This window comes from Pyricularia oryzae, chromosome 3 (genome assembly GCF_000002495.2).
Source record: "Pyricularia oryzae 70-15 chromosome 3, whole genome shotgun sequence".
Taxonomy (NCBI): domain Eukaryota; kingdom Fungi; phylum Ascomycota; class Sordariomycetes; order Magnaporthales; family Pyriculariaceae; genus Pyricularia; species Pyricularia oryzae.
In genome coordinates, this window is record NC_017849.1 from 6,342,068 (window position 1) to 6,467,161 (window position 125,094).

The following is a 125,094-nucleotide window of genomic DNA, read 5'->3' on the forward strand; positions in this document are numbered from 1 at the left end:
CCGAGCGCCTCGCGCGCGTATATCTACGCGAAATCTCTGCAGTCTCCGATATGTAGCTCCTCGAGCTACGTCTTCGTCAACAACCACCTGCTACCCTGTACCTGGAAGACTAGATAGCCAATATACTCTGTCCTGTTACCTGATCGCCCGCACCTACCTGTCCGCCCTGCCTGCCCGTGACATTACGTAGCTCCTTCATTAGGTGCCCGCGATGCCTGCGTCACTGCAACCCCCGATCTTAACCGATTCGACCGAGGAACTGATCGAACACCTACAAGGACACCCTGAACAATGGGTGTCTTACATCTCCGATTCCTACCAAAAGCTGCAACTATTGCACGATAGCAACGTCCGCCTGAACTCCTGCCTAGAAATGCAGGAAGCCGAGACCCAACGCGCCCGCGCCGAAACGGACCGTGTCCGCGACAAGGCGCAGGCCGACATTCTGGCCATGGCCATGGAAAAGGCCTCCGCCATAACCTCCCGGGATGCCGCTTTCGCCGAATTAGAGAAAACACGGTCCGAACTGAAGGAAGTTCGGACCGTAACGCTACCCACGGTACACATAACCACCCCCGCCCCAACTACCAACACGCCTGTTGAACCCCTTATGGTTACTCCTATGGGAACGACTCCGCCGCCTGCTTCCGAACATCCCGCCTCCGCCCGCCTTTCTGAACGACTTCCAGACCCCGATAAATTTACGGGCGCCCGCTCCGACCTCCGCCGCTTCGCCACCCAAATCCGGGGGAAAATGACCTCAAACAAAGACCGCTTCCCCAACCCCGAATCACGCCTGATTTATGTAGCCGGTCGACTGTCCGGTAAAGCGTACAACCTGATCCTGCCCAAAATGGTCGGAGGCACACCCCAATTCGGAGATTATACGGATCTCCTCCAATACCTAGAGGAGGCATTCGGGGACCCCGACCACGTCCAAAACGCACAAAACAAATTATACGCCCTGAAGCAGCGGAACGTAGATTTCGCCGAGTATCTGTCGGAGTTCCAACGCCTGTCTCTGGAAGGAGAAATGCCGGAGGATGCCCTCCCCCCTCTTCTATTCCAGGGAATATCGGAAAAGCTCCAGGACATGCTCCTCCACAACCCCGCCCCATCCCGCCAGTACCACGAATTTACCCGACACCTGCAAAGCTTGGATAACCGCTACCGCCAGCACCAGCAGTATAAAAACAGACAGACACGTACCCCTCGGACCGCAGCGCCCCCCGCGCGCGCGGCCCCCCGGACCCAAACCGACATACCGCGGGCCGCCCCCAAGCCAAACGCGGAATTTCCGTTTAACGACCCCATGGACCTAAGCAGCCAACGCCGCCACAACCGCAAAGAAAATATGCTATGCTACCGCTGTGGATCCCAAGAACATTTTGTTGCCAAATGCCCAGAACCGGATACCCGCCGCACGCGGCTGCACCAGGCCGGGATCGAACAATCCAGGTCTAGGTCCAGGTCCCCGCGCCAGATGCAAACCAAACTCCCTGAAAACCCCCGCCGCGGCTCGGACGCCAGCCGCTCCAGCAGCCGAAGTTCGAAAAACGGAGCCCGCCTGGGATAAGTCGCCCCCAGGCCGCCAAGGCCGCGCATAGACCGCCGGCGATCCGCATCTCTGCCGCCGCCGTTCACGGGTTCCCCGTTGAAGAGGAATATAACCAACGATCCGACCTGATGATCCTGCCTGCCGAACTGACAGTGGGGGGCCAAAACCTCCCAACCTATGCCCTCACCGATTGCGGTGCGGAAGGAAAATGCTTCCTCGACCAAGGATGGGCCGAAGAACGCCAACTACAAATGTATCCGCTGCGAAACCCATTCGACATCGAAGTATTCGACGGAAGGACCGCCGAAAGTGGGAAGTGCACCCATTATGTCCGAGGACAATTGAGAATCAAGGACCACATCCAGAAAAACGCGCTGTTTTTCGTTACACAGCTAGCCCATTACCCCATTGTGTTAGGAATGCCTTGGCTAAAGCAGCACGACCCAACGATTGGATTCGCGTCACACGTTATTACGTTTGACAGCGACTATTGCCGCCGACACTGCAATATGCCCGACAAACCGGAGAAGGTTAAAGCTTTACACGCCGTACCAAAAAAAAGCCGCCCCCAGTACCAGGCTGACCGACCGCCGTCCCTCCGCGAAATGGATATCGCCCCTATCTCCCTGCAAGCCGCGAGCATGTACGCCCGCCGCCGATCCTGCCGACTGTACGCCGTAACCTTGAAACAGATTGATGAGGTCCTAGCCGCCGACCCCCAAAATAGGAACGGGCCGACCCTGCCCGAAACAATCCGGGAATTCGCGGACGTATTTTCCCCGCAAGAAGCCGAGAAGCTGCCCCCACACCGACCGTCCGACCACCATATCCCGCTTATAGAAGGAAAAACGCCGCCGTTCGGCCCCCTGTACGCCATGTCCCGCGAAGAGCTGATAGCCCTTAAGGAATGGCTGACCGCAGAGTTGAAAAAAGGGTTTATCAGACCCAGTTCGTCATCCGTCGCCTCGCCCGTTTTGTTCGTGAAGAAGCAGGGAGGAGGGTTGAGGTTTTGCGTGGATTACCGCGCGCTGAATAACATTACCGTAAAAGACCGTTACCCGCTGCCGCTAGTCCGAGAGACCCTGAACAACCTGGCCGGCATGAAATTCTTCTCGAAAATCGATATCGTTTCCGCTTTTAACAATATTCGGATTAAAAAGGGGGAAGAATACCTGACGGCATTCCGCACGAGATTCGGCTTATACGAGAGCCTAGTCATGCCTTTCGGGCTAACGGGAGCCCCCGCGACGTTCCAGAGATATATAAACGACTCCCTGCGCGAATACTTAGACGTATTTTGTACAGCCTACCTGGACGACATTTTGATTTATAGCCGCACCCGAACAGAACACGAAGAACATTTGAAACTCGTACTGGAAGCCCTGAGGAAAGCCGGGCTATACGCCAACGCCGCGAAGTGCGAATTCTTCGTGACGGAAACCAAGTTCCTGGGCCTGCTGGTCGGCGTCGAAGGCGTAAAAATGGACCCTGAAAAAATCACCGCTGTCCTGGACTGGCAAACACCCAAAAAGCTTACTGACGTACAAGCATTTTTGGGGTTTGGCAACTTTTACCGGCGCTTTATCCGAGATTTCTCAAAGATCGTAGCCCCTTTGACGAGATTGACCAAGAAAGACGTCGCATTCGAATGGAATAGCGCCTGCGAAACCGCCTTCCGACTGCTGAAGAGAAAGTTTACCGAAGCCCCCGTACTGGCGCACTTCGATTGGGAAAAGGATGTGATCCTGGAGACCGACGCTTCCGATTATGTTTCTGCGGGAATATTGTCACAATACGGCGACGACGGAATACTCCGCCCCGTCGCGTTCTTTTCGAAAAAACACACAGCTACCGAATGCAATTACGAGATTTACGACAAAGAATTGCTAGCCATTATCCGCTGTTTTGAAGAATGGCGCCCGGAACTCGAAGGGACGTCGTCCCCGGTCCAAGTAATTACGGACCACCGCAACCTGGAATATTTCACGACGACGAAAATGCTCAACCGCCGACAAGCCCGATGGGCCGAATTCCTGTCAAGATTTAATTTCCGTATCACCTACCGACCCGGGAAACAAGGAGCGAAGCCCGACGCACTAACCAGGAGGTCAGAGGATATGCCTGAGGAGGGGGATGAACGACTTAAGCACCAAACACAAGTCGTACTGAAAGAACACAATTTACCTGCCCGCCCCACCCGGTTACAACCCATAATCCGCCAAAACAAACCCCTATTGCCAAGACACCTGATAGAGCTACTAGACGCCGGATACGAATCCGACCCGATAACGCAATCTGCCCTAGAAGCGTTGAGGACAGGCGCCGACCGCCACCCCAAGCTGCAATTGGCCGAATGCGAAGAACGATCCGGCTATTTGTATTACCGCAATAGACTGTACGTACCCGATTCGAATAATCTGAAAGCCGAGATCCTGCGCCGCTGCCACGACTCCCCCGTCGCCGGTCACCCCGGCAAAGCAAAAACCTACGACCTGCTGTCCCGAGAATATTACTGGCCCGGAATGCTACATTACGTATCATTATGGGTAAAGAAATGCCAGACCTGCCGCCGAATCAACCCGTCCCGCGAAGGCCACCAGGGCCTCCTGCGACCCCTGCCCACTCCTGAACGCTCATGGCAACACCTGTCGATGGATTTTATCACACATTTGCCGCAAAGCAACGGCCACGACGCCATCCTAGTGGTCGTAGACCGCCTGACTAAGATGAGACACTTCGTCCCTTGTAAAGGGACCTGCAATGCCGAGGACACCGCCAACCTGTACCTACACCACGTATGGAAACTACACGGGTTGCCCCTGACGATAGTTTCGGATAGAGGCACCCAATTCGTGTCGAAGTTTTGGAAACACCTGACAACCCGTTTGAAAATCGACAGCCTGCTATCCACTGCTCACCACCCCGAGACTGACGGACAGACCGAGCGTTTTAACGCGTCCCTGGAACAATATTTGAGAGCTTATGTGGCCTACCTGCAAGATGATTGGGAAAGTTGGCTTCCCCTCGCCGAATTCACAGCCAACTCCCACAAGTCCGAGACCACCGGAACCTCCCCGTTTTACGCGACTTACGGATTCCATCCCCGCATGGGATTCGAGCCGGTACCCCTGAACCAGCCTTTGCCCGCCCAGCGGGATGCCGAAAAGCTAGCCGCCCGAATGGAAGCCATTCTGGAACAAGCCCGCGCCGAAATGACCGCCGCCCAAGCCCGTTACGAAGAACAGGCGAACCGACACCGTACCCCGGCCCGCCGGCTTACCGTCGGCCAATATGTATGGTTAGACGCACGGAACATCCAGACCGCCCGCCCGCAGAAGAAACTGGATTGGAAGAACTTGGGACCCTTCCGAATTTCTGAAGTGATTAGCCCGTACGCCTACCGTTTGGACCTGCCGTCGTCTATGAGAGTACACCCTGTTTTCAATATAAACCGACTAAAACCTGCTGACGTTGAGCCCCTGCCGGGCCAACAACCTGCACCGCCACCCCATTTGGAAGTGGAAGGTGAGAGAGAATACGAAGTCGAAGAGATCCTCGACTCCTTTTGGGAAACCCGCGGCCGAGGAGGCCGCCGGCTGAAATATATCGTCCGTTGGGCTGGATATAGCGAACCCACGACTGAACCTGCCGATTACCTGGAAAACGCTGCTCAATTGGTAAAGAATTTCCACCGTCGATACCCCCATAAGCCCGGGCCCCGGCCGTGACGGAGCTCGGCCTGGAAGGGGGGAATACTGTCACAGACCTGAAGGACAGCCACTGGGCTGTCGCTTAGTCATAACCCCTGTCACGTGAAGGCGCGAGGGCCGAGCGCCTCGCGCGCGTATATCTACGCGAAATCTCTGCAGTCTCCGATATGTAGCTCCTCGAGCTACGTCTTCGTCAACAACCACCTGCTACCCTGTACCTGGAAGACTAGATAGCCAATATACTCTGTCCTGTTACCTGATCGCCCGCACCTACCTGTCCGCCCTGCCTGCCCGTGACACCGGTACGGTAAATTACCGCCCGAATCGCCTGCCTGTTCCAGGGCGTTATACGCTGCGCAAACGCTAACGTCACCTGGAATCGAGCCCGTAAATAACTCGAAATCCATTGAAATCATGGAAGTTCCAGCGTTCGATTCGCTGGAATTGGAGGATTTATTATCTTTTGCAATAGCCGAATCCGAATTAGGGGTTGATTTGCCCTTTTTTCGTGATTTGGAGGTGCCGTCCTGCCCATTATTTTCCTTTTTAGCGTCCTTTTTAGCGCCTTTTTTCCCTGATTTTCGACCTTCAGCCCTGTAATTAGTGGCTTTGGCAGTTGTAGAGCCTGAAATCGAATTTTCGGATATAAGGTCCGCCATAAGGTATTGCAAATTTAATCGATCCGAATTTTGGCCTATAGCCTGCAGGGCCCGTTGGGTACTGCGTTGGCGTTCGGTCCAGGTAGGGAACGTCCCCTCCAGGGCCCGAAGGTATTGATTTCGTACATCGATAGGGCTAATTTGCACGTTGGCATTCGCTAATCTAGCTACCAGGGAATTAAAACGGCTGTTAAATTCTGGTATTGACCCTCTAAATTTCGAAAAATTTAGGGCGTGAAATTCCCGATATAGCGAGTCTCTGCTAATCTCGGGTGCAACGGAATAGCTATCTTCCAGGGTCTTATAGGCCGTTACAGGGCTGGAATGCCATGCAATGGATTCTAAAGGTTCCTTGGTTAGGCTGTCTTTAATAAGCAATAATAGGACTGATTGCTCATGTTCCGGTAGGCTATAGCCAATTTCAGGGTTGGAAATAAATTCCGCAGCTTTTATAGCCCTGAATTGTACTATAAGTGCCTGTTTCCACAGGTCGTAATTGCTAGCCCCTACTAATTTGCAATTTTCGGGGAAGGAAAATACCCGTTTTGATAGTTCTTTACCTATCCCGTCACCTAGAATTAGGTTACCGGGTGGATTAGGTGGTGCGGTAGCGGTATTAGCGCTAAAAATCTGTGGGTTGGCCTCCAGATTACCGCTATTGGGGGTATTAATACCCGCAATACCACTAAAACTAGTGGGTTCACCATTTTTCAGCGTCAACAGAGATGTTAACTGTTGAATTGTGTGCTGAAGTTGATCCAATTGCGTAGTTAACGCTTTTAATTGCAGGTCTTGCGCCTGTAATTTAGCGGTTAGAACTTCATTCGGGCTGGATTCAGGGCCCCTATCCGGTGGAATTGGGCCTGGGAGGCCCGACATAGGGCTGTCTTCCATTGTAGGGTGGCCTGAATTATAGTTAAAAACTAACCTAGTCGCCTAAGGGTAAATACCCCAATCTAGGATTTTCTATAGCCGTTTGCCTTCTAACGGTTACAGGCCTATACTTGCCAAATATAGGGCTTATTGCTATTTTCAATGATCGAATCCACTGAAAATACAGGGTTGGAATCCCTAAATCCACAATTAATGGGTGCCCTGGTATTATTTGTACCGATCCAGGTGCACTAGCGATCGAAAGTTCAATTCGCTAGGTGGGTGCAGGGTAACCTGCAGGGTAATTTGCAGCGTTCGGTTAGTGGATCACTGGGCTATTAGCGGGCGAATACAGGGGTTTTGGCCCTGACTCGTTAGCGCAAACCCTAATTAACGCACTAAAAATTTGAACCAATCGCAATAGCGATGCACAACCCATAAAAACCACACCAAAAATTTTGGGATTTGCAATCGAGCGAGCGCTGCAGTGCCTGAAAATTGGGCCTGAGTCAAACGCTAATATAGCGACCCCTCACTGTAATTACAGGGGGGATAGGTGCTAACGTAGCACCTATAACCAACAATTTGCACAAAAACAGCAATATCTTCGTCAATATACGTGCTGCGGATATGCGACAATAACCAAATTAAAGCCTGAAAACAGGGCTTTCCAATAATGCAAAGTGCGCTTTAGTGCACTAGCTAGAACCTTTCCGGGCTCATAACCTGTTAATAATAATGGTGCTAACAGGGGATATAGGGGTAAACCCTAGGTGCGGCGTGGTAAATAACCAGTGCTAAAAGCGCTAAATAATAGGTAGAAATGCACTATAATTTTGGTACTGATAAATAATTGGTTGGGGGAGATTTTGCTTTATTTCCCTTACATACTCTCCGACATCGAAGTGGGGGTCCGCACGCCAGAAAAGGTTCCGGTGCCGCGAATGAATTTCCGAAAAACTAATTTGTATGGGTTTTTGAAAAAACACCCTCATTTGCATACAAACCATCTCTGGGTTTGCATTTAAACGTTGACTTGGTGAAATTTTCAACCCGGTACAGGGTAGCTGACTCGCAGGTGCAGGGTGGGTATTAAACCCGGTACAGGGTAGCTAACCCCACTCGCTGACCTTTAAATTGCATTCCTGCATTAACAAAGTAACGGAATTCCACCATTCCCCACTCCACTTCGGCACTAAATAAAATTGGCTATATACAAATAAAAGTGGGCTTATTACATGCAAAATAATGCATATAATTAACAAAAACAATTAAAAATATTACGATTAAAATATCGGGTAACCTGTTTTTATAATAAAATATAATGGGTTAAAACAATTGAACGTTTGGTTGGGTAATTGGGGTTTTTAATAATTGGGGGTAAAATTATAATCGTTTTTAAATAAATATTAAGGTTAATTAAAATTTGATTGCTGTTAAATAATCCTAAAATCGAATTTATTTATATGGTAATAAACGTGTTTTATATAAATTATGTGTCACAGACCTGAAGGACAGCCACTGGGCTGTCGCTTAGTCATGACCCCTGTCACGTGAAGGCGCGAGGGCCGAGCGCCTCGCGCGCGTATATCTACGCGAAATCTCTGCAGTCTCCGATATGTAGCTCCTCGAGCTACGTCTTCGTCAACAACCACCTGCTACCCTGTACCTGGAAGACTAGATAGCCAATATACTCTGTCCTGTTACCTGATCGCCCGCACCTACCTGTCCGCCCTGCCTGCCCGTGACATTACGTAGCTCCTTCATTAGGTGCCCGCGATGCCTGCGTCACTGCAACCCCCGATCTTAACCGATTCGACCGAGGAACTGATCGAACACCTACAAGGACACCCTGAACAATGGGTGTCTTACATCTCCGATTCCTACCAAAAGCTGCAACTATTGCACGATAGCAACGTCCGCCTGAACTCCTGCCTAGAAATGCAGGAAGCCGAGACCCAACGCGCCCGCGCCGAAACGGACCGTGTCCGCGACAAGGCGCAGGCCGACATTCTGGCCATGGCCATGGAAAAGGCCTCCGCCATAACCTCCCGGGATGCCGCTTTCGCCGAATTAGAGAAAACACGGTCCGAACTGAAGGAAGTTCGGACCGTAACGCTACCCACGGTACACATAACCACCCCCGCCCCAACTACCAACACGCCTGTTGAACCCCTTATGGTTACTCCTATGGGAACGACTCCGCCGCCTGCTTCCGAACATCCCGCCTCCGCCCGCCTTTCTGAACGACTTCCAGACCCCGATAAATTTACGGGCGCCCGCTCCGACCTCCGCCGCTTCGCCACCCAAATCCGGGGGAAAATGACCTCAAACAAAGACCGCTTCCCCAACCCCGAATCACGCCTGATTTATGTAGCCGGTCGACTGTCCGGTAAAGCGTACAACCTGATCCTGCCCAAAATGGTCGGAGGCACACCCCAATTCGGAGATTATACGGATCTCCTCCAATACCTAGAGGAGGCATTCGGGGACCCCGACCACGTCCAAAACGCACAAAACAAATTATACGCCCTGAAGCAGCGGAACGTAGATTTCGCCGAGTATCTGTCGGAGTTCCAACGCCTGTCTCTGGAAGGAGAAATGCCGGAGGATGCCCTCCCCCCTCTTCTATTCCAGGGAATATCGGAAGAGCTCCAGGACATGCTCCTCCACAACCCCGCCCCATCCCGCCAGTACCACGAATTTACCCGACACCTGCAAAGCTTGGATAACCGCTACCGCCAGCACCAGCAGTATAAAAACAGACAGACACGTACCCCTCGGACCGCAGCGCCCCCCGCGCGCGCGGCCCCCCGGACCCAAACCGACATACCGCGGGCCGCCCCCAAGCCAAACGCGGAATTTCCGTTTAACGACCCCATGGACCTAAGCAGCCAACGCCGCCACAACCGCAAAGAAAATATGCTATGCTACCGCTGTGGATCCCAAGAACATTTTGTTGCCAAATGCCCAGAACCGGATACCCGCCGCACGCGGCTGCACCAGGCCGGGATCGAACAATCCAGGTCTAGGTCCAGGTCCCCGCGCCAGATGCAAACCAAACTCCCTGAAAACCCCCGCCGCGGCTCGGACGCCAGCCGCTCCAGCAGCCGAAGTTCGAAAAACGGAGCCCGCCTGGGATAAGTCGCCCCCAGGCCGCCAAGGCCGCGCATAGACCGCCGGCGATCCGCATCTCTGCCGCCGCCGTTCACGGGTTCCCCGTTGAAGAGGAATATAACCAACGATCCGACCTGATGATCCTGCCTGCCGAACTGACAGTGGGGGGCCAAAACCTCCCAACCTATGCCCTCACCGATTGCGGTGCGGAAGGAAAATGCTTCCTCGACCAAGGATGGGCCGAAGAACGCCAACTACAAATGTATCCGCTGCGAAACCCATTCGACATCGAAGTATTCGACGGAAGGACCGCCGAAAGTGGGAAGTGCACCCATTATGTCCGAGGACAATTGAGAATCAAGGACCACATCCAGAAAAACGCGCTGTTCTTCGTCACACAGCTAGCCCACTACCCCATTGTGCTAGGAATGCCTTGGCTAAAGCAGCACGATCCAACGATTGGATTCGCGTCACACGTTATTACGTTTGACAGCGACTATTGCCGCCGACACTGCAATATGCCCGACAAACCGGAGAAGGTTAAAGCTTTACACGCCGTACCAAAAAAAAGCCGCCCCCAGTACCAGGCTGACCGACCGCCGTCCCTCCGCGAAATGGATATCGCCCCTATCTCCCTGCAAGCCGCGAGCATGTACGCCCGCCGCCGATCCTGCCGACTGTACGCCGTAACCTTGAAACAGATTGATGAGGTCCTAGCCGCCGACCCCCAAAATAGGAACGGGCCGACCCTGCCCGAAACAATCCGGGAATTCGCGGACGTATTTTCCCCGCAAGAAGCCGAGAAGCTGCCCCCACACCGACCGTCCGACCACCATATCCCGCTTATAGAAGGAAAAACGCCGCCGTTCGGCCCCCTGTACGCCATGTCCCGCGAAGAGCTGATAGCCCTTAAGGAATGGCTGACCGCAGAGTTGAAAAAAGGGTTTATCAGACCCAGTTCGTCATCCGTCGCCTCGCCCGTTTTGTTCGTGAAGAAGCAGGGAGGAGGGTTGAGGTTTTGCGTGGATTACCGCGCGCTGAATAACATTACCGTAAAAGACCGTTACCCGCTGCCGCTAGTCCGAGAGACCCTGAACAACCTGGCCGGCATGAAATTCTTCTCGAAAATCGATATCGTTTCCGCTTTTAACAATATTCGGATTAAAAAGGGGGAAGAATACCTGACGGCATTCCGCACGAGATTCGGCTTATACGAGAGCCTAGTCATGCCTTTCGGGCTAACGGGAGCCCCCGCGACGTTCCAGAGATATATAAACGACTCCCTGCGCGAATACTTAGACGTATTTTGTACAGCCTACCTGGACGACATTTTGATTTATAGCCGCACCCGAACAGAACACGAAGAACATTTGAAACTCGTACTGGAAGCCCTGAGGAAAGCCGGGCTATACGCCAACGCCGCGAAGTGCGAATTCTTCGTGACGGAAACCAAGTTCCTGGGCCTGCTGGTCGGCGTCGAAGGCGTAAAAATGGACCCTGAAAAAATCACCGCTGTCCTGGACTGGCAAACACCCAAAAAGCTTACTGACGTACAAGCATTTTTGGGGTTTGGCAACTTTTACCGGCGCTTTATCCGAGATTTCTCAAAGATCGTAGCCCCTTTGACGAGATTGACCAAGAAAGACGTCGCATTCGAATGGAATAGCGCCTGCGAAACCGCCTTCCGACTGCTGAAGAGAAAGTTTACCGAAGCCCCCGTACTGGCGCACTTCGATTGGGAAAAGGATGTGATCCTGGAGACCGACGCTTCCGATTATGTTTCTGCGGGAATATTGTCACAATACGGCGACGACGGAATACTCCGCCCCGTCGCGTTCTTTTCGAAAAAACACACAGCTACCGAATGCAATTACGAGATTTACGACAAAGAATTGCTAGCCATTATCCGCTGTTTTGAAGAATGGCGCCCGGAACTCGAAGGGACGTCGTCCCCGGTCCAAGTAATTACGGACCACCGCAACCTGGAATATTTCACGACGACGAAAATGCTCAACCGCCGACAAGCCCGATGGGCCGAATTCCTGTCAAGATTTAATTTCCGTATCACCTACCGACCCGGGAAACAAGGAGCGAAACCCGACGCACTAACCAGGAGGTCAGAGGATATGCCTGAGGAGGGGGATGAACGACTTAAACACCAAACACAAGTCGTACTGAAAGAACACAATTTACCTGCCCGCCCCACCCGGTTACAACCCATAATCCGCCAAAACAAACCCCTATTGCCAAGACACCTGATAGAGCTACTAGACGCCGGATACGAATCCGACCCGATAACGCAATCTGCCCTAGAAGCGTTGAGGACAGGCGCCGACCGCCACCCCAAGCTGCAATTGGCCGAATGCGAAGAACGATCCGGCTATTTGTATTACCGCAATAGACTGTACGTACCCGATTCGAATAATCTGAAAGCCGAGATCCTGCGCCGCTGCCACGACTCCCCCGTCGCCGGTCACCCCGGCAAAGCAAAAACCTACGACCTGCTGTCCCGAGAATATTACTGGCCCGGAATGCTACATTACGTATCATTATGGGTAAAGAAATGCCAGACCTGCCGCCGAATCAACCCGTCCCGCGAAGGCCACCAGGGCCTCCTGCGACCCCTGCCCACTCCTGAACGCTCATGGCAACACCTGTCGATGGATTTTATCACACATTTGCCGCAAAGCAACGGCCACGACGCCATCCTAGTGGTCGTAGACCGCCTGACTAAGATGAGACACTTCGTCCCTTGTAAAGGGACCTGCAATGCCGAGGACACCGCCAACCTGTACCTACACCACGTATGGAAACTACACGGGTTGCCCCTGACGATAGTTTCGGATAGAGGCACCCAATTCGTGTCGAAGTTTTGGAAACACCTGACAACCCGTTTGAAAATCGACAGCCTGCTATCCACTGCTCACCACCCCGAGACTGACGGACAGACCGAGCGTTTTAACGCGTCCCTGGAACAATATTTGAGAGCTTATGTGGCCTACCTGCAAGATGATTGGGAAAGTTGGCTTCCCCTCGCCGAATTCACAGCCAACTCCCACAAGTCCGAGACCACCGGAACCTCCCCGTTTTACGCGACTTACGGATTCCATCCCCGCATGGGATTCGAGCCGGTACCCCTGAACCAGCCTTTGCCCGCCCAGCGGGATGCCGAAAAGCTAGCCGCCCGAATGGAAGCCATTCTGGAACAAGCCCGCGCCGAAATGACCGCCGCCCAAGCCCGTTACGAAGAACAGGCGAACCGACACCGTACCCCGGCCCGCCGGCTTACCGTCGGCCAATATGTGTGGTTAGACGCACGGAACATCCAGACCGCCCGCCCGCAGAAGAAACTGGATTGGAAGAACTTGGGACCCTTCCGAATTTCTGAAGTGATTAGCCCGTACGCCTACCGTTTGGACCTGCCGTCGTCTATGAGAGTACACCCTGTTTTCAATATAAACCGACTAAAACCTGCTGACGTTGAGCCCCTGCCGGGCCAACAACCTGCACCGCCACCCCATTTGGAAGTGGAAGGTGAGAGAGAATACGAAGTCGAAGAGATCCTCGACTCCTTTTGGGAAACCCGCGGCCGAGGAGGCCGCCGGCTGAAATATATCGTCCGTTGGGCTGGATATAGCGAACCCACGACTGAACCTGCCGATTACCTGGAAAACGCTGCTCAATTGGTAAAGAATTTCCACCGTCGATACCCCCATAAGCCCGGGCCCCGGCCGTGACGGAGCTCGGCCTGGAAGGGGGGAATACTGTCACAGACCTGAAGGACAGCCACTGGGCTGTCGCTTAGTCATGACCCCTGTCACGTGAAGGCGCGAGGGCCGAGCGCCTCGCGCGCGTATATCTACGCGAAATCTCTGCAGTCTCCGATATGTAGCTCCTCGAGCTACGTCTTCGTCAACAACCACCTGCTACCCTGTACCTGGAAGACTAGATAGCCAATATACTCTGTCCTGTTACCTGATCGCCCGCACCTACCTGTCCGCCCTGCCTGCCCGTGACATTATGTTCCAAATGTGATTATTTTTGTGTAAATGATTATAATTATTTTGGGGTGATTACGGCTGTGCTAATCATTTTTTTGGCAATAATCGTGGTTATTTTTGTTTTGGTAATCGGGTTAGGGTTTTTTATTTTATTACCACGTGACTTCGTGCTCCTTTTCTTTGTCCTTGGTTCGTGTTTCTTGGTTAGTTTTTGTGAGGATCAGGCCCCTAGACCTACCCTCAGAATCACGTGAGGATCAGGCCCCTAGACCTACCCTCAGAATCACGTGAGGATCAGGCCCCTAGACCTACCCTCAGAATCACGACTCGGCTCCACACCGAGCCAGGGATCGGACAAGGATCCACTACCTCCGGATTTAAGCGCGTCTCTTGAGCGCGTCGACGATTGTAATTTCTCTCTTCTCTTCAGTTTAGAATTTTCGTCGATAGCGCCTAATACACTGAGGTTCTCCAATGTATGCCTGGCCGTGACAGTTTTGGCTTGGGTTCCCGACACCTTTCTCATTCTTGCCTAATCGTGTCGGTACCAATCCTGGTCGTAACATTAAATCGGTAAAGTTAGTTAAGTCTATATAGTGGATACTGTACCGGGGATGGATTTTTACCCCTACCACTATAGCAGGTATTAGTCAGCTTCCTTTCGAAGAGCTCGTATCGGCATCTCCGGACAACAATTGCATGAGATTCATGCGCAGTACCTGTTTTTTTTCACTTCTTCGTGTTGGTTCCGAACATGATATTAAATTAAGCTATATTGGGTGGAAGATAAAATTAGAAGGGAAACTGTAGCAAACAATTAACTGAGTGAAGGTTGCAAATAGCTGTAATATTAGATGTCAGTCAGCCCGGCAATAGGTGCAGTTCAGGCTGAAAGACGATCCGGCCGCGTCCAGAAACGGAACTTTTCCGTGTGTTGATAGGCCTTTCGTAGATCGATCGATCTACAAAAGGCTGTTACGGATAAAAGTTAATATATTAATGGTTATTTTTTTTCTACGAAATTACTCAGGTTCAGATTCCTAAACGTCTTTCCTTTTGATACCTATGGTCGGGACCGGGTGAGTCACGTGTGGGTCACATGGGGCACACCGCACGTGAGTCATCAATTGAATTGATGAATTGAACGCGTTCCTCTCTATTCCAACACCGTGCCTATATTGATGGCAGATATTGTTCTGTTAGTGGTGACGACTTGACAGGCCGATCGAATCTCAAGCAATTGACTTGAGCATTCTGAGCTTGATATAATGAATGCAACGCAAGCTATCCGCCTCACTTCTCCTTCCCCTTGTTGATTTTGTATCCAAAACATCAAACGACTACCCTTGGACCAAAGAGGCAACCGAGCACGTGTGCACTTGCCAGTTGGGCGCATAAACAGTCTCGCCAACAAATACTAAAGTATCTCGAAATAAGGTCTAGCCGACAAGACAATCTTTTCTTGGCTCGCTTGTTCAGCGGGCCTTGTCAATTGTCCGGTTCGAACTGCCTGTACCGGATAGCATTTGACAGCAAGCGCTCGCGTTCAAACCCCTATTGTTGATCAGATGAAACCAAAATTCCCCACTCACGATTGCCAGGAAACTACGAGGCAACCGCTGGCGACACAACCCCACCTAAACCACAGAATCTCGCGCTATCCGTAACCAGTATTGCGATGAAAACGACCGCACCCGCGGATAAGACGGCATATTTCGTCTATACCTTCACCCACACCTTTAAATTTACAGGCGTAGAAAACAATGCGGGTACGAAGCAACAAGTCATATTACGGCTGTCAAAGGAGACCTTGGTGGGGTTGTCTCGAGTATAACGAATGCCTACGACTCGTTTTAAGTAGCGTTGTGGAAGAGGTGGTGATAAAAGGTTGCTGAGCACCAAAGAAAAGCTTAAAAGACGGATCGCCGCTGATTTTTGCAAAATAACTTCAAGATATGGCCAGGCGCCTTCGTTTCTACACATATCCTGGTGATATTCCTTTGGTGCAGGTCAACATTACTTCCAATATCCAACTCAAAGAACCAGGTCCAGCGTCACCGACACGACAATGGGCTACTACACCGACCACCTCAAGCCCCAAGCGGCATCAACCCGCCTCATCCGCGCCTTGACAAACTTTCTCTCTCTTCAAATTATTGCTCTGAATCTCGCCTTTCCCATCCTCGCCGCTCCCGCTCCCAAAAAGGCCACGTCGGACACTACGCAAACCACCACCCCCTTCATCGAGCCAGCCACCTCCGTACCCATGCAGCGCTTCTTCGGCGCCAGGACGAGCTTCGCGCTCGGTCTGGCCTTGCCCACGGCGCAAAACTCGACCTCCTTCCTGGGGCAAATGTCCTTCCCGCTCGCCAACGGCGTCGGCTGGGGCGCCATGGGCTTCACCGGCAGCATGGAGGGCAACTTCATCCTGGCCGTGTGGCCCGACGGAGCGGGCGGCGTCACGGCCAGCTTCCGCCAGGCCACCAACGAGGACGACCCTCCCGAGGTGACGGGCAAGTTCAAGGTCCGGCCCATCGCCAAGGGGGTGGTGGTCAACGACACGGCGCTGACCTACACCTTTCTCTGCGAGGACTGCCTCGACGCCGCGCTTGGGCTGGGCGTCGAGCAGACCGCCGCCGACGCCGTCATGGGCTGGGCGCTCTCGCACAAGGCGGTCCAGAACCCCGCCGACCCCGGTGCCTTTCTCGGGTTCCACGAGCGCGGGTTTGGGCCCTTTACCGCCAGGCTTGCGCAGGCAAAGGCCCCCGACGATGTCTTTAACGCCGTGGCTGCCTCCGCCGGCGCGCCCGTCCAGTCGAGTCGCAAGGCCAGGGCGCCTACACCTGGAGCGTTCCAGAACGGCAGTGGAGATGAAAGTGACGGGAAGAGCGGGAACGAGAAGGACAAGAACAAGGGCAAGGACGACAATGACTCTGACAGCGATTGATGGTTGATGGTTGATTGTTGTTGAGGTTGGAACAGCCAAGTAATGGTCGGTGATTACTTGGCTGGTGATGACGCCGGCAAAGTTCATTTGTGGACGGAGCCGGTGTTTGAGAGATCTGCCAATTCGTCTAGATGGCGTTTGTATGGTACTATCGAGTGATCAAGTTATTCATCATTCCGTAAATATGAATCACTTGCTGGAGTCGAACGGGACTATCGAACTTGACGCAAAGAGTCCAGTTCGGCGTTTGCATCAAGTTCAGTAAACCACAATAGATGATGTCCTGTCACACCACATCCTTTGGGTCGTCAGACCTGAGGAGCATGATTGAATTTATATCCGGCTGAATTGAATTTCTTCGATCGTATTGCAGGCGTGCATTTCATCTTCCAAAATCTTTGTATGGGATTTGCGATAAAATCCAAGCATTTTGACTTCCAAACGTCTTATACGAGATTTGGTATCGTATGGCAAGTTATTATTTTCGTGTACAACAAACATACCATGATACGCCAACCTTCAAAGGTTGGGAATCGTCTTATATAATTATTGCATTATTGAATGGGCCGCCAAAGGCCAAAGTGACCGCTCAACAGTCAGCCAAATTATATCGCGGTGCTCTCCTCCGCCACCGATTTACAGCAATTATTTAAGACGAGTACAATACAGTGGTTGTATTAATCTACCTAACTATCACCAAGGATCCAATGAAAAACACAAATGTGCTTCGTGGTGTACATACTTACAATACCATCTGGGCCTCTGAGTCCAATCATCTGATCGGAATCGTGGTCAAACACCAAATTGCCTGCCCGAATGCAAGGAAGTCGCCGTGCAGTCTCGTCTACCATCACAAAGATCTCAGTGCTGATGTTCCGAGGCCACGGCAGCCACAAGCTATCTGACAGCTCCAGGGCCCCTTGGTTGTACGGCCGAGATCACCATCCTGGTTCAAATACTGAGCCAGATAACTGACCAATGGAGACGCAAGAGCTTCCAAGTTCCGGCGCTCTTCCGTCAAATCCACGTTCCAGCCTATCTGGAGGACACGAGGCAGGCCGATCCATGAAATGGCGGCCAGGCATGGCTTCATTATGACAATGGCACGACGAATCACCTCGGTCAAAAAAGCGACCGTCGCTTCGTCAGATCCAAGCAATTGATTGACGAGAACCATAATTGCCGTGACCAGAGTCTCCGAGGAAACGTCTCCCAACGAAACGCGCGTGCTAAGGTGCAAGGATGACTCTCAAGACTCAAGGTCATGCAAGCAAAGGAATAACCTGAAAGTTGTCTGGATATATGATTGACACACCGCATCTGTGATGATAATGTCATGCTTGAAGTTTTATTCGTTTAGGTTCACCGCTGACAGAGTGGTTGTCTCAAGTACACAATGCAAACTTTCCAATTATTGGGACCAAGTGCCGAGGCGACTCTGACATGAGATTTGCGATTGTTTAAAAATTTGGGCGGTCTTTCATTAGAGCTTATCCCACGATTTGCATTCAGCCTGTGCTGTACACCAGGAGGTGGTTGCCAGAGCCACAGTACTGATCAGCGGTTCCAAGGCAGGTCATGGTCACACAATTTTTCGTAAAAGCCAACAAATTCCCACCCGCCAATATATTCCCGTACCAGCATTCTCGGCCATATTCCGAGCCGGCATACCTGGCACCTGCTGCGCTCGCCGCGGCGATGCATTTCTCGACCGTCACGTCGGCCGCGTCCAGCAAGCAAGGCAAAGAGCGCGCCCCGCCCGCCGGCTCCGCATAGCAGCCGCGCACCTGGTAGGCACCGACGCTGGGCGACGATCTGTGGAGCTCCGGGCCCGGCGTGGCCCTTGCACCTTTTACAGCAGCAGGCGGTTGCCGGACCCGCACTGCTGAGGCCGATTTCCTGGGCAGGTCATGCCGAGCCCTGGCCAAGATATGCAGGATAACGTCCTAGGTTAGGCAAGGCGCGGGCGGCGTTGAAGACTGTCGTATGAGATTCAATGACTCTTACGCATCAGCACACAATACTTGGATCCCCCCACCCAGCCATCACAATCAGAGGCTACGGAAGGATTCATATCAATGAACTCGGCCATGCTAATGCCATACTGCTCAGAAAAGCCTTTGCACCCTGTCCAAAGATATGACTCAACCCATAAGTAACAGAGATCACTGTTGACATCTCGGCGGAAATTCATGTGCAGGGAGCTTTCAGGCAATGACACCGAGCCCAGACCATCGCGACGTAGAGTAGGACCGCCTTGCACATGGCCAAAGAAGCCAAGAGCCACAATGCGGTTCTGGAGTACTGCCAACACCGAAGGCATTGTGTTACCGCGCGCAGCCACAACTCGGTGCAGTTGGGTTAATTTTGGGCGAAGAGCAGCAGCGGGAGACGAACGGGCGTCATCGAAAGATGGGCATGGTTAGGTATTGGGAAAATCGACAACTTGCTTCCAGAGAATATGCTGGCAGGTGTTTAGGAGGAAGAAGGGTTGCTAGCCGATGAGCTGCGGCAAGATTTGACGCTGCAGGCTGCAGTACGGCGCCAAGAGTCCCGAATACGGACCCCGGCCGTTGTTGGTGCATCAAGAATGCAAAATGCATTAATTGCCTTTGGATGTGGAGTCTGTTCCCAAAAGTGGGGAGTAGTGGTTGGTCGTTCAAAAAAAACTCTTGTGCTGACCGCTGGCCAAGAACACATGTCATGGGCAACTCTCGTAAGTTGATGTAACCTAGTCCCCGAGGTGGATACAGGTTCCTGGATAGTCCAGCCCTGCATATATTAGCTTCTTCGCCTCAGCCTTACTAGCCAGCAAGGCCTAATTCCCTCAGACTTTCCCAGAACAGCAACATAACTCGGAAACTCTGCCAACATATCCCTAGTGCAGACTACCTATTTGATATAACTCACACTTTCAAAAATTGCGAATCCATCCGTGCCGTTCTAACCCTGTCCGCAAACTGTCCACACACCCTTAGTTTTTGGCGGGTCGACGCCGCAGCCATTCTGTGGCCCCTCTAAATACGCAAAACACCCAAAGTGAACATGCTTCAATTGCGGTGAGTCCAATGAATGTGGGGGGTGGAGTGGCTGTGCGCATACTGAACAGCGCTGATATATATGTCTATGGAGCAGGCCTTTACTCGTGGTTCCAGAAGTACACACAAGCTTGCATCGGAACTGGTAACTGCCAGGACCGGATCTTTGAGATTTCTGATAGCAGTTCAATCTGGGTTTTCAACCTCATTACCAAGGCCTCCTTGGAGATGATCAGCCCCAGCGGTGGCTTGTCCGTCATGGGTAAAGAAAGCTGAACTTTTGCAATATTGTCATGGCTTGGATGGGTAGTGCCGGTGCCGGTGGAGGGTAAGTTGCTGGGTTTATTGCCCTTCTGTGATCGCGAAGAATTAGGATAACACGTGCTGACTTTGGGGACTATAGCTCGGCATCGGAGGTGCAAAAGATTCAGAGGTGCCTTTACGGTCCCGTTTATGCTGACATCAGCTTGGGTGAATCCCAGTAATTTATTTAGTTTTTATTCGACTACATTGGCCTACAAACTTGCTTTGACTAGTGAAATAAATCGTTGACGATCCCAAACGTATAGTGTGCTACCTCCCTGTTCTTGAAGCCATGCGAAAGATTTCCCCAGGTTGCATATCCAGTTGCTCGTGCAGGAGCTAACCCGGTTGACCGGGGAGGAAGTGGTGCACGTGCTCGAGAAAATGAACCGCTCACTCCTCTCAAAGTCTCTGGCGGGTCTCGGGCCTTTGATACTAGACTAGTTGGCAGGAGGGAGCGGGCTAGCCATATAGCCAGAGCTCAGAATCGTCTATTTCGATGATGCGTCCCTAGCCTCCAACAAATATCGCAGACATTCTGGATCTCGTTCATCGTTTTACTGACGACCCTATGCCAGCGTTGCTTCTTCTCTAGTTGCTGTTGTACCTCCACCTATTGGCCTTCCTCACGTTGCTCGCTATTCTTGCTTGTTATTGCTCGTTCTAGTGCTGCGGAAACATCTCTTGGTGCGGGTTGGCACCTCCACGGCGTTTGACAAAGGGGATATATGCCGCGGATCCTACAGGAACCGCTGTTGCAACTCCTGGACTACCTCAGTCAGCCTTGTGGGACTTGCAACAGGCGGATCGAGCAGTTTGCTGGCCGTTGTTTGTTGTCGATATTGGAAGATAGGGTGGTAACTTTCTGTGAAGTCTGAACGGGCTATAGTTGTTAACTTTACGTGAAAGGGGCAAAACAGACAGCACGATTGTGGCAAGCAATGTAGGGCTAGCCCAGGACATGAGAAAGGCGGGTGCATTTCATATTGTTTGTTGCAATCGTTCAGTCGGGGGGAATGGCGCAGTGGTTAAGCGCAATGGCTGTTACTTGAGTAACGTAGGTTCGAATCCTGCTCCCTCCACCTCCTCCCCGCTTACCGTGGCAAGGATAACCCGGCTGGCTATCGACAACAACCACCCGCCTGTGCCGTCGAGCCCACACTTGTTGGGAACTTCGTCTCCATGGCTACAAACGACCGACAGCTCCGCTGTTTGGACACAGGCCCCTCTCGATGAAGAGCCGTCAACTGCCGTCAGACGAACCCTCCGTGCGCCTGAAGGCACGGGGTCGCGTCAGTGAACAAACCTGTAAGCAGGACCGGGCACGAACCCGGTCAGGCTCGATTCGCTTCTATGCCCTTGTTTTCCGCTGTGTAAATAGAGAAAATAGAAAGCGCGCCGAGATACCCCTCGGGAGGTTGCTAACGGCCGGCTAATGAGCCGGGCCGAGCCCGGCGTTAAATAATACTACTACTACTACTACTACTAATCGTTCAGTCCCATTCAACGATGGCGGTGTGCGTTCGGGAACTTGAAAGTCAAAATCACAGTGCAAATTTTGGGACGATGCTTCTTGTATCGTAAGGCTGTTCACCTGCTAACCGTGTCCATATAGTTGAATACCTCTTTGCACAGACGCAATACAGCCTCATCCAGCCTAGATGGAGGGATAGCGTAGTACGAAAACCCTCCCCTGCCTCATCACCCTCCTCTAGGTACAGCTTGGTATGGGCTTCAATGTCAACCAAATTAATCTGCTCAGCCTCTACCCCACCATCCAGTCCCAACCTTCCTCCAACCCTGAACCCCATTTGTTGTTTCTTTCGTTGGCGGCTTTCCAGTCTGACTCGGACACTTGCCAGATCAAGGTCTTTGATCGGCATTGCTAGAAACCCCCCCCCCCCCCCCCCCCCCTCGCCGTCTTGGTAAACGGATCCACACCGGTGAGCAGGTCAATTGGACCGCTCTCGGCGGGTTCAATCATGGCCCCCACAGACGACAGGGCTGAGGCTGACATTATGGAAATTTGTGGGCTCGTTCTCAAAGGCTGGGCCAAGTTGGCAAATTCCAAGAGGGTTATGAGTTGGATTGAAGTTGGTAAGCCAGACATCCCCTACTGCTTCACGAGCGTGGCCTCGCGTGATTCAGCTCAGCCTGAGTGCTGCTGTGCCGCGTCCGTGTGTCTTTAGGTGAATCGAGTGTCGGGCCAGGAAGGGAGGCTGCGATACAATTTGTGAAGATACATATGATATCTTTTTTTGGGCAGTCGATGTATTCCCACTCTTTGAAACCTGAAGCTTCCCGGGTTGGTGACTTTGCCACTTCTCCATTAGTCCTCTTGCCGTAGCCATCGTTTTTGTAATACAGTGTGTAGTCCTCCTCTTGTATGCCCTTGTCTCTTTCCATCGCAACTTGGGCACCAGGGCTCAGACTCGGATCTCGTTTGCGTGAAAAGGTGATGGCGAAGTGAGTTGACACTCTGGGATTGTTCGATAGTGTTCATGCCTGTATATAAAATGATGTCAAGTTAGCATAATCCATGAATGGGGTCCTCTTGGGATCAAATCTTAATTTCACCTTTGCGGTGGCATAAACGTGTAGTCTTAACGGAGGGTGCATGAGTCCAGTTGGTACAGAACAAGATGATGCTGCCCAGACAGGGCATACGCACATGACGGCGAGCGTCTGCCTGAGACCAACAATTCCTATCTTGAGTGCAACCTACGGCAACAAACGCAACTAGTCGCGGTTCATTGACAGCAAAGTCATTACGTTTTCAGCCGGCAAGGAATCAGAACAAGGAAATCGAAATTCCAGCGAGCATCAATTGCCACATATTAACTCGACTCAATTTGTTGCCAGAACTTTGGCAAAACCTCTTTTGCTTATGAAATCCCTCTTTATCTATCTCCTGATTTGGGGCAATCGGTCCAGCGTCAGCGCGGCCGGCCCCGGGGAAGCGGCGGAGGCCGGAGCGACAGGGGAGGGCATTCTGAGCGGAGAGGAACTAGCACAACAAGAGCTTCCGGAGGGGTTCGGAAGAGGAGGTTTCGGATGGAGCGGATCTGGGAGGGCTGCATGCCGCAGTGTAGATCATCTTCGCGACGCCGCGGCTGGAGACGAGACCTTTGACAATCAAGACAACGACAGCCAAGGGGAGTTGCCTACAAACGGCGGTGCGTTTTAGCCAGGAGATGCGGTAAAAAGGCCTTGCGTACCAGGTATGGTGGAAGATTCAGCTTCCATAAGTTCCATCTACAAGGCTCTCCTCTTTTCCGTTGGCGGTCGTAAAGACTGTGCTCCTTTGGGAAAAGACTCCCTCGAGGCTCTGTCAGTAGCTGAAGAACAGAGAGCGCATGAGAATTAGGGCTGAAAGGGGTGCCCTGATTCGGGGGAGAACTGGAGGGAATGTGGCGCGGACTGCCGCCTGGAGGCTCGGTGCGGCCGCCCTAGAAGGAGAGGTTGGGCACTAGAAAGGAATAATCGTTAGTATGAGCTGCAGTCCATCAGGTCAGGTAGGTAAACACCTCCACGGCCGATGCCTGCCGGCGGCGTTGCGCGCGCCGAAAACATCTTCCTTCAGCGCAACAAAGGACGTCAAGTCCCCGCAAAGTCTAGTCTCCTCTTGCTGTGGTGCAGCCATTGCTCTTGGTAATGATTACATTGTGGGTTGGGAGATTTTCGTGAGTTGTCTGACACTTCTTTCTGAGATTGTTGGTGGTGCGGTGACGAGAGAATTGCAAGGCTGGGAAGGAAATTGTGGCAAGCTCATCAGAGTTTAGCAAAACTTCACTCAGCTGACAAATCCAATATCATTCACTTCTAGCTCACCCTCTCGTCACTTCTGATATCCTACACAAAGCTGATCAAATTTGAAGACCCACAAGGCAGCACTTATTGTTTGTATTTTGTAAACAGCAGACTTTGGAAACACCCATCTGAACCACACCACAAAGGAACGAACAAACGTACAACCATTCAATCAATCTTGGGCTAACAACCTATCACAACTCGCAAACCATCAAAAGATGGCTGCCAACAACAACAACAACATGGCCGGCAACGGCCAGTTTCACGAGCAGCCCGCCCAGGGAGGTCACGGAGGCGGTCATCGCGGTGGTGGTGTCAACCACGGCCATCACGGTGCGCCCCCTCCTGACCAGGCCGGTGAAGCTGGCCCCGCCGCGATGCAGCGTCTACTGCGACAGTTCCAAGCCGATTTCGAGCAGCGAATGACGGACGAAAGACGGGAAACCGAGCGGCGGATGCAGGATTTGCAGCGGGATTTTGAAGAGAGAATCCGGGGGCTGACCAACAATCCCAACAGCAGCAGCGACAACATGACCGGCAACGGCCAATTCGACGAGCACGCCACCCCGGCTCCTGTCGCTGAAGGACAGGCCACTACGCCTGTGCGAGATCAAGTCGAGCAGCTGCTGAAGAGGCGCCTGCAAGACGCATATCATCACAGGCAGCTTCTGTCTCGTGCCCAGGAGGATTTGCGGCGGATCGCTGCTCTTCTCGGCAGGTTGGGCAGCACAAGAGTACGGCAGGATACGGGGTTTGGGCTACGGGGTTGTCACAGTTTCAAAAGGAATGGCTTTTGGTAGGCTCATGCAAGATCACAAAATTAATACATCAAGCTCCCAAACGCGAATTCAACCTCAGACTCTGTCCCTAGTAGTTCACTCACGGCATGACCTCAGGCAAAAACCTCGATAACATACCTCCCCTTGTCCACGCAACCCTCCCACCAGGCATCGCGCTCGACATGGACACCGATTCTACCCTCCCGCCTGTCCGCCTCGAACAGAGCCGGCCCCAGCGCCGCCTCCACCCCGTCAGCAAGCTTCTTGGTGCCGCAAACGAGCACGACGGCGCCCCTGCCCCAGAGCCCGACCAGCTCGTCCCGCCGCGGCCCGACCAGGGCGTCGGCGACATACCTGCCCGCACCGGCGGCGGGGCGCGAGTACGCCCTCTCGACCGTCACGACGTCCGCCAGGGAGCCCTCCAGCTCGTCGCGGTACAGATCGTCGTGGGCGCCCCTGCAGCCAAAGAAGAGCATCGCCGGGCCGAGGGTCGCGCCTTGTTTGAGCAGCTCGGCGCGCTGCTGGAGGAAGCCGCGGAAGGGTGCGATGCCGGCGCCGGCGGCGATCATGATGACTGGCGTGAGGGGGTCGGAGGGGAGGCGGAAGGTGCTGGTGTCTTGGCCCGAGCGGACGGATATGTGGATGGAGTCGTTGGCTGCGAGAGAGGAGAGGAAGTTGGAGCCGACGCCGCGGGTGGGGGAGGCTGACTGGTCGACAACGGAAAAGGTGAGGGAGGCGAGCTGCTGGTCCTGCGTCTTGTCGATCGCTGCCATGTAGGCCGGGCACGAGGAGAAGGAGTACGTCCGTGGCTGCATGCGTGGCAAGAGGGTGAGGAGCTCTGCCAGAGGTAGAGGTATGGCGGTCGTGGGGAAGCGGTCTAGGATGTCGAGGAGGCTCTGCGGGTTCTCGTCCAGCGCTGACTTGATCGCTGTCAGCGCAACTTTGGTCATGTCGTCGGCTGCTAGTTCCGCCAACCTCTCCAAAACCTCCGGCCTCGTGATGGCGCGACGCAGGTCTCTACCGGCAACAAGCTGCGAGGCGTGAATGGGCACGTCGACTGGGAGGTCAAGCCCCGAGCCACCCTCGCTGACAACCACGACATCATCGCCTGTAAGACCAAAGCGTGACAGGGCGCGGTCGACGGTGGCGCTGTCATTCCGCGGCATGACCTGCACGTGCCAGCCCGGTTCGTACCTTGTCCCAGCTGGAAGGACAAACTCGACGTGTCCCTTTTCCACGCGGCCCGTGGATGGGTGGACAGCGAGCGTCTTGGCATTTGTGATGGTTGCCGTGGAGAAGCCGGCGGGCGGGGCGGGGGCTGTTGGCTGTTTCTCAGGGGATTTGGTGACTGTGATGCTGACAGCTCGTGATGTTGATTCTGCCCCTTGACCGTCTTGCACCGCGCCCAGCAGCCCAGTGGTCCACCGATCGAGCACCTCAAACGCATCATCCTTGGCATTGTTGATCTTTGCCATGGGCATCAGCCGCGACGCACCAGCCACCTCGAGCCGGGCATCGAGCAGCAGAGGAATCATGTAAAAGGTCTTTGCCCAATCGCTGTGGCCGCACCCCAGCACCGCATACCGAGGTCCGCCGTGTTCTCGGCCTAGATCGCCTGGTTGGAGCTGCTCGATCCACTCCATAAACTTGGCCGCGTTCCCGGCTGGCTTTCCGTGGTATGTGCCGCAGATGAAGACGGAGAGTGCGGGCAGCTTCCCCACCGCCGAGTTCATCGTCCCGACTGTTGTTTTGAGCCCGCGGCCGTCGAGGTGGGAGGCCAGACGGTTGGCGAGAGCCTCGCACGTGCCGGTATCCGAGCCGTAGAGGATGGATATCTCTTGTTCTCGACCCAGGGGCACGTCTTGACTTAATTGCATCTCCCTCCCCTCTGCCCGTTTCTGCCTCAGCTCGCCGTGCAGGTCCGTGGCCGTCCTCCCGTGTCGGAGCTTGGCCCTGATGTTGAAGCCCTCTGGCTTGATGGTCAAGAGGTGCTTGATCTTGAGCTTGTAATCGGGATCGTCCATGCTCAGGTCGAAATTCTGCAGCAGCATGGCCATGGCCAGCTTGGACTCCTGCCACGTAAAGGGCATGCCGAGACAGATACGCTGCCCGTTGCCAAACGGCTTCCACGCGTCCGCCGGCAACGCCTCGAACTTTTCCTGGAGCATGCGCTCCGGTTTCCACTCGTCGGCGTCGGGCCCGTAGACTGCCCTGTCGCGGTGGATGGGATCCAGGAGCAGACAGACGGCCTCGCCCGGCTCGACGAGGTATTTGCCGCCCAGCATCTCGGGCTTGTAGGGGGTCACGTAAAAGGCAACCGCCGTCGGCATCAGCCGCAGCGCCTCGCGGAACACGCCGTCCAGGTACGGCAGCTGTCCGAGGTGGGTGGCGGTGACTGGGCCGGTGCCGACCACGTCGTCGACCTCCTTTTGCGCCTTGGCCAGCGTCTCTGGGTGCTTGAGAAGGTAGTAGGTGGCAAAGCACAGCATGCCAGAGGTTGTTTCGTGGCCTGCCACCAGGAAGGTGATGAGGTTGCGGACAATCTCCTCGTCGTCCAGCTTCTCTCCGGTCTCGGGGTCGCTGTTCTGCAGCATGGCGTTTAAAAAGTCACGCCGCTTGACGGGGTTGGCCCTCCTGGCTTCCACCATGCCCCTGCACAGGTCCGTCATGAGCTGGATGTCCTTTTTGAACTTGCGCATGGCCCGGGGACGGAACACACCGGCCCAGTCCGGCAGCATGGCTTGGATGTCGGCCTCGCTCAGGATGGCCACCATGTGCTTGACAAAGGGGTGGTGCTGACCGTCGCGGTAAAAGCTGTTGAAGCGATAGTCCATCATGCAGAGGGCGATGGTGTCCAGCGTCAGACGCGTATAGTCGCCAGCCACGTCGATGGCGTGGTCTGGACCGTGACGCGCCCATTTCAGACACAGCTGCTCGGCGACGTCGCTCATCTCGTCAAACATGCTGCGGACGCTGAGCGGGCCAAAGATGGGCTTGAGGATGCGGTGGGAGATGCCCCACTGGCGGCTGCCGTGGTGCGCCGTGAAGAGGGCGTCCTGCACGACCTGGCGCAGGGTCGAGACGCCGCTGGTCACGAGCTTGTGCCAGCGCGTCTCGTCGCACACCTCGTGGGCAAGCTCCCGCGTGCAAACACTGATCTCGCGCTTTCCGGCAAACACCATCTGGAAGATGGGGCCGTACTGTTTTTGGATTGCCAGCATGGATTCAAAGGGCGCCTTGAGGTCAAGGTGGGGGATGCTGCCGATCAGGGGATAGGCAGTTGGGCCGGGGATCTTTTCTCCTTTGGAGTAGGGGCAGCCCGGCCCCGAAGGCCCAAGGACGGGGCATTTGCTTTGTTGTTCTGTCTGGGACGCTTTTGCTGTTGTTTCTGTTGCTGTCATTGATGACATTATGGGCTGTTGTGGATAGGAAGGAGTATTAAGAGTCAAAATCAATTATCAAATGCGTGGAGTCGAGGTATTACGCAGTCGGTCGGGAGCCGGTTTGCGAATGACAAGAATGTGAGGTATGTATAGACGGCCACCCTTACTCAGACGCATGTGAATTACAATAACCTAATGAACGAGTTCAATCCTTGACGATCGCATGGTACAATACTTGCCGCAATAGGAAAGTCTCCCATGCAGTGGCAATGCACAGCCTCGGGCGTGAGGTATTTATTCAATGCTACATGTCCATCGCCAAATGAGTGGTAACCGCGTCGCAGGGGGTGAACCTCGTCAACTCCACGACGTCGCGACTAAATCCCTCAGACATCCTCCCCCGGCCAAAAGCCTGCCTAGCCAGAATTGCAACTTGATCCGACGCACTAAACCTTGAGAATCCGGATTCCACAATCACAAGCCAAAGATAAAAAAGAAGGGCACAGCCACATGAACGGCAGCGAAATTTCATGACAAATCGAGTCAGAAAAAAAAAACAAAAAAAAAAAAAAAAAAAAAAGGCCCCAGAAACCAGACAATGCCCGCTCTAACCCCTGACGACCATCGGGTCACGCACCACTCGGTCCCCATCGACAACCACGTCTACCACTACATCCAATCGGTTCCGACAGAGCCACGAGGCACCATCCTGCTGCTCCATGGCTGGCCCGACACCGCCCTGACGTGGCGGCACCAGATTCCCTTTTTGACGTCGCCACCGCTCAGCCTGCACGTGGTGGCCCCCGACATGCTGGGCTACGGCCAGACCTCTGCACCCGCGGACCCCGCAGAGTACAGCCTGAAGAAGATGGCGCTGCACATGCAGGCCCTGGTGGAGCATGTGGTCGAGCAGGGCCGATCGCCAGGCGCGCCGCTGTTCCTGGCCGGCCACGACTGGGGCGCCGCGCTGGCCTGGCGCATGGCTGCGCTGTGGACGCCCGAGCTCTTTGCCGCGGTCGCCTGCCTCAACGTGCCGTACCTGCCCCCCGACGCGGGCGAGTTTGTCGACATGCAGGCCTACGTCGACGAGATCCCGTCGCTGCGCTACCAGGTGCAGCTGAGCGGCGACGAGGCCGTGGCCATCATCGACGACGCCTCGGACCACCACGCCAACCTGCGCGGGTTCCTGAATGGCATCTACGACGGCCGCGGGCCCAACGGCGAGGAGTCGTTTACCGTGCACGAAGGGGTGCGGCAGCCGGAGATTTTACGGCTTGTGGGGCCGGCCAAGCTCATGGGGGAGGAGTGGGTGGATTACTACGTTGCGCAGTTCGCGGCCAGGTCCTTTCGCGGGCCGACGAATTGGTACAGGACTCGAAGGGTCAACTACGAGGATGAAAAGGGCATGCACGACGCCGTGGTTACCACCCCTGCCATGGTGGTCATGGGGGACAAGGACGAAGCATTGCCGCCGGTGCTGGCGGACGGCATGGAGAAATGGGTTAAGTGTTTGAGAAGGGAGATTGTAGATGCTGGGCACTGGGCCCACTGGGAGGAGGCGGACAGGGTGAATGGGTTGCTGGGGGGGTTTTTTGGGGGCATTTTGGATCCCTGAATAGGGTTGTATTTTGCATTTAGGTTGTCGATCAAACTCCACCTTTGTGTGTACGCTTCATTTCTGTTGCTAACTTGCTTGGCCAGATTCTGCTAATTGGCTAGCTCCATCTGACTAGCAACAGTAGCCGGTCTGGACCGTCAAATCACATGTCTCGGCTTGCTCAAAAATTCTGGGAAATCGCCCCAAGGTCACAGTAGCATTGCGACATCAACTATGCAATAGTCGTGAAATTCATCATACTCAAATATATTACCAGAATCATGGCTGTCACCCTCATGCACGTGGCGCGCGTTCCACCCGCACAACCAGGTCAGGAGTTGGTCAAGCCAGATAAGCAATTTCAAATAAAGTATTTGCTAGCTTGTTTTCTTGTTTGGACTCAGGAAATCTTGCCGCCGCGGGTTCGCAGGAAAAGCTTGCCCCGGGCCGACCCTGTCATGTTGCTCCGATGGAAAATCCCTCAGCGCACGACAAATGTCGTTTCGTCAAGACCGACGCTAGCCTTTTGGGGCTGCCGGCAGAAAATATGCTTTTTTCGACATAAGTCGTGCTCGAGTTTTATTCGGCACTGAAGTCAGATCACACTTGCCATTTTGACAACCAGCGAGCCAGCCCAGCCACTCGTGCATTACCGGCTGCTCGAAATCACCAGAGAGACGTTTTTTTCTTAGTCGGTGGGCTGCGTAATCGCTATACTCAATCCCTGATGGTTTTGCAGGCTGACAAAATGAAGGAACGTCGTAATCGTAAAGGATGCGTGGCTGCTTTTGCAGGTCTAGTTCTAGAACTTGGACATTATACTGGGCCTTGGGTGGATAAATCACGGTTGCCCCGATGCCAAGAAGTCTTCTCCTCAGCCTCTTCTCCTCAGCAGACACTAGACAGTCCCTCTTGTATAAATTAGTCCTTTTTCTTCCCTCATCTCATCTTTTGCCTTCAAATCTACCGTTTTAGCGCCCGGCATGCCAAGCTATCAGAAAATACCAAAGTCATCTGATGACGACTTTTTCAATGCAAAAGACCCAAAAGCCCCAAAAGACGAGCATGTCACCTTGGACGCTCGCAGGAAACAGACTGAAATGCCCACGGTTGGCCAGATGGACAAGCTTGGCGAGCTAGTCTATCTGGGGCTGACTCGCCTCCAAGTCGTCCTGCTCTCAAGCCCTCTAGCAAGAAGCTTCAGGACCGAGCAGTCATGTTCATCGTGGTCAGGCCACAAATTCGGCCCCGTGTCAGTCCAGGGGCTATTCAACACCCACTACATCGAGCCCATGTTCCTCTGGTGGGGCATGAACACCCGCATCCTGCTCGGTCCGTCCGTCGGCCGCGTGCCCGTGCGGGACTCGTTCGGCAAGGACATGACGAGCTGCATCAACGGCGCCTCTCACAACTATGCCGGCTCGTATCTGTTGACCAAGGGCGCGGAAGCCGTCCACCGCCTGTGCCTGGACAAGATCCCCGTCACGGTCGACTCGGGTCCTCTGTACGATGCGGCTCGTCGGGAGCTCGCCGCGTTCTGGTCGGCCGACTTTTGCGTCCCCACCACCACGGGCTACGGGTCAAACTATCTGGCCATGCCGCGGGTGCTGGCCATGCTCCGTCAGCGCGGGGACACGGTCGCCGTGTTTTGCGATGAGCACTGCCACAACTCCATCTTCACCGGCGTCTTCCTCGCCATGGGCCAGCTGGACGGAGTGAGCATGCGCCGCTTCGCCCACAACGACGATGCCCAGCTGGAGGGGATGCTGCGCGACAGCACAGCCGCCGTCAAGCTGGTCGTGGTCGAGGGCCTCTACAGCATGGAGGGCAGCGTACCTCCGCTGCGGGAGCTGGCCAGGCTCAAGGAGACCTACGGCTTTGTCCTCTACTGCGACGAGGCGCACTCGTTCTTGTCGCTCGGCAGGACGGGCCGCGGTTGTTTTGAACACGCCACCGACTCTGGGCGGATATCGATCCCCGACCCGGTCGACCTGCGCACCTGGACTCTGTCCAAAGCCGTCGGCGGTATCGGAGGCTGCATCGCCGGCAAGGCGGAATTCGCATCGTGCTTTGACAGCGTGCCACCCCAGCCCATCTCGGCCGCCACGCTGGTCCAAGCACTGTGGGTCATGAGACAACCCGACCTGGTCCGCCGGAACCTGGCCCGCCTCTCGGCGACTGCCGACTATTGCCGTCGCGAGCTTGCCCGCCGAGGCGTCTTTGTCTTTGGCGGTCCCAACGACGCCACTCCCATCGTTCCGGTGTGGACTGGAAGGTCCAGCACGGCGGCGCGCTTCTCCTACGAGCTGCGGCGCCGCGGCGTCTTGGCCAGCCCCATAACCACCCCCGCCGTTCCATTCTGGGAGAGCCGCGTCCGCGTCAACCTCTCTGCGGATTTCGACGCCGCAGATGCGGCCAAGCTGGTCTCCACCATCGTGGACGCCGCAAAAGAGACGGGAGTCATCTCGCGGGCTGGCACGTACGAGGCTGCAGCAGAGCAAAAAATGCGCCTGGCCCGAGAACACAAGAGCATGGCCTCCGACGAGGCGCCCGCCGCCTTTGCCTCCATCGCAGCCCTCATCCACCAGCAGGCGCAGCTCCAGCCGCAGACCAGGACCCAAGCCCTGACCAACGTCGGCCACGCCGCCCGCCAGCGCTACGGCGTCGCTTCCGGCGGCTCGCGCTGGATCTCGGGCACCTTCCCCCCGCACGTCTCCGTCGAGAGCCTGGTCGCCGCGGCCGCCGGCGCCGAGGCGGCAATGACCTTTCAGGACGTCGGCGTGCTGGTGGCCTCGACCGTCGCCGCGCTCGCGCGCCCCGTGCTCGGCGCAAAGCGGCACGTCATGCTCGTCCCCGCCCGGCCCGAGAGCGCCCGCGTCGAGGACGGCCTGCTGCTGATCCCTCCGTCTGCCATGGCCGGGGGCCGGCTGCGGGTGGTGCGGTACGCCGACGTCGGGGATCTGGCCCGCTGCGCGGTGGAGGCTGGCGGGGGCAAGAATACCTGCGTCACTCTGTACCTGGAGCTGACGGACCGCGTGTCGGTAGAGGCTGTGCGGTCGACGGTCCACGAGGCGGTTCGGCTGCTCGGCAACAGGGCCATAACCGTTCTGCTGCGCGACGCCCGGACGGCAAAGTCGTGGCCTGAGATTGTCAACCTCGCCGAGGTGATTCCGCGTGGCGGACGCATCCACGGCCTGCTGTTCGGGACGTGCGTCGCCGCCGACGTCGAGGTTGGATACCTGGCCGGGTCGGAGAGTCTAATCAGGGAGCTGCGGTACACGAGCCGCGGGTACATGTACACCACCTCGATGCCGCCTTTTGTGGTGGATATGATGGTTGCCGCGTTGGGTGGGCAAGCAGGTCGATAATATGTAAATAGACGGTATTATGTAGTAGTAGTAGTAGTAGTATTATTTAACGCCGGGCTCGGCCCGGCTCATTAGCCGGCCGTTAGCAACCTCCCGAGGGGTATCTCGGCGCGCTTTCTATTTTCTCTATTTACACAGCGGAAAACAAGGGCATAGAAGCGAATCGAGCCTGACCGGGTTCGTGCCCGGTCCTGCTTACAGGTTTGTTCACTGACGCGACCCCGTGCCTTCAGGCGCACGGAGGGTTCGTCTGACGGCAGTTGACGGCTCTTCATCGAGAGGGGCCTGTGTCCAAACAGCGGAGCTGTCGGTCGTTTGTAGCCATGGAGACGAAGTTCCCAACAAGTGTGGGCTCGACGGCACAGGCGGGTGGTTGTTGTCGATAGCCAGCCGGGTTATCCTTGCCACGGTAAGCGGGGAGGAGGTGGAGGGAGCAGGATTCGAACCTACGTTACTCAAGTAACAGCCATGGCGCTTAACCACTGCGCCATTCCCCCCGTAAATAGACGGTAGTTTCAATGTTTAGACCAGACCACCTTTGTTTCTGTCACAGGCTTTTTGGTTAATTTAATCGGCCAAAAATATATCGCTCTCTCTAAGAGTTCTTTGGTTGGACCCACAGGTACAAACAAAGCCGCAATTGAGTCGTGGCTCAATTGTGGATCGCGCCATCAGGGGTGACCCCTGGGACTACCGAAACCTACCGGTACTATAGTTGGTTGTAAGGGTAAAAATCAATCCCCCTGTACCATGTCCGCTGGTGTGGGCTGCGTGGGTTTTGACGATTTTGGTGATAGTCTTGAACAAAAAAAGTATTTTGTGTATTTGATGGTTCCCACGAACAATTAAATTAACAAAGGCCCACGCATACATATATGGCGACAAGGGGCGGTTTTTTTTTTTCGCCTGCTACCGTGGTAGGGGGTGACGAAACCTTGGCGTTAAAATTGTATAGCGACCTTTTTGCGCAACCGTCCCTACGAAATATTTACATTTATATTACCCTGTTAATTTAAACCCCCACTTTCACCCGTGGACTTGGTCTGATTACTCTCAAGGAGGACTTGCGTTTTCACAGGTAGTGCTAATGTCAAAGTAAATGTTCAAAACATACACAAGAATTGAAGTAGTGTCCCTGCCAGGGAGTAAGCAATATTTACATATACACCCACCCTCCTCTTGTACCACGTCAATGCAACCTCAACATCAACTCGCCGGCCCAACACCAACCATCCATGAAATCACGGCAGCCGGCCTTCCCCGAATCCCCCCCTGCCACATCCTCTCCGTTCTCCCCTCACGCCGGAGTCTGAACGTTGATGTTGCTGTTTCCGGCGCTGCGGTAGCCCTCGGTGGCGACAATCATGTAGTTGTGGTTGCCCATGCGCATGCCGGCGCGCTCCCAGGCCTGGAAGAACTCGCCCGTGTTGACGGTGCCGCTGTTGCGCTTCTGCTGGCGGATGGCCCAGTACTGCTGGAAGGTGCGGGTCCCCTCGATGGAGGGCTGGTTGACGCGCGTCGACTCGTGCAGAGTGTAGGTGCCGCCGGCGGCCTGGAGCGTGCCGCGCGACTGCGCGCTGTTGCCCGGGTTGTACTCGCCGTAGTTCTCGAGGATGTAGTACTCCACGAGCGGGTTCTGAGTCCAGCCGTAGATGCAGAGGTACTGTTGGGTGGGAGGGTGAGTTTGTCAGCTCAACGGGGACGGAAAGCAAAATCAAGAACGATGCAAAGAAAAAAAAACACTAACAGCATTGCCGTTGTTGACCGGGTTAAAGGTGCCCGAGTACGTGATGCTCTTGGAACCACCCGGCATCCACCCCTTGCCGCCGACAAAGTTGCCGCCCGACTGCCACTGAACGCTGTAGCTGCCGCCGTTGCCGTTCTGGTACTGCACCGGGGAGGCTCCGTCGGTCCACCACGAGTAGTAGTAGCCGTTGTGCCTGCCGGTCGAGGACGGCGTCGACTGTCGCCGCATGAGCTGCTCGAACGGGAATCCCGTCATGTTGCCATCGGGAGCGGGGATGGCGAGTGCCGAGCCCGCAAGGGCGACGACGGCCGTGACGATGGAGGTGAAGGAGACCATTGTACTTTTTTTCTTGATTCTGCTGACGGTAGCTTGGCTGTTCTGGACTTGGAAGGGATGAGGCTGGGTGAGGATGAGCTGATGGTTGAGACTGGATGTCCGAGATCTTAATCATCTTATACTCGAAGGATGGGCCTCTTGGCGCCACTGCCACCCTGTATTCAATCTGATATAGACCATCCTTTCATTTCCGGGCAAGGGACATGATGCATTATTCTTGGTCATCGTTTCTTCGGTATTGACGAAATGATCTAGCGTCTTTACCCAAACCGTGGCCGCTGGGACCTCTTGGCTCTTTGGAAGATGTTTGAACCGCACCTTTGTTGGGTGGTCTGATTGGAGATTCGACCATGATGGTGACGGAACCCGGCGATGGTGGTGGTTAAAAAGTCTTGGAACTTCTTGGCTTTTGTCTTGGCTCCGTTGTTTCACTTCCCAAAGGAGCATGCCGCGATCCACAGTGGTGTTATTTGGTGAGCTATATGTAATATCCCTTGGGAGATTTCTGTCGCAAGAGTTGGTTGGACACAGAGTCGTCAGGTTTTCTGGTGGTCTTTCTACCTCCGGCTCTTGGTCGTCGTATTCCACTGCCAAGGAACGTGGGGAAAGGAGAAAAGGGATGCGGGCGGTTATACCGCGTAGAGTTGGTTCGAGGCTTGGACGGGACTTGATATGTGCCAAGAGTCGCCAACACGGCAGAAATCCCCGCATTAACGCTCCAACATGCCGTTTCCTCGCATTTAGCCGCCAAAGGAGAAAAGAAATCTGGGGCGAATTTGGGGGCCGCAGCTATCGGAGCAAAGCTTGGCCCAATCATGCAATCCAGCCGCAGACGGTTTGCATATCCTCCGGGGTAAGTGGTATTGATGACGATCGACAAGATCCACAGCCCAAAGAATACCTCCTTTTGACAAAGTGCCGATCTCTTTATCCTGTTTGGAACGTTTTCTTGACGTAAGGGAGCCATGCCGACTTTAGGCTAAAGTCCAGTGGTACCCTAGTCTTGGTTTGGACCCCAGATTTGTGCCTGAACTCCTGACGCCAGCGACTTGGTTGAATAGCCTATATTGATTCCCGAGACAGCGCCCGGATATCATTGCCGTGGTTGATGAGAAAGTGGCATGCCGACATGCAAGATGGCGAGCTAAGTGCCGCGTGATATTACCACGGCACCATCTTTGAGTAAAGCGAGATACTATGGCTCACGTGTTGCGGTGATTGGGCTCGCGACAGACGGCTCATTTAGGAAATATAGAAGTGACATGGCAATATTGATGAGGCTGTTTGTCCGGAACGACGGCTGCAAATCCTGGTTCGGTCGCCGAGATATATGGTCGTGATCAGGGATCGCACTGGTAGAATGATGAACCTCAAGGGTCCCAGAATAGAGCTTGATGCGAGTTAGAAGCGCCGGGGGATTATCGTACGAGCTGCCTGATGTTGATCATTCCAGTCCGGAGCAATTGACCAGAGCCAGCTGATAGACATGCCTGGCCATAGATCCTGAAGACATGAGGCTGTATATCACGACAAGGTAGCTATTTTCCTCAGGCTAACGCAAGTGGTGAGTGCTTGTAACCAATTCACATGAGCTGCAACCAGCCGAGGCAGTGGCAAATTTGAAGACAAGACCATAACGACCGGTGACTGCAGCCGGCTCTCGCACGGTTGCCTGCCAAAAGACAGTCTTTCACTCTCATGCTAATAGATTATGAAGAATCTCCGAGACAAAGCGCAACTTCAGGACTGGGTCTTTCTGCAGGCCTACTGTACATCCCAGGTTATCCAGATCGTACGGAGTGGGTGTCGTACTCTCAGCAACCTGCATCACGCAATCTGCCCAGAAAGCGGGCTTTGATGGTCAATATATTACACCTCAGGCAACCATCCGGGCCGGTTGGTTGCTCGGACTTGCGGGAGTGTGGTTGGTCCATGATTAACAATTCCTGCTCACGTGTTACGACCAGATAGTTGGGCCGGTACCAGGGAGGCCAGGTGGGGTCACACCCCTCCTGACGACACCCGCCCAGAGAAATCACCGACCGGCAGAAAGAGGATTACATAAGAAGGAATCACGTGACCTCACGTGATTGCCAAAAGAGTGATCTCAGTGATCATTGAGGGATCACAACAGATCAAGGGAAGTGATCTCTGCGATCTGTGACAGATCAGGAGAGATCACATTCGGAACATAGTCTATATAAGGCACGCTCATTACCATGTAGATAGATTCGATTCTAGGATTGCTTAGCAGCAATCAAACTCTAGTTAACCTCAATACTTACTTGAGAACGATCATAACTTCACCCCCAGTCATTGAGAACCCCAGTTACCCAGTCAGACGCTCAGTTGCTTCAACCCACTGTACTTTACCCTAAGAACAGGTTACCCCGATACCTTGATCGTAACATCACGCTGGTAAAATACAGCGATTTTCCCCATATCTTTGAATTAACTCGCATGTAAGTTACGGTGATGCTCGGCCCTAAAGCATACCCCAAAGCTTAATATAATAAGATTAACTTAAATTAATGGAAGATTTGATTTTAATAATTAGCCATGATAATTTATTTGTATAATGCAAATAATTTAGATACAATATTTTACATGACAAAAACATCAATTTTAGCAATGATCAATAACAATTTTAATAAATAGTAGGATTTATTTCCACAATTATTCATAAGGGGAAATTATTTACTTTAACAACGAGCAATCATAATTGTGTCAAATAATACGAGTAAATTCAACTTGTAATAGGATTAATTTTTACCATTTTATGGGGAAAGTACTCATCCTAGCAATTAGCAGGAATAAGTTTGATAAGATTTTCTTTTATAATATATAATAATAATAATTCCATACTATCTACTTTCCTCTGCCTTTTCCGTGGGTGGTTACGTGCGTGGATTTGCAGGGTATACTAGGCCACCAGTGGCGAGATGCGAGGACATTGCGGCCAGAGATATTTGCCACTGAGCTGCAAGCAAGTCACATCCAACCATTCCAAAGCTCATCAACTTGGTCGGGTTTGCCAAAGTGCGCAACACTCGTCATAGAAGGCGGTACTGCCCCGCAGGAATCTCCTGGCCGCGCCCACCTCGTCTGGGATCATAAAGGCGATCGTGGTTGCGGATAGTCCGATGGGTTCCGTGAGCATGTGTCCGCGGAACTTGTTTTGACCGGGGACAGGAGGGTAGACTTGGATGAAGTCACCGTCTGTACTCATGACTCATGAGACAGGGCACTGAGCCTTTTGATCCCAGATATTTATTGTATAGCCAGCTTTGATGCCTGTGGACTGATCAGTTGCTAACCAATTCAGTACAACGAAGCCAGGCAATCAAAAGGATCACTCTCCCAAATAATGCAGACAAAGCCTCTCCCGAGTCGCTAATGACTTGGATACGACCTTCATAGCGGGAGATGTTTTGGGATAGGCCTGCAGGGCGTGAATCATGAATGAGAGCAGGACCTTGCGGCTCTCCCGGGCTGGAGGCTGAACCTGGCTGGAAGGTTGACAGTAGCGACACTGGCATCGTTCCGCTCGTACGGCGGCTCCGTCACGACCACCACATCGGCTAGCGGGTGAACCGGCGATCCTTACAATCGCAGTGGCCCACTGGCCACCCTGCACGAAATAGCACTTGCAATCTCTTCCATTCAACCCATCAACGGCGCTTACTCGGCCAAGTCTCATTCTTAGAGGCTATTAGAGAAATGGATTCATAATCAAAATTGTGGGAGATTGAATTCAAGTAATGGGGCAGTGACAAGAGGCAGCGGGAAATAAAAGGTTAATTTTTGAGATGTCAATGTTGAACAACGGGCGACGATTTCACTACGACAGCTTGTTTAGAGGGAACAGAAATTATTCAAGAGGCTCAATACTGTGGTTGACCGTCGCTTAGGCCTTGGTAACGGACATGGGGACATTGGGGTTAGTTTGTTTACGTGAACAACTACGCACGTGCGAGAATGCATAGACACGAATATAATATGATTCAAACCTGACCGGGGCTAGCCAGCCAGGCTCTCATAGCGTTTGTAATATGCACGAATTTTTAACTATGATAATTATACTAATATTAACGTATTTCAAAAACCTGTTTAGTTTTACAATTACGCTTTAATTACACCTAATGCAATATAAATAGTACAAAGTGGGAAGCTCTAAGACTTCCAACGGCGGTTATTGCCTTGGTTTAATACTTTTCAGATTTTTATTTACGTCTTCAAAGTTTATCCAGTATTTATAGGAGTACAATACTTGTGTCGAGGATTGCAAACAAAAGAACCGCGAAATGAGTTCGAGGAAACTTAAAAAGTTTTACATAAACGAGTGTATACACCTTCATCCTACTGAAAATCCGGGTCCACAGGGTACTCGCCAATTTCCAGCCTTGCCTGACGCCGAAGACGATATGGATGCGAAAAGGGGTTCGCAACGGCCAGGATGGCGTGAGTATGTACATAGCAACTAGGGGGGTAACTTTGACATGTAGTTTTGGTGTTTGGCAACGGTTATATCGTTAAATTGGTCTCGTTTCGATTACTGAGCTGCTGTTTAACTACAGCCTGGGTAAAGCGAATAAACAAATAGTCTCTCTTTTACTAGAATTCCAAAATCCGTAATGAATTAGAGACAACGGTTTTTAATTGTTTAGCGGTTATTATATTCTACTCCTCTAATGAAATAGGCTCCATTTGCATTCGGTATTTCTTGATAGCAATGTCGGTACAAAATAAGTAAAACATAAACTAACAAGGATATTGGCGATAAAAGCCACCCTGATATTCAAATTGTAATACGTGCACGTAGACAAGTAGTTGTTACAACCTAGAGTACAATGTCAAACCACGACATTAGTAGTCACTGCAATTCTGGAAAGTCAAGTTGTGCGACAAAGCTACAAACTGGCTCATTAGACTTTCAGTAGGTTAACCTGACAAATTAATCTGGCTCTAGTCAGTAGTCACCGACATGAAAACCAGAATCTCTTCCAAGTTCTACCTAAGCCAGACTCTTCTCAGCCGTGGTATCCTGCAGACCCGCCTTCCTAGCCGAACCATGAGACGACCCGACCTCGGCCCCGTCAATAACATCTCCCGACACATCAGCAGGCTGGTTCTCGGGACGCTCCTCCTCCCTCACATAGTCCCTAGGCTCGCACCACCTGGCCTCGACCAGCGCGGGCGGGAAGAACCTGCACAGGACCCAAAACACGCCGCCAGAAATGAACAGGCCGACCCAGTAGGCAAAGTAGTAGAACCGCGTGATGCCGACGGGGGCGGCAACGCCCATGTTGTTGAGGAAGCCGTAGAAGTTGGGGATGATGCCGAGGATGTAGGCAACGTAGGCGCGGATGTTCCAGCCGTGGGTGTAGTAGTAGACGCCTTTTTCGGATGGCGTAAAGGCGTCGGGGATTGCGATGTGGCCGCGGCCAATCAGATAGTAGTTGACCAGGAGGATGCCGGTGATGGTGGCGAGAAAGACTTGGTACGAGGACAGGAACGAGACAAAGACGCTCGCGGAGCCCTAGTCATGAGTTTGAGTTAGAGATGGCGACTAATCACGAGGGATCAAACACGACATGCTTACCAAGAGATACCACGGGCAAATGGCAAAAGAAATAACGGCACAGATAAAGAAACCCCTCCGGACGGTGACGTATTTCGGAAACAGGGCGGCGATATCGTTACCCGCCGGCAGGGAGTTTTCAAAAATACTGCTAAAGATGCAGCTGTAGGCGAACATGGCGGCGAGGAAAAAGCACCCCGCGCGGTTGGCGGCGGTATACTCGGCGGTCTGGAGCATGTCCAGCATGGTGATGGGGTTCCAGACCAGCTCGCCAAAGATGCGCTGGCTGGATGCGCAGACGAGGTTGCCCGAGATGGCGACGACCAGGTTGGATATGGGGAAGCCAAACAGGTTCCCGAGCAGCACGTCGTTCTTCCTCTGGGCGTATCGCTGAAAGTCGGAGGCGTTGGAGGCAAAGGTCGCGCAGTTGGCGGCCCCGAGGAGGAAGAAGCGCACCACCAGCCACGTGTGCGTGGATCCCGTCGCCGCGGCCGGCTGGGAGACGACGGACCCGAGCCCACCCGCCTTGGTTGCGGTCCAGGCCACCATGGCCACGGCGGAGACGGCAAAGACGCCCAGCTTGATGTAGACGAGGATGCGCAGCTTGGGGATCGGTATGACGAGGAAGAAGCAGGTGATGAGCCAAAAGATGGCAAACCCAATCATGCCGGCCGACGTCAGCGCAGAGCCGGCCCCCATCGTGTCTGGCAGTTCGGCTATCCGCGGGGTCAAGGCGTGGAGCATCACATAGATGCACTGCCCTCCCTGCACCATGTTGACTCCGTTCCACACCACGGCCGAGACGGCGCGGTTAAAGGTGGGCCACCACGCGCCGTAGACGCCAAACGCCGTGCGGCAGACGACGGGGAATCCAATGTGGTAGGTGGCTCCGGGGCGGCCGTTGAGGGCCATGATGACGGAGATCAGTATCTGACCGCCCAGTGCGCAAGCCACCGACTCCCACATGCTGAGGCCAAGGGCCTGACCGGCCGATGCGCCATACCAGTTGGAGACGGTGGCGACGGCGCTGAACCAAAAGGTAAAGTAGGTCCGGTGCGTCCATGTCCGGTCGGCCAGTTTCAGGGGTCGCAAGTCGTCATTGTCGAGAGTGAGCTTCTTGCCCTTGATGTCCTGGGCTCCGGCCGCACCGAGGGAGATGGACTTGCCAAAGACCCGCATGTCGATGCTGTATGCGAGGTGCACGATGGAGTCCAGAATAATTCGAGAACAGTGGTCATGGTATGGGTGGATCGTTGGATGACATTGTCTTTATATCAAACTGCCGCATTCATGGCAGGGTTCTTTTTTTTTTTTTTTTTTCGCCGTTATCAGCTTGGCCAGGGCAATTGACAGCGCTTGAGTGGCATCCCGGGCGACGCAATTCTGGCTGGACCCATTGTGGCGCCCCCATGGCAGCCCCATCAAAATAACGACCCAGATACGATACCATGTACTCGGGGGGATGTTCGTTGTGGACCCCCCTTAGACACAACGAAAACAGCCCGTGAGTATGCAGCTCCGATGGACGCACCGAAAATGCCCGAAATTTAAAGGATGCTCGGGTGTTTGTCATCCTATCTCGTGAGTCGTGATAAGCCAAATCTCCATCTGATTCTCCGCAAACTCCAGGGAGCCCTGATTCGCACCCAGACTCGCCCATTGACTGGACCTACGGGTCCATAGTCTCCGCAACTACTCCGTAAAGCCCAGCCGCAGATAAGAGACTGAACTGCGACCCGCTGCCGAAAATCAGTTTGAATTTTACGCGTCTCCGCATCGTGCGACGGAAGGTGGGTTACATTTGCTTTCCCGAAAAGTGCGAAGAGAATTACAAATGGATTGGCAGCCAACGCTCAACTTTTCCAAGCAGCAGACAAATCCGGTGGTCAATTGATCAGCGACGTTAAACAGTAAAGATGGCCACAATAACAGAAATCGCGGCTCCGGCCCCCGAGACCTACAAGCTGGAGCTTCACTCGGCCTACGGCCCGGTCTACCGGGACGTGCTCCGCACCCCGGCCAGGGATTGCACCTCGTCCGAAGTGCCCGTGATCGACCTCACCAACATCAACGGCACGGACGACCAGCGCCGAGCACTAGCCGAGACGGTCAGGGAGGCGGCCGAAAACACGGGATTCTTCTACATCAAGAACCACGGCATCCCGGAGAGCACCATCGGCGCCGCCTTTGCGCAGGCCCATGCCTTTTTCACGCAGCCGGCGGAGCTCAAGGAGCTCGTCTCGCGCGACAGGTCAAAGTTCTTCAGCGGCTGGACCAAGAGGCACGGCATCCAGATCGCGCCCACGGACAAGCCCGACAACCGTGAGGGGTTCAGCTTCCGCTACGACCCGAGCCACGACCCCGAGACCAAGGACCCCGCCGCGGTGCCGGAGGACGTCGCAAGGTGGCTCAAGGTCGAGGACTTTATGTGGCAGGGAACTGCTCATCTGCCGAATTTCAAGCGTGACCTGGTGACGTACTGGCAAGAGTGTGTTACGCTCTCGAGACGCATGATCAAGATCTTTGCCAGGGCGCTGGACGTTGATGAGAATTACTTTGATGATGTGGTCACCTATCCGGGAAGGTAAGTTTTTATCTTTTTATATTTTCTTAAGCGGTAACATCAGTACACAGACGCGAAGCCAACACCAAACAGTGACAGCGTCTTCAACTACTACCCCAAGAACGAAGGCTCGGCAGACGCCGTCGACATAGGACTGGGTGCCCACACGGATCTGCAGTGCTTCACCTTTCTGTGGCAAGACGACGTCGGCGGGCTACAGGTCCTGACCAACGAGGGTCAATGGGTCAAGGTCCCTCCCGTCGAGGGCACCTTTGTGGTCAACATTGGCGACTTTCTGCAGCGCGTGTCCAACGACCGCTTCAAGTCGACGGTGCACCGAGTCTACAACCACGCCCCCAAGGACCGCATCTCGATGCCCTTCTTCTTTGGCTTCAACCACAATGCCCAGTGTTCCGTGCTGCCGACCTGCACGAGCGAGACGAACCCGGCAAAGTACGAGCCTATAAGCTGTGGAGAGGTGAGTATTAACTTGTATTGCTGTCTTGTTGGTTTATTCTATGCTTGTGCCTCTCAACTAACAGGATGTTTACAACCACAAGTGGTGCCGCTTGAGATTTGAAAAGACATATAGCCATTCCCAAGAGAAGAAATAAACAAGTTGGCTTGACATAAAACCGTTTCAACACTGTAGAAATGCTCCAATGTCATGCATTAAATGGCGTTGCCGCGTTGATGGCATGAAGTTTGCGTGGCATGATCACAAAGTAAACCACCAAGAATATCAGTACGATGATAAAACGAGCGATTTACGAAATAGCCTGGCCAATCCTAGGGACCACGCATGTCTGCAAAAAGTAGAAATACTTGGGGGCTGTTCGTTGTGGGCCCCCTCAAAGAGGGGGTTGCAAAACCATGGGTCAGTACAAAACCCTGGGTCACATATTAATTGTATGGACTTGTATCTTCTTTGGTTAATAACTTTATATCCAAATCACTTATCCAACATCAGCGGAAGCCATTTCATCCGTTGATATTGAAATATATTACATTATTTTGACTTTAAGTTTTATTTATTTTTGGCCGTACTTGCCTGCTATATGAAAATAAAATATAAGTAATCTTTTGAGAAAAAACTAAATAATTGGTTGGTATTTATTATAGCGCAATATATACTAAACATTTACAAAGTATAATAGAATATTATATCAAAAACTATTATTAATGGCTTCCACCGATTTATTACAAATAACTCAAATAAAAAGCTATTAGCCAAAGAAGTTACAAATCCATACAATTCCGCGAGAGCGTTTTCGTGCTTTGAGAGAAAGCTCCTGTAAACTTGTTAGCCCATTTTTTGGCGTATTGATCTGCTATCGTCTGTTTAGCTCAATACAATTTTATTTGCATACACCGAACGCTTTCTGTATCTCGGATAATTGCGGCAACGCGGTGCACATTCCTATTCGCCCTCGTTTGTATTAAACTCAACCAGCTATATGCTGCCAGGCTGCAAAACTCGTCCCACTTGCCAGGAAAACAGAGTTTGACGGGATGAGCCGAGCAGACAAATGCCAAAAGCCTCCCGGCGGGGACTCTGTGAGTTGATGGTCTCAGCCTTTCAGTGGTAGTGCCCAAGGAGCTGGAATCAACTTTCCAATACTCTTCAGTGCACATCTCTTTCCAAATAACGTATTCTTCCTTGTTAACTTGTAAAGCTGAGCAAGGGTTAGAGATGGTATTATGCACAAGACCAAGCTTCCCGGTATCATGTACGTAGCGTTCTGCTTGCCATTTTGTCTGGCTTTCTTTTTCAAAATAGAGACGAGTCACAAAAGAAAAAAGTCTGTTCGATATGCATTTGCTATTTAATTGCGCGAAAAAGGATATGCTACACAGAAATAGCATCAGTTATTGTAAATATACATTGGGAAGATGCTATGACCAAGGTCAGGGTCTTTTTTTTTTCTACTTTTTTTTTTCTCAAGCCACGAGTCTTATGTTACGACCAGACAGTTGGGCCAGTACCAGGGAGGCCAGGTGGGGTCACACCCCTCCTGACGACACCCGCCCAGAAAAATCACCGACCGGCAGAACAAGGATTACGTAAGAAGGAATCACGTGACCTCACGTGACTGCCAAGAGAGTGATCTCAGTGATCTTTTGGGATCACAACAGATCAACAGAAGTGATCTCACTGATCCAGTGAGATCAAGGAGATCACATTCGGAACATAGTCTATATAAGGCACGCTCATTACCATGTAGATAGATTCGATTCTAGGATTGCTTAGCAGCAATCAAACTCTAGTTAACCTCAATACTTACTTGAGAACGATCATAACTTCACCCCCAGTCATTGAGAACCCCAGTTACCCAGTCAGACGCTCAGTTGCTTCAACCCACTGTACTTTACCATAAGAACAGGTTACCCGATACCTTGATCGTAACATCTTATATAACCCCTGAGACCATGCTCGGTCTATGCCGATTAATTGATTTCCAAGAATAACACGCATTTATAAATAGCACCAAAATCAAATAACAACAACACCAGGCTATCCTGATTGAACTCTGTTTATTAGTTGCCTCACAGCAATTATAAATTACATCAACGCCCACCTTTGCCTTTGCCCATTACCGACAACTCACCCACATTCTTTACCAATCACATTCTTTTATATTTTCCTCGCATCGTATTGCTAGCCATAATGCTTCTACACTCGTTTATCTTTTCTTTGGCCCTCTCAGGGAGCGCCATTGCCGGCAAACCGTCGTCTAGTTCCAGCGATTTACCAAAGATGATTCCTGTAAAATATATGTATCGAGTCGACCTGCGCCCGCCCAAACTCATCAAGAAATATTGCGACGACTTTATATGCAGAGACCAACTCAAGGATACACCCGAAACCCCATACGGGATATCATTTACCTCGCGATTTTCGGCGGACAAGTTCCTCAAGAACAACTTCCCCTTGGCGTCGATACACATCTACATTATCGAGCTGCTCGACGACGACCCCAACGACAAGGACTTTCGGCCCCACATGGTCGCGGCGGAGGCGGAGGCAGTGGCGTATCTGCGGAACCCCAAGGCCCGCGAGCCCCTCAGCAAGACCGAGTTCCCGCCCGACGGCAAGTTCCGGACGCATGCGGAGGACAAGAAGATGGTGGCCGCGATGAAGAAGGCGATCAGTACGGGACTGCGGGGGATCCCGTCGGACACCATCGCCAGCAAGAAGGATCAGCAGCGCGTGCTCGAGAGCCCCTGGAGGAAGGTCGAGGGGTGGGTCGTGCCCAAGAACTATGAACACCCCATGATCCATTGGAGCCGCGACTTTGTGGCGTACAACCCGGGGCCTCAGGTAATCAGTGGAGTGTGCCGCTTCTTTGAAAACTGCGGCAGGAAGGCTGTGGGAAAGCAGCCAAAGCCGGCGCCTGTTCCTCTCATCCCCATGACCGACACGGTTGTTTCTCCCTCTGCCCGCAGGATTGCTCCTGCCCAAGGCAGCTCGATCCTGCGAGATGACTATTGGTTGTATCCTGCGACCTGAATTGTATGTCCTGGCGTCTGGTTGAAAACTGTCGTCTTGATTTTCGGGTCGGGTCTGGTCATCTTTTGCGGCTTCTCTTGTCAAGCATAGATTAATCTTCAGGGGCCGAGGGGAGTTTGGAACGGAGTTTGGATTTGGGAATATTTGGTATACCTTATCAGTCAAGGCAAATAGCGACACGAAGAGAGCGTTATTATTTTGTGTTGCTACTATCAGTGCGGTATCAATAATCGATTCATTGAAATCCATTCAATCGTCCCTTCGTTTATGCGCAGCCTTGATATCTGTATCTTGTCTGTCCCCATTTCGACACAGCTAGCCTTTTACTCGTCAACTGCCACGAAAGCAGCCTCCCCTCCTGACTACGATACCACTAGCGGGCTGCGGCAGGTGCCCAGTTCCCCGGAACCTCATTCTCGTACACGAGGTGGGCGAGCGTGTAGGTGCGGAGCTCCGAGACCATGACGGTCGAGTTGACGACCACGACGCGGTGCGCCCAAGCGTCCTGCGTCGGCAGAGCAATGTACTCCTCGCCGGTGATGGCCGAGATGGCGTCGTTGATCCCCACGCGGATGAGCGCGTCCCCAGACCTGCTGCTCAGGAGAGACGTCGACAGCAGCCACAGCCCCGGGCCCGCGGCTTCGTTGGAGGCGTCGGCGATGTGCAGCAGCCCCGCGTTGAAGCCCAGCGCGGCCGGCCTGGTGAGCTGGAAGAACTGCAGCTCTCCCGTCTCCGGGACGACGCGGCCAAAGGCTCCCGTGCCGCCGGTGGAGTTCCCGGCCAGGCTGAACCAGACACCGGCCAGAAGCCCGCCCTCGATCGCGGTCATGCCGACGGGGGTGTTGCCGACGCTGGGCGGGATGGGCAGCTGCTCCGTCTCTCCGCTCGTGACGTTGATGCGCATGATGGAGGATTCGGTATCTTGGGTGGCGTAGATGAGACCAGTGAGCGGGTCCTCCTTGATGAAGACGGGGCTGCGGAGGCACGGGTACAGCGTGGGCTCGGTGCCGTCGACGTTGATCGAAAAGACAAAGTACTCGCCCGTGTCCGCGGATGGATTCTTGAGCCCGGCCCAGACGCGCCCGTCAATCTCGACGATAGAGTGCGGGCCATTACCTGGGGCCGGCACGTCAATGGTCCTGATGACGGTCGGGGCCTCGTCCAAGGTGTCACTTCCGGGGTCGATGAGCTGTATCCTGTTCTCTGACTGCAGCGAAATCCAGACCAGACCTGGTTCGGCCTCGGACGGCCAGATGCCATGCAGGCCGGCCCTGTCGTTGGCGCCCATGGGGAACGAGTGGTGGGCTATGGGCTCCTCGGTGGTGCCATCTATCTGGATCTTGACCAGTCGACTGTTTGACATTTGCGAGAGGACGATCATGTCGGTGTTAGGCACGCGCGCAAACTCGTGCGTCTCGGCCGCTGCGGGCAGCTGATACTCGGTGAAGCGGCGGCTGACGATCGGCCCTGTGTTGTGGTCCCGCGTGAAGAGCTTCTCCAAGAAGGGGGGCAGGGAGAAGGCGCTAGCCAGGCCGCATGGCGCCAGCAAGGCTAGGAAGAAGACGTTGGGCAACATTTTGATGCAGAAGTGTGTGACGGTCCTTTTCTGGTTGTGACTTGCGTGATCTCAATGGGTTATCTTGTCACGACTCACGGGTTCCGCTGCTTATGTACGACTGCACTTGACTCACATATCTGCGCCATTGTGTTGTGATGGCGACTATACGCATTGCTTGACGATCAAAATTGACATCGTATAAGCTAATGGATAAGAATCAACTTGTGTCGTATAAGCATTTGGAGAAAATTGGCTGAAAGCCCGAAACCACAGGGCGTCGGGCGTCGTGGCAACGCCATCGGCCGTCTTGATCAGATGCTGCCAATCATGGCTGTGGAATTGGCATTTTATTCTGAAAGTTGCTGTACCACAGAATCCTCGACGCGGCTTCCAATAACTTGATATATTATTTGGCATGACTTTGTCTGGTGGCGTTTTCCTCTGGTACCTCTGTGGAAATTTGCAGAATTTAGTGACCCCGTGTATTGAACTTGATCATCGTGACAGTGGTCATGGGACTTTCCCGCCTGGTTTCTCGACGTCTAATCATTATCATCAATTTGTCGACGGTCTTGGTAAAGGCCAAAAGTAGCTGGGGAAAGTCCGAGGCGATGGATGGTACTGTTGCTTTTGGAGGCAACCCTTGCAGCTGTCTGCGATCGAGTCGATTGGTTGCCAGTAAGCCGAGGAAATTACCAAAAGCATATATCCGGGCAACTCGGAGGTTGCTCCGAAGGTTATGCAATTGACGTGTAGGAAATTTCGGACTGGCGAGTTGCTGGGCAGCCAGGGACTGCAACCAGATGATTGACAAAATATACTTGAGTCTTATTCACAAGACTAATTGAGGAAATGTACCATAGCAGCTACTTTTACAAAGATATTACTATTACTATATTGCGATAACTATCCTGCTATGTCTCGATTTAGTACTAAAACTAGGATCTAAACTAGTACCTCATGTTCCTCAGGTACACGGATATCCTAGAGAGCGGCGACCGAGAATCATCCGTCTCGGCCGAGTTCAAGGACTGCTCCGATATCGAGGCCCTCCCCTCCTTGACAAACTTTGGCCAAGTGTTGGTCAGGACGAGATACTTGATGCTGATCTCGGCCGCGTCGAAAACTCCCGGCGAGAACTGCTCCGGTATCTCCCCAAAGTACTGAGCACGCCCGCGGTCTTCCGACTCGGCAGGGGCAAGCTCGTCACCTGACCCGGACCCGGCGGACGAGCCTCCATTCCCGGACCAGTCGGGCGTCTCAAACGGCACGGCAGGATTCTCAAGGTGCCCATCCCCGTAGAGGATCCTCGCCGCGTCCTCAAAGATGTCCTCGAGCTGGCGGAGGTCGTGCGAGGCAATGTTGACCTGGAACTCGGCGTGGCGCGGGCTGATGAACTCTGCGTAGATTTGCAGCGCGCGGTTGAAGCGCCTGCGGCCCATCTCGGCCTCCTTGTCCTCGACGTCCTCCTTTTCGGACCCCGGGGTGCCCGAGGCGTTCGATCCCGCGGGTGTGCGCCGGCTGCAGTCTGCCGACTTCCAATCGCCGACGGCCGACAAAAAGGCAATGTTCTCTCCGGAAAAGTCGCGAAGGGCCGAGAACTTGCGGAGGGGCTCTGGGTTCTTCTCCAGCACGTAGTCGAGCGCGCCCATGGTGAAGACGCTCTCGGACTGGCCGGTGGCCTTTTCGACGTCGGCGAGAAACTTCCAGCTGGCGCCGGTCGCGGAGCCGATCTTTGTCGAGTCGGTGACAAAGGACATCCTGGGCTCGGGGTTCTCGCGCCGTTTGGCCTCCCAGCTGGCGATTGATTCGAGCGTCTCCTTGCGTAGGGATTTGTGCATGACCACCTGCCAGCAGGGGAGGAAGATTGTGAAGATTTCGATAAAGTTGATGGAGAGACAGATCCTATTCGTGTTTGGGTAAGCATTTGTTCGGTTACCATGTCTTTTGTGGGTGATTGGCTCACCATTGAGGAGGAATAAAGTATTGGTTCACGGGCTCCATTGCCGGAACGTAGACTGCAACCAGCCACATTGGGGTAGCAGGCAGGCTGCTCTTGTCAGTAAATATTGCACTACACTTTTGTCACTTGTGTAACATCGGAATTCAGTCATACCTAGCGATGCAGCAGGCAAGGGTTTGTAAACGCCATCCCTGGGTGTCCTTGATGTCACGAGATTTCCAAAGAATGACAGGGGCTACCATCCAAGCCCAGAAGAATTGCCAGACGATGGACGGCCACCACTCCCATCCCTTGCCCCTGGCCATCCTCTGCTGCATAGGAGTGCCTGTTACTTCGGTGCCTGGAATACCAAACGAAGGATGGTATTTGCGGGAGACGAGGTACATGACGACGGTCAAGGTCAACTGTCATTGTTAGTGTTAGTCATTATACTCAAACCCCAAACACAGGTTGTGAATACACACCTGCAGCAGCATCCCCAAGGTCACAACAACAACGATCCTGGTGGAGTACTCCAGCTTCCGAAACCTCCCCATCAACGTCTTGTCCCTGCAGCTACACGTCTGCTTCTTTGGACCCGAGTAGACGGTGGCCTTTTCGGCGTACCTCTTTTGCGCCTCGGCGACGTGGAGGAAGCGGCTGTTTGAGGCATGGAAGAGGGCGATGCCAAACGGCAGGTAGAGTCCCATGACCCAGAACTCGGCGTGGTCGGGCACGTATGCGCCGATGGAGAGGCCCAGCTGGCAGCTGAGCCAGTACAGGTGGAGCAGAGTGACGGCGCCGAACGAGAGACCCAGGCCGCGGATCTTGAGCACCGGCATGCGGCGGTTCTTGAACAGGAAGATCATGCCGCCGAGGACTAGCACCGTCCAGAATCCTCCCCAGACGAGCCAAAAGACGGCGACCGGATCAAAGTTGGGGCTCGGCGGGGGTAGGGCTGCCTCGGGGGCATTTGCTGCCGTGGAGTTTTCCATTATGAGGTGTGAGCCGTTGTTGATGTTGATGTTTAGAATTGGCCATGCGTTCGCGGTGAGGAAGGCTTGAGGCTACTACTCTTAGTTGAGGACGTGGATTGTGTTTATATCTTGACTGTTGAGTTGATGCCAAGTAAAAGCTTGTGACAAGCTGCAGCACCTACCCCTGACTTTTCGTGATATCCATGGGGACCGTTTGGCGCATTCTTGTGATGATTAAGACTACATAGATATGGAAGATGCCGACTACTGGAGGGCTGCAGATCCCTCTATTCAAACGTGACGAGAACCCTTAGCTCAGCTCAGGCATTGAAATGCTTCTGTTGGAAATGATCAGGTTATTGGACTACCCCGTGCGCCAGACTGTCGATCCCTTCTACGAACTAACAACTTACAAGTGGCGGAGTACAGCCTTGAGAGTTTGTCTTTGCAGATCTTCTGCAAAGCGTGTCTTGACTCTTGTGTCTCACTGAAAGACGCAGCCAAGCCTTTGAGGGTACGCTAACGGTGACTCGGCGGAGATTTGGGAAGAGGGTTGACCATCGGACAAGTCCCAAGACAACCTAAATTCCGGGCTAGTGTCAGATGTGAAATGTTTGTTCTCAAACACCTTGGGCACTTTTTAGCCCGGGTATCTGTTGGTGGACCGTTTCCGTTCAGGGCAAGAGATCGGCACTAGAACCAGAATATCTACCAACGGGTATGGGGAACGCCTTACCCATCCATGGGGTATGGAGGGAAGGCTCACAAAGTTCAGTCTAGGAGCTAGCAGGACTAGCCTAGCCGCGGTTCACCGGAAGATGCACAAAAGTACCCGATTTGTTGCTATCCTTTGAGTGATTGGTTGATCGAGCTGCAATTAGCTTCATGGCACAATGTCGGCCAAATATCACACTTTGAAGTCTCTACCGGTAGGGTGTCTTCAGTAAGCATCAACAGCGTGATCCTACTATTCCGGGTCTATTTCTGGATCATGTGTCTGAGTAACTGACACCTACCAAGAAGCTTCCTAGAATTGTTTGTTTGGATGTGGCTGACAAGCCCCTGATGAATGCGTTTCTCTCTTGGTTATACTTTGTCGCTGCATATACCTTGGATGCCTCAGGAAGTATCAAAGTATCTACACAATTGGATATCAACACACCAGGCACCAAACGGTCGCCTTCACTATGCTTGCCACATCAGTTACAAGTTGTTGCCTCACGGTGAATGCGCCTCACTTCTTACTTCCAAGCTAGGCTACGCTAGATGATTCTGATGAAACTTGACTTCTCTGGAATTGATCAAGTTGTATCCAGGAAAAGACGTTTCTCTCATCAGACTGTCGTAAAAGTAAGCATGGCAGCATGTCGACGAGATCAAAATGACTGGCCTGCCTTAGTATACCGTAGACACCCAAGTGCCCGCTGTCCCGCTGTCATGTACGCAAGGTACGTACGATTAAGCAGGTACCCAACGTAAGTGTGACGACATCAAATAGACCACTTTCCCCGCGGCGTCAAGCCTGCACAATTGACGGCGCCCCGGCAAAATAAATCGGCAACTAGATGCCTACCTTGGGCATTATTGGATTTCCAAACAAGCCTGACACTTTTCACAGCACATTTCTTGAAACGACCTAGGAAACAATCTCACAAGATATTCATCACGACGACTATCGACCAGATCGTCATTCGACTCATTCCCAGCTCGGTCAAACTTGACATCTCACCATCAATCACATCGAAAATGACAACCCTCCGCGGCCACTGCGTCTGCGGACAGGTAGCCTACAGCGTCGAGCTCGACTCGGCCGAGGATGCAAGGACATCGCTGTGCCACTGCACTAGCTGCAAGCGGGCTTTCGGGACGGAGAATGGCGTGACGACCAAGGTGAGTGGCTTGCTCTGTGAAATCGGCCACTAGTAATCAGAAAAAAGAAAAAAAGAAAAAAAAAAAAAAAAAGCAGACGGCGTCAATCCCCATGACTGACATGTCACATAACCCTACACAACTCGCACAGGTCCCTGTTCAAGGCTTCACCTACACTCGGGGTACACCAAAACAGCACAAGCAGACGGGCAACGGCGTGATTCGGGAATTTTGTGGCGACTGCGGCGCGTACCTCTGCGAGTATGGAGAAGCGGCCGCGGAGAAATTTCGCTACGTCGCCTGGGGCAGTTTTGACGACCAGGATCGCGACAAGGTCCCTCCAAAGGGGGAATTCTTCTGTTCGCAGCGGGATGGTTGGATGCCGGAGGTGCCTGGAGTTTTTCACAAGCAAGAGATAAAGGAGTGAGTTTTGAGGGCTAGAATGCATGGAACACATTCAACAATTGTCTCTACTTATCAACCTTACCTAGGGTGCAATCAGAGTGCTGTCTTGGTCTTGTCGACCATTCGAGTTATTCCCTCACTCTTGCCGTATCACGTCAGCATCTTCTCTGCATCTCGGCACCACTTGACGTCTACCAAGGCCGTCCTGGTCAATGGAAACATAGTCCAGATCAGCAGTGGCACAATTGGCCTGCATATTCTGCAGCGATTTGTACCCTATTGCGGGTTACAGACTGCCAAAACGCAATGCATCTCAACATGCACAAAACAGGTAGCCCTTCGTGCAACACATCTTTTTGAATCGAGGCGTCTGCATACTTTCCCTCTACTGAATTTGCACGCAGAGGCGGCGACATTTGCGCGCCTCAAAAAAAGCAAAATGAGACATAATCTGCCCAGATAATTCTAGGTCCCTCATCCCCGGCATGGGCATCTTGCATCTTGAGCCCACGACAGCCGCCAGATTCCCCAGAGGAAACTTGCAGCAACCGGCTGGGTCGAGACGTATCATGAAGTCTATCGTGGCCGGCAGTTCATCTCAGAATCCAGGAATGGCATGAAATACGACGACTCGAATATGCCAACTTGACGCAAGCTGACAAAATGCCAACCGCCGTCTCAAAGTACCATCCTCGCCGGGCCGGGTGCACAGTACGACAGGAGTGGAAGCGGCGGTTCGCCCACACCATAGACCACCTGCGCAGGTCGGCCTTCCTCCAAAGGAAAAAAACGGTAGAGCGGGAGACACGAGGATAAGCTTTCCATCTATAACACAAACTCGGCCTTGAATTGTTCGATTGGCTGAAATCCATAACAAAACAGGTGTGTCAGTCGCCGGCGTCGAAAGACCTCCAACGTCCCAAGGCTGTCTTCTGCATTCACCAACGCCTGACCGCCGAGCTCGATTCAGTCTGGCCGACCCTCCGACCAGCAGACCCCACCCCGAACCGTAGGGAGGATGCTCATAATTCCGACCGGAGCGCTGGCTGGCGACGGCAAGGCGTTGAATATCTCGTCGCGTATAGCCGCGGCCGCGCATGTGTCTGGCATGAGCCTGACGAGGCGGAATTGTTTATCGGTTGGTGGTTGTGGTTCGCGGTTGAGGATGGAGCTGTTTGACTGCCGAAGTGGCGGCGGTCAGACAGATTACTTCGTAGGTTCTTGTGAGTGAGGTCTAGGAAAGCTGTGGTTAAGTATCTGGTTGACAACTTCCTGTACATCCGATGTCCTATGGCTCCATGTTACAAAGCCAGCAACAGCAAGCATACCAACAGAAGTTTGCCAAGCAATCCGGAAAAGGTCATAGACATTATGGACAATCGCAGGCATGCAAACGAGACAATGTCCTTGTCTTCATCAGATATTAGTACATAGGGAACAATATTACACGAAAGACCTGACGGGAGGCCGTCATCTAATCCTTGACAAAATCGTTCAGACCCTTGGCGTCCTCAAACTTGACCTTACCATCCTTGCCAACGCTCGCAACATGGATGCCTGTAATCTTGCCGCGCGTAACCTCGGGCGCTTCCACAGTGGGCTCGGGCTTCGTGGCCAGTTCGACCGCGCGCGCGGCAACGCCAGCCTCGCTGTCGGCAATCTCGTTGACGTCGTCGTTGCTGAGCACGTCGGTGATGCGAACGCCTCTGCTAGACATCAGAATCGTCGCAGGGCCACGGAACTGCAGGAAAAGCCTGTCGCCCCGGATGGACCTCCTCGTCGCTGTTCGAAGGCCAAATAGAGCGCGGGCGACCGTCTTGTACAAATCCGTGTCGCGCATTGCGGTCATAAAGTTGGATAGACGGGTCGGTACCAATGTGGTCATGAAGTTGGTCATCGACGCCGGGAGGGCGGGGATCTGCACCCTCAGTGGGCTAGAGCTGCGTAGTCGGAACGGCAGCGGGGGGTTCTTGTCGATCGAGTACGCCGTGACGTGGCTCGGGTGGAGGACAATCTCCTCGCCCTCGGCCAGCGTCACCTGGTACACCTGTCCCGGGCTCGAGAGCGCAGCCAAGCCCCTGCCCGTCAGGTGTGTGCTTCCCCAATGCGCGACCGACAGACCGCGCTGGATGCGGGGAGAAGGAACGAGGGTGTGACCGGTCCATGCGAGGAGAGCGTTGCGCTGGGTTACCATCCAGTCGGTCGTACCGTCCAGGTGGAGGATCGAGAAGGTGGTGTTGGGCGAGGCGGTGCCGATCAATGCGGTTATGGGCGTCGTAGATGTTATGCGCTGGTAGAGGAACGGAACGCCGAGGAGGGCGCGGCGGAGGGGCGAGAGGAGGGATAGCGTTGATTGAGCCTGCAGTGGACGTCAGTCAGAGAATGCGTGATATCAGCGCCTCGAGGTGACATGCTTGTTCTTACATTTTCGACTTTGCCGGCAACCGAAACTAGGGTACCTCTTCTTGTGTAGAGCTTCTGGGAAGGCGAGAGGCTGACAGAAAGCAACGAGTATGGCGATCCGAGTACTTCAAAGCTGGCGTCTGAAACAGCTGTCAGTACTAAACATTGATCACATGAATGATCTCAATGGCTTACCCGCAGTATCTCTCCTTGTATGGGCCTGGCCGGGAGCTCCCAGTAAATCCCCGCCATTTTTGGGAGTGATGGTCGAGGGCGCAGCCGAGATCTGGATGGCACGGCATTGCCGACAGACGAATCGAGGCCGTAGCCTGGGCCTTGATGCCGGCGTCGACCGTATGATAGTCGATGCTCGCATGACTGGTGTGTGGCGCTGTGTTGCGACCCGAGACCAAGGTCGAACTCACATGTGCAAAAATATTGCGGCCAATGCCGTCACCAACCGGCTTCGAGTGCATGAACATTGGATGCTCACGTGACCAGCCAATTGCACGCGAATCGCCAGTGGGCACAGATCACAAAACGAACCAGGTTGCCGCTAGCAACGTCCTGGTTGGCAAGGGGAACCTACCAATTAACCGAACCAACCGAATTTCAATTGGCTTTAATCTCAGGTGCGCGCTATTGAAGCTCTGACCAACGACACTTCCTTCGAATATTGATTCTGTACATTCATTTGAATTGGCGACAGGACGTGAGCGCGTTGGCTTCTTTCCTTGATCGGTCGTTGTCTTTCTTCATCTCTATGGTTCCTTAGTTGGCATCAGTGCAATGTCGGTTCGCGTCGTGGCCAGGATAAGACCTCTCCTCGAGAAGGAGCTCGAGAAGGATATCATCGTTCGACCTCACGGACAAGAAGGGAAACAACCGAATGTCGTCAAGATCCCGAGCCCGAAGAATCCATCCGAGGAGTTTTCTTTCACCTTCAACAGCGTCTACGATCTGGAGACTTCACAGGAGACTCTGTTTACATCCGAGGGTTGGTTGAGGCGCATCACCTATAATATGCCACGTATTGACACTTGCTTTTAGTTGCTCCTCACGTCAAATCCCTCTTCCAAGGTCTCGATGTCACGATTTTCGCGTATGGCGTCACCGGCACCGGAAAGACGCACACGATGCGCGGTGGCCTTCGACTGGCAGAACGCGGCGTGATCCCTCGTCTGTTGTCAGCCGTGTTCCGCCGCGGCAAGAAGATTATGAAGGACTCGGACGGCGAAACTACGGTTGACGTGGCGCTGTCATACTACGAAATTTACAACGACAAGGTCTTTGACTTGCTCGAGCCCCCAGAGAAGCGAACCCCGTCAGGCTTGCCTCTGCGCGAGGCCAACAACAAAACCTACGTCGTTGGCTTGTCTGAGCGTCAATGCGTTGACCTCAAGGACTTTGAAAACCTCTACATCGAGGCAAACAACAATCGTGTCACGGCAGCTACTAAATTGAACGCTCATAGCAGTCGCAGTCATGCTATTCTTCGCGTCAAGGTCACCCAAACCACTGGGGACACGGTCAAGGAGAGCACAGCCTCTGCCATCGATCTTGCCGGATCAGAAGACAACCGGCGCACAGACAATGGCAAGGAGCGCCTGGTGGAATCTGCGGCAATCAACAAGAGTCTGTTTGTTCTTTCGCAGTGTGTCGACGCCATATCTCGTGGCGAGAAGCGCATCCCGTACCGAGAATCCAAGATGACACGTATTTTGTCCTTGGGACAGAACAACGGCATCACCATCATGATCCTCAACCTTTCGCCCATGCGTGCGTATCATCTCGATACTCTTAGCAGTCTGAATGTCAGCTCGCGTGCCAAACGAATCGAGGTCCGTGAGATCGAGAACGAGGTTGTCTACAAGCAGTTCCCTCGTACCAACTCTGGTGGCCCTGCCCTAGGGAGGCAGCCTTTGCGACCACTTGCCAATGCCCACAACACGGCCGCCATCTCCAAGCCCGGCTCTACCTCTGCTGCCGACAAGCCAGAGAAGGAGAAGCCTACAAAATTGTTTAGCGTCTACAAAAGCCCAGCGCCTGCAAAGCCTCCCAAGCCCGCCGCGCTCGCCTTGACCAAGCCCACCACAGCCAACATGTCGATGCCTCGCGCGAAAGCAGCGCCTGTCAGCCCGACGAAGCGCAAGCCCGAAAATACGGAATCGAACCTCAGCATCCCGCGCCCTTCAAAGCTGATTCGCCCTACTCAGATTGTCCCGAGGCAGCTGCTTGCCTCGACAGTGCCATCGTTTCCGTCAATGACCGCAGAGCAGATTGAGGCCATGGTTGAGCGCAAGGTCGCCGAGGTTCTCGCTGCGCGTGCGGCTGCCGAAACGCAAGCCGCACCTGCAGAACCTCCCAAGGAGATCAGCGAGGCCGTTCAGAAACGACTGGACGAACTGGAGAGGAAAATTGCCGACAGCAACCGTGACGACGATGGGCCCCAGGGTCTTCGCCTCATCTTGCAGGCTCGCCAATGCAAGGAACAAGGCGATGAGGAGGGTGCCCTCCACGCTTACGAGGAGGCATTGCGCTTCTTCCCAGGGCAGGCCAAGCTTCTCCGCAAGATCCAGAAGCAAAAGACGATCCTAGGCATTGTGGACGATGAAGAACCGCAGGCGCGCGTAAAACCCGCCCGCGCGACAAGCACGGATAGCGATTTTCACGGTACCGACGGGGACGTGGACGACGATGGCGACAGCCTCGCAGAGGAAAAGACGGCGCGCGCGCCACGCAAAAAGAAGCAGCCCCGTAGGGCTTTGGCGTCTGATGCTGAATGCCCGGAGCATCTTACTCCTCGCAAGAAGCAGCTCCTCGACATTGTCAACTCGCGCAACACCGAGTTGATCATGAGCCTGACAGGGTTCGGAGCCAAGAAGGCGCGCGATTTGGTCGAGAACCTTGCGCTGCTTGCCGTGGATGGTGACAGCGCACCGCAGATTAGCAGCTTGGCGGAGCTGCGGGCAGTCCCTGGAATGGGTGGGCGAACCGTGGACAGGGCCTACGAGGGGCTTGCATCCGAGACTGTCACGGCGTAAAGCTTTTGCTACATCGGTCTTTGAATATGGGAGTTTGGCATGGTCATCTCAATTGCATTGGCGAGGCGTTTATTGGGCAGCATTTTTTATTTCTGCTGCGTATTGCTATTTTATACTATTTATTCACTTTGCGTTATTCCCCTTGCACTCGAATGTGCAATCGATTCCTTTATTTTTATTCGCATTCCTTAGCTGGCGATAGATGTGGTTATGACAACAGGCTACGTGGCTAATGGATTAATTTGCTTCTCTGGACTACTGCAAGCTCTTTTACGGGTTATTACTATTCAAATCTCACAATTCGATGCCTTGGAGCTATCCTACCTAAGGATGTTTGGTGACGGGTTACGGGCGGGATCAGAACTAGCCAAGCGAGATTAAATATTGCCATTCACAACGAGGGATCGCGCCTTCCATAACCGCCAGACGAGCCACGGTTGTCAACAGCGAGCGAGTGGGTTCTCGCCATCCGCCCTTATGGCTCAGTGGTAGAGCGCATCACTAGTAATCCACCACCAGTTGGTTCATTACACCCAATGATGAGGTCCTAGGTTCGATCCCTGGTGAGGGCAACCATTCAGCAGCTGAACATCCTCGTTCAGTGTCCCTACTTTTGTACTTTGATATTTCTGCTTGCGTTTCCATTTTATCGTCTCGTCTGGTTTGTTATATTTTTGGATATGCAGGCACCCAAGCACAAAGTTTGCACTTAAAAACAACATCCACAAACCGGCTAATGTTCAAGAAGACCTGGCAGTTTATGCCCGTGCGGACCTTGACCTCCACGCACTCAAGCCAGCTAGCTCACAAGCTCTAATACGGCCGGTCTCGAGTCAAACATGCGCTGACCTTTGAGTGGCATCACTCAATTGTGCGTCTGTGCAAAAAAAAAAAAAAAAAAAAAAAAAAAAAAACAGACCCAAGCGAGAAACCGTCTGCATGCAACTCTGACATTCCACCCCTTTCCCAGAGAAAACGGTCGTGCCTCCGCGGCTCAACCCCCCACCCTACTGTCGATAAGCGCCAGTCATTTTCATGCCGTTGGTGACCCTATGCGTTGTCCCTACCGCCCCGCCCCGCCCCGTTCAGGCACGGCAGCAGGAATCCGGCGGTCTGGTTCGGGGGGGAGAAGCGGCCTGGCCGCGTCGCCTTTGGTTGTGCACCGCCAGATTGGGTCGCTAACAACCGGCACCGTCGTGCACTGCAGGGTGCAGGAAGCAAGGCAGCCAAGGTGTCGACTGAGCAAGGATATAATATTTTTTGGGTATTCTTTTTGCCTCCCTGCGGTGACGTTGCAGTTCGCTCTGGCTGCAAGCGAGCATGGAAGGTGGTTTATGCGTTGATAAGCCTGCAGTTCGCTTCTTTTTTCTTCTTCTCAGGGGCATCTTTTGGATATGAGCTCCGTTTGGTGCGGGGGGCTTGTATGATGTCCTGGGTGTTCGTTTTTCCTCAATCATCTCTTCCGTCTCGGTTGGATACGTTGCTGTGGCCGTTGAAGACGCTCCTCAAAATCCACAGCCGCTCGTTTAATTCACGATTCATTTTCATCCAACAGTTTTCCCCTTCTACCTTCCGTCACGGATACATCGGCCCAAACGCTGCGCCGCATCAGCTAGAGTATCCCGTATGTAGAATCCCAAGGCTTTGGGTCGGAGTTTCTTCTTCACTTTTAGACATAGACTCTTTTTTTTTTTTTTATAGTTAGCTTCTTTCTTTTTGGTTCATCACATACAGCACCACAGCATGCATCGTACGACATATCGTCACAACTGCATGCCTGTCTCGCCTACCGTTCCCTCGGAACAGATTTTGGGCTAAATAATTCTGGGGCCAAACAATGTGGGTTAGAGGGCCAGACTGCTGGGAACGGGTCAAGTGGATGAGTATGCTGGTCCTTTCGGTTGTCGGTATCTGTCTTGTCCCCGCTTCTTGAATTTTCTCGTGCATGCTGCATAGGCGATAATTACTGTTTTCTGTATGTAGGGAGAGGCGTTTACGTTGGTGGCAAGGGAATAGAATACCAAGGCAGCCACCGTCGGGCGCACAACGATTCGTGACTTGATTAGTATCAGCTGCAAATAAACAAACAAGATCGCATCAAACAATAATTGATTAGAAAGAATCATCTGTAATTAATGGTAAGCTGTTCTCGGTACCGTACCCCTCCCGGTCAGCCAATCTTTTTCGACAATACGGATAAGGTTCTGGAAATTCGTGCTCGACTGCCTATAATTGCTTAGCACCGTTACGGTATTGTCAACGTGGGGCGGGGCTTTTACGCCGCCCACGAACCATTGGGCCGCTGGGCAAAAGTGCCGAGGGGTCGTCTCTGTTCTCGCAGGGGAGGTTCCACATCCCCGGAACCCAGACCGTTCTTTGCCATTCATTTCCCCTCCTCTGCCGTACTGTAGCTGTACATAGACATGGTACATTTGCCCGGCTTCTGGGTCATAAGCTCCCGGTCGGCTTCGATTCAATCTGGCATACTCAGTCTCGGTTTCGGTGTGTTTTGTACGACCAAAAAGTCTGGGGGGTGCTCCTCAGACATCGACCGTGTTGCTTTTTTTTGGGATTGTCCCCTTTCAACGTGCATTCCAGCTCACGTACCTCTACATCATACCTGCAGTCGATGCATTCGCCGTTTTGTCTGGAAAATTCTAGCCGGTTTTGTCGGCGCCTCAACCCATCAGGACGGACCGTCTCGACGTCTTTCTAGACCTTTAAAGTTCCGGCCTCCTGCCCCCGCAGTCCGTGGTCCCACGGGGAAGATGGATGGCCATGAAGACCACGACGATATGAACCCAATTGTATGCCAACAATTTCTTTGAGAATAAAAACCTCCGAAGCCTTATTCTTTTTTGCATCTGTGCTCCTATTGGTCACTTGTGTTTGTCATTGTTTGCATCTTTGCTGGCAATGCCACCCACGCATGGCGTCAATGCCGTCCCTGCGCTAGGCACTGATTCCAGCGCTGATCAGGCTCCGAGAGAATACAACGACTACGACTCGGCCATCGGAGATATTGTAAGTCTTTCTTTCTCCTCTCGGTTTGATGGCTTGTCTCTAGCGTCCGTCTTACCCTTTTCCCCTATCCTATTGGATGTTTAGTGGCGTCAAGGTACTTTTGTTCTTGTTAGGTTGTGTGGCATCTCCCCAATCACAGTACAAACACAACCGGATGGTGGCGCCATCAGATTGTTTGTAATTTCCCGTGTTTCTGCAGGGGGTCGTGGCCCGCGTTTCAACTTTGTGCTTTTGCTGGGTGACTGCTAACCCCAACCCCAACGTTTCGTCACACCAACAGGACAGGCGATCTGATCGGTATGGTGGTACTTTGAGAGATACAGTCTTGGAGTACAGGGTCGAAAATGGAAGAACGTATCACAGTTTAAAAGAAGGAAGTAAGTGTTGTTCTGCATAACATTTTGAGACGTTGGTCAATGCAAAGCTACTACTCTGCTGGGTCATGTTTGGCGCGACGCCACGTGATTCCATCACATGGTTGATCGTCAGCTTGTTGCCAACATCTTTTGAAAAAAAAGACTGACCAATTGTGTAGGCTATTGGCAACCCAACGATGAGGTGAGAAGTGTCGCCTGGGCACCAAGGTCCAAAGCTCGCCCGCATCGCCAAAACTGATTCTGACGCATGCCCTGTTGCAGCCATCACAAGAAAGATTAGATCTCACCCACAATCTGTTTGTCATCACATTTGACAATCGCATGTGCATGTGTCCCAAGAACGAAAGGGCTCGTTATGTCTTGGATATCGGCACAGGAACCGGCATCTGGGCGTGCGACTTTGGTAAGGTGTACAGGATGTTTGTGCATTGCGAGTGAACCAATGAGGGGCTGACGATGACATGCTAGCGGATGAGCATCCTGAAGCACATGTAAGGCAATCGGTCATTTGTCATTTGTCATTCTTGATATCGTGGCAAGCCCGAAATGTGTTGGTACTGACAGACCTCTCAGGTGGTCGGCGTGGACCTAAGCCCGATACAACCACACTTGTTAGTGAGCAGGATTTGCCATGATATGAACATGCGGTGGCTGACATCAATAGCGTTCCGACAAACTGTCGCTTCATCATCGACGACATAGAATCCGAGTGGCTCTTTGACGACAAGTTCGACCTCGTCTTCATCCGCAACATGCTCGGCTGCTTCGAGTCGTGGCAAACCGTCTTTGAGCGGGCCTACGGCGGCCTGGAAGCCGGGGGCTATCTCGAGGTGCAGGACGTCGCTTTGCCCATCAAGTGCGACGACGGAACTCTGCCCGAAGATGCCGTCATCAGCTACTGGTGCAAACTGATGCTGCAAGCGGCCGAGGTGGCAGGCCGTCCGATCGACATCACACCCAGGCTTGCGGACCTCATGCGGCAGGTAGGGTTCGAGGACGTGACGGTCAAGAAGAAGAGGTGGCCACATGCACCATGGCCCAGGGACCGTCAAATGCGGCTCATTGGGTGGTGGGCCCGGGAGGTTTCCATATCCGACCTGGACGGCATGTGCATGAAGCTGTTGATGGAGAAACTGGGCCTGACGGTAGAGGAGGTGAAGGAGATTTGTGCAAAGGTTGAAGAGGACTGCGATAACCTGAGATACCATGCGTATTGGGACGTGTGAGTACTTGCGCCAAGAATCGGATGTGCTGTTTCGCCAAAACCGAATGTGCTGTGCTGACTTTTGCCTCTAGATACTCAATATATGGGCGAAAGCCCGCATAGGTGGTCAAGATGTTGGCGTTGTCGAGGAAAACCAAAGTTGCAACGTGCTGTGACACCCAATCGATGTCCGCTTCTGCGAGGTGAACGGTGAAGCTGCGGGGTTTGGATACAAACGCTAACCTAACCGCTGGGCCGGAGGGAAGAGGCCCGATCAGACACACCTTGGCCGCCTGTCATCCAGAGCAAGCATCAGATCGAAAAGCGCCAAGCTTTATGCCCGTGCTACGATTGGTGTGAATTGGGTGACAATCGATTGCGTGAGGACCGCGGCCATCAAGACAAGCAAACAAGCCGCCTGAAATTGGCTTGCTTGAACTAGCTGATGACAGCGGCTCCGCGCCCAAATCTGGAAGGAACGGCTTGTATGTGCATGGGCAGGAAGAACCAAGCGACAATGTAACGCAGGCGCGGAGCCATCCTGCTTTTTTAGCATGATGAGGCTCCGTTTGCGAGTCGTAAAGGCAATAAAAAGACAATATTTCTTTGCTATCACCATGACTGTGCACCACTAAGCAGCGCTCGGTCTTGAAGACGTGATTAGTATGCCCACAATTGCGTGGACCAAGATGCCGATATCGCAAGCAAAACAGGCCGGCAAAGTCACCCAATCGGGCAGCTGGTACCTGGCAGCCTCGTAGGGCGCCAATACTTGACATCTGAAGCGGAGCCGAGGCGGATCCCATGCCTTGATTACCTAGATTTGTACGGTAAAAAGGACTGCCGCCCAAGACCCCTGGCTATGACGGCAAATAAAGCCCCCCTGAGGTCGATTTGTCACGGTTCATATTTGCTTTTTGCGGGGAAGCACAGCGTTCCAGTTCGGCATGTGGCATCGGCGGAGCGGGGACCGTGTAATACCCAGAAGCACATCTCACCTCCCTAAATCGGGCAATGGGAGCCCTGGAATGGCACTTTGCAAACCCACGCTCATTAGCCGCAAAATATAAGGGGACCTGGTGGGAGACGCTGGGGCTTGGGCGGCTGCCGCAAACGATTGGTCCGGAGCGGCGTGGCCTGCCCGAAATTGACATGTTCGTCCGACCAGCTGTTTGGCGGAGCCGGTGATTACCAGGACGCACTGGCGACGATCCCAGATCAGGAAGCTGGCGTGGCTAGTTGGTAGTTGGGTAGTGGTTCGGATGGAGTACCCCGGCCGAAACGGCAGTCGAGCTGTAGGCAACTTGGCGGTTTCTTGCACTTGGCGGTTTCTTGCACCTGGCGGTTTCTTGCTGGACCAACAACACAATGGTGTTTCGTCACACTTGTCGAGAGCAGAAGAGTTGCCACCAACAAAGATGGACCTACGAATAACAAGTATAAAGATGCATCCGGCTTCTCTCAGGATGGGTTTTGACTTTGCTCTCTTGTCCTCAGAGCGCCTCGGTCTTATAAGCAGCCTCCAGCAACAGTCCTTTTGCAGATAGATTTACTTGGTTGCCGCATTCTTTTGGTCTTGATTTACATCCCCATCCTCCCATCTAATCCTCTATCTACACCATGCTCCATCTCAAGAACCTCGCCGTGTTCCTGGCGGCCCTCGCCCCCTTTGCCGCCGGTGCACCGATCGACAAGGAGCCCCAGGTCAAGGTGGCGGGCAAGTACATTGTGACTCTGAAGCCGGGCATTGCTGCTCGCGACATCGAGTCGCACATGGGATGGGTCAACAGCGTGCACAGGCGCAACGTGGCGGACGGCAAGGAGGTGGCGGGGGTCGAGAACAAGTTTGACATTCTTGACTTCCACGCCTACGCCGGAGAGTTTGACGAGGCCACGCTCGAGGAGATCCGCAACAGCCCCGACGTTGCCGACATCGAGCCGGACCAGATCTAGACCCTCTCGGCCGTCACCACGCAGTCCAGCGCCCCCTGGGGTCTGGCCTCGGTCTCGAGCCGCAGCAGCGGCGCCACCACGTATCGCTACGACAGCAGCGCCGGCAGCGGCGTCTACGCCTACATCGTCGACTCTGGCATCAACACGGCGCACGTCGACTTTGAGGGCCGTGCCGTCAAGGGCTTCAACGCCGCCGGCGGTGCCAACGAGGACACGCTGGGCCACGGCTCTCACGTGGCCGGCACCATCGGTGGCAAGACCTACGGCGTGGCCAAGTCGGTCAACCTCGTCGACGTCAAGGTCTTCACCGGCCGCAGCGCCTCGACCTCGACCATCATCTCGGGCTTCAACTGGGCGGTCAGCGACATCCAGTCCAAGAACCGCGTCGGCAAGGCCGTCATCAACATGTCGCTTGGCGGACCCGCCTCCACCGCCTTCAACTCTGCCGTCAACAACGCCTTCTCCGCCGGCATCCTCTCCATAGTCGCGTCCGGCAACGACGGCGTCCGCGTGACCAACGAGTCGCCCGCCTCTGCCACCAACGCCTTTGTGGTCGGCGCCATCGACAACACCTGGCGCGAGGCCTCCTTCTCCAACTTTGGCGCCGAGGTCGACATCCTGGCCCCCGGCGTCAACATCCTGTCTTCGTGGTACAACTCGAGCACCGCCACCAACACCATCAGCGGCACCAGCATGGCCACCCCTCACGTCGTCGGTGTCGCCGCCTACCTCCTCGGCCTCGAGAGCATTTCTACCCCTGCCGCCCTCCGCTCCAGGATCATCGCCCTCGGCACCACCGGCAAGGCTCTGGGACTCAAGAGCCAGACCCCCAACAGGATCCTGTTCAACGGCATCTCTGCTTGAGTGCTGTGGACTGGATGTATGAATCATGTTTTAAATAGAGATGGGTTTTTGGTTGTATGGGAGTGAAATGGACCTTGTATATATTTTTAAGCAAGTGCCAAGGTTTCTGGCTTTGCGGTACATTCCTCCGTTAATAATCAGCTTGTTCAAAAACATCTGCATTGGATCATCGGTCTTTGGTGATCATGGGCCTCTTTGGTCTGTACAAAACTCACATGAATGTGATAAATGTTACTTGCAAGTGACTTGGTGCAGATATCACTCAAATGATCTGAACATGTTCTAAAGTTTTATTCATAATCTCCTACGCTCCGTCATCAAATTTGATGCACAATGATTGACAAACAAACTAAAAAGCCCAAACCCGGACACCTTTACACCAACGCGAGTGCATGCAAAACCAAAAACAAAAACCCAAAAAAGTCCCCGCCCAGACATAAACAAACACCAACCATGCTCAAGGGAGACTGGGAGTGTTGAGGGCCATGGCCAGCAGGGCACCCGCAATGAAGCCCGAGCTCGGCAGGGTCAGGACCCAGCCGGAAAAGATGTAGCCCATCTGCTTCCAGTTGACGGCGCCGGCGTCAAAGTTCATCATGGCGACGCCGCAGACGGCGCCCAGCAGGCACTGGGTGGTGCTGACGGGCAGGCCCAGCCTGCTGGCCATGAGCACGGTGATGGCGGCGCCCAGCTCCATGGCGAAGCCGCGGGTGGGCGACAGCTGCGTGAGCTTGTTGCCGAGCGAGCGCACGATGTGGTGGCCCATGAACCAGAAGCCGGCGCCCAGCAGGAAGCCGGCGGCGATCAGGATCCAGATGGGCGTGTCGGTCTTGGAGCTCACGGCGCCCGTCTGGTACGTCTGGTAGGCGGCCACCCAGGGCCCGATGGCGTTGGCCACGTCGTTGCTGCCGTGCGCGATCGACATCATCATGGCCGACGCCACCTGCGCGTACGTCCACATGTGCTCCACGCGGTTGTCGTAGCGCTTGGCCTTGCCGTGCACGCTGGCCAGGTCCTCGGCCGCGTGCGTCACGCAGTCGCGCGTCACGCCCTGCAGGAAGATGTACTTGGCCCACGACCAGAGGCGCTTGGGGTTGTAGAGCGGGAGGTGCGCCGTGGGGGCGAGGAAGCGCTCTTCGGGCTCGGGCTGCTTCTTGTAGCGGGCGATGGTCTGGCGAGGTGGCGTCGGCGTGGGACCGGCTTCGAGGTCGGATGAGTTGAGGACGCCGTTGTTGTTGTTGTTGTTGTTGTTGTTGTTACCGGCTGCTTGTTGTTCCAGTGCGCGCTTCTCGGGGTCCTTTGCGCCGTTGGTTACGTCTCCGTTGGGCGTGATGGCGTCGTTGCCGGCCTTGGGGTCGGTCGAGCCCGCGCTGGCTTCCTCGGGGGCATCCTGCACGGCGTAGTGGTCGTCGACGATGGAGCCATCCTTGGCCGGCCAAAAGATGGGCGGGTTCTCCCTCCACAGCAGCGGGCCGAGGATCATGTGACGGGGGCGGATGCGCGTGTCCTCCCTGACCAGCCTGCGGTGGATGTAGGGAACAAAAAAGATGTAGGCCAGGGCCAGAGCACCAAAAAAGACGCCCAGGATGATGCCGCAGACGGTTCCGGCGCCCAGCTCCTCGAGACTGGGGGCTCCGGGAGCCTCGATGGTGATGAAAAGAGCCAGCACGGCGGCGGTGAAGGCGAGGTAGAAGGGGATGGCCTTGAGGGCCTTTTCAAAGGACCTCTCGCGCTCGAGCACGGAGAACTTGAGGGTGGCAAACAGCAGGGCGCCGATGGCGGCCGAGATGACGGGAGCAATGAGCCAAGAGGCGGCGATCTGCGAGACGCTGCCCGTCTTCCAGCCCCAGCTGACCTGGGCACCCGAGGAGATGCCGGCTCCCACGAGGGCGCCGACGACGGTCTGGGTGGTGCTGACGGGGAAGCCGACCTTGGTGGCGAGCATCAGCCACGAGGCGGAGCCGAACTCGACGCAGCCCATGGTCAGCACCAGGGCCGCGGGGGTGCCGGTGAAGCGGTTGATGTCGATGATGCCGTTCTTGATGGTGCCCGTGACGCGGCCGCCCAAGACCACGGCGCCAAAGAACTCGGTAAACATGGCCAAGATGCCAGCCTGGGGCATGGTCAGCGTGCGGGCCGCCACCGACGTGGCGTAGGCGTTGGACACGTCGTTGGCGCCGTTACCAAACGCCGACGCCGTGAAAGAAATAGTCATGACGCCGATGATCCATGCCACTTCTGTGAGGACGGCCATGGTGAGGGATGTTGGCCCTTGGAGGGCGGCGTTGGTGGAAGTTGGGGGGAGATGATGACAGGATGGGATTGTATATCCTGATTGTATATCCTGATAATATATTAGGGGCTTGGCGTAAGCGTAATGCAGAGGAGGACAGAGGTTTGGGCGAGGTGCAAAGTGCAAAGAGGCGAAAGGGGTTTTATATCTAGAATATGGGTGCTATAGTTATAAGAACCGAGTACAAGACCTCGGTCTGGCTATTCATCTGCCCATACACGTCAAGACGTCTCCAGAGGCATGCTAATTTTCCCCTTCGCCTCAATGGATCCCCACGCTTTTGCTGTGGATTGACGGGGAACCGGGGGCTGGCTATGAGCGATTAAAAAAATTAAAACCAGAATTCACTGCCTCAGAATCCCCCGTTGCTCAGTGGTGTTGAATAATTGGCTTTCTTTTTGCTTGTCTTGGCCTCGCCGCCCGGAAGTTTGATGGTTGCGCCGCCAAGAGCGTCCGTTGCCGGTGGGCACGGTACGCATGCCCAGACGCGCCGAGAACGCCCAGAGTGCGATCCCCGAATCAAAAGCCATGTTCGGCTCTTGGCCGGCGGGACCCCCCGACACGGACGACAGCCACCAAAAGGGACGTTTCGACCAATCGAAAGTCGCCATTCGGGCACGTTGCTCGATTAACTGGTTCCTGGCTTGCAAAGACCTTTCGGTGACGGAAATTCACCACCTCGTGTCGTGTGCCATGTTGCCGCTTGAAGAACGCAGAAGGTCATGTTTTTTCTCACGCGAGCGACTTCCCGATCCAGACCGAGCTGTCGATTTTTTGTCTGTCGAATCTGCGCGGGCTTTCGGACATTGCTTCCCCTCTTTTGCTTTCTCCTTTTGTCTTTGTTCTTCATTATTCTGTCCGGCTCTGACAAATTGACTGCAGCAATACAGGCCTAGACCCTTGAAACTCGTCCGAAAACCCCAGTTTGAACCCGTAGTGATGGCTTGGCTAGGTATCCTCTAGGCGAGACAACTGCACCAACATGCGCCTTGGCAAACATCCATCACCCTAACCCTGACTTGGCCAGTTGCAAGCCAAGACACCTCGAGTCAATGTTGTACTACCTACGTACCGTAACCTCTGGTTGCTTTTGCTGATTCCCATGTTGATCCTTCACCCTCCCATAGCCACACTTGAAAACATGTTTTCACATGTTTGAAGATGACACAGACCGAGCTTGCAGCCTCGCCCCTTGGATACCGAACACCAAGCCACCTTGAGCACCATGACAATATTCCATCCTCATTGGTGAATCTTTCCCACCCTCCCCGGAGGTCGTCCAGACAAGCTTAAGCAAAAGCAAGGATCATTCCACACCCTGCGGTGGTCAAACGAGGGGTAACAATAAGCTCATCCCGGACTCTTGATGCTGGTTCTTCCTGGTGATACGTTACATTGCTCAAGCTTTACTTTCTGTTTGTGATGAACGGGTGAAAATATCCCAGAAATCACACCATGATACTCAGAGACAATGCTGTAAATTGTAATCAGGGGTTGTATAGTCGCAATATATGACAGACATGTTTCTTGTGTGCCAGGGGTAAAGGGGCGCATTAAGAGGTTTGTGCGCATTAAGCTCGTCTCGGAACATCTGAGGGCACCTCGTAGATCTGTCTGTCCTAGGATTATTTCCAAATGACAATATACTTGGTTTGTTTCTGTTGCCTTTAGTGTTCAGCTCATCCTTGGAAGTTTGGGTTTAATGGCTGCAGAGACGGTTATTTAGCACATCTCAATAGAAAAGTGAAGATGATCATCACACAAGGTGCTAGATCAGGAGCCATGTAATGCCAAAATGGTAGCTTTTAAAGTGATACTAGACTAGAACTAGTACCCAAGGAGCTATACTATACAGAACACGGCATATGCAACACTAGATTCCACTGCCAGGCCTAGAGTCACCCCGTCTTTGAATTATTCTCAGCACCCAGACCAACCTCCCTCCTACACCACTCCACACCCCTCCCAACATCCTCAAGCCCCCATATGCTCCCTCCCACCAGCACTCCACAAATCTCATCGACAAGCTCCCTCCCCGTGTTCCCGATCCACCACAAGCCGTCCGCACGCGCCCTCCAGATGGCAACACCCCAAAACATGAGCACAAACAGCGCCACCGGCTCCCGCGCCGCAACACCCGCCAGAAACCCGCCGTCAAAGGTCCCCGACACCGCGGGGACGCTCAGAAAGCTCCCAGACATGCGCCGCAGCAGCTGCTCGGCAAACTCGTACTTTGTCTGCCCGATGGCGAAGCAGTAGGACCTGACGTCGCGGTAGGGGACCGACAGGCCGTCCGCCACCTGCACCCGCACGGCCCGCGCCACGCTCGACATGAGGTTGATGGCCGCCAGCGTCTCGCCGTCCAGCAGCCGCATCGCCTCCAGCCGCGGGCTGTAGTCCTCGTACGCCTGCCGCGCCGACGTCGGGCTGTCGAGGTACCACGCCCAGTTGAGCGACGCCGTCTTCATCGAGCCCGCGAACATTTGCATCGCCAGATGGACGCGCGATATGATGGACCGTCGGGGTGGCGATGCACGCGTGGCCGTCGCGACTCTTTCCTCGCCGCTGCCACCACCGCCGCCGACTACTACTCCCGAGGTCAGCGACCCGCACGACGTCACCTCGGCCCCGGGCATCGCCATGTAGTAGTACCCCATCATATCGCCAAACTGCGCAAAGATGTACAGGTTCTCCCTGTGCAGCCCGCCGCCGCTCGACCCCCTGCGCCGCCCCAGGCCCCGGAGCTCCTCGACCGCCCGACCAAACTGCCACCCGGCCAACGCCACATATGCAGCGGCGGCATCGGCGTAGACGCGGGAGCCACCCCTGCCGCCGCTGACGGCCAGATCGGCAGCGGCGAGCGCGAGGGTGGCGCTGAGCAGAAAGTCGTGGCGCAGCATGTCGCGCGGCAGCACCTCCCGCAGGAACCCGCTGCAGGCCGGTATCATCTGCAGGCCGCGCCATGTGCGCACGCTCCAGCGGTGCACCAGCTCGAGCTCCAGCTCGCGTCGGGCCGGCGTGGCGGGCGCTGCGGTGTCGCTGCTGGAAAAGTAGGATGGAGGGGGTATGCTAGGGCCGGGGTGAACCGGGCCGGCATGAATCGGGCCGGCATGAATCAGACCGGCGGCTCTGATGCTGCGTTGCTGTTTTTGCAGATCGTCTATGAGTTGATCGGCAGAGATGTGGTTGTGTCTACTCCGGGCGGGCGTCGCCGTCATGATGGGAGTGGTTCCCTGTTTGCCCAGGTAGATGCAGATGGAGCCTCTGCGGATGGTACAATTTGCGCATGGTGGTCCTGTTTCGTCACACTGGATATTGCTACCGTTAGTTCTTGCGCAATTCTGCATGTCTGCCCATAATATACTTCTGTAACACGCGGATCAAGACTTTGCGAGCTGGACCCGATAGCCCGTCTCACACGGCACTCACACGCGGTACGCCACCATTACAAAGTATGACAAGAGTTATATTGCGAGGCCAACACACCTTGATATGTCTCTTTTTGCAAGCCGTGCATCCACTCGTGGACTTTCTGTGACCACCTCTTTTCTTGACGCCATTGAGGTTTGTCATGTCAAAACTCTAGATGAGATTTAATATTTAATTCCCAATCATATTCCATACCGGTGTCGACGAGTGAATGGCCTGCCTATATACTAAGTATATTTACAATCCCAATTCATTACCAAGCATCTCTAGGCTTCCCTCCTTTCCTTTGACTATCTGTTATGTTCTGCCTTGTGCCACCCAGATTGCAGATTGGCGGACTTGGCGCTCACTCGCCAAGAAATCGACACTGTCTCTGGCTGCGCTGGTTGGAATGCCAACACGCGTAAAGATTATTGTCAAATGTGTGAAGCGGGTGGCAAAAGATGCACGTGGTCAGCATCGACAGCATCTCGATCTTCTGTCAGCATTTCAACCGCGAAGCGCATATGTGGCTTCGGCATGACGTGTGCCCAGCCGTTGGATAATTGTAAAGCGTTTATAAATCAGATGCGAGAAAAGCAAAAGGAATCAAGCGACAGCCAGTATCAACAAGTGTGCCTGACAAATAAATATATAATCCTGTACGGTGATGTTATACAACAAAAGAGCAAAATTGTAAAAATATTGCATGTATTGCATCAGCCGTGAATCGAACACGGGGCCCATCGAGTGTCTTTCAAGAATGGCAACGATGGATTTTACCACTAAACCACTGATGCAGCTGTGAGTTTTGGAACTGATGTCAGTACATCCTTGTTTGCAAAATATATACCAAGTCTTGGTCACGACTCCGGTACAACCTTGCATCTGTCAATTACCCCAATCATGCTCACCGTAATGACAGTGCGCCCACCAAGATTACGTTACATTGCAAATGTACTACCGGCCAGTCGGATGCTACAAGCTACCAAGTTAAATCTTGGCATTAGGGACAACGATATTGGAAGCTTTGTGCACAAGGAGATTACGCAGCGTCACAGTCGGTCAAGTAGCCAACTTTGGTGTCAAGTATGTGGGAACTGGGAAGATAATAAGTATGGTGTGTATTTTCTGCCTGTATGGACGTGCAAAACTGCCCTCAGCGTAGTAGAAATACACCCTGCAAGCATTCTAGTTATTATCATCTACCAAAAACTCTCACCCAACCCTGGTAAGCAGGACAAGTGTGTTGTGCATACGAAGTTGACGCGGCGACACCTCCGCAGCCACTCGGATGCGTAGAAGAGTGGGGTATTTGGGGAAGTAATAAAGTTGGAGTTGGAGGAGGGGCAGAGGAAAAAAAGAAAGAAAAAAAAAAGGATCAGAAGGTGGTGAAAGAAAAGTAAAGCTGTCAAGGTATGGTAGTTAGCAAAGACACACCAATTGTCCAATCGTCTATGCTCGTATTTATTCCGACAGACCTACGATACCGCAGAGCCAAGCGTCATCCATACCGGCAGTTATCGCCCAACCTCCAATTGCAAAGATACCATCTCCTTGCACCGACGTCGGGGTGGGGCTCCGTGAGATTTCAAAGACGCCAAGGGTTCAGTCCGTCAATCTGTACTACGATACTTTTTCGCATGCCCACTCTTGACTCTCCCACAGGGGCGGATATGCTATTTGTGGAGGCGATAAGGAGCAAAAAGATAAAAAAGTTTCCCGGGGTTTGGGTCCGCCTGGGGTCCGCGCCGGTGGCGGGACCAATGTGAGCGCTCCCCTCAATCGGCGGGAATCATCCTTTCTTTTTCTTCGTCTCTTCTTGTTACCCTTGACGACTCTACACACGGAATTGTTTATATTGACGGGTGAAGCCCGCGTGTCCCAACCGGCTTCTTTGGTGGCCAGGAGTTGCACATTCGGCACTGAACCACCACACTCAATTCTGCTGCGAGGAATTCGATCATAGGCGCACATTTACCGCTCGGCCAATCGACACAATGGCCGTCGACCGGGCCGACGTGGAGGCGTCAGACGTCAAGGAGCCGTACTCCTCCGATCAGGACAAGGGCGATGCGAGCATTGGACCTGCGGCCACGGGCGACATGACGATTGAGGAGCTCGGTGTGGACGAGAAGGCTCTGGTGCGAAAACTGGACAAGTACCTCCTCTGGTTGGTGATGAGCTTGTACCTGTTTAGCTTTCTCGACAGGTGATTGCCCATCTTCCATGCACTGCGCAGGGTGCTCTTTCGACCACGGCCACCCCGACTAACACAACCCGCAGAGTAAACATTGGCAATGCCCGTCTCTACAACTTTGAAGAAGACCTCGGTCTAGTGGGCAACCAGTTCCAGATTGCCGTCTCCATCCTGTTTGTCACCTACATCACCTTCGAAGTGCCGTCCAACCTGGTCATCCAAAAGTTCACGCCGCGCTACTTTATCGCCTTCATCACCGTCGGCTGGGGCATCGTCGCAACCCTGACCGGACTCGTCCAGAACTACGCAGGCCTGATCGCATGCCGTCTCGTCCTCGGCGCACTCGAGGCGGGCTTGTTCCCGGGCATGAACATCTTTTTGACCCTGTTCTACACAAAGCACGAGCTGGCCATGAGGGTGGGCTACTTGTTTGTGAGTGCCGCCATCGCCGGCGCGCTGGGAGGACTGTTGGCGTTTGGCATTGGGCACATGGATGGCATCGCAGGGATGCACGGCTGGAGGGTGAGTTTCCTTTTTTTTTTTTTTTTTTTTTTTCCTGCTCTTCCTTGGTCTCCCACGTGGCAGCTACTGACCTTACACAGTGGATCATGATCGTCGAAGGCATCCCGACCATCATCCTCGGAATCTGCGTCTTCTTCTTCCTGCCCAACAACGCCGAGACCGCCTACTTCCTGACCGACAACGAGAAAAAGGCCATGGTGATCCGCCGCACCCGACAGTACGGCCACACGACGTCGGCGCAAAAGTTCAGCAAGAAGGACATGAACAAGGCCTTTGCCGACTGGAAGGTCTGGCTGTTCGCGGCGGGCCAGTTCGGCGCCGACACCTGCCTGTACGGCTTCTCCACCTTCCTGCCCACCATCATCCGCGGCATCGGCAGCTGGAGCAACGCAGAGGTGCAGCTGCTCACCATCCCCTGCTACTTTCTCGGCGCCGTGTCCTACATGACCACGGCGTACTGGTCCGACCGCACGCAAAAGAGGGGCGTGTTCTGCGTCGGCTTTGCCCTGACCACCTGCGTCGGGTATGCCATCCTCATCTCGCCGTTGCCGTCGGGCGCCCACTACTTTGGCTGCTTCCTCGTCGCGACGGGCTTGTACGTCCTCGTCGGATTGCCGTTGGCTTGGCTGCCCAGCAACAGTCCCCGGTATGGGAAGCGGACCACGGCCAACGGGCTGCAGTTGACGATTGGAAACTCGAGTGGAATCATGGCGCCGTTCATATAGTGAGTGTTTCTCGAAAGTTTCTGGTGGCATCAAATATACCAAACAGGCAAACAGGAACGAATGACTGACAAGACTGTGCAACAGCGAGACGACAGACGCCCCGCGCTACATTCGCGGACACGCCACTACCCTGGCCATGGTTGCCATGGCGGGCGCCATCTACGCCACCATGTCGTGGTGGCTCGCACGAGAGAACAGGCTTCGTGACGAGGGCAAGGTCAAGCCTGAGCATCAAAACCTGACCGAGGATGAAATGGCCGAGCTCGGAGACGAAAGTCCCAGGTTCAGGTATGCGATTTGAGGGGATTGGGATGATTACCTAGGGGGATGCGCGTCCTGGGTTTTGGATATCATTTGTTGTTGTAATGTTTCGGGATGAAGAATTAAATAACAAGTTGCTTCTGCTGTCATGTTTGTGGTCACGCCTGTCGTCACGTCTCTTTTCTCTGGCACGATTTCTTGAAATGTGCATGTCCGAGACGGTTTTGTGATTGAGACTCGGGCCGTGGAGCCGCGTCTTTTGCTTGGTCGCATGTAGTGATGGAGGCCCCTTTGCTGTTAGAGATTGGTTGACTTTGTAGTTGGGGCAATGAGCCCGGAACGATAGCGTAAAGATTGCGATGTGCATCAGATGAGCCCCTCTAATGAAAATGGCGCATACACCTTCCTACCATGCATGCCCAGAGAATTCGACAAGAAATCGACTCTACAGCAGTGAGGTTCGAGTGACCGGCAGAAACGTTCATCTCTAACGATCAAGTCATCCGGGTTCAAGATGAAATCTAGGCGTCGCGGGCAATTCAGCCAAAATGTTAGCTTCGGAGCGGGCCGGGGTTATGGCGCTAGAGTCTAGACCTCTGCCAAATTCTGTCGCCAAGCTGCCTAGTTTGACGGTGGCTTGTGGTCGCTCGTCTTTGACGTTTTGGTACTGTAGCAAACGAGCCCTGGACGATTTGGAAATTGTCGGCCCGTCAATTTATCACTTTGTTAATTTGTTTGGCAGGGGCAGTTAGCAAGGGTTGCCGGCGAAACGTTGAATGGCACTTTTGTGTTGAGCTGGGTATGATCTCAAAAGCTCGAGCTGTCAATTTGGCCAGATTTACAGATGATTGATTATTTGCGAGTTTGTACTGTGCGCTGGCTTTTGAATATTTTTATTCTTCCTCAATCTCCCAACGCAGTGATGCAGGGATTAGACGATTGCAAAGTTCGCCCATCAATCCACTGATTAACAAATACAACAGATCATGTTGACCATCGACAAGGATAACAAAAGAGTTCACCACGTGCGAGGCTGCCTCCAGGATAAAACAGTCTGGGATATGGTCCCCGGAAGCATAACCGAGCAAACAGGCATCCAGAGTCGACATTCGGCATGTCGGGCCCGGTGAATCAGATGAGATGGACAGAGTCATGAGATGGGCAAGTCGACGACTTCACGTCAAGAAGCCTAATTTGGCAAGCTCCTCGCATTTGGAACTGCAAAACTGCAAAGCATCAAATGCCCACACCTACCACGGGATGCAGACCCCTATCACTATTGTAGACCAATGCAGGACACAAAGACCACACAAAGCCAGCACAGTATGCCATAGGATATCAAATCCAATCCTGAAACAGGAGCTGGAACGGAACTGCTGGGCCTACCGAGCGGGTGACGTCAAACGTCGTTTGGTTCTCTACCTTTTTGTCGATGCAATTAGTCCCTAACGCACTGACACGCCGAACGATTGATGTTTTCTGCCTCTTGGAAGTTGGAACACGTCAGGTGGCAAGGTAAACAATCGCCTGTCGAAAGAATCCCCATTCCGAGTCAAGAATCTGCATTTCCGAGCCCCCCCTCAAAAGAATGGGGAATTTTCCGCAAGCGAGCTCGTTGACAACCCGTCGCCAAGCGAATCCCAAACTGGCAAGCCCGCACCAGCCGCTGGACGCCCCGCAAGCAGCAATTCGACTGGCGATCAGGGGGGGCCGGACCATTCGTCACCAAGGGTCCTGGTCAATGCCGCGTCTCCAATCCGACCACGAGAAGCACTCTGGATGGGGGCCAAGAGACACAAAAGTGCAATATTTGACGGTCAGTCTTTTGGTACTGGGGCCGGAGGCCAATGCATCCTTGCCGGATCCACGGAGAAAAACGTCTGAGTCTCGGGCTCGGATCAGGTTCGCGTACTGGGCCTTGTATCACATCCCCCGGTAAGTAGATTGCTTAACCGCGATGATGGGTGGTCTCTGAGTATAAAAAGACGACGGGATATGTCTCTAGTCTAGTCGATTCTTTCTGTCTTCTTCTCCCCCATCCCGCCAACGTTCTTTGCTTCATTCAACACAAACAAATCCGACCCGGTGTCGTTTATCTTCTTCAAGCTACAATTTTTACTACCCGACCAGGCGTCGCTCTTTTTAAACTACACCGCTCACTCTTAATTTGTTCGTGTCCAATCTCGTCAACACACCTTTTTCAAAATGGTCCGCATCACTATCGCAGCTGCCCTGGCTTGTAAGTTACAAAACTATCCTCTAGTTTTCTGCAAATCTGCGCATCAGCTACTAACCCCAAACAGTCGCCGCCCTCGTCATGGGTCAGGCCATCCCCAACAACGCCGGTGCCCGCTCGGTCGGCAACGGTCAGGGCGAGCAGTTCACCACCGGAGGCTGCGTCGCCAACGCCGACTGCCAGGAGGGCTGCTGCGCCAACAACGGCCAGGGTGTCGGTATCTGCTCTGGCATCGGTGCCGAGTTCCAGAACGGCAAGCAGGGCTGTGGTTTCACCGACCCTAACGCCCAGGCCACCATCGCCAAGGCCAAGGCCCAGGTCCAGCGCCAGGGTTTCTAAGGGAAATAAAAGGTTTTTGGGGAAGAGCAGAGGTTGGGGTCGGCAGGAAAATATCTCTTGAGATGGAGGATTTCTTGTCTACCTGGAGGAGGTCCGAGGGCTTATAGATTGGGGTCCACGGATGTCCTCGATAATATCTTGCAATAACTAGTCTAGAACCACCGATTCTCTAGTTACCAGCAAGAGATGATGTCCAGACTTCTATTGAACTAGTCAAGTCTAGACTCAATACATATCCAATCAATAATGAACCATATGTCAGTGAGGCGTGTTGAGTGGAATTGATAACTGGACAATTTCTTATCTTTCGTGCAGTCGGTAACCGGCAAAATAAAATGGTAGCGAATCCAGCGGTCTGCTGGCCTGGGTCTGGTTGTCTGATTGTGCCAAGGAATGCCAGGCAGCCGTTGCTTAGATAACTAGGTGCCCAGAACAGGCAATTGACCGAAATAGGCCTGACCTAAATACTCCCTTCCACCTCTACGCTCCCATCGCGTCAAGGAATCTCATACATCAAATCGACAATGGGCAACTGCATATCGACCCCAAAAATGGAACTCCTCGACCTACCAAACGAAGTCTTGCGGGGGATCTGCAACCAGTTGGCTGGACCACGTTATGTCACGCAGGGACAGACCATCTTCTCCACTTTCGAATTTATACCAGACAGTCCGTCACTCGCCAGCCTCTGCCTCGTGTGCAGGCGCTTTTGCGACATTGCACAGCCTGTCCTGTTCCAAACATATCATAAGAATGTGGATTGGAACGACAGATCCGAGCATAGGCTCTTCTACTTCACCCTCGCCGTCGCCCGAAACCCGCGGCTGGCCTCGTACGTTCGCATGGTGCACGCCGCATACCTGCAGCCAGATTGGGTTTCCAAGGACACGGCAGACGACACTTTTCTTGCCTCCATCGCCAAGGAAAGGCTGGGATTTCCCAGCAAAGACAATTTGAGTCGGGACCGTGATCATTACAGCCAGCCCAAGAATTTCCTGGCCGAGGTGGTACCGGCCCTGCTGTTTCTCCTTTGCCCAAACCTGGAGGAGTTCGAGGTCGACATCCCCGACTTGGAAGCAGATGCCAATGGTTGGATCCAGGGTTGGACCAAGGGGCCGTGGATGAATGCAGACCGGGTTGCCGATCAGTCTGGCGAGCACAGCAGGAAACTGGCCCTCAGTTCGCTGGCCCTGGAATTTGGATATGAGGATTGTCCAGGGGAAGACATGGTGAGCCCCGACCTGGCTTTGGTCAACGACATTGTGCGCTGTTCACCGCAGCTCCGAGAGCTCAGAGTCAACAGCTGCCTGTGCCTATTCGAGCCCGAAAATATCGAACTGGGCAACCTGACTCTCCTGCACCTGCGCAACTGCGGCCTGAACCTCTTGAGCCTGCGTGGCGTCCTCAAGGCGGTAGTGCGGCTCGAGAACTTTAGCTATACGCCGTTTGGACTATATTGCGAGACCAACGAAACCAGACCCCTCGGCGACCAGAGCCTGCCGGGGGAGTTGTTCGAAGCCCTGGCCGCCAGCCCCTGCCACGAGACGCTCACGCACCTATCCATCGACTTTGACTGCCCCGCCGACGTGCTGGGAGAAGGGCAAAACCTGACGAGCTTCCTGGCCGCGCGTCCACCGTCGTCCAGATTCCCCTTCCCCGGGCTGCGGACGCTGGTGCTGTCGGACAGCTGCCTGTACGGGCCTGGCTATCGCGGCGGATCCCAGGTCCTGGCCGACGCGCTGCCGGCTGGCATGAGGGAGCTCGAGGTCACGGCCGTCAGGGACCCGCTGAGGCCGCGGGATGACCTCGTGCGGGTGGCGAAGCGGTCCAGCGCGCTAGAGCTGCCCGAGATGCGGGTCACTTCGGTCATGGAGGCCAGGGGGGAAAAGCAGGAGATCAGCACCAGGTGGGACCGGGACTTCGGGTACGAGCCGTTGTTTGACGCGCTGGACGAGGAGGCTGGAGATGTGGCGAGGTGTCACTACTACCAGCAGAATATCAACTCTTCCTTGAGCATGTAACTACCTAGGTCGAGTTGTTTGTTGAGGCTTTGCGGGAGGTCCAGGATCCACAATCATGGTCACTGTGGGGGTATTTAATAGGTACGTAGAGTCAGTATTTGCAGCACAAGCCCTAATGTTTCTATCCTTTTTCCACTTTGATCGACAGAAACGAGGAGAAAGAGGGGGTTCATTAGATTGCATAAGCGGTGAATGCCAAGCTGCATATGTGCCTGTGCAGGCTAGACAGTGTCGAATCGTAATTAATTGGGTAATTTACATGGTATATTTGCGTTGCTCCTACATCGCACAATAGCTTGTGCCACTGCGAAGCGGACAGGCCCGCAATACAAAGTACGTCGACATATACTGTACTACGAGGGCCAGATTAAGAGACCCTGTTTGAAGCCAGGCGGTAAAATATACCGACCTACCTGCATGTGTTGGCAGTGCAGGTTGCCTGACCGAGAATTATTTAGGCCGCACCGTTGATGTTATTTCGTCATTCGCCTCAGGGTCAGTGCGGGGTATGGAGTGAAGTCCCTGTAAGCGCAGATAGCGTTTAAAGCTGGCCGGCCAGGTACGTACCGATGTACCCAGAACTTGTACTGTCCTAGCGCAGTAACGCTGATCACTGTAAAAGTCCATTCACTGCTTTTGACTCCCGGGCTGACTCGCATCGTAAAGAAAAGCCTAGACTCCAATTGCTCCATCTCAGGCTTGGTTTTGGATTCTGAAGGTGGTTGGAATCAAAGAGCTTGGCTTGCTTGGTATGTACAGATACCTAGAGACCGAGGTACCTTATGGAAGCATCTAGGGCCAGACCCCAGCTGGCCATAGCTCGAACAAGGACTCCTCCACCAAAAGTAAGCTTGAAAATTGGCTAGGTCTCCCTAACACGTAATTAAGCCGCCAACTCTTTCTTTTCTCCGTGCCGTGTTACCCGATCTCAATTAATCCAACAACCAACTGTCGCGCAAAACTGTAACAACTCAACAACAATGACAACAATATCGCCAAGTCCCAACCAACGCAAGTTATCCAATCCAGATATTACCGAGAATATCCAGCAGCTAAGCCTCATCACGCGATGTCTAAGCCAACTTGAGCCACAGTCGAAGCAACCACGTGCTGATCTCGACGCCAAGGTGAAGGACTCCATACGATGAAGCCGGGCGGCGGGTCTTTCACCTTGGCGGGAACGTCTGTCCACTCAGAAAGAAAAGAGGTTACCATCGCGCCAAGACTACCCACAACGTCGTTGGAACCTAGCTGCCTTGGCTGCTTGTCTTGCAGTCATGGTCGAAAGTTGCTTGCAAGTAAATGCCAAGCCTTTAGGAGGTCCTCTCCACTGCCAATTCACCCAAGAGATGTCTTGGCCGGGCTGCGGACAAGATGACCAGATCCATCATCCCTTCGATTGGATTTCTGTGGTGGTAGTTAAGTGGACCAATTTGCCCAGGCGCTTGACGTGAGATTGACCTTGAGCTTCTTTGCTTTTCTCGTTTCCACCTGCGCTTCACGTCACGTAACCGGCCCGGTCTTTGGTGCATATTGTTTTTTGATCTTGATAACATTTGCCTTTTTGCTTTTGCCGGCTGTGGAGGAGACGCATATCAAGATACAAATAACGACTGAACTGCTAGTCCAGACCTTGTTGATAGTCAGGCGACAAACACGAAAGCCTCGATACAACTCGTCATAGTACTATGCTACCAACGTAGACTAGACACTTGATTGGCAACCGAACCCACGATCTCCGACTCTATACACCTCCCCACTACGTCGGGTCGAATCAGCCGACAGCGGCCTCGATGGCCGACGCCATAACCACCGCCTCACCCGGACCGTCGTCAGCGGCGTCCGACAAGACAGACCCGTCGGCCGCCGCGCACAAGGTCGACTTGACCGACGACTCGCCTCCCGAGAACAACAAGTTCGCCTTCACTCCCGCGCAGCTCCACAAGCTTTCTCTCGCGCGCTCGCTCCAAGTCCTCGATGCCTTTGGCGGACTCGACGGCCTGGCCGCGGGCCTGCGCACCGATCTCCAGGCGGGTCTGAGCATAGACGAGGGAACACTCGAGGGCACGGTCCCCTTTGAGGAGGCGGTCCGGGCCGGTAGGGAAAAAAGGCCTCCGGCCATCAAGCCGCTCGAGACGGGCGATCAACACAAACATGGGGCTTTCAAGCTGGATCTCGCAGAACTCGGAGTGCCCGGTGCCCACCAGCCCGAGGGGTTTGTAGATCGGCGGCGCGTCTTTGGCGAGAACAAGCTGCCCAAGCGCAAGCAGAGGTCGTTCCTGGAGCTTGCGTGGATCGCCTTTAACGACAAGCTGATCTTTCTCCTGACGGCCAGTGCCACCATCTCGCTGGCCCTTGGAATCTACGAGGCTGTAGAGGCGGAGGAGGGTGAGCCCAGAATACAATGGCTCGACTCGGTCACTGTAATGGTAGCCATTGGTATGCTAGACCGTCCCCTGAATTCCCTGAATTTTCCTGATAAATTCCCAAACCTCTGCTGACCTTACTTAGCGGTCATCGTCTTTGGCAGCGCATTAAACGACTGGAACAAGAATCGCAAGTTCGCAAAGCTCAACGAGCGCAAGGAGCAGCGCGACGTCAAGGTCATACGATCCGGCAAAACGATGAACATATCCATCTACGACCTCTTGGTGGGCGACATTATGCACATCGAAACGGGAGACGTGGTGGCTGTCGATGGCGTGCTCGTCAATGGCTCTGGAATCCAAGTGGACGAGTCGTCCCTCTCTGGCGAGTCGGAACTGGTACACAAGACGGCCATCGCCACCGACGGGGAGCCCAAGCAAGCCGACAAGCCAAAGCCAAAGTCGGAGAAACAAATGACCCACCGCGTCACTGCATCCGATCCCTTCATCCTCAGCGGTACGACGGTCAACGGAGGAGTCGGCAACTACCTCGTCATCTCGGTGGGCACCAACTCGACCTTTGGGAGGACGCTCATGAACCTGCGCACCGATGTCGAGGAGACGCCGCTGCAGCAGAAATTGGGAAAGCTGGCCAGGCAGCTCATCACGTTGGGTGCCCTCGCCGGTCTCGTCTTCTTCCTCGTCATGTTCATCCGCTTCTGCGTCGCCATCCCCGGCTCCAATGGAACCCCCGCCTCTCACGCCATGGAGTTCTTCAAGACGCTCATCCTGGCCGTCACCGTCGTGGTGGTCACGGTCCCCGAGGGGCTCGCGCTGGCCGTCACGCTGGGCCTGGCCTTTGCGACTTCGCGCATGCTCAAGGACAAGAACCTGGTGCGCATGATTCGTTCCTGCGAGGTCATGGGCAACGCCACCTGCATCTGCTCCGACAAGACCGGCACCCTCACGCAAAACGTCATGACGGTGGTGGCTGGCAATATTGGAGCGGCCGAGGCATTTGGCCAAGAGGCCGGCGTCGAGGGAGAGGTCGGAACCGTCAACGGCAAGGCTGCAACCATGGAATCCGACAACAGTCCCGAGGCGTCGGGCTCCGACGTTAAAAAGTCCGCCCCCGTGCCTGCAGCGGCTTCTGCGCGCCAACTCGTCTCCTCGCTGGCGCCAGAGGTCAAGGCTCTCCTCAAGAGCGGCATCGTCCACAACACCACTGCGTTCGAGAGTGACGATGGCTTCGTGGGCATGAGCACCGAGACGGCGCTCCTCAAGTTTGCGCGTGAACATCTCGCCATGGGACCGCTGAACGAGGAGCGAACAAACGCCGACATTGTCGACATGTTCCCGTTTGATGCTTCCAACAAGTGGATGGCTGTCATGGTCAAGCTGCCCGGAGACGGCGGCTATCGCTTGTTGGTCAAGGGTGCTGCAGAGGTGCTTTTGGACCAGTGCACACGCGCATTGAGCGACCCCAAGAACGAGGGAGATGCTGGTCTGACGACTGAAGACTTTACCCCGGAGATGCACGAAAATCTCCGGCAGGTTGTGCAGTCCTACGCCGTCAAGATGCTGCGGCCTGTGGCGATGGCGTACCGAGACTTTCAAGACCCAACGGAGGTGTTTGAAGACGTCAAGGATACAACCTCGATCGACTTCAAGGCCAAGTTTGCCAGCCTCACATTTTTATCCCTCTTTGCCATCAAGGACCCTCTCCGACCCGAGGTCAACGACGCCGTGAGAAAGTGTCAAGAGGCTGGTGTGTTTGTGCGCATGGTCACGGGTGACAACTTCCTCACGGCCAAGGCCATCGCCACCGAGTGCGGAATCTACACGGCGGGAGGCATCGCCATGGACGGACCCACCTTTCGCAAGCTCAGCGAGGCTCAACTGGACCTGGTCATCCCACGTCTGCAGGTCCTCGCCCGCTCGAGCCCCGAAGATAAGCTGCTCCTCGTGTCGCACCTCAAGGGGATGATGGAGACGGTGGCGGTCACGGGAGACGGTACCAACGACGCCTTGGCGCTCAAGGCTGCCGACGTCGGTTTTGCCATGGGGATCCAGGGAACCGAGGTCGCCAAGGAGGCAGCCTCGATTATTTTGCTCGATGACAACTTTACGTCCATCGTCAAGGCGCTTTCGTGGGGTCGCACTGTCAACGACGCCGTCCGCAAGTTTCTGCAATTTCAGTTTACCATCAACATAACCGCCGGTACATTGACTGTTGTTTCTGAGCTGTCGGGTGACAACATCTTCAAGGTTGTGCAGCTTTTGTGGATGAATCTGATCATGGTAAGTGTCATGTCACGTACCTACCTACTACCTACCACCCCTTCAAAGTCAGCAATACTAACGACATCAGGACATTTTTGCATCCCTCGGATTGGCAACCGACTACCCCTCTCCCGACTTCCTCAAGCGCAAGCCTCAACCTCGCAAGACGTCGCTGGTGAGCTTGACAATGTGGAAGATGATTGTGGGCCAAGCTCTGTACCAACTCATCGTCATCTTTACGCTCCACTACGGCAAGGACGCACTATGGAACCCCCAGACCAAACTGCAAGAGGACCAGCTGCAGACTCTCGTCTTCAACATTTACGTGTGGATGCAATTCTTCAACCAGCACAACTGCCGACGCGTCGACAACAAGCTCAACATCTGGTACCAGGGCGTACTGAGGAATCCTTGGTTCATCGGGGTGCAGTGCCTCACCTTTGCCGGCCAAATGATCATCATCTACAAGGGCGGCCAGGCGTTCCAGACGGTGCCCCTGGACGGGCCACAGTGGGGCTGGTCCATGCTCTTTGGCATCCTCACCATCCCGCTCGGCGTCCTCATCCGGCTCACGCCCGACCGGTACGCCGGCAAGGTCTTTCACTTTTTCGGCCAGGGTCTGCGGTTCCTCTGGCGCGGCGTGCTGGTGTTTGTGCCGTCCAGGTGGAGCAAGAGGAAGCGCAGCCACCTGGAGCGGCGCCGCAGCCGGCGCAGCAACCTCGAGGAGGGCGACGAGCACCTGGGCGGCGCCATGGACAACTGGGTGCTGCAGGCGGGCGACGTGCTCCGGCGGCCCATCAACTACGACTGGGCCACCATGGGCCGGCCGGACCAGGCGGCGCTGGCCAGCCGCCTCCAGACCATGCCGGCTGCGCAACGCGAGGCCCTCGCCCGCGCCGCTCAGGCTCACGCCGCCGCCTTGTCGGGGAACAGGGCCGACCACGAGATCGACCTGCCGGCCATGATCGAGGCGGCCAGGAAGGGGACGGCTTCGGGTGCCATGGAGGTGCATCCCGACACGAGGCCGGAGGACCCCATCCTTCCCGAGGGTACGATTGATGTGGAGAGGTGGAAGAAGGTGCCGCCTAGCCAGGACCCCGAGGTCATCAAGTACTTGGAGAGTCAGCAACATCAGAAAGATGAATAAGTTTTTTTTTTCTGTATTTCTTTTTGTCGGTTGGTTCCTTTTTGTATGGGTTCCGGTTTTCCTGAGATGAACAATCACGCACATAGCGATGACATGACTAAAAAGCGACTGCAAATAAAAAGGCTGGCAAATCACCTTTCATTTGCTTGACTAATTAAGTTAGTAAATAATATCAGGCTCCAGCTTTTCTCATGACATGAAGGCAGTTGATCATTCGACGTGACTCTATCCGTCTACATTCCAGGCTGTAGCCCCTTTTTTATGCCCCGACTCATGTCGCCAACCAGCTTACCCATGGTGTCAGCCTTGTATTCGACATCGACCAAGGTCATATCGCTGGCGATGACAATATCCTCGGAGACGAGGGGAAGTTCGGCGCCTATCACCTTGCGCATATGGCTCTCCAGATCCACCAAAGCGTACACGGTTTTTGCCTTTACGCTCCCGGCACTCGGGGGCGCCGTAGACGTTTCGATTTTGTAGTACTTGAGCTTGGGAATGATGGTTGCGGGGAGGCCAAAGTCGGGCCCTCTGAACTTGTTCACCACCTGGTCGTTGGTCATCAAGACGGCCGCGTCCGAGAAGGCCTTGTCGGGCTCGAAGCCCCGGATGTGGGTGATGAACATTACGGGCATTTCCCCGAGCATCTCCTTGGGGCCGGGGTGGTAGAACAGCGACTTGAAGATGCCGGGGTCGATGACCAGCTCCTTGCGCAGACTAGTCACGTCGGTGAGCCCGGTCGCCGGCAGCGGCTGGGACGGCATGCCGCCGCTTGCAGTTCCCGTGGTCGTCGTCGTCTTTTGGGACTGTGGACCGGCTGGTGGCGGCTTGATCTGGGCGGCTGGTCGCTGCATCGCGCCTGATGCCGTGGTCAGTCCGGGCTGTTGCTTGTTGACGACGCCGCCTGCAAGGTTGGAAACCGCCGGCTGCCTCAATCCGCTGGGGTTGGCACCCGTCGCCATCTTCTGTTGGGGTAGTTCATATCCAAACTGGTCGAATTCCGTTGGAGAAACCTGCAGTCGTGGGACGGGGGTTGCGAATGCGGAATGGATGAGGGTGTGTGATATGGAGAAGATGATGACTGTGCTGGGAAGGTTAAAAATGTACATTGTTAGTTTTTTTGGTTATTTGCTTTTTTGTCAAACTGTTTTGGAGTTAATTAGCAGTATGAGGTATTGTAATTTGTGGATGGTATCCTTGTGGCAAGGTTCAAGGAAGTTGATGCTTATGGTCGAAACTGAAAACTGGGGTGAATGCAGATCCGGATGGAGGCGTCAACAGGCAGCGCGTTGAGTTGATTATAAGCTGGGCAAAGCTACAAGCATCGGTAAACCTCCATTCTCCTCGACTCCTTTGGCAGGTCAGACGGTCAAGACAAGGAGAGTAAGTAAACCTTGGCCAGGCCAAAAACAACAAGTCTGAGGCAGCAAGAACCCAAAAAAACACGTGCTTGGCAGTTTTCAGTACCTGGCTGCTACTGTTGTAAGCGCTGGGCGTCTCCAATTGGCCCAGCGCTTACTGCAAGGAGGCGCAAGTTCGTCTTGGCATTTCGTCTGTACCTTGGATGACAAGAAGTTGCCGAGATCCGGATCAGATGAACCTGAAAGGCCAAAGTTGTACCGCGTTTGACAGGACTAGACAAGAACGCATGTGCCAAATTTTATTTTTGTTTTTTTTGTATTACAGGTCATAATTATTAGTTTACATGACATCGTGAGTCGCAGAACTGCTGCGTTCCCTTCATTTTATTTCCCTCCCATTTCCTCCAAATGCATCATTTCATATTCAACCCAGAGTCTGAGGAGCGTAGCTCTGGTCGGGGCTGACAGCCTTGCCGTTGACGAGCTGGTCGTCGGTGTAGGCGGGCCACACGATGAGCCTCTTCTCCGAGTCGACGACGGACAGGGTAGTGAAGCCGACCTCGAACTGGCCGCTCCAGCCCGAGCTGACCTTGTACTTGCCGCAGTCAATGTTGGCGACGGAAGCGCGCGAGGCCAGAGAGTCGGCGGTCACGCTGTAGCTGCACGGCGTGGTGGAGTTGCCGCCCGCGTTGGTGTCGATGCCGAACTGGACCTTGCACTCGGTGTCGGCGTCGTTGCAGGTGCGGGTAAAGTCGGTGATGGTCCACTGGGGCACGTCGGCGACCATGGACTTGGCCTGGCCGGCCGGGGTGGGGACGGCACCGGTGAGGGTGGCCAGGGCGAGGATGGTGGTTGTGAAGAGCATTTTGGTTTTTGTGAGATTAAAAATTGTCTTGTTGAGGTGGTTGAGTATTATATTACTTGTAGTGGTCTTGTATGAGGATATTTTGTAGATGAGGATGCTTTGGAATAATACACCGAGACAGCAAGAGACAGTCAGACTCTTTATACATGTCCCTTTCTCACCGCAATACCCATAGGGAATTATATCCGACCAACAATAAACATGATCTCATAGCATAGTACTGGACATCAACAGCTACGTTGCGCCGATCGGTACGTCCGGCACAAACATACGAGAATTACCATGCCGTACCACCCAAGTAAAAAGGGTCCACGGGATTCTCGCCCGAAAATTCCTGATCTGGCGCGCTCAACAGGCGTTAGCCGTCGGTTAACTGGAGCCCTCGTATTCGGAAGGCCTAGAGTGCCATTTGATCAAGGAAATCGAGTCAAGGGTACCCACGTCGTGCGTTGTCTACTTCACTGTACAGACTGCAACGGGCAGTTTGTTGATGATCTCTCAATTTCTCGTGGCTGAAATCTATTTTCAGAACTTGGAATGCAACTTGGGAAGGTCGTATCCAGCGTCCGCTAGCTTGCCCCGCGGCTATAGACTTCCGCCCATCAAGAGGAGCGACTTGCAAGACTTGGTAAAAATGGGTAGCAGCATAGAGCAAATTACGTGTAATTTAGTTGGTGGCAAGTCCAGTACGAGATTTTTGCGGGGTTTGTTGATTTTTCTGCGCCGGTAGTTGGCGAGCTACTGCACGGCTGCATTCGGCCCTGCCAAGTTCATGGCTGATTGTTGATCTTGCTTGTCGTTTGCGGCGTCTGTACAGGAAGAAGAATAAAAAAAAACCCCGAATTATCGTTGAATGCCAGAGGCCGATTTTCCGTGACGCACAAGGCGTTAATTTACTCCTAGCGACAGGCCTCCCATGACATCAAGTTCCCGCCGACCCAATTTACTGTACCTGCTTCAATTCTAGGTACCCACCTGCCCTACAGGCCTAATAATCAGAGGGCGCGTCGGCTTAATCAGCCAAATTCTGGACTGGCACGCTGGCCAAAGACATCAATCGCATCGGAATCATTTCGCTTAAAATCCAACAAGGCTTTAACATGACGGTTGCGACAACAGCTCGACGTTTTGCCAGAAACTTTGCGGCTGTGTGTTACTGTAGGTTTCGTGCCCATTTGACTTCCCATCGCACAAAAAGATAGGCACCATCCCAACTCTTGCTTTGTTCACATGGCCAAAACCACCCATCACCATTGCCTCCTGTTGCCATTGTACTCGAAAAAGGCCCCATTGTCCTCCTTCTTCAACCCAGCGACCGTCTTGAGTATGCCCTTGACGCTCACCTCGGGCGTCAGCTCCGCGCCGCCGCCGCCCATGCGCGTCTGCACCCAGCCGGGGTCCATGGCGACGACTATGGCGTCGGTCAGCCCCCCTGCGGCGCGCAGGTCGCCGGCCTGGTGGACGGTCAACATGTTGAGGGCGGCCTTGGACACGCTGTAGGAGAACATGTGTCGGCCGTCGCCGGACAGCGTCGCGGCCATGGAGCCCAGGCCCGAGGAGATGTTGACGATGCGCGCCGAGGTCGACAGCGCCGACGCGGCGTGCAGGTGCGACACGACCAGTGCGGGCCCGACCGTGTTGATGCGGAGGGTCTCGGACATGTCGGCCGGGTTGAAGGCGAGGCTGGTCTCGGTGGCGGAGAGCTGCACGCCCGAGTTGTTGATCAGGACGTCGATCTTGGCGCCGGAGCCGAGGGTCTGGGCGACGGACGAGGCAAAGCTGGCGATGGAGTCTGGGTTGCCAATGTCGCACTCGAGGATGTGGACGTTGGCGCCCGAGGTCTTGATGGCTTCGAGGTCTGAAAGGTCGTTGGATAGCGTCCGGGTCAGGGCTAGGACGGTCGTGTCGGGCTGGGCGGCGATCTGACGGACCAGCTCAAGGCCGATGCCGCGGTTGGAACCGGTGACGCAGTAGACGGGCATTTCGGGTCGAGTTGTGAGGATGTCGAGGGTCGGGTCAAAGGTAGGTCAAAGGTGAGTTTTGGAAAGTGACTGAGCTATACAGGTGAGTCTCGTCGATCAATCACATTGTAAACCCTCCAGTCAATTTATATATTACAGTCACAGATTCACAATGACGTGAGCAATTAAATGCTTGGGTGCGGAGTTAGGAGCTTGTACGTGGTCAGCCCCGCGAGCCGACTCCCAAAGCTAGTGGATCACGGACGCGGGGCTTTTGTCGGACTTATAGTTCAAAGATCCGACGAACCCAACCAATTCCAGTAAAAGAAAGACGCACCCACAGAGCTGGCCATTCTCATTGGCAAAATGCAAAAGGAGGAGGGTCGAGCCGCGGGTCATGTTCCGAGCCTGCAACCTTTTGCACAAAAAGGGACAAGAATAAACAATCAAGGTTTTACTGTTTCCATTTGCGGGCAGTAATTATTACACATAACACGACGCTAAAAATCCACCGGACTGTTCCCGAGCCAAAATCATGACAGCATTTCCAGCTTTCCCTTCTACAACGCAAAGAAGCTGCCCACCAAAACGGCTCCTACAGCCAGGACCATGGATGAGGTAGACTTGGCTCCGGCGCCAGCAGCCGGAACCGCGGAAGACGCAGCACCGGCCGACGACGCAGCACCCGTGGCCGAAGATGCCGCGGCGGTCTGGGCAGCAGTCGCGGCGCTCGTCATTGTAGACGCCGTCTTGGTCGGGACGTCGGTCTTGGAGCGGCCGGTGGGGCCCGGGACGTCCTTGGGAGGGGCACAGGTGGTCATGGATGCGTACTGGGAGCTGTAGCTGGACTCGGCCCAATCGTCGCAGGCGGCCATGCTCATGATCAGGGCCTGGTTCGACTCGGTCTGCGCCCACTTTATGAGCTCGGTGCGGTAAAGGTCGATTTCGGATTCGTACTTGATGGCCTCGGTGAGCGTGCAGACGTCCGTCTTGGCGGCCTCCATGAGCGATGCCATGACCGTCGGCATGGGCGGCATCTGGGACGAGATGGACGGCACGATGACCTCGCAGTTTTGGGCCTGGCGAACCTGGATGTGGGCGACCGAGGTCACGACGGTCCAGACGGTGGGGATCTGCATTTTGGCTGCGGTAGGGGGGTGTGGATTTAGGTCGGTTGACAATGGACAATGTCTGGCAAGATGTTATTGCGCCTTGAGTAGTTGCCTAAGCGAGCGAGTGTAGCTTATGGCACTAATATGTTGAACGATTGACTATGGTGGGATGGATTGGATGGAGGGCAAGAAAAAAAAATGAATGAATGAAAGAAGAGAGAAGGAAAGGCCATGGTATTAAGAAGCTTCTCAGCCGCTTTGCTTAAACGAACCACCCACTCAGACACGGCATCTTGCTTCTTTTGCTCTCCGATGAAGCAAACTAGCGCTAGACCAGGTTCACAATACGGGTGCTTTGGGTGGCTGCCTGGGAAAAGCGGTTCCATGCCTTTTTGTAATTGGCTGCCAAGACTTCCCAGGACTGGCGCATCCGAAATTGAAATGCGCTTCGATTGCATGGGTGCATTTGATGTGTTTGTTGACTGGTGTCAAGAGGCAAAAGGCCAGAACCGAAGCGGTAATTCTCCGTCGGACAGGATTGGGATCCTTGCGATAATCGTGCAATTTGGTGAAGCCGTGATTTGGTTATGCAGGGAGGAATTTGGGATTTGACAGACATTTCTGTACTCAGTAGTCACCACATACAGCTGCATCAAGATTATCTGCATTTTCCGAAAGTCAAATCGACTTATATGTGTACCTAGGTGTACAAAAACACCCTGCGATTGATTGCGTCTAGGTCGGCCATTTATCAAGCCCATGGTAAGGCGCGAGATTTACGGCGTCCAGGGCGTACAAACCTAATCAACCTAATCTCATCTACAATCTACCCTAGCAGCCCGGTTATAAGGCGCGGGGATAAGAAGAAATAAATTTTACGAAAACATGGGCACAGACATTGGACTGTCTCGTTTTTCGGTAAAGGCAAAAAAGGGCATGCCACGCACAGCCACCAAAGCAATCGAACAGGCAGATAAAAAAGTAAATATGATAAACAAACAAATGAATAAATAAATAATGAGGCAGGGCAAAGTTTGTGTAGAACAGACAGTCAAGTAGCAAAACTGAAAACGGCAAAAGATAACATCCTCCCTCGGGTGGGCTCGAACCACCAGCCTCTAGATGAACTGCTGTGGATATTTCCTAACAGTCTAACGCGCTAGCCAATTGCGCCACGAGGGATGTAAGGCTTGTAGAAGCGTTGATGCTTGACCCTTGCCTTGTAACTTATACCCCCCCAAATCTCACACATCACAGGTCTACCGATTTGCAAGAGTCATTCGGCCCGCGTCTTTTCCTCTAAAACCACGTAGTATTTCTTACAGCCCACAACGATTGCAACTTTGTCAAACTTGTATCCATGTGCTGAAAAACCCGCGTGACCCGACTCGTTGAAAGGACCCGTTATACTTTATTACACTCAAACCATAAGAAGCTGGATCCTACAAACATGCACTACATGGTACGTCCATCGTAATATTACTGTGCTATAAACGAACGAGAAGCATACAAAACAAGGAACAAATCAGCGACAAATCAGCATCCCATCCCATCTCCTCACGCCTTGGCCGGAGTTGGGCCGCAAACTGCCGACACTCAAGACCGTGCGGGTCTGCGCCCCGGGAATAAGCCCCGGCTTCACCAAGACTCCCAGCTGAGGGGCGATTGCTTCGTTGTCTGCGGGGAAAAGCTCAACCGGGGATGTGGAATGACGAAACCTGATTGTGTGGAAAGGATAGCCCGGTCAAGGTTTGATGCAGGTCGGCAATGTTTTTTTTTTTTCGCTCCTCTGTTTTGCTTCGAGGGCATGGTTGACGGCCCCGGATTCGGCGGAAAGGGAACAAGGGCGGGAAACAACCCATCAGACTTTGTCCGTCGCAGGGCTGTGCATATTTCTCCAGATGAAAGCTGTCACCTCGTGGGTGGTTTTTCTCTTGTCTTTTTTTCTTTCTTCGTCAGGCAGGTGACCAAAGTATAAAACATTCCGTTTCCCTTCTATTCGCTTTGACCCCTCCCAGCTTTAAAAAACTACCCCCAGCTTGCTTGATCCCCCCCTTGCATATTAGACGAAGCAACAAAAAAAAGGCAATTGGCCTTTGTCGGACTGTAATTGGCACACACCAACCGCCAACAGTACCCATGGCAATCGTCAACCTCGTCTTCACGCCGTTGGGGCTCGCCTCCTTGGGCGCCTTTATGCTGGTGGCATACTACGTGGTGCCCTACTTCACCACCTTTGGCCACCTGCGCTCGATCCAGCCGGCGTCCCCATTGGCCGGCTTCTCCAACCTGTGGCTGCTGTACACGTCGCGGGTAGGGAAGCGATCGCTGCTGGTGGACGAGGCGCACGCACGGCTCGGCCCGGTGCTTCGCGTGCAGCCGAACCACGTCTCGATTGCCGACGACGAGGCCATCAACATCATCTACGGCCACGGCAACGGCTTTCTCAAGTCGTCATTCTACGACGCCTTTGTGTCCATCCGCCGCGGCCTCTTCAACACCCGCGACAGGGCCGAGCACACCAGGAAGAGGAAGCTCATCAGCCACACGTTTGCGCCCAAGAGCGTCGGCCAGTTTGAGCCGTACATCCACGGGAACCTGGAACTGTTTGCCAAGAAGTGGGATGAGCTGATTGAGCGGACCAAGAAGTCTGACGGATGGGCGCCTGTTGAATGTTTGCAGTGGTTCAAGTGAGTTTCTTTTTTTTTTTTTTTTTTTTTGTTCTTCTTTTTGTTCTTCTTTTTGTTCTTCTTTTTGTTCTTCTTTTTTTTCTCTCTCTCTTGTGTATAATCACTCATTCAATTACTAAACCCACCAGCTTCGTCGCCTTCGACACCATTGGAGATCTCGCCTTTGGCGCCCCCTTTGGCATGCTCAACGCCGGCGCCGACATTGCCGAGGTTCGCATGTCGGTCGACTCGGAGCCCATCTACGCGCCGGCCGTCGAGATCCTCAACCGGCGCGGCGAGGTCTCGGCCACTCTCGGAACCCTGCCGGAGCTCAAACCCTACGCCGGCTACCTGCCCGACTCCTTCTTCAGCAAGGGCCTGGCTGCGGTCCAGAACCTGGCCGGCATCGCCATCGCGCGCGTCAAGAGCCGGCTCGAAAACCCGCCCGACGTCAACCGCAAGGACCTGCTCGCGCGCCTGCAGGAGGGCCGCGACGCCAAGGGCGAGCCGCTGGGCTTCGAGGAGCTGACCGCCGAGGCCCTGACGCAGCTGATCGCCGGCAGCGACACCACCAGCAACAGCTCGTGCGCCTTGCTGTACTGGACCGCGCGGACCCCCGGCGTCCTGGCCAAGCTGCAGGCCGAGCTGGACGCCGCCATCCCCGACGGCGTGTTTGCGCCGGCCTTCGACATGATCCGCAACCTGCCCTACCTCGAGGCCGTCATCAACGAGACGCTGCGCATCCACTCCACCTCGGGAATCGGCCTCCCGCGCCAGATCCCAGCCGATTCGCCGGGTGTCACCATCCGCGGCCAGTACTACCCGCCCGGCACGGTCCTGAGCGTGCCCACCTACACGATCCACCACAGCAAGGAGATTTGGGGCCCGGACGCCGACGAGTTCAGGCCCGAGCGCTGGATCGAGAACGGCGGGCTCACGGACAGGCAGAAGAACGCCTTCATCCCCTTTAGCTACGGACCCAGGGCCTGCGTCGGGAGGAACGTGGCCGAGATGGAGATGAAGATGATTGCCGCCACGTGGGCGAGGAGGTATGACGTCGAGGTCAGGCAGGACGTCATGGAGGTGAGGGAGGGCTTCTTGAGGAAACCGCTGGCCTTGGAGATTGGGCTGAAGAGGAGGAGCTAGTCGGCCGTCAAAGCATTGTTGAAACTTGAATGGATTGCAAGCGGATAATACATAGCCTTGTATGAGCGAGAGGACTTTTCTTTCTCCAGCATATAGCCAACTAAATGAGACTTGTATATATTACTCTACGGACAAGTATGCAGACCTTGCAATGCTTGTCAGAGGGCCTGGTCTGGTGAGCTTGAATCAGTGACTTTGGTGTAGTTGGGTTGTCAATGAGACCTAAACCAGTCGTGCCGGAGTCCTAAGTCACCAGGACAATCCATTTCCCCATTCATTTCCCCATTCAAAACGGCATCCATGTCGCGCCGTTTCGCCTTTTGTCTGACGGGACTTGCCTAGTCCTAATTCTGTCAGAAGCTGAATCCATTCTTGCTTGATACTACAAAGTCAGAAGTTTGGATGAGTTCCTGGTTCCCTTGGCCCACTTCGGCGAGGCGGATAACGTCTATAACATCTTCATCCGGTCCGCCCCCTGACACAAGCTGACATAGTTCAGCCCCTCGATGCTGAGTTTCACTTGGGATCTTCCGGACCGCTGTCGGCATTCCTACCGCCAGACTGGAGCACCAGTATAAGCAGCGGGTAGCTTAGATGCGAAATGCACGCCCCTCGTGTACAACGCCCCCTCAACCTGGTATTCTGACTCCAGAAAGACCTTGAGCGGTGATTCCAATACTACCGAAAGTCTAGGCTTCCCATCTGGCTGTCAATATCCGCACTAGCAATTAGGAGCAAGCCCACTCCAATACCACTGAACGGGTTATAATTACTTTGCGCTGATTCCCGCTCCTGCCTCCCTTGTCTCCTAACATAACTTGCCAATTTAATAGCCAGGTAACCGTAGGGAAACAAGAAAGCTTCCAAACCTTCAAACATGGCTTTATTTGGACATTCTCATACGGGGACCCACAAGAAGTGGGCGTGCACGGAAACTCGAGTGTTGCTGGACGCCAACGATCAGTCTTGGGCATCGGTTATATTTGTATATAACTCTGCGAGAATATAATTTTAGCTAAGCTCCGACGTGACTTATAACATAATCCCGTGTTATCCTATCATTAGACTCTCTGATATGGTTAGTACAGTCCAAGAAAGGGTATCATCTTTGGCAACCATATTATCAAATCCAACCAAAAAAGAATTAGCCGGAATCGAGCCTCCACTGGATCCCGAGGGACCCCTGGTGGAGTCATCGATCTCCTTCACTAGACCCATCACGTCCTGGTGCAGAGGGATTAATGAATCCATACGAGAAATGACAAGAGTGGGATTCGAACCCACGCCTCTTGCGAGACTAGCAGATCATGTTGCAACCCGGGGATTGTCACCTGAAGCTAGCGCCTTAGACCAACTCGGCCATCTTGCCTTGATGTTTGCGGATTTTGGTGGCGTTATAATGGTCAACGTAGGGAGCACGACCAGCCCTTGATGCGTTGCAGCATCTGGATCCCGGTTCAAGAATAACGGGTCGAGTATAACGTTATGCAGAGCTGACGAGCTTTATATAAAAAAGATGTACTAAACTTGATATAAATAAAATAGCAGTGGTTAAACAAATTTAGTCGCCCGTCTACACTGGTAGAGCAGCCAGTCACGTGTAAAAGGGAATCAATCGATATTCCCCATGGATCCCATGTTTGGCAGTAACAAGCATCATTAGCGGCTTTACTTCCCAACTAGGCTCTTACTAGCATCCCTCGTAGATTTGAGCATTGCTTGTCATTTAGTCAAGCAGACTTTTCTCGGCTGTATGACTCGAGAGGATTCGTCTGTTTATAAACAAACGTGGCTGACGAGCTTAGATGGTAGAAGGCGGTGCGAAATATCAGCTCAACACATACAAGTGGCTGAGGACAAACAACCCGACTCCTTGCTCTCAGGTTATAACCAAAATCATACAGTCCGACTGTTTTTTCTTTACCTTTTTCGGCCTGATTTCGTAAGTGCAGGAATACTATAGCAGTGACATGATTCAAAAAAAAAAAAAGGAAAAGGGAGACGAGTTCAGAATGAAAAGCACAAATCCACGTTGGGTCCGGACCCTTGGTGGGAATAGTATGGGCGCACACCAGCAGGCATCTGCTTGGTCGAGATTGATGAGCGCAGGGATGGATTTTTTTCAATACGAGATTAGGCAATGCGAGGCTTGGAGATTGTCATACCATTGCAAGACTTACTCTTCAGCTCTTTCCATACCAGGCCTACCAGGCCAAACACCTACCAGAACCACAAGTTCAATTGTGGCGGCTATGCGCGATTGCTGTCGAAAAAGGCAAGACTATTATTTGCAAAGCAAGGTATGTAGGTAGGGAATCCCAAGATGAGATTTGCCGATTTGGTACTGTTTTTGTAAGCTGGAGAGTCAGTTAATCGTATTTTGATGACGCATGACCTACCTCCCTAAATAGGTACCTATGGACTAGAACTGACTAAATATTTTAAATCTCGGCTAGACCCGACCAAGCCACCCTTGGGTAGTTGTGGCTTTTTATAATCTGCAGAGCGAACAAAATCACAATTGCACAATAGCTTAATGGTGTGGACTTTGTGATCGTTGCCGACTTTGGTAATGATTTTCGCAAAAACACAAATCGGGATACTTGATTACCGCCGCGGACATTAAATCGGTAAAGGCCCACGCTGCTTACCCAGGCATAAACGTACGATGACAAGGCATGGTTGTTTCCCTGGTCCCCTAATAGTGAAGATTGTGCAAAGGTCGCCTCGACTTGATTTTGAAAAATATAAACTCCGCCATCGCTACAATTGTTTCTCTCACCTTTGTGACAGCTCTCTACAGCCCCCCTAATAATGACCCTTTCAACCTGTTTATAGACCACACACTCTTTTAGTACTCTCCATCATAGACACTCACCACCCACTCCAGCCATGCGCTTTCCATCACTCGTCTTCTGCGCAGCCGCTGCTTGTCAAGCTGTTGCAGCTGCCGTCCCAGAACAACTCTTTCTCGGAGAGACTTTTACGCCCAAGGAGTTGGAGTTCTTTGACGGACTCGCAACCCGAACGACACATGGCAAACCAGACCCGTTAAACTACCACCCAAGTGTTAAATTGGTCAACGAGCTGTACATGTCGACATCCACGGTGAAAGAAGTCGCCGTCAGACATGTGCAAAAAGCGAAATGCCCCAACAAGTTCGTCTACGCGATAAACACAAAGGGGATAGAAGGGTCTTTTCTAGAGGGTTCTGCCTTGTACGCAAAGCAACAAAAAGAGAAACCGAATCCCTCGGAGGGCGAGTGGTTGGCGACTGCAAGGATCCCAAAGAAGAATATTCGAGGTTGGTATGTCATTTTGCCAGATGGAAGTGAGAAATGGGTAGACAGGGAGGAGTACGAAAAGAAAATGCAAGAGCAGGCTGGGGAAAGGGATCGCAGCAATCGTGATAAAGGCAAGTGCATCACCGGAGGTTGTTTTCCAATCTCCAGGTCGTCGTGCTTGGGCCGGCGTCACTAAGGTAGTCGACGATGTTGGTGCAGTCCGGTTGTCTTGGTTATAAAGGACCCATGGATTTACGCAACCCTTTTTTTGTGTTTGGAACAGACTGTAAATAGATTCCTTTTTATATTAGTAAATAGACCAAGTATAAGGCGATTCGAATGTGTTTGTCGCAGCTGAGCAGACATGGACGGCGAAATTTTAAAACAGGCGGGATTATATGCAACATGCAGCAGTAATCGAACAAGCACCATTATGTTTACATATTTCTTCCTATGCTTTATTTCTCACGTGTTCAATGGCAGAACCGACAAGCTTCACAAACTCCTCTTCTCCCATGCTGACGTCGGCAGAGTGCCAATCGGCCCGTTTCTCCAGATGCGCCCCTCGCCTATAGAGCAGCTTATTCTCTTCCTCTTCTTCCAAGTCGCGTCTTGCTTCTAGTTGTCTCTTGTACGTTTGTTGGCGCAAGGTCTGCTTACCAATCTTTCCCATCCCATTTTCCATGACCCCTGCTATCGGACCTGTATTGACAGCAGCTGTAACTTTGTGAATTCCATCTTTTCCCTTATCTGCACTCTCCTTCGGGATCGTCTTGCCTTTACGCTGAAATAATCGTGGCCCAACATGTACGCGAGGTTACGAAAACCCTTGTAGTTCATCACGTCTGGCAATATCTCAACAATGGCCCCGCCGCCGACAGCCTCCGACGCAGCCCGGAGAAACATGACGTGCGTCAGCCCAGCGCCGTGCACCCCGACCAGGACATCGGTCTCGTGGCGCACGAGCCGGATCTGCTCGACAAACGACAGCGTGGCAAAGTCGACGCTCCGCACCTGCACGTCGGGGTAGGCCCGGCGCGCCGCGTCGAGGAGCCGCTCCTGGCCCAGCAGCTTGCGGCTGCCTCGGCGGTCGATAAACGTCACCCTGAGCTTCTTTTGCAAAACGTTGGCGGGCTTGGGCTTGAAGGAATCCACGCCCAGGTGGTGCAGCACGCGGCGGACAAACAGCTTGACCAGCGACGCGTCGCTGCAGTTGCGCTCATCCCAGTCGTTCTGCCACAGGGGGTTCGCGGCACCGGCGAGCGGGACGACGATGTTGTGCGGCTGCCCTGGCGCGGCTACCAGTGCGGTGTCGGGCGATGATGGCTTTTCGCTGTGTTGCAAAGCGTCGAGTGCGGCGGACAGTCGGACGGGCTTTTGCCCTGCTGTTATTGTCCAGAGGTCAAAAAACGGACCGTCCTCGGCGTCGTCTAGAATGACGACCTGAGCCCTTGCGACATCGTCTGGCGTGTAGAAAGGCGCCCCGAGAGCGTCAGGGTTCGCGCTTAACCTCAGCACGTCCATTGTGTGCGTCAGAGCCCATATTTCCATGAGCGAGTGCCAGGGATGAGCAGAGCCCTCGCGTTTGACCAAGATGCTTATGGGCGGCCGCTGTTGCTTCTTGGTAGCAATGCCGTCGTCTTGAACCTTTTTGAACGGCTTGTCGACGAAGCCGACATAATTACCAAATACTACCCCCGGTCCTGTATTGTACCAATAGCTTCTGATTTGCTGGAAAGAAATGAGCCCACGCTTCGTCTCCTCCAACGTCGGGGCCCGCGGGTCACAGTTCAGAACGAATCCTTTCTTGCTCGGGTCCAGCACGGCGCCCTGGGCGATGCAGAGCGAATCCTCGGAGCCCTTGCCTCGCACATGGCTGTGGAAGCAAGTTAGACGAGAAGACCTGTCTTGATCCGGTGCGGCGCAGTACTCGATGGAATTGTCTCGGAGGTTGGTGAGGTATGTGGGCCCGAAGCGGTCGTTACAATACTGTTGCCCATCGGATGCTGTCGAGTTGCCTGTAATACTGTCAAGTCCTAGCAACTTGAGCTCCGGGAGTGTGGGCGGGGGAGAGCTTGGTCTCTTATCTCTGGCAGATCCAGGGACCAGACGTGACAGCCAGGCAGTTTGGGCAGCACCTGGGAAAAATAGCTTTGTCGAGAAGACGAGGAAGAGAACAAACAGTGCCAACGATACTGGTACGAATAGACGCCTCAAGCGAGGGAACTGTAATGATTTGAAAGTCATTATAGCAGACGCATCTCTACAAGGCGCGACAAGATCATCGGGGACGTGCTTAGCTCAATATTTATCTACTCAGCCCTTGTTACTATTCAAAGGCTTGCGCGTCCATGCCGGCAGGTTGTGTAACAAGCGCTGCAAAGAGTTGTTCCTAGCTCACGTCAAGTGGGGTGAATGCCACTGTCCGACCTGGTCCTGAATATAAATCACATCCGCTAAATGGGGCGCGCATGTCGTGCAATCAGGGTCCTGGCCGTGCGCACTTGAGAATACTAGGACTATCCCAGATCCAACCGAGTTACAGATATTGAAACGTCAGCTTTTCTCCAGTATAAAGGCTATCAATGAATAGGTTTTCGCAGGTGGTAAAAAAGTGGATGATGGCAATTGCATAGAATACCATGATGGATCCAATCCTGAGTCCCGTCCTGTTCTACCCACAAACTCAAAGTCAACACTGCGTTGGGATTTGTACCGCGAGTTCGTGCAAATCGAATGTGCAACCCGGAAACATGCAGGACTCATCCCTGTCAGGAGAGTTTGCTAATTCTAGACTTTGGCAGGTGATCTGCAAAATTACAATCAAGTAGAAGGAGTCATACATTCAAAGGCACTTGTGCTTCTCACGGCTTAATTTCTTTTCCGGTGTACTGTAGCCCACTGTATCTCGGAATAGCGCCTGTCAAGGTTCTCACCTTTTCACCTTGACCGACACTTCTCTCTCTACCGGGATAAGCCCAGGACCTCATGAGGCTCATATCATCGTGCCGGTGCCATAAAAAAGACACCCTGCTTGAGAGCTCACTGCGCTTGTTGAGGGGAAAACAACCAACAGGGAAATGTGCAGAGGCTTGGTATGGCATCATGGGACTTGAGCACGTTGACTACTGAATAAAAGTGAATGGGATGGGTGTGGATTCGTTCCCAACATGATTCCAGAGCGTGATCATTCAAAAGAGGGATCGTCCCCCGATACACAGTGTCGCGGCGTAGAACAGGTGGGATAGATTATCGATTAAATTTTGCGCACAGAATCTGCAAATACAGCCAACGACCACACCAAAAACGCCGACTCATCAACAATCAACCACCAATACCTCACTCCGCAGCTAAGACCTTGCCGTTCCAAGCACAACACCTGCAGGATCCTGTGTGGTAGCATCGCCCCAGGTAGCCTCCCACCCGTTGTCATTCAGGTACTTTTTCCAGTCCCTGTCGTCATCGTCCAGATTCCGTGACGCCTCGGGAATGACAAACAATGCAACTGCCGCGCCCACCACGGCAAACCCCGACCCTATCAGAAACGCAGCCTGGTTCCCCTTGGCTGGGTCGTCAACGTACGCGTTGAGTATCGCCGTAAAGACCTGCGTGCCCAGAGCCGCCCCGACCTTGCTCCATGCCGCCACCATGCCCATCATCTGACCCCTGATGGACGTGGGGAAGCACTCGGTGGAGGCGATGACCACTGTGCTTCCGGGCCCGACCTCCCCCAGCGTCAGGAACACGCCGTACATGACCACAAACAGCGGAAAGATGTCCTGGATGGGCCCGATGGCGCCGCCCAGCACGAAGCCCAAAACAGCCTGCAGCGTGAACCCCAGCGCCATGGTGCGGCGCCGCCCGATCTTGTCGGAGAGGTAGCCGCCCAGGAACGGACCGGGGATGTAGAAGCAGTTGATGACGACTCCCCAGCCGAGCGTCTTGACGAGGCTCTCCCCGGCGTTGACGCGCGAGATGATGGTGGAGCTAAAGATGCCAAACGGGATGCTGATCCAGTTGTACAGAAACCAGGTCCCCGAGCAGCCCAGGAGCGGCCTCCAGTACCGCTTCAGGGCGAGGAGGTAGGGCGTGCGCTGTTTCCGCATGGCGCTGCGCCGGTAGGCCGTCGAGACGGCCATGCGCAGCCGGAACCAAAAGATGAGCAGCGGCGGGAGGGCGCCGAGGGCAAACGCGACGCGCCACACCACGACGTAGCCGTCGACGGTCTGCTCGCCGACGATGAGCAGCAGCAGCAGCGGCACGAGCCCGGCCCAGACGTAGCCCAGCGACGCGGAGAGGTCGGCCAGCATGGCGAACATGAAGCCGCGGTGTCGGCGGTGGGCGGCGGACTCGTCGGTGGCTTCGGCGGCACCGGCGCCCGCGACGGGGTACTCGCCGCCTGCGCCGACGCCCGCGACGCCCCGCGCCACGATGAGCATCCAGAACATGCCCGTGTCCGAGGTGCCGGACGCGCCGGCGCTCATGGCGATGCCGACGACCAGCAGGATGGTGGTGGCGACGGCGCCGGTCTTGCGGCCCAGCTGGTCGGCGACGACGCCAAACACCAGCATGCCGATGATCATGCCGATGAGAAAGGCGTTGGACAGGCGCTGGCGGATCTCGGGCCCGAGGGCGCTCGGGTAGAGGATGGCCAGGATGAGGTTGACGTTGCCGATGACCGCCGCGTTGTAGCCGTCTGACCCGATGGCGAGGCCCGAGAAGAGGATCATGAGCCAGACGGACAGTTTGCTAAAATAGGTCTTTTCGGTGGTTGCCGTCTCGATGTCGGGCTGCTCCGTGGTGGAGGCTTGTTTTGTCTTGTCATGATTGGCGTCGGGCGGGATTTGTGAGGTTGGGTCCGCCATTTTGAACGATGCTCCCGTCGAGCAGGCTCTAAATGTCTATGCAGTCCTAGATTCTAGTCTAGATCTAGTGGCTAGCTGGAGAAAGAATACCAGTGATCGTTGCGTTTGAGCACCACCCACCGCAGGCACCAACCGCCATTTTGAGCAACGCTTCAAGCCATCAGGTATCAATCATTCGGCTTCGGAGCCTATCGGAGCAGCTACAATCTCCAATCAAGGAAGTGGTATCGGTATCAGTTACTAAAAGTGCGGAGACTTGATACTGGGTTGCCATGCGTTTACTGGGGCACGGTGACCACCCGGCTGGTACAGGCAGGCCAAGTACCTGTGCCGCGGGCGGCGCTGTCAAACCACTAACAAAAATTGATTTCTTGCAGAAAATATCAAATTTTCATCGTTTGCCTTTTGTCTTTTTGTATTTTTCTCGGTTTTTCCTCTTCTTTCTGGTTCCAGCGAGTCCTGTCTCGTCTGTCAATCAATTGAGATCACGTACGTTACAGGCATCATCCCAGCATGTCTCAGCTTATCAACCCCACTATCGGGACTGCCTCCGGAGGCGACCGAGGAGCCTCTTCGCTCTGGGCGAGACGCCGATTTTGATTCCTGCCACCAACAGTTGCCTCTTCAAAGGTGATGGTCAATGAATCGGCGAACCTCAGCTAACTGAAATGGAGAAATCTTTACACACCCCGTTGCGGCAATCGCCCAGCCCGCGCACCACCTGGAAGTCATGGCTTGGAGCCGTCTGCGTCTCGGCGCTGATGCTAAGTGCCGTGCGCACGTGGTCGCCGACCTCAACTGGGAAGTTGGAGCGCGTTCAGAAATGTGCCATCAAGAACCTCCATCGCAACACCTCATTTCTCGACGTCGAACCAATCAAGGCCGATGAATTCATTGAGCGTCGTGACAGGCTGGCCAAGGCACTGGTTGCCGATGGTGTGGACGCTTTTGTGCTGGAGCCTGGCTATACTTTTCAGTAAGATAAAATGGTCATGATGCCATTCGCGACCGTCGCAGCCTCAAGCTGACTGACACTCTTAGGTACTATGGAAACATCTCCCAGCAGGACTGGGAACCGTGGGAGCCTGAAGAACGACCTTTTCTCATGCTCATCCTCCCACAGACCTCCCCAACCGGCGAGATTGTCGCCAAGACTTCCTTCCTTGCACCCCATTTCGAGGAAGGCCGCGTGCGCATGCTGGGAATCCCGTCGCGAGACAAGGAGCTCGACATAGTCATCTGGGAAGAGCACTGGAACCCGTACAAGACCCTGATGGAATCCCGCCTCTTTCCCGATCCCGAGACCCCCACAGGCAAGCCGACCCCCAAACCAAAGCTCATGATGGACGAGGAGATTCGCGACTTTATCGTGCGTGGTTTGGACTCGGCCGGATTCGAGACGGTCGCCCTGGGCCCACAGGCCGATCTGGTGCGGCAGCTCAAGAGCCCCGCCGAGGTGTCCCTCCTGCGCGCCGTCAACACGGGCACCGTCGAAGCCGTCCGCGCCATGCGTCCCTGTCTCGAGCCCGGCCTGACTGAGGACCAGGTGCGCGACGTGCTCGACGCGTCCCTGCTCTCGGTCGGCTTCGGTCTGTTCTTCAACATTGTGCTGTTTGAGGAGCACGGCGCCCTCCCGCACGGCGGGTTCGTCACGGGCTGGAAAAGGGTCACCCCCGAGTCCATGATCGTCATCGACGTGGGCGCCCACTACCTGGGCTACAGCTCCGACATTTGCCGCAGCTTCTTCATCGACCCGCCCCAGACGGCTTCGTTCCGGACCAAGGCCGCAGAGGCGGCGGGGTGGACGTCCAAGGGCCGCACTGCCAGCGACAGCCTCCGCGCCGAAAAGAACCACGTCTGGGAGGTGGTCTTTGCCGCGCAGACGGCGGCCGCCCACGCGTTCAAGGCCAACGGCACCGCGGCGGATGTGGACATTGCAGCACGCACCGTCATCGAGGAGGCAGGATACGGCGACGCTTTTACGCACCGGCTGGGTCACGGCATCGGCATCAAGGCCCACGAGCCGCCATACCTCAACAAGTGGAACACGGGGGCGATTCTGAAGCCGGGCATGACCTTTACCAACGAGCCGGGAATCTACCTGGAGAACAGATTTGGCGTGCGGCATGAGGACATTTACCTTGTCAAGGAGGATGGAGAGGCCGAGCTTTTGACGGGGCGGCGGGCTCGGGGGCCGTATGACCCATGATGGGTTGTGAATCTGTGTGGTTGTTGCAGTCTAGCTCTAGATGTTTAAATCGCGTGACTGGGCGACGTGGGTAGGTTGTCAAGGAGCTATATTTCTCGTAGCAACCATCACAATTTTAGTTCTAGTATTTACTGTGTATATACGTCCACACTAAGCACCTTGACAGTCTTGACAGTCTTGACTTGAGATTGCTTGTTCCCAGCTTTCGCACAATACCCAGGTTCAGTCTCCCAGCAAAACATGCAGGAAGCCTACCGCTGCGCCTCCTTCAAGTCGACCCACAGATCGGGCTTCATCCAGGTCTGGTACGTGTCCATGTCGGTCTGCTCCCAGCGGCGCATGCACTCGCGGCCGGCGGCGCTGTCGGTGGGCTCGAGGTCAAAGTGCCAGAGCAGGTGGGCCAGCACGAGGCGCAGCTCAAAGTAGGCCAGGTTCTTGCCCATGCAGCCGCGCGGGCCCGTGCTGAAGGGCTGCGAGGCGCCGCGGCGGTCGGCGGCGTAGCGGGGATCCGCGCCGCCCTCGTCCAGCCAGCGCTCGGGCGCAAACCTCTCGGGGTCGGCAAAGTTGCGGGCCGAGAACACGGCCGCCCACGGCGCCACCGACACGGTCGTCCCCGACGGCAGCGGGCAGCCGGCCACCACGGCGCCGCACGCCGGCACCACGCGCGGCTGGTTCGACGGCGCGGGCGAAAAGAGCCGCAGCGCCTCCTCGAGCGTCGCGTTGAGGTACGGCAGCGCCCGCACCGTCTCCCACTTGATGTCGCGCGGCGAGGCAAAGGCGGCGCGCACCTCGGCGGTGGCGCGCGCCCGGGCCTCCGGGTGCCGCAGCATAAAGTAGGTCCAGCCCGTCATGGTGTTGGCCGTGGTCTCGCTGCCGGCGCTGATGAAGAGCACCATGTTGAGGATGATCTCGGTCGGGCTCAGGGCGGCGCGCGAGTCCTCGCTGTCGAGGATGTGCTTGATGAGGTCTGGGTGCTGGCGGTCCGGGTCGGCCAGCCGCGCCAGCGTCTTGGCCTTTGAGTTGGAAAAGTGGATGGTGCGCCACTGCGCCGCCTCGGCCGGTATGATGATCTTGACCAGGGCCTTGTGCAGCAGAGTGCCGGTGCCGGCCACCCGTCTGATGGCTTGATCCCAAGTTGCCGCCTTGAAGATGTTGATGATGGCCCGCGCCCACTCGTTGGACTCTCCGCCGTCCAAACACCCAAACGGCTCAGCAAAGCAAATGTCGCCAATGATGTCGAAAGTCGTGTACGTATCTGGTTGTGTGTGTGGGGCTGCATGTCAGTGCATGTTGGCTGTCAAATGTCAAAGTGGGTTTACCAAGCCTCCAAAGGTCACAAGTACATACACCATTCACCCATATTTACCGATTCCTTGTTCCGTGCCTTGGCCCGCAGTGCCGTAATCAGCTTGTCGACGTGCACCCGAAGAATATCCTGCTGCTGTAGCAGGGCACGGTTGGTGAACGGTGCCGCTAGTGCACGTCGCTGTCTAGTATGCTCTTCATTGTTGGCCAGGCTGATGCCGGTTTGTCCGTTCAGGGGAGAGACGGCCCCTATAAAGACTGGACTCTTTTCAAAGTTGGGTGTCGATTTCTTGTTGCTGTCAGCACTGATGACTTTTTGGAGGTTTTCGTGGGAGCTTACAAGGAATCCGTAAATATCATCCCACGCCTCTACATTGATGAAACTGAGCTCGTTGGGCGCAACTCTGACAATGGGGCCTTAACCGCCAAACCACCCAGTCAGTATTCTTCTGGGATGCCCTTTAGAGTAACTTTATGAACTAACCGTATTTTTCGTGCAGTTCCCGGTAGGCCTTGGGCTGTCGAGCTCTGAGAAGCGCCCAGGCGGCAGGAATCTGAGTGATGCTGTTGAGCCATGGGCCAGGGTACCGCCGGAGTGGGTGGAAAAATCTCATGCGGAGTACGTGAATCGTGAAAGCGACAAGAATCTGAGCACGAGCAATACTCCATGCCGTCAGTACGGTTCAACATACACCTTTTTGTCAATACTATCAAAAATAAATGGTACTCACCGTAAAAGTTACAGCCATGCCGAGGTGGCCGGCTGTGGGCTTGCCCATAGTTTCCAGCAGGTTTGTGCCATACATTTTGCTAACTAACAGAGCTCAAGTGGCCCAGTAGATGCTGAAAACTGTGGCAGAAGTTAAGACTAGTGTCTGGCAGGAATGGGAATCAACAAAGGTTCAGCAGCTAATATGGTGCTGTCGTCCTGCATGACAAAAAGGGCTTCTTACAAATGCCCCAACATCCCTCTCAATACCAAGACTACCCCGCAGAATCCTCGAGATGTTGTGTTTTCTTTCCCTTGGCGCCGCTCTTCGGGCCTCCGTCCGAGGTGAAGACTCAGAGGCCAGCATGCCCCGTATTTTTAACTTTGATATCGCAGTTAACCAGTTTTATATGGGGAACATTATGCAGAACGCGCCTTTCCGGGTACGGTAACATTGCATTAGCTTGGGTGACCTGTCCTTGTTTGATCGAAACAATATTACGTAACGTTGCGTACCCCCTGTTCGGCACCCCCCCTGTTCGGCACCCAAAAATAACAACACTTTTATTTTTATCCTCCAACTTCTATTATAAATATCTCGATGAATCTGTCACTTTTGGATTTACTTTTTTCTGATTTTAATTCTCCATTTTCCAATGAAGCAATATACTGAAAAACAGCTTATATCTGCAATTAACGACGTCAATAATGGCAATCCAATTGCAAAAACCTCCCGAAAATGGGGAATACCTAGGTCTACACTTCAAAGTCGACTTAAAGGTTCTCAACCTTATAAAAAAGCACAAAGCCCTTTTCAAAGGCTTTCCACGGAACAGGAAAAGCATTTGGCTGATTGGGTACTTACCCAAACAGCTTTAGGGCTTCCGCCAACGCATCAAGAATTACGCTTTTTTGCCGAACGAATTCTTCAAGCCGCCGGAGAGACAAAAGGCCTTGGAAAACGTTGGATAACTCGTTTTTTGGCTCGTTATCCAATCCTTAAAACCCAAAGGCCCCGTCGAATAGATAACGCCCGGGTTAATGGCGCTACTACGGAGGTAATTAAATCTTGGTGGCTTTATATTACGAACCCGGTTATTAACGCTATTAAACCGGAAAACCGTTGGAATATGGACGAAACCGGTATAATGGAAGGCAAAGGATCTAATGGCCTAGTATTAGGGCTTAACGGGATCCGGCCGTTGCAACGAAAAGAGCCCGGAACGCGTGGTTGGACGACTATAATCGAATGTATATCGGCTACGGGCGTTGCCCTCCCTCCCCTCGTTATATTTAAGGGAAAAAACGTACAACAACAATGGTTTCCCACGGATTTAAGCCCTTTCGATAATTGGCAATTTCATGCAACCGAAAACGGGTGGACAAATAACCAAACGGCTATCGAATGGTTAAAAAAGGTGTTTATTCCGTATACCCAACCTTTAACCCCTGAAAAGCGGTTATTAGTTTTGGATGGCCATGGATCACATATAACGGACGAATTTATGCTTCTTTGCTTGCAAAATAATATTCAACTCCTATATTTACCCCCTCATTCGTCACACGTTCTTCAACCATTGGATCTATCGGTTTTTGGGCCGTTAAAAGAAGCTTATCGACGTCAACTTGGATTTGTTAGCCAATTTTGCTGTTCAACAGTTATTGGAAAACGAAATTTCCTACTTTGTTATCGAGAGGCCAGATTAAAAGCATTTATAGCAAAAACCATTCAATCTGGTTGGCGTACAACGGGGTTATGGCCGGTAAACTTGGTTAAACCACTTTTAAGCCCTTTTTTGTTAGAAAATAGCAACGCCAACGTTATAAAAGATAAAAACAACGGTTTGCAAAGGGATAAAACACCGGAAAGCCCAGCCCAAAAAATTAACGACCCGTCTTTACTTATTTGGAAAACCCCTAAAACGACCCGAGATATCCGACTTCAACTGCAAAAACTTTCCCAATCCAACAAAACCAACGCTACTTCACGTCTTTTATTTGCAAAAGTCCAAAAAAGCTTCGAAGCCAAAGATACCCTTTTGGCTAGCGCCCAGCAAAAAATCAGCTTATTGGAAGCACAACTGGAGGCAATACGGCCGGTTAAAAGGAGGAGGGTGGTTCCGGATCCAAACGAGCTTTTGGTTAACAAACAGAACATTATTGGATTGCAGGAAAATGATATAGAAAATTTGGAACCTTTAGCTGATGAAGAAGAGGTTAATGAACCGGAGAAGCGTGAAAACGATTGTATTTTTGTCCGTTGATAATTTTATATTTAAATCAGTTTATAAAAGTAGGCATTTCGTTGTTAGATTTTCAGGGTGCCGAACAGGGGGTACGCAACGTTATAGAACCACCCTGGTGTGTGTTTACCAGAGCGGCTAAAATTGGAGCCTGCTGATCCGTCAAGTCACTTATACATGTACTATGGATATGTTGGCAGTGCAAAACGGTCAACACCAGTATACTAACCAGATGGGCAGTAGCCACAATCCACATTGCCAACTACTGAATGGCTTGCGAGTCAGGACATGCATCGCGGCACTATTAGCAGAGGAGACTGGGCCGATATCGAAGCAAAGACTGAGGAAGACTCATCTCTGAACTTGTGGGGGTTTTGAAATTCCCAATCTCAGTGGTTCTCGGGGGTTCACTCTTTATTTCTTCCATGATGTCTCTTAGGCCGTTCAAGATTTGCAGGATAGTCCGTTACCCCCAGAGTGCCCGGAGCCCTTCAGCCGAACTTGGTGAAGATCTGTGGTGATCAACTGTCATGTGCCGCATCAATAGATTATCAACAGAGTATCAACGTCACAAATCTATTGTACTTTAATGCGCGTCACATTCAGACAAAAGTCAACATTGCATGACGAGACGACAACCCGTAGTAATTATAGACTACCTAGCAGTGTTTACTACCATGATACCATGATGCTGTCTTGTTTTATAAGAAACCCAGGCAAATTGTGAGCAGATATAGTCACCATACTTTCAAGAATCTGATCTACTTCAAAGACGCCATGAATTCTCCCAGCTATTTCCGCTCAAGGTCGTGGCGCATCGTAATCTTCACCTTGAGTGGTGTCTTTTCCCAAACCTGAAAGACTTTTTGCTCCTTGATCCAGCGGCTGCACTCTGGAGAGAGGCTGAGATCAAAATTCCAGAGGAGACGCCCAAGGATGAGACGCATCTCGATCCAAGCGAGGCTAAAGACGTTTTGTCAGCCTGGGTGCCAGAGGAAATGGGGTGTTTTGGATATTTCAAAGCGGTAAAAAACTGAAGAATCGGATAACTGTACATACCTCTGCCCAATGCAAGACCGCGGACCCAGCCCAAACGGCATCGAAGCATCGAGATTGTCGTCATTATAAGGAAACGGCGGATCCTTGAGCCAGCGCTCAGGCACAAACTGCTCCGGGTTTGTAAAGTTGAAAGGCGCCATGCTCGCCCCCATGGGATGTGAAAAGACAAGAGTGCCTGGAGGCACCATCTCCCCGGAAATGAAGGCCCCGGTCTCGGTGACCAGTCGCGGCTGGCCTGAGGTAGACAACAGCAACTAGGTCAGCATATCTGTAGACGAAAGAAATTGTAAACTCTTAGACTAGTCATAAAACAGCAAACATACCGGAAGGCAAGGCGGGGTATGTACGTCCAGCCTCCTTGAGCACCGCCGTCAGGTACTCCAGCTGGGCGAGCGAGGACGACGTAATCTCGGCCTCGGTGGCGAAGCTCGACCGGATCAGGCTCGTCAACTTTTTCATCACGTACGGGTACGTGCAAAGGTGATAGGTTACGCCAGCAAGATATGACGCGCCTAGACCTGCTTTTAGTCATTCTGTCGCGACAAAAAATAGGCGATAGGGCGACTGAGCTTTGGCGACTTACTAGTTTCGCTGCCGGCAATGATGAGGAGGGCAGAGTTGCTAATGATTTCGCCCTCGGACATGCTAAGTGTTGATGTTGACTATTAGCTGCAGGGCAGACAAGCTGGCGAGGAGTCAGAGGACTGGCGACCATGACATACCCCTTGTCGTCATTGTTCTTCAACATATAACTCATAAAATCGTGCTTGCCCTCATCGACACCTGTTTCGATGGTACCGTTCCCGTATAAAATTACCTTTCCTTCCACGGTTTGCAATTGGTATAGTTTTTTTTTGCTGCCAAAATATCCGTTGTTTCGCTACGACCTTTAGTAAAATATAATTGCCTTATATTCCACTGTCGAAAAATGTTTATATGGGCCTATTATCGAGTCGTATATCGAAAAACATATATTTATATATTGCTATCGTATCCTATATAACGTTTAGGGTTTTTGGTTCCGTTCCTGTTATCGCCGTTCGGTGCCCTATACCGTTTAACTGTTTTAATTTTTTAATTTGCTGGACTCGCGTCGTGGGTCCTTATTTTTTTTATCCCTGGGTATGCGGCTATTTTTTATTTCGATTAAATTAAATGGGTATTTCGCTGGTACGGATGTTTTGCGTACGTTCGTGGTTATTTCGTTATTTCGTACGTTGGGGTTCCACATAATTTTGGTTATTGGTGCAGGTCCTGGTTGCCGTAATTTCTGTTCGTACCAGGCCTGTATTTTGGCTAATATATATATTTTATATACGTTTCGGGTGCATTTATACCATAAAAACTGTTTTTGGTTGCAATACGCTATGGGATAATTGTCGTTAGGCGTAAAAATTGCGGCTGGTTTAATATTAAATTTTATTTTAATTTCCCAATTTGGTAGATCGGTTATAGTATATATTTCGTAAATGTTTGTTATTTTGCGTCGTCGTGGGAAAAAATTGTGGATTATTTTCCTATTTAAATGGAATCCACAATTGTTTTGGAAATATTTTGCCCAAAAGATTTTTGCGTATTAAAGGTATTTGGTGTCCAAAGTCGGATGGTTTCCAAAAATTGCATTAATTGGTCCTATAAAATATCGGATTTATGCCTGAAATGGCAATCCGGGAAATTGTACTAATTGGTCGTTTCGGTATAAATCGATGTGCTTTTTTTCGTATATATGTCACAGACCTGAAGGACAGCCACTGGGCTGTCGCTTAGTCATGACCCCTGTCACGTGAAGGCGCGAGGGCCGAGCGCCTCGCGCGCGTATATCTACGCGAAATCTCTGCAGTCTCCGATATGTAGCTCCTCGAGCTACGTCTTCGTCAACAACCACCTGCTACCCTGTACCTGGAAGACTAGATAGCCAATATACTCTGTCCTGTTACCTGATCGCCCGCACCTACCTGTCCGCCCTGCCTGCCCGTGACATTACGTAGCTCCTTCATTAGGTGCCCGCGATGCCTGCGTCACTGCAACCCCCGATCTTAACCGATTCGACCGAGGAACTGATCGAACACCTACAAGGACACCCTGAACAATGGGTGTCTTACATCTCCGATTCCTACCAAAAGCTGCAACTATTGCACGATAGCAACGTCCGCCTGAACTCCTGCCTAGAAATGCAGGAAGCCGAGACCCAACGCGCCCGCGCCGAGACCCAAGGCGCCCGCGCCGAAACGGACCGTGTCCGCGACAAGGCGCAGGCCGACATTCTGGCCATGGCCATGGAAAAGGCCTCCGCCATAACCTCCCGGGATGCCGCTTTCGCCGAATTAGAGAAAACACGGTCCGAACTGAAGGAAGTTCGGACCGTAACGCTACCCACGGTACACATAACCACCCCCGCCCCAACTACCAACACGCCTGTTGAACCCCTTATGGTTACTCCTATGGGAACGACTCCGCCGCCTGCTTCCGAACATCCCGCCTCCGCCCGCCTTTCTGAACGACTTCCAGACCCCGATAAATTTACGGGCGCCCGCTCCGACCTCCGCCGCTTCGCCACCCAAATCCGGGGGAAGATGACCTCAAACAAAGACCGCTTCCCCAACCCCGAATCACGCCTGATTTATGTAGCCGGTCGACTGTCCGGTAAAGCGTACAACCTGATCCTGCCCAAAATGGTCGGAGGCACACCCCAATTCGGAGATTATACGGATCTCCTCCAATACCTAGAGGAGGCATTCGGGGACCCCGACCACGTCCAAAACGCACAAAACAAACTATATGCCCTGAAGCAGCGGAACGTAGATTTCGCCGAGTATCTGTCGGAGTTCCAACGCCTGTCTTTGGAAGGAGAAATGCCGGAGGATGCCCTCCCCCCTCTTTTATTCCAGGGAATATCGGAAGAGCTCCAGGACATGCTCCTCCACAACCCCGCCCCATCTCGCCAATACCACGAATTCACCCGACACCTGCAAAGCTTGGATAACCGCTACCGCCAGCACCAGCAGTATAAAAATAGACAGACACGTACCCCTCGGGCCGCAGCGCCCCCCGCGCGCGCGGCTCCCCGAACCCAACCCGACATACCGCGGGCCGCCCCCAAGCCAAACGCGGAGCTCCCGCTTAACGACCCTATGGACCTGAGCAGCCAACGCCGCCACAACCGCAAGGAAAACATGCTATGTTACCGTTGTGGATCCCAAGAACATTTCGTTGCCAAATGCCCGGAACCGGATACCCGCCGCACGCGGCTGCACCAGGCCGGAATCGAACGATCCAGGTCCAGGTCCAGGTCCCCGCGCCAAATACAAACCAAACTCCCTAAAAACCCCCGCCGCGGCTCGGACGCCAGCCGCTCCAGCAGCCGAAGTTCGAAAAACGGAGCCCGCCTGGGATAAGTCGCCCCCAGGCCGCCAAGGCCGCGCATAGACCGCCGGCGATCCGCATCTCTGCCGCCGCCGTTCACGGGTTCCCCGTTGAAGAGGAATATAACCAACGATCCGACCTGATGATCCTGCCTGCCGAACTGACAGTGGGGGGCCAAAACCTCCCAACCTATGCCCTCACCGATTGCGGTGCGGAAGGAAAATGCTTCCTCGACCAAGGATGGGCCGAAGAACGCCAACTACAAATGTATCCGCTGCGAAACCCATTCGACATCGAAGTATTCGACGGAAGGACCGCCGAAAGTGGGAAGTGCACCCATTATGTCCGAGGACAATTGAGAATCAAGGACCACATCCAGAAAAACGCGCTGTTCTTCGTCACACAGCTAGCCCACTACCCCATTGTGCTAGGAATGCCTTGGCTAAAGCAGCACGATCCAACGATTGGATTCGCGTCACACGTTATTACGTTTGACAGCGACTATTGCCGCCGACACTGCAATATGCCCGACAAACCGGAGAAGGTTAAAGCTTTACACGCCGTACCAAAAAAAAGCCGCCCCCAGTACCAGGCTGACCGACCGCCGTCCCTCCGCGAAATGGATATCGCCCCTATCTCCCTGCAAGCCGCGAGCATGTACGCCCGCCGCCGATCCTGCCGACTGTACGCCGTAACCTTGAAACAGATTGATAAGGTCCTAGCCGCCGACCCCCAAAATAGGAACGGGCCGACCCTGCCCGAAACAATCCGGGAATTCGCGGACGTATTTTCCCCGCAAGAAGCCGAGAAGCTGCCCCCACACCGACCGTCCGACCACCATATCCCGCTTATAGAAGGAAAAACGCCGCCGTTCGGCCCCCTGTACGCCATGTCCCGCGAAGAGCTGATAGCCCTTAAGGAATGGCTGACCGCAGAGTTGAAAAAAGGGTTTATCAGACCCAGTTCGTCATCCGTCGCCTCGCCCGTTTTGTTCGTGAAGAAGCAGGGAGGAGGGTTGAGGTTTTGCGTGGATTACCGCGCGCTGAATAACATTACCGTAAAAGACCGTTACCCGCTGCCGCTAGTCCGAGAAACCCTGAACAACCTGGCCGGCATGAAATTCTTCTCGAAAATCGATATCGTCTCCGCTTTTAACAATATTCGGATTAAAAAGGGGGAAGAATACCTGACGGCATTCCGCACGAGATTCGGCCTATACGAAAGCCTAGTTATGCCCTTCGGGCTGACGGGGGCCCCCGCGACGTTCCAGAGATATATAAACGACTCCTTGCGCGAATATTTAGACGTATTTTGTACAGCCTACCTGGACGACATCCTGATTTACAGCCGCACCCGAACCGAACACGAAGAACATTTGAAGCTCGTATTGGAAGCCCTGAGGAAAGCCGGGCTGTATGCCAACGCCGCGAAATGCGAATTCTTCGTGAAAGAAACCAAGTTCCTGGGCCTACTGGTCGGCGTCGAAGGCGTGAAAATGGACCCTGAGAAAATCACCGCTATCCTGAACTGGCAAACACCCAAAAAGCTTACTGACGTGCAAGCATTTTTGGGGTTTGGCAACTTTTACCGGCGCTTTATCCGAGATTTCTCAAAGATCGTAGCCCCTTTGACGAGATTGACCAAGAAAGACGTCGCATTCGAATGGAATAGCGCCTGCGAAACCGCCTTCCGACTGCTGAAGAGAAAGTTTACCGAAGCCCCCGTACTGGCGCACTTCGATTGGGAAAAGGATGTGATCCTGGAGACCGACGCTTCCGATTATGTTTCTGCGGGAATATTGTCACAATACGGCGACGACGGAATACTCCGCCCCGTCGCGTTCTTTTCGAAAAAACACACAGTTACCGAATGCAATTACGAGATTTACGACAAAGAATTGCTAGCCATTATCCGCTGTTTTGAAGAATGGCGCCCGGAACTCGAAGGGACGTCGTCCCCGGTCCAAGTAATTACGGACCACCGCAACCTGGAATATTTCACGACGACGAAAATGCTCAACCGCCGACAAGCCCGATGGGCCGAATTCCTGTCAAGATTTAATTTCCGTATCACCTACCGACCCGGGAAACAAGGAGCGAAGCCCGACGCACTAACCAGGAGGTCAGAGGATATGCCTGAGGAGGGGGATGAACGACTTAAGCACCAAACACAAGTCGTACTGAAAGAACACAATTTACCTGCCCGCCCCACCCGGTTACAACCCATAATCCGCCAAAACAAACCCCTATTGCCAAAACACCTGATAGAGCTACTAGACGCCGGATACGAATCCGACCCGATAACGCAATCTGCCCTAGAAGCGTTGAGGACAGGCGCCGACCGCCACCCCAAGCTGCAATTGGCCGAATGCGAAGAACAATCCGGCTATTTGTATTACCGCAATAGACTGTACGTACCCGATTCGAATAATCTGAAAGCCGAGATCCTGCGCCGCTGCCACGACTCCCCCGTCGCCGGTCACCCCGGCAAAGCAAAAACCTACGACCTGCTGTCCCGAGAATATTACTGGCCCGGAATGCTACATTACGTATTATTATGGGTAAAGAAATGCCAGACCTGCCGCCGAATCAACCCGTCCCGCGAAGGCCACCAGGGCCTCCTGCGACCCCTGCCCACTCCTGAACGCTCATGGCAACACCTGTCGATGGATTTTATCACACATTTGCCGCAAAGCAACGGCCACGACGCCATCCTAGTGGTCGTAGACCGCCTGACTAAGATGAGACACTTCGTCCCTTGTAAAGGGACCTGCAATGCCGAGGACACCGCCAACCTGTACCTACACCACGTATGGAAACTACACGGGTTGCCCCTGACGATAGTTTCGGATAGAGGCACCCAATTCGTGTCGAAGTTTTGGAAACACCTGACAACCCGTTTGAAAATCGACAGCCTGCTATCCACTGCTCACCACCCCGAGACTGACGGACAGACCGAGCGTTTTAACGCGTCCCTGGAACAATATTTGAGAGCTTATGTGGCCTACCTGCAAGATGATTGGGAAAGTTGGCTTCCCCTCGCCGAATTCACAGCCAACTCCCACAAGTCCGAGACCACCGGAACCTCCCCGTTTTACGCGACTTACGGATTCCATCCCCGCATGGGATTCGAGCCGGTACCCCTGAACCAGCCTTTGCCCGCCCAGCGGGATGCCGAAAAGCTAGCCGCCCGAATGGAAGCCATTCTGGAACAAGCCCGCGCCGAAATGACCGCCGCCCAAACCCGTTACGAAGAACAGGCGAACCGACACCGTACCCCGGCCCGCCGGCTTACCGTCGGCCAATATGTATGGTTAGACGCACGGAACATCCAGACCGCCCGCCCGCAGAAGAAACTGGATTGGAAGAACTTGGGACCCTTCCGAATTTCTGAAGTGATTAGCCCGTACGCCTACCGTTTGGACCTGCCGTCGTCTATAAGAGTACACCCTGTTTTCAATATAAACCGACTAAAACCTGCTGACGTTGAGCCCCTGCCGGGCCAACAACCTGCACCGCCACCCCATTTGGAAGTGGAAGGTGAGAGAGAATACGAAGTCGAAGAGATCCTCGACTCCTTTTGGGAAACCCGCGGCCGAGGAGGCCGCCGGCTGAAATATATCGTCCGTTGGGCTGGATATAGCGAACCCACGACTGAACCTGCCGATTACCTGGAAAACGCTGCTCAATTGGTAAAGAATTTCCACCGTCGATACCCCCATAAGCCCGGGCCCCGGCCGTGACGGAGCTCGGCCTGGAAGGGGGGAATACTGTCACAGACCTGAAGGACAGCCACTGGGCTGTCGCTTAGTCATAACCCCTGTCACGTGAAGGCGCGAGGGCCGAGCGCCTCGCGCGCGTATATCTACGCGAAATCTCTGCAGTCTCCGATATGTAGCTCCTCGAGCTACGTCTTCGTCAACAACCACCTGCTACCCTGTACCTGGAAGACTAGATAGCCAATATACTCTGTCCTGTTACCTGATCGCCCGCACCTACCTGTCCGCCCTGCCTGCCCGTGACAATATATAGGGGTTATTTTCCCTTATTACGTTATATTGGTTCGAAAATATGGTTTCTTCCTCGCTGGATTCTTTTTTTAAATCCTCGTTTAATTTTTGTATTAAAAACTAATTGGTTGTTTTAATATGGTGGATTTGTCCCAAAAATTCCTTATCCGATTTTCCGGAGGTATCCGAATCCGTAAATTCGGGTAATTGGGTTTTTTATCGGTATAATTTCGTTGGTTATCCTGTTCCTAAAGGTATTCGGTTTTTTACTGCTAGGTTCGAATGCCTCGGAGTTTTTGTGGGTACCATCCTGCGTCAATTTTGAAACTATTATGGATTATATAATTATTATCGTAACAAATGGTCCAATTTATCGTACCGTATTGGTCAGGCCGTAATTATTGGTAATTGGTAATATTAAATCCTCGTGGTTTTTCGGTTTTGCCCCTAAAATCAGGGATATTTTCCTGGTTTTTCGGGCAATTTTTGGCGATATGCCCTGTTTTATCGCATTTGAAACATTTGCCATTTTTGGGGTTTTTACGGGGCTTTTTATATTATATAGCATTAAAGTCCATAGGTCCACTATAGGTACCATAAATTGTATTATAGGTTTGGGGCGCCATATAACGGGGCTGCTACCATCCACTATTATTTCTGTGGTATATGGGTTAAGGGTATTGGTATTTGCGTCCCGTATTGGTTTATCGAATTAAGGTAACGAACATTCGCTGTCCGTTTTGTTTTTCCTGTCGGCGTTCGTAAATCCGGTTGTCAAATTTGATGGCAAATTCGACGTATTCGAGGAAATCCTCGGGTCTGTCACGGCCAGGCATACATTGGAGAACCTCAGTGTATTAGGCGCTATCGACGAAAATTCTAAACTGAAGAGAAGAGAGAAATTACAATCAACGACGCGCTCAAGAGACGCGCTTAAATCCGGAGTAAGTGGACCCTTGTCCGATCCCTGGCTCAGCGTGGCTGGTAGAGCCGAGTCGTGATTCTGAGGGTAGGTCTGGGGGCCTGATCCTCACATTACCCCCCTTTAAGGCCTGATCGACGTAGGCGGTCAGAGTCTTGAGTCTGTTACGTGTGTCTCCTCGGGGCCTTCCGCCGCTCTCGTGTCTCTTTCGCATCGTGTTCGGCAACATTGTCCTCGGGTCCGTCTTCCGCAAAAATATCCTCTGCTGCGCTCCTGATCCACTGTTGCAAATTTACCGGAGGTCCTGCTGCGTCCGGGTACTCCCTGTGAAAGGTATCCAGCAGTACTGGTGAATTTTTCAAGTCGCGGGCCTCATACCATGTCTCATCAGGGTCGAGTCCGACCCACGATACCTGATATTGCAACGTCTTCTTTCGTCCGAATAGTCGCGAGGCCAACACTTGCTCCACCTCCCACTCCGGTTCTCCGTTAATCTCGACCGGTGGTTCCGGCTTTTGATACTGCTGAGGTAATGGATCCGTTGCTGCTTTGCGCAGTCGGCTGGCGTGGAACAGCTTACTACCTTTATACCAGGCAGGGGTGTCGAGAATGAAGCTGTGACCCTTTTCCCCGAGAATCGTCCATGGTCCTGCATTTTGCGAGTCCAACTTGGTCGTAGGAGCTTCGGTGGAAAAACCCTTTTTGCTAACGTAAACCGCATCTCCCACCGTAAAGTCGACCGGTCGCCGTTTCTTGTTAGCCTGCCTCTGTTGCTCTATCTGCGCTCCGAGTCCATTGTTGCGGGCCAGCTCCTGAGCTTGCCGAGCTTGGCGGACCATTTCCAGCGCCTTTTGTTGCTGACCGGTCTCCAGGTCTTCTTCGGGTAAAGGTAGAGAGAGCGGGTCTCTAGGGCGAGCTCCTGTTTCTGCTTCGATCGGTGCCATGCCGATAGAGGCGTGAACGGACGAATTGTGGCCGAAGTCGAAGGCGGGAATATGCCGTCGCCAATTCGTTTGGTATTTGTCTACATAGAAGCGCATTTTCTGATCCAATTCAGCGTTGGTAATTTCGACGCTGCCCTGACTTTGAGGGTGGCGGGCGCTTCCATGTTTATGCTTTGTTCCTGTCAACTCGTTTAAAGTGTTTAGGAACTCGGATATAAACGGTCCGGCGTTGTCGGAAAGCCATAAGTCGGGGACGCCTTTCCAACGGTACACAGTCTGATAATACCGCATGGCCAAGGTCTCCGCGGTGTCTGTCTTTTTTCCCGGTAGGGTGGCCAAAAGTTTGGTCAATCGGCAGATGAAGACCCAGACGTAATTATAGCCTTCTTTATCCTTGGGCATATCTTTGCCGTCTACCATTACGTGCTGCCAACACCGTCTAGGGATCTCCAGTGGGTGCAACAGCCCAGGCGTCTTATCATGTCGTACCTTGTTGCGTTGACATTCGCGACAATTCTTAATGTAGCGTTTGACGTCTCGATTTCGGTCGGGCCACCAATAGTCCTTTTTCAGGCGGCTGAGGGTTTTATTCTGGCCTCCATGGCCGAAGATCTTGGGCTCATGAGCTTCGCGGATGAGAGCCGTTCTTAAGAAGATCTTGCCATCCTGGGTAGTCTCGGGTACCGTTAACAGACTGTCATGGCGACCTAGGTTCTGTTTTAGGTTCTCTTCCAGGATAAGGGCCACTAGGTCAGCTCCTTGAGGTGCGGAGGGTTCCAAGTTGTTAATTGTTGGAGGGGGCTCGCCGGGTTGGAAGTTAATCTTTTCCGGAGGGATTAATGCCATGGTGCGGTCTAGCACAGCTCGGGCCTTGACCGTAGGGTTGTCGACGGTTTTGCGCGAAAGGGCATCGGCTGCCACATTATCCTTGCCGGGACGGTATTTAAAGGTGATGTCGAAGTTGGCCAAGTAGTCAGCCCATCGTATCTGGCGAGCGGACAAAAGTTTTTTGGTCGACCAATAAATCAAGGCCTGGTGATCGGTAAAAACACAGAACTTGGTACCCAATAGGGCTGGTTCGAAGTCCTTTAGCGTATTAATCACAGCTAATAGCTCCTGGTCCTGAATCGGATAGTTTTGTTCAGCAGGGGACATGGTTTTGGACGAATAGCCGATTGGCTTCCAGCTGCCATCGTCCTGTTGCTGCCACACGACCCCGGCGGTGGCCCTGCCACTGGCGTCGGTGTCCATCCTGACAGGCATACCGGGTTTGAAGAAACTCATTACGGGGGCGGTGACCACCAGTTGTTTCAGCGCTTCAAAAGCGGCCTTCTGCTCGGGGCCTTTTTCGAACGGGACTCCCTTTTTCAATAATCGGGTCAGAGGTTCTGCTTGTTCGCTGGCGTGATGGCAGAACGTCCGAACGAAATTACATAGGCCTAGGAAGGATCGTACTGCGGAAACGGAGGTGACGTCGTCCCATTGCCAGCTGGTGATGGCTTCGACCTTTTTGGGGTCGATGCGGATACCTTTACCGATTTCTAGAAGTAAACCCAGGTACTCGATTTCGAAAACGCCGAAACTTGACTTTTTGATATCGCCTTGGAGTCCGGCTTTGTGCAGCCTGTAAATAACCTCCTCGGTTTGCTCAAAATGGACTTGCTCTGATTTATCCTCGGTGTAAATCAACACGTCGTCTGCGTAGGCGCTCGCGAAAGCGTCCAGCAGTTCATTAAGCTGAGCGTTAATAAAAGCTTGGAACCAGGCGGGTCCGACCTTCAGTCCAAAGGGTAAGACCTTCCACTGAAACGTCCCTTGTCGCGTTTTGAACGCCGTTAAGTACCGTGAGTTCGGATCCATTAGCAATCTGTTAAAAGCTCGGATAATGTCGATCTTGGTCATCCTCCGGGCTTTTCCACATTTGCTCAACGTCCCGGCCACGTCGGGGGCAAGTACTTGTCGTCCTTTGATGAATTTGTTTACCCATCGGTAATCCACACAAAAACGTTGCTCCTTCGATTGCGGTTTAGGAACGAATAGAGTCGAAGCTGCGGTCTCCTCCATTGTCCGTTCAATGAAATCGATCCTCAGAAGTTCGTCGATGGTTTCTTTTTCCAACTCCATCATCGCGAAAGGGGTCGAATAGCGGGCTGGCCTCCCCTCCAAAGGTTTCTCGAGTTCCAAAACCACGTCGAAGCCGGGTCGGCTAGGCGGGAGAATCGTCGACGCCTTTTTGGAAAAGAAACCTTCAAGGTGGGCAAGTGCTTTGGGTAACTTGGCTCGTACTTGCGCGATGTGCTCCGGGTCTTCGCCTGCAGGAAATGGAATGGGATGTCCATCGTGAGTCTTGTTCCATTGCAGGGCTAATACCGCATTAAGGCTGGTTGTAGGCGTATCGTTTACTGGTACCAGCGGTATAGGCTCCGTGGGTAACGGGGATCGCTTCCATCGATCTTGACGTGGGTCGTTAAGAAGGGCACAAATATTTGCTGGCAGGGCTTTGTTGGAAACGGTCTTTGGGATAGTCGGAAAGGCGCTAATTTCTGTGATCTGAGCCTGGTTTCCGTGTTGGCGTTTAGGGCCTTGAAGTATCTTGCGGACCTGGATGCGACGGTCTTCTTGTTCCATCTTGCGGTCCCGGCGGACTGCGTCAGCTTGGGCCTCGAGGTCCAGAGGCGGATTTGAACGTTGTACGACGATTGCCGGTGAGTATTGGGCCATGGCGGGCAGGTCGTTGGGCCAAACGAAGCTGCGGGTAGCTGGGAATAAGCCTACTCGATGCTTCGTCCACCATTCTTGTCCGATAAACACATCGTGTGCCGTTTCGAGGAGGATGAATTTCTGCCGTGGGAATTGTCGTCCGTCGATTTGCAAGGTGAGCCGAAGGTATTCGGTGGCTCTTGCGGTGACCTTCCTGTTAAAATCTCCAAAGTCCAAAGGTTTGGGGAGCTTTTTGATGGGTAGCTCTAAACGTTGGGCGACCTTTTTCGCGAGGCTCGGTCGGATGGATAAGTACACATCTGCTCCGGTGTCACAGAGAGCTTGGGCGTTAAGACCACGACCTTTGTCTTGCAATCGAATGGGAGCAAGAAAGGTGTTTGATTTAGGTGATCTATCGATTTTAGCTATCTGAGGCACGCAGACTGCCGAGGAGACTTCCGGCAGCCTTAGCAGTTTTCCGAATCCGACGAAGATAAGCTGTGGCCGGATCGTTCACAAGCCTCTCGATCGCCTTCGTGTTGAAGGGCGAGAACGGCGGCGATGTGAGCGGCCTTTTGGGGGCAATTGCGTGCCAGGTGCCCGGCTTCTTTGCAAAGGAAGCATCTACCCTCAGTGACCAATTTGGCGTTTTCTCTGCTGGGCGACTTCGGGGCGTCAATGGTCTGTGTGCGGGTTTGGTTCTTGGCTTCCTGGCTGTGCCGGCGATTCTCGCGTCGACGCTGTTTGCGTTCGGCGCTGGCTGAACGCTCACGGCGCTCTTCCCTCTTTTTGCGGTTCTCGCGGAGCTCCTCCCAAGCGCGTTGTTGGGCCAGCGCCGAGTTCGCAACTTCTCCGGCAAAGGTCTCGTACGAGATATTTGGGTCTTTGGATAGGCTGAGAAGCTGGGGGTTCAGGTTGGCAGGAATGTGCTCATAGAGAACCAACTTGCGTTCCGTTTTGGCAATGTTGGCTTTATCGGCTAGGCTGTTAACCTTGCCAATAAACTGGTGGATGTCTGTTGACTTGTCCGACAGACTAAACTTCAGGTGACGAAGCTCCTCACGGGCTTTGGAGGCTTGATTATCATCGTGGTAAACAGCGGCTAGGGTCGCGACCATTTCGGCTGCGCTGCTGAAAGGCATAATGGTGGATTCATAACGGCCTTGGATAAGGTCGTTGGCAAGCCCTTCAGTCAGGGAATTGATCACTGCCATGCGGCTTCTTTCTGTTTTGTAAGTTTCGTCGTCCTCTACAAATTTATCTGCGATTTTAGTGATCCATTTATCAAAACGATCCTTATCACCATCAAACATGCCGGGGTCGATGCCGGCTTTACGTGCCGTCCTGTCGTAGGCAGGGTTTTTAGCATTTTGGTTACTTCCGTAAGGCTTAAATGCTGTCCGGGCAGCGATACCATGGGGCTTAAACTCAGCCCCTCCAAAGGCGCTGTTCAAAGGCGTAATACCGCGGGTTTGACGGGTGGCATTGTTACTCCGGGTGGCGAGCTGGTCTTTAAGTTGGGCAATGGTGGCCAAAAGATCTTGCAGCTGTGATTGAGTGATTGTAGCCTGGCCGGCAGTGTTTTCGCTTTCGTCTGCCATTTCGCTTCTCATTTGGACGACAGGCGAGGGCGCTCTGCTTGGAAATTTCGGAATTTCGTTCCTGCCGTCTAACGTTTTGGCAGAAGGTTGGTGGGGAGGGTTTCGCGCCTCTCCTGGGTGCTCAGAAACTGACTCGTACTCGTACGATCCGTCAACTTCGATGCTGTCGACTGGCTGATCTTGCTCTGTGTCGGATTGGGGCTCAACGGGCTCTTCAGGCTCTGTGTTGGCGCTGGTAGGAGCGGGCTCTACTGGCTCTGGGCTCACTGGGGCAACTGTAATCTCTCCGTTTTGATCCGAGTCTTCGGTGTTGGGAGTAGCAGTGCCGGAAGCCAAATTATCTGGCTTTGCTGAGTTTGCGTTTGTCACGCGTTGGGATTGGCGAATCGGTGGGCCGTAATTTTTACGCGGCGACATTGATTTCGCGAATGGTGTCTTCTGTGGCCTAGTTTACCGTCGTGCACA

General features: G+C 53.5%; 39 protein-coding genes, 4 non-coding genes and 2 pseudogenes across 45 annotated transcripts; 23 read left to right on the top strand and 22 right to left on the bottom strand.

The window, feature by feature from the left end:
* The first annotated feature begins 15,106 nt into the window (after positions 1 to 15,106).
* MGG_07949 (uncharacterized protein) lies at positions 15,107 to 17,364 on the top strand. The gene has a single exon (XM_003713143.1). It carries the CDS (start codon positions 15,987 to 15,989, stop codon positions 16,863 to 16,865), a length of 879 nt encoding a protein of 292 aa, XP_003713191.1. The 5' UTR covers positions 15,107 to 15,986; the 3' UTR covers positions 16,866 to 17,364.
* A 1,009-nt stretch (positions 17,365 to 18,373) lies between these two features.
* Positions 18,374 to 19,188, bottom strand: MGG_07950 (uncharacterized protein; the record flags this gene model as incomplete). The annotated part of the gene is made up of 2 exons (XM_003713144.1): positions 18,374 to 18,811; positions 18,928 to 19,188. 2 exons carry the CDS (start codon positions 19,186 to 19,188, stop codon positions 18,374 to 18,376), a joined length of 699 nt encoding a protein of 232 aa, XP_003713192.1.
* Positions 19,189 to 19,568: 380 nt separating this feature from the next.
* MGG_16973 (uncharacterized protein) lies at positions 19,569 to 20,458 on the top strand (the record flags this gene model as incomplete). Its single annotated transcript, XM_003713145.1, has 3 exons — positions 19,569 to 19,581; positions 20,001 to 20,154; positions 20,307 to 20,458. 3 exons carry the CDS (start codon positions 19,569 to 19,571, stop codon positions 20,386 to 20,388), a joined length of 249 nt encoding a protein of 82 aa, XP_003713193.1. The 3' UTR covers positions 20,389 to 20,458.
* Positions 20,459 to 21,216: 758 nt separating this feature from the next.
* MGG_20168 lies at positions 21,217 to 21,288 on the top strand (annotated as a pseudogene). Its single transcript has one exon. The product of its transcript is annotated as a tRNA-OTHER (tRNA).
* Positions 21,289 to 21,438: 150 nt separating this feature from the next.
* On the top strand, positions 21,439 to 21,741 carry MGG_16974 (uncharacterized protein; the record flags this gene model as incomplete). The annotated part of the gene is made up of 2 exons (XM_003713146.1): positions 21,439 to 21,514; positions 21,704 to 21,741. The coding sequence occupies 2 exons, from the start codon at positions 21,439 to 21,441 to the stop codon at positions 21,739 to 21,741; spliced, it is 114 nt and encodes a 37-aa protein (XP_003713194.1).
* A 1,352-nt stretch (positions 21,742 to 23,093) lies between these two features.
* MGG_07952 (uncharacterized protein) lies at positions 23,094 to 23,393 on the top strand (the record flags this gene model as incomplete). The annotated part of the gene is made up of 1 exon (XM_003713147.1): positions 23,094 to 23,393. The coding sequence occupies one exon, from the start codon at positions 23,094 to 23,096 to the stop codon at positions 23,391 to 23,393; it is 300 nt and encodes a 99-aa protein (XP_003713195.1).
* Positions 23,394 to 24,234: 841 nt separating this feature from the next.
* Positions 24,235 to 24,816, top strand: MGG_13923 (uncharacterized protein; the record flags this gene model as incomplete). Its single annotated transcript, XM_003713148.1, has 1 exon — positions 24,235 to 24,816. One exon carries the CDS (start codon positions 24,235 to 24,237, stop codon positions 24,814 to 24,816), a length of 582 nt encoding a protein of 193 aa, XP_003713196.1.
* Positions 24,817 to 24,908: 92 nt separating this feature from the next.
* MGG_07953 (bifunctional P-450:NADPH-P450 reductase) lies at positions 24,909 to 28,196 on the bottom strand (the record flags this gene model as incomplete). Its single annotated transcript, XM_003713149.1, has 1 exon — positions 24,909 to 28,196. The coding sequence occupies one exon, from the start codon at positions 28,194 to 28,196 to the stop codon at positions 24,909 to 24,911; it is 3,288 nt and encodes a 1,095-aa protein (XP_003713197.1).
* A 580-nt stretch (positions 28,197 to 28,776) lies between these two features.
* MGG_07954 (epoxide hydrolase 2) lies at positions 28,777 to 29,793 on the top strand (the record flags this gene model as incomplete). The annotated part of the gene is made up of 1 exon (XM_003713150.1): positions 28,777 to 29,793. The coding sequence occupies one exon, from the start codon at positions 28,777 to 28,779 to the stop codon at positions 29,791 to 29,793; it is 1,017 nt and encodes a 338-aa protein (XP_003713198.1).
* A 1,100-nt stretch (positions 29,794 to 30,893) lies between these two features.
* MGG_13924 (serine palmitoyltransferase 2) lies at positions 30,894 to 33,143 on the top strand (the record flags this gene model as incomplete). Its single annotated transcript, XM_003713151.1, has 1 exon — positions 30,894 to 33,143. The coding sequence occupies one exon, from the start codon at positions 30,894 to 30,896 to the stop codon at positions 33,141 to 33,143; it is 2,250 nt and encodes a 749-aa protein (XP_003713199.1).
* A 425-nt stretch (positions 33,144 to 33,568) lies between these two features.
* On the bottom strand, positions 33,569 to 33,640 carry MGG_20169 (annotated as a pseudogene). Its single transcript has one exon. The product of its transcript is annotated as a tRNA-OTHER (tRNA).
* An 800-nt stretch (positions 33,641 to 34,440) lies between these two features.
* MGG_07955 (endo-1,4-beta-xylanase I) lies at positions 34,441 to 35,333 on the bottom strand (the record flags this gene model as incomplete). The annotated part of the gene is made up of 2 exons (XM_003713152.1): positions 34,891 to 35,333; positions 34,441 to 34,806 (listed from the first exon to the last, which is right to left on the bottom strand). Exons 1-2 carry the CDS (start codon positions 35,224 to 35,226, stop codon positions 34,441 to 34,443), a joined length of 702 nt encoding a protein of 233 aa, XP_003713200.1. The 5' UTR covers positions 35,227 to 35,333.
* Positions 35,334 to 38,578: 3,245 nt separating this feature from the next.
* Positions 38,579 to 39,162, bottom strand: MGG_16975 (uncharacterized protein; the record flags this gene model as incomplete). Its single annotated transcript, XM_003713153.1, has 2 exons — positions 38,579 to 38,935; positions 39,118 to 39,162. The coding sequence occupies 2 exons, from the start codon at positions 39,160 to 39,162 to the stop codon at positions 38,579 to 38,581; spliced, it is 402 nt and encodes a 133-aa protein (XP_003713201.1).
* A 942-nt stretch (positions 39,163 to 40,104) lies between these two features.
* Positions 40,105 to 42,127, bottom strand: MGG_07957 (uridine permease). Its single transcript, XM_003713154.1, has 2 exons — positions 40,829 to 42,127; positions 40,105 to 40,765 (listed from the first exon to the last, which is right to left on the bottom strand). The coding sequence occupies exons 1-2, from the start codon at positions 41,984 to 41,986 to the stop codon at positions 40,241 to 40,243; spliced, it is 1,683 nt and encodes a 560-aa protein (XP_003713202.1). The 5' UTR covers positions 41,987 to 42,127; the 3' UTR covers positions 40,105 to 40,240.
* Positions 42,128 to 42,591: 464 nt separating this feature from the next.
* MGG_07958 (naringenin,2-oxoglutarate 3-dioxygenase) lies at positions 42,592 to 44,203 on the top strand. Its single transcript, XM_003713155.1, has 3 exons — positions 42,592 to 43,391; positions 43,464 to 43,848; positions 43,931 to 44,203. The coding sequence occupies exons 1-3, from the start codon at positions 42,724 to 42,726 to the stop codon at positions 43,982 to 43,984; spliced, it is 1,107 nt and encodes a 368-aa protein (XP_003713203.1). The 5' UTR covers positions 42,592 to 42,723; the 3' UTR covers positions 43,985 to 44,203.
* Positions 44,204 to 46,038: 1,835 nt separating this feature from the next.
* Positions 46,039 to 46,881, top strand: MGG_07959 (uncharacterized protein; the record flags this gene model as incomplete). Its single annotated transcript, XM_003713156.1, has 1 exon — positions 46,039 to 46,881. One exon carries the CDS (start codon positions 46,039 to 46,041, stop codon positions 46,879 to 46,881), a length of 843 nt encoding a protein of 280 aa, XP_003713204.1.
* A 373-nt stretch (positions 46,882 to 47,254) lies between these two features.
* Positions 47,255 to 48,457, bottom strand: MGG_07960 (uncharacterized protein; the record flags this gene model as incomplete). The annotated part of the gene is made up of 1 exon (XM_003713157.1): positions 47,255 to 48,457. One exon carries the CDS (start codon positions 48,455 to 48,457, stop codon positions 47,255 to 47,257), a length of 1,203 nt encoding a protein of 400 aa, XP_003713205.1.
* A 932-nt stretch (positions 48,458 to 49,389) lies between these two features.
* MGG_13926 (uncharacterized protein) lies at positions 49,390 to 51,376 on the bottom strand (the record flags this gene model as incomplete). The annotated part of the gene is made up of 4 exons (XM_003713158.1): positions 49,390 to 50,344; positions 50,406 to 50,489; positions 50,556 to 50,806; positions 50,867 to 51,376. The coding sequence occupies 4 exons, from the start codon at positions 51,374 to 51,376 to the stop codon at positions 49,390 to 49,392; spliced, it is 1,800 nt and encodes a 599-aa protein (XP_003713206.1).
* A 1,478-nt stretch (positions 51,377 to 52,854) lies between these two features.
* On the top strand, positions 52,855 to 53,813 carry MGG_07961 (uncharacterized protein). The gene is made up of 2 exons (XM_003713159.1): positions 52,855 to 53,248; positions 53,379 to 53,813. The coding sequence occupies exons 1-2, from the start codon at positions 53,105 to 53,107 to the stop codon at positions 53,652 to 53,654; spliced, it is 420 nt and encodes a 139-aa protein (XP_003713207.1). The 5' UTR covers positions 52,855 to 53,104; the 3' UTR covers positions 53,655 to 53,813.
* A 941-nt stretch (positions 53,814 to 54,754) lies between these two features.
* Positions 54,755 to 56,544, bottom strand: MGG_07962 (uncharacterized protein). The gene is made up of 3 exons (XM_003713160.1): positions 56,231 to 56,544; positions 56,057 to 56,175; positions 54,755 to 55,991 (listed from the first exon to the last, which is right to left on the bottom strand). The coding sequence occupies exons 1-3, from the start codon at positions 56,409 to 56,411 to the stop codon at positions 55,107 to 55,109; spliced, it is 1,185 nt and encodes a 394-aa protein (XP_003713208.1). The 5' UTR covers positions 56,412 to 56,544; the 3' UTR covers positions 54,755 to 55,106.
* An 80-nt stretch (positions 56,545 to 56,624) lies between these two features.
* Positions 56,625 to 59,496, top strand: MGG_07963 (kinesin-II 95 kDa subunit). The gene is made up of 2 exons (XM_003713161.1): positions 56,625 to 57,032; positions 57,086 to 59,496. Exons 1-2 carry the CDS (start codon positions 56,825 to 56,827, stop codon positions 59,077 to 59,079), a joined length of 2,202 nt encoding a protein of 733 aa, XP_003713209.1. The 5' UTR covers positions 56,625 to 56,824; the 3' UTR covers positions 59,080 to 59,496.
* A 54-nt stretch (positions 59,497 to 59,550) lies between these two features.
* On the top strand, positions 59,551 to 59,651 carry MGG_20170. The gene has a single exon. It is a non-coding gene; the product is annotated as a tRNA-Thr (tRNA).
* Positions 59,652 to 61,874: 2,223 nt separating this feature from the next.
* On the top strand, positions 61,875 to 63,807 carry MGG_07964 (uncharacterized protein; the record flags this gene model as incomplete). The annotated part of the gene is made up of 9 exons (XM_003713162.1): positions 61,875 to 61,886; positions 62,059 to 62,103; positions 62,384 to 62,480; positions 62,639 to 62,661; positions 62,742 to 62,883; positions 62,949 to 62,971; positions 63,054 to 63,091; positions 63,145 to 63,702; positions 63,777 to 63,807. The coding sequence occupies 9 exons, from the start codon at positions 61,875 to 61,877 to the stop codon at positions 63,805 to 63,807; spliced, it is 969 nt and encodes a 322-aa protein (XP_003713210.1).
* A 1,497-nt stretch (positions 63,808 to 65,304) lies between these two features.
* On the top strand, positions 65,305 to 66,574 carry MGG_07965 (alkaline proteinase; the record flags this gene model as incomplete). The annotated part of the gene is made up of 2 exons (XM_003713163.1): positions 65,305 to 65,607; positions 65,662 to 66,574. The coding sequence occupies 2 exons, from the start codon at positions 65,305 to 65,307 to the stop codon at positions 66,499 to 66,501; spliced, it is 1,143 nt and encodes a 380-aa protein (XP_003713211.1). The 3' UTR covers positions 66,502 to 66,574.
* A 206-nt stretch (positions 66,575 to 66,780) lies between these two features.
* Positions 66,781 to 68,923, bottom strand: MGG_07966 (phosphate transporter). Its single transcript, XM_003713164.1, has one exon. The coding sequence runs from the start codon at positions 68,753 to 68,755 to the stop codon at positions 66,959 to 66,961; it is 1,797 nt and encodes a 598-aa protein (XP_003713212.1). The 5' UTR covers positions 68,756 to 68,923; the 3' UTR covers positions 66,781 to 66,958.
* A 348-nt stretch (positions 68,924 to 69,271) lies between these two features.
* Positions 69,272 to 69,757, top strand: MGG_16976 (uncharacterized protein; the record flags this gene model as incomplete). Its single annotated transcript, XM_003713165.1, has 2 exons — positions 69,272 to 69,513; positions 69,685 to 69,757. The coding sequence occupies 2 exons, from the start codon at positions 69,272 to 69,274 to the stop codon at positions 69,755 to 69,757; spliced, it is 315 nt and encodes a 104-aa protein (XP_003713213.1).
* A 923-nt stretch (positions 69,758 to 70,680) lies between these two features.
* On the bottom strand, positions 70,681 to 72,508 carry MGG_13927 (uncharacterized protein). The gene is made up of 2 exons (XM_003713166.1): positions 72,281 to 72,508; positions 70,681 to 72,102 (listed from the first exon to the last, which is right to left on the bottom strand). Exons 1-2 carry the CDS (start codon positions 72,365 to 72,367, stop codon positions 70,693 to 70,695), a joined length of 1,497 nt encoding a protein of 498 aa, XP_003713214.1. The 5' UTR covers positions 72,368 to 72,508; the 3' UTR covers positions 70,681 to 70,692.
* Positions 72,509 to 72,917: 409 nt separating this feature from the next.
* On the bottom strand, positions 72,918 to 73,002 carry MGG_20171. Its single transcript has one exon. It is a non-coding gene; the product is annotated as a tRNA-Gly (tRNA).
* A 1,038-nt stretch (positions 73,003 to 74,040) lies between these two features.
* Positions 74,041 to 76,080, top strand: MGG_07968 (high-affinity nicotinic acid transporter). The gene is made up of 4 exons (XM_003713167.1): positions 74,041 to 74,414; positions 74,489 to 74,924; positions 75,005 to 75,648; positions 75,734 to 76,080. The coding sequence occupies exons 1-4, from the start codon at positions 74,203 to 74,205 to the stop codon at positions 75,948 to 75,950; spliced, it is 1,509 nt and encodes a 502-aa protein (XP_003713215.1). The 5' UTR covers positions 74,041 to 74,202; the 3' UTR covers positions 75,951 to 76,080.
* A 2,035-nt stretch (positions 76,081 to 78,115) lies between these two features.
* On the top strand, positions 78,116 to 78,485 carry MGG_07969 (uncharacterized protein; the record flags this gene model as incomplete). Its single annotated transcript, XM_003713168.1, has 2 exons — positions 78,116 to 78,149; positions 78,214 to 78,485. The coding sequence occupies 2 exons, from the start codon at positions 78,116 to 78,118 to the stop codon at positions 78,483 to 78,485; spliced, it is 306 nt and encodes a 101-aa protein (XP_003713216.1).
* Positions 78,486 to 78,984: 499 nt separating this feature from the next.
* Positions 78,985 to 80,849, top strand: MGG_07970 (uncharacterized protein). The gene has a single exon (XM_003713169.1). The coding sequence runs from the start codon at positions 79,010 to 79,012 to the stop codon at positions 80,504 to 80,506; it is 1,497 nt and encodes a 498-aa protein (XP_003713217.1). The 5' UTR covers positions 78,985 to 79,009; the 3' UTR covers positions 80,507 to 80,849.
* Positions 80,850 to 81,965: 1,116 nt separating this feature from the next.
* On the top strand, positions 81,966 to 86,503 carry MGG_07971 (calcium-transporting ATPase 1). The gene is made up of 3 exons (XM_003713170.1): positions 81,966 to 82,945; positions 83,018 to 85,173; positions 85,244 to 86,503. Exons 1-3 carry the CDS (start codon positions 82,300 to 82,302, stop codon positions 86,300 to 86,302), a joined length of 3,861 nt encoding a protein of 1,286 aa, XP_003713218.1. The 5' UTR covers positions 81,966 to 82,299; the 3' UTR covers positions 86,303 to 86,503.
* MGG_07972 (uncharacterized protein) lies at positions 86,407 to 87,666 on the bottom strand. Its single transcript, XM_003713171.1, has one exon. It carries the CDS (start codon positions 87,409 to 87,411, stop codon positions 86,536 to 86,538), a length of 876 nt encoding a protein of 291 aa, XP_003713219.1. The 5' UTR covers positions 87,412 to 87,666; the 3' UTR covers positions 86,407 to 86,535.
* Positions 87,667 to 87,887: 221 nt separating this feature from the next.
* Positions 87,888 to 88,685, bottom strand: MGG_07973 (surface protein 1). Its single transcript, XM_003713172.1, has one exon. It carries the CDS (start codon positions 88,526 to 88,528, stop codon positions 88,088 to 88,090), a length of 441 nt encoding a protein of 146 aa, XP_003713220.1. The 5' UTR covers positions 88,529 to 88,685; the 3' UTR covers positions 87,888 to 88,087.
* Positions 88,686 to 88,859: 174 nt separating this feature from the next.
* MGG_07974 (C-signal protein) lies at positions 88,860 to 90,728 on the bottom strand. The gene has a single exon (XM_003713173.1). The coding sequence runs from the start codon at positions 90,508 to 90,510 to the stop codon at positions 89,776 to 89,778; it is 735 nt and encodes a 244-aa protein (XP_003713221.1). The 5' UTR covers positions 90,511 to 90,728; the 3' UTR covers positions 88,860 to 89,775.
* A 207-nt stretch (positions 90,729 to 90,935) lies between these two features.
* MGG_07975 (uncharacterized protein) lies at positions 90,936 to 92,068 on the bottom strand. Its single transcript, XM_003713174.1, has one exon. The coding sequence runs from the start codon at positions 91,626 to 91,628 to the stop codon at positions 91,050 to 91,052; it is 579 nt and encodes a 192-aa protein (XP_003713222.1). The 5' UTR covers positions 91,629 to 92,068; the 3' UTR covers positions 90,936 to 91,049.
* A 621-nt stretch (positions 92,069 to 92,689) lies between these two features.
* MGG_20172 lies at positions 92,690 to 92,783 on the bottom strand. Its single transcript has one exon. It is a non-coding gene; the product is annotated as a tRNA-Asn (tRNA).
* A 713-nt stretch (positions 92,784 to 93,496) lies between these two features.
* Positions 93,497 to 95,667, top strand: MGG_13928 (benzoate 4-monooxygenase). The gene is made up of 2 exons (XM_003713175.1): positions 93,497 to 94,291; positions 94,420 to 95,667. The coding sequence occupies exons 1-2, from the start codon at positions 93,741 to 93,743 to the stop codon at positions 95,414 to 95,416; spliced, it is 1,548 nt and encodes a 515-aa protein (XP_003713223.1). The 5' UTR covers positions 93,497 to 93,740; the 3' UTR covers positions 95,417 to 95,667.
* Positions 95,668 to 96,675: 1,008 nt separating this feature from the next.
* MGG_20173 lies at positions 96,676 to 96,785 on the bottom strand. The gene has a single exon. It is a non-coding gene; the product is annotated as a tRNA-Leu (tRNA).
* Positions 96,786 to 98,308: 1,523 nt separating this feature from the next.
* Positions 98,309 to 99,018, top strand: MGG_16977 (uncharacterized protein; the record flags this gene model as incomplete). Its single annotated transcript, XM_003713176.1, has 2 exons — positions 98,309 to 98,724; positions 99,012 to 99,018. The coding sequence occupies 2 exons, from the start codon at positions 98,309 to 98,311 to the stop codon at positions 99,016 to 99,018; spliced, it is 423 nt and encodes a 140-aa protein (XP_003713224.1).
* Positions 99,019 to 99,393: 375 nt separating this feature from the next.
* Positions 99,394 to 100,947, bottom strand: MGG_07979 (uncharacterized protein; the record flags this gene model as incomplete). The annotated part of the gene is made up of 1 exon (XM_003713177.1): positions 99,394 to 100,947. One exon carries the CDS (start codon positions 100,945 to 100,947, stop codon positions 99,394 to 99,396), a length of 1,554 nt encoding a protein of 517 aa, XP_003713225.1.
* Positions 100,948 to 101,908: 961 nt separating this feature from the next.
* Positions 101,909 to 103,793, bottom strand: MGG_07980 (metabolite transporter). The gene has a single exon (XM_003713178.1). The coding sequence runs from the start codon at positions 103,563 to 103,565 to the stop codon at positions 102,051 to 102,053; it is 1,515 nt and encodes a 504-aa protein (XP_003713226.1). The 5' UTR covers positions 103,566 to 103,793; the 3' UTR covers positions 101,909 to 102,050.
* A 360-nt stretch (positions 103,794 to 104,153) lies between these two features.
* On the top strand, positions 104,154 to 106,006 carry MGG_07981 (aminopeptidase ypdF). The gene is made up of 2 exons (XM_003713179.1): positions 104,154 to 104,541; positions 104,607 to 106,006. Exons 1-2 carry the CDS (start codon positions 104,234 to 104,236, stop codon positions 105,772 to 105,774), a joined length of 1,476 nt encoding a protein of 491 aa, XP_003713227.1. The 5' UTR covers positions 104,154 to 104,233; the 3' UTR covers positions 105,775 to 106,006.
* MGG_07982 (cytochrome P450 monooxygenase) lies at positions 105,868 to 108,191 on the bottom strand. The gene is made up of 6 exons (XM_003713180.1): positions 108,033 to 108,191; positions 107,811 to 107,954; positions 107,564 to 107,726; positions 107,420 to 107,496; positions 107,122 to 107,368; positions 105,868 to 107,029 (listed from the first exon to the last, which is right to left on the bottom strand). The coding sequence occupies exons 2-6, from the start codon at positions 107,883 to 107,885 to the stop codon at positions 106,026 to 106,028; spliced, it is 1,566 nt and encodes a 521-aa protein (XP_003713228.1). The 5' UTR covers positions 107,886 to 107,954; positions 108,033 to 108,191; the 3' UTR covers positions 105,868 to 106,025.
* Positions 108,192 to 110,657: 2,466 nt separating this feature from the next.
* Positions 110,658 to 111,803, bottom strand: MGG_16978 (uncharacterized protein). Its single transcript, XM_003713181.1, has 4 exons — positions 111,674 to 111,803; positions 111,414 to 111,602; positions 111,091 to 111,325; positions 110,658 to 110,994 (listed from the first exon to the last, which is right to left on the bottom strand). Exons 1-4 carry the CDS (start codon positions 111,732 to 111,734, stop codon positions 110,823 to 110,825), a joined length of 657 nt encoding a protein of 218 aa, XP_003713229.1. The 5' UTR covers positions 111,735 to 111,803; the 3' UTR covers positions 110,658 to 110,822.
* Positions 111,804 to 125,094: the final 13,291 nt, after the last annotated feature.

Bases quoted from the DNA above. Each gene is read 5' to 3' on its own strand.
- MGG_07974 (XM_003713173.1), bottom strand. From the start codon at position 90,510: ATGCCCGTCTACTGCGTCACCGGTTCCAACCGCGGCATCGGCCTTGAG.
- MGG_13927 (XM_003713166.1), bottom strand. From the start codon at position 72,367: ATGACAAACCTCAATGGCGTCAAGAAAAGAGGTGGTCACAGAAAGTCC. The intron at 72,103-72,280 runs GTGTGTTGGCCT...AGCAATATCCAG, and splicing joins GCAAAAAGAGACATATCAAG to TGTGACGAAACAGGACCACC.
- MGG_07981 (XM_003713179.1), top strand. From the start codon at position 104,234: ATGGAGAAATCTTTACACACCCCGTTGCGGCAATCGCCCAGCCCGCGC. The intron at 104,542-104,606 runs GTAAGATAAAAT...TGACACTCTTAG, and splicing joins GAGCCTGGCTATACTTTTCA to GTACTATGGAAACATCTCCC.
- MGG_07957 (XM_003713154.1), bottom strand. From the start codon at position 41,986: ATGCGGGTCTTTGGCAAGTCCATCTCCCTCGGTGCGGCCGGAGCCCAG. The intron at 40,766-40,828 runs GTAAGCATGTCG...ACTCATGACTAG, and splicing joins TTTGCCCGTGGTATCTCTTG to GGCTCCGCGAGCGTCTTTGT.
- MGG_07966 (XM_003713164.1), bottom strand. From the start codon at position 68,755: ATGGCCGTCCTCACAGAAGTGGCATGGATCATCGGCGTCATGACTATT.
- MGG_07982 (XM_003713180.1), bottom strand. From the start codon at position 107,885: ATGTATGGCACAAACCTGCTGGAAACTATGGGCAAGCCCACAGCCGGC. The intron at 107,497-107,563 runs GTTAGTTCATAA...TTGGCGGTTAAG, and splicing joins GGAACTGCACGAAAAATACG to GCCCCATTGTCAGAGTTGCG. The intron at 107,030-107,121 runs GTATGTACTTGT...ACACACAACCAG, and splicing joins GGTAAATATGGGTGAATGGT to ATACGTACACGACTTTCGAC.
- MGG_07973 (XM_003713172.1), bottom strand. From the start codon at position 88,528: ATGCTCTTCACAACCACCATCCTCGCCCTGGCCACCCTCACCGGTGCC.
- MGG_07972 (XM_003713171.1), bottom strand. From the start codon at position 87,411: ATGTACATTTTTAACCTTCCCAGCACAGTCATCATCTTCTCCATATCA.
- MGG_07980 (XM_003713178.1), bottom strand. From the start codon at position 103,565: ATGGCGGACCCAACCTCACAAATCCCGCCCGACGCCAATCATGACAAG.
- MGG_07962 (XM_003713160.1), bottom strand. From the start codon at position 56,411: ATGCGAGCATCGACTATCATACGGTCGACGCCGGCATCAAGGCCCAGG. The intron at 56,176-56,230 runs GTAAGCCATTGA...CAGCTGTTTCAG, and splicing joins TACAAGGAGAGATACTGCGG to ACGCCAGCTTTGAAGTACTC. The intron at 55,992-56,056 runs GTAAGAACAAGC...CGTCCACTGCAG, and splicing joins TTGCCGGCAAAGTCGAAAAT to GCTCAATCAACGCTATCCCT.
- MGG_07963 (XM_003713161.1), top strand. From the start codon at position 56,825: ATGTCGGTTCGCGTCGTGGCCAGGATAAGACCTCTCCTCGAGAAGGAG. The intron at 57,033-57,085 runs GTTGGTTGAGGC...ACTTGCTTTTAG, and splicing joins GACTCTGTTTACATCCGAGG to TTGCTCCTCACGTCAAATCC.
- MGG_07961 (XM_003713159.1), top strand. From the start codon at position 53,105: ATGACAACCCTCCGCGGCCACTGCGTCTGCGGACAGGTAGCCTACAGC. The intron at 53,249-53,378 runs GTGAGTGGCTTG...CAACTCGCACAG, and splicing joins AGAATGGCGTGACGACCAAG to GTCCCTGTTCAAGGCTTCAC.
- MGG_07975 (XM_003713174.1), bottom strand. From the start codon at position 91,628: ATGCAGATCCCCACCGTCTGGACCGTCGTGACCTCGGTCGCCCACATC.
- MGG_07958 (XM_003713155.1), top strand. From the start codon at position 42,724: ATGGCCACAATAACAGAAATCGCGGCTCCGGCCCCCGAGACCTACAAG. The intron at 43,392-43,463 runs GTAAGTTTTTAT...AACACCAAACAG, and splicing joins GTGGTCACCTATCCGGGAAG to TGACAGCGTCTTCAACTACT. The intron at 43,849-43,930 runs GTGAGTATTAAC...TACAACCACAAG, and splicing joins AGCCTATAAGCTGTGGAGAG to TGGTGCCGCTTGAGATTTGA.
- MGG_13928 (XM_003713175.1), top strand. From the start codon at position 93,741: ATGGCAATCGTCAACCTCGTCTTCACGCCGTTGGGGCTCGCCTCCTTG. The intron at 94,292-94,419 runs GTGAGTTTCTTT...TAAACCCACCAG, and splicing joins GAATGTTTGCAGTGGTTCAA to CTTCGTCGCCTTCGACACCA.
- MGG_16978 (XM_003713181.1), bottom strand. From the start codon at position 111,734: ATGTCCGAGGGCGAAATCATTAGCAACTCTGCCCTCCTCATCATTGCC. The intron at 111,603-111,673 runs GTAAGTCGCCAA...AAGCAGGTCTAG, and splicing joins CATTGCCGGCAGCGAAACTA to GCGCGTCATATCTTGCTGGC. The intron at 110,995-111,090 runs GTATGTACAGTT...AAACGTCTTTAG, and splicing joins CGGTCTTGCATTGGGCAGAG to CCTCGCTTGGATCGAGATGC.
- MGG_07968 (XM_003713167.1), top strand. From the start codon at position 74,203: ATGGCCGTCGACCGGGCCGACGTGGAGGCGTCAGACGTCAAGGAGCCG. The intron at 74,415-74,488 runs GTGATTGCCCAT...CACAACCCGCAG, and splicing joins CTGTTTAGCTTTCTCGACAG to AGTAAACATTGGCAATGCCC. The intron at 75,649-75,733 runs GTGAGTGTTTCT...ACTGTGCAACAG, and splicing joins ATCATGGCGCCGTTCATATA to CGAGACGACAGACGCCCCGC.
- MGG_07971 (XM_003713170.1), top strand. From the start codon at position 82,300: ATGGCCGACGCCATAACCACCGCCTCACCCGGACCGTCGTCAGCGGCG. The intron at 82,946-83,017 runs GTATGCTAGACC...GACCTTACTTAG, and splicing joins CACTGTAATGGTAGCCATTG to CGGTCATCGTCTTTGGCAGC. The intron at 85,174-85,243 runs GTAAGTGTCATG...TAACGACATCAG, and splicing joins TGTGGATGAATCTGATCATG to GACATTTTTGCATCCCTCGG.
- MGG_07949 (XM_003713143.1), top strand. From the start codon at position 15,987: ATGGGCTACTACACCGACCACCTCAAGCCCCAAGCGGCATCAACCCGC.
- MGG_07970 (XM_003713169.1), top strand. From the start codon at position 79,010: ATGGGCAACTGCATATCGACCCCAAAAATGGAACTCCTCGACCTACCA.